Here is a 120255-nt window from a genome sequence, read left to right on the forward strand (position 1 = left end):
TGCATGAGTAATATCATAAACTTAAAATGACTATATTTTGTCCTAATTTTATATAAAATAAATAATTTATTAATATGATATCTGATTGATCATTAGATTTTTCTGCAAATTCATTTATTAGGTGATCAAAATGTATACTTTGCCAACTTCATTTCAGTGGACATACAGGCGACCTCGTTTCGTGGCACTTCCTTTGTTGAGCTTCACAGATGTTGGGTTTTTTTAATAAACTAAAGGCAAGACCCTTACCAGTGAAAAGATTATGACTCGCTTTATTGCAACAGTCACTTTATTACAGTGGCCTGGAACCAAACCCACTCAGAAGCATGCCTGTAATTGAAAGCTACAACAGGCATTCCTGACAAATGCAAGATGACAAATAATTTTTTATCATTTTTTGTCTGGGAAAGGATCTTTCTGCAGATGCAACTGTTATTGGAGTTGTTAAGAATATTTCATAGGCTGTCACATTAGGAGAAATTTCTGATAAATTATTTCAAAATATAAATTTTAGCCGGTGATTCTTGTGGTATAATTTTTCTAAAAAGATTTAACTATCCATACAAATCAATTTCATATGTCTGAATTTAATTTTGTATGTAAATGTATATGGTGACACTTTAACATTTCCTCTAACATTTTCTGTAATTTGTGGAGGTTGTACAAGAAACTGAAAGTGACTTCATGAATTGTATATAAAATTAATAACCTCTTTATACATTTGATTGCTATATCTTTTATTACAAGGAAACTTAATTTTGTTTTTGTTTTTTTAATCCTCACCTGAGGATATTTTTTTCATTGCTTTATAGAGAGAGTGGAAGGGAGAGAGAGGAAAAAAAAAATCAATGTGAGAGAGACACATTGATTGGTACGTGCCTTTGGCAGGAATCGAACCTGGGACCCTTCAGTCCACAGGCTGATGCTCTAACCACTGAGCAAAACCAAATAGGGCAGAAGACTTAATTTAAAAATTGTTTTCCTTATTAATAACGAAACTTCACATAAAAATAAAATTTTTTCTGTAGAATGTGATCTTTAATTTTTATTTCAAAGCCTGTGACTATTTATTTGCTTTGCAATGTTGCAGCAGTTTTCAAAATCAGAGATGCTAGACCCTGAAGAACTCTAACTCTGATATGCTTTATTGCCACGTCCACGTGTATGCTCTGGTTTTGTAATAACTTACTGACAGTTTATTGCGTGACAGTTCCTGCCCCAGACTTAGGCTGTAGAGCTTATTTTGTATAGATGCTACAGGACAGACTCTTCTCTCACCGCGGCCTTGGTGGACTGCAGCCATCTTCTGCTGCTGCCATTCTGGGCACAGATCCTGGCCCCATGGTGTCCCGGACTGCCCAGCCATGTGGGTGTGCGCCGGGTGGCTAGGCCAACTGCTCGGCACCCATGCTGCCCACTGCCCGCCGCTCCTGCTGGCTGGAGCCTGCTTGCTGCCACCTGGTGTATCGTCTCAGCTCACACACATGCTTCTTTGCTGAATTGGACTTCAGCTCACAAAACACAAGTTGAAAGACAAAATACTAAGAATTTCAAGACTACAAGGGCAGAGCATTAAGCCCAGAGCTGAGTCCATTCTGAGAGTGGTGTCCTATGCGACTGACCTGGTCACATGCCCATGAGTTCAGCCTTGCCCAGAACACGGACTCCAGTGCCCTGTCCATTTCCCTTTTACCCTAGGGGGTACCTTTTCCTCTGCTTTTAGTCCCCTTGCCAATTAGACAGCTGCACTGGTTGTGGGCCTATAACACTGCGCTATAATGAGAAATATATATTTGGCCTTCACCCAGTCCCAGTTCCTGGCACAGATCTCCCAAGACTTTTGGGATTTCTGAGTGATAGGATTAAGGGGAGCATCTGCTATTTAAAACAAGGCCCTTTCCACTCCACCTGAGTGTACTTGAATGAGGTGACTTTTGGAAAGCCCTTAAGGATGGGGGGTTGGTTGCCAGGGGAACCAACCTTGTGATTAGAGAGTCTGAACTTTTAGCCCTACTCCCTGACCTCTGGAGAGGGGGGAGGGCCTGGCCATTGAGTTCAAGCACCAATGGCCAATGACTTAATCAATTATGCCTATGTCATGAAGCCTCCATAAAAATCCTAACCAAGGGGGCTCACAGAGCTGCTTGGTTGGTGAACACATCAAGGTGCGGGAGGGTGGCGCGCCCAGAGAGGGCAGGGAAGCTCTGCCGCCGCCTCCACATACCTTGCCCTGTGCATTTCTTCCATCTGGCTGTTCCTGAGTCAGATCCTTTTCAAATAAACGGGTAATAGTAAGTAAAGCACTTTCCTGAGTTCTGTGACCCATTTTAGCAAATTACTGAGACTGGGGAAGGGGCCTTGGGAACCCCTGGTTTACAGTTGGTAGGTCAATAAGGACTCACAATAAGCACCTGAAGGGAGGGCACCCTAGTGGGACTGAGCCCTTAACCTGTGGGATCTGACACTAACTCCAGGTCGCAGTGTCAGAACAGAATTGAACTGTGGGACACCCGTCCTGTATCAGAGAATTGGTCGATGTAGGAAAAAGCCACACATTTGGTGTCAGATGTGTTGGTGAGAATAACAGTAAAGACAACAGTGTGTTTCCTTTTAGGGCCAGAGCTATGCTGAGCATTTGTTAGCATCATCTATGTCACTTCCTTCAACGCCTGTGACAGAGGCACTGAGCTGATCCCATTCTGCAGCTGAGGAGCGGGGCCCGAGGAACCAGAGTGCATCCACCTTCAAAGCCCACGCTCTCAGCCACTGTGCTGCCTTTTGTTAAATTGTCTTCATACACTCCTGGTAACTCACATATCCTTAAAGCCAGCTTTATGCAAAAGCTCTGCTTATTTGCCGATCAGCAAAGACTCGAGCTTTGGTGCCCACCCCTCCTTCTCTGTGCTTGCCCCGAGCCTGTCCGTCTTACAGGTACTAGAAATGCTACTCCCAGCATTTGAGAGAGCCCCGACAAAACCCAAAAGCACTTTTCCTCAAGCTTTTTCAAAAGTCTGCAGGCTTGTCAAAAGTGACGTCGATTGGGCGGTGGCATTGGTTGAGCCCTTGCTGTCAACATGGCAGACTCCCAGGCCCATCCTTGGTGACACCATCTGGTCTTGTGGTTTTTGAATATGCACCGTGCACTGACCATTCCCGACTGCGCACCCCCACCTCGGACCATTTGTATACCCAACTGCCTCACGCTGAGCTAGCTAGCTGACGTCTCTCATTTAACATGCTCAAGCTGAACTCCTCGTGTTCCCAGAGCTGCTGCTCCCAGCCTCCCCATCTCAGCAAATGGCAGCTTCAGCTTCCAAGTGCTCAGGGCAAAACCCTTGGAGCCGCCCCAGCTCCTCTTTCTCTCACATTTTACATTGGCAAATCCTGCCAGCTCTTCCTAATCTGACCAGTTCTCTCTACCTTTCCTGTGGCCAGTCATTTCCCCAGACCACTGCAGGAGCTGCCCAAATGACATCCTGCTTCCACCCTGGCCCCCTCCAGTCTGTCCTCAGCACCAGCAGCCACGATAATATTATCACGATAATAACTTCTCCCACTACACAGTGCTCAGAACGCGCCAGGTACTCTTCTAAGTGCTTTCTTTACATTAACTTTAATCCTCACAATAACCATACAAAGCGAGTACTGTTATCCACACTTTACAGCTAATGAAACTGAGGCACAGAGAAATTAAACAACTTACCCAGGGTCACACAGCTAGAAAGTGGTGCAACTGGGACCTAAAGACCAAGGAATTCTTAGCCACTAAGCTTTTATAATACAAGTCAGCTCAAGGTCCCCCTCTGCTCAGAGTGCTTCAGAAAGTTTTCCTGTCTTTCTCAGCATAAAATCCAGTCCTTTCAATGGCCTACGTGGCCCCTCGGGATCTGCCTCTGCCACTTCTCTGCCCCATGCTCTGCCAGTCTCCGCCTTGCTCCAGCCACGCTGGCCTCCCTGCTGTTCCTAGAACACACCTAGTATGTGCCTGCTTTGGGGCATTTGTATGAGCTGTTTCCTTGCACTTTGACACTGAGTAATTACCATCTCATGGAGGGGAGCTCACCCACCAAGGTCACTTTGGCTGAGGCAATAACAGGCCAACAAGCAGTTTGTGGGCGCAACGATGAGGCCTTAGTAAGCACCTTCTGTGTGCCTGGATCTGTCCCCACAACCCCAAGGCCAAATCAGATGGTAGAAGCATATGGCAGAGGAGTGGGAAACGGGCCTGGAAAAGAGAAGAACAAGGAGATGGGAGGGGAACCAACATGTCTGGAGCAGGCTCTATGTTCCCGTGTTAAAGGTTTCGAAAATACCCCTTTGCTTAATCCACAGAACATCCCTGGGAGGTAGGGATTTTAAAAACAAAGGAACCGGTGTATGAGATTTACAAAACTAATAAAGGCAGCATTTCAACGCAGTGGAAGAAAGAAGAGATTATGCAATAAAAGACTTTAATACAAAATTGGCCATGTGTATGGAAACAGTCGAGTTGGAGTCCTTACAGCACATTAGAACTCCAAATGGAGTAAACACGGTCATTTAGGTGAGTGTCTATGTGAATCTGGGGTCAGGGAGGTCTTTCTCTGCATAACACAGAAAGCAGAGACTATAGAGGACAATACTGAGAGATTTGTCTGTGTAAAAAAGTAAATGTTTAGCATGTAAAAAATAAATTAATAAAGTTAATGAAAATGGAAAACTGGAGAAAATATGTTCCACGTGTTAGCAGATAGAAATATAGGTTCACAATCTAAACAGACAATCACATGGGAAGAAAGTTCAATTTTCCCAGTAGTTGTTGAAATACAAATTAAATCAAATTGAGGTACCATTTTTAATCTGCCAAATTGTCACACATTTATTTCAATGAAATGATAGTGTCCTGGGGTGCCATGGGAGAATGTATCTTCAAACTGCTGATGCTGGAGACTGCCATTTCAAAGGTTAGAAACAGCGTTTGCAGTCTAGGGCAGAAGAGGGAATCTATTTGCAGAGAAGACCCTCCCTTTGTTCTGGATTATTCTGGAAAGACCACGTTGGGGGCTCTCTCAGTCAGGCAGCTGTGAAGTGAGGGCCTCCTGTTGCTCTTGGGGAAGCCCAAAGCCAGCTGCTTTAGACTAAGATGTTAAGTATCCCATTCAGTTATCTAAACTAGGTCTGTTGATTGAAGAACTTTTTTTCTTTTCTTTTTTCTTTTCTTTTCTTTCCTTTTTTTTTTTTTTTTGAGAGACATAGAGAGAAACATTGATTTGTTGTTCCAATTATTTATGATTCACTGGTTGATTCTTATATTTGCCCTGAGCATGGACTGAACCTGCAACCTTGGCATATTGAGATGATGCTGTAACCAACTGGGCTACCCAGCCAGGGAAGAACTTTTTTTCTACTCTGGATTTTGGACCACTCTATGCAGAAAATCGTGTGTATGTGTTGGTCCCACCACCTGCAACTGGGGATGGCCGAGGTCAGCAGGCCACTGGAGGGAACCTGCCCAGGTTTAACAGGGAACCACTGACCCAGGCTGTTGGGCTGTAGGCAATGGAGCAAGCCTGACCTTGGGATACGCAGCCATATGTTATGTTCTGGCCTGACCAGGCCCCGTGATGAAGGTGGGGGTTCTCCCAAGAGAAGGAATATTCCCATAGTCAATGCTGCAGGATCAGGAGCTGAAACAGGCTTCAGACAGGAGGCCCAGATTTCTCCTCCCCTGGGGTGGGGGGCTGTGGAGGTCTGCACTCTGGGAAATAGAAAGCCAGTCAAGGGCACTCACAGTGGGAGGTCAGCCAATCCCTGCGCTGATGGGGGCTAAGAAGAAAGCAGCCAGGGCAGCCCAGTGGGGAATCTCAGCCTGTGGACTCTGATAGCAGGGCCCTCCAGTTTAAATCTACCTTCTGTTCTCCCCAAATCTGCGTAAGGTCTTTTTAGGCTGTTGGTAGTTGTGTTTTAGGGAATTCAGGAGGCTGCTGAGCCAGGAGAAGCCATCCTGGGAGCTGAAACCTGGAGATGTCACCAGATGGCAGGAGGTGACTCATTTCTGGGGAGCAGGACAGTTGTCCAGAGGAAGGGGGGTGGCTGAAGTCACGAGCAGCCTGGTCAGAGCAAGGAACAGGAAGCCTTGCTTGGAAGTCACCTGGTGAAGCGAACCTGAGAAGGCTTGGTCTCATCGGCTGACACACAGGCTGTTTTCATTTTAGTGTCAAAGAAAGAGCAGAGTGGCCCAGGGAATGGAGAATCTGAGGACCCCTAAAGGTAGAAAGCAGGGAAACACCCCTTTTATTCACTGGCTGAGTGAAAACTACACCTTCAGACTGGATAACTTTCCAAGTGCTAACGAAACCCTTAAAAATGTGCACATTCTATGACTCAATAAAACCGTTTCTAGGAGTACATCCTAAGGTCAAAGAAAGGTTACTGTATAACAAGGATCTGAGAGCCTGGATGGGGAACAAAAACATTACGTCTTTATTTTCAGTGAAATTATGCGCTTCCTTCGCTTGTGAACGTAGGCAGCAAAGCACAGTAGGGTCAGCAGGGCCTGTGGCGTAGCAGAGCTCTGGACCACGCACCACCCCTTCAAAGTTCTGGCCTCATGAGCCCTGCTAGGAGATCTTGCCGTTAAACGCATTAATAAGAAGCACATTTATAACTATAGCCCAATTTTTTTGGTTTCAAAATAGACTTTATTTTTAGAGCAGTTTTAGGTTTACGTAAAAATTCAGCAGGAAAAACAAAGTTCCCAGATACTTCCCATCTCCCTGCCCCCCAAGTTTACCGTTTATTAACACCCTGCATGTGGTACACTTGTTCCCAATGACAAACCACTAATGATGCATTATCAACTAAAGTCCAGAGTTTACGTCAGGGTTCACTCTTTATGTCATCCAGTTCTATGGGTTTTGACAAATGCACGTCATGTATCCACTATTATAGTATCATACAGAGCATTTACACTGCCCTAAAACTCCCCTGAGCTTCACCTATGCAACCCTTCCTTTTTCTTCCTGAACCCCTGGATTCGCTGTTTTTTTCATGTCTCTAGTTTTGCCTTTTCAGGAATGTCATATAGTTGGAACCATGCAGTATTTAGCCTTTTCGGATTGTCTTCTATCACTTAGCAAGATTCATTTAAGGTTCCTCCATGTCTTTTCATGGCTCGATAGCTCATTTCTTCTTACCTCTCATTATATTCCATTGTCTGGGTGCACCACAGTTGCTTATGCATTCACCTACTGAAGGACTTCTTGGTTGCTTCCGTTGTGGCAATGCTGAATAAAGCTGCTATAAACACCTGTGTGCATGTTTTTGTGCAGATGCGATTTTAAACTCATGTGAATAAATACTAAGGAGCACAATTGCTGGGTTATATGGTAAGACTGTGTTTAGCATTTTAAGAAACCAGCAAACTATCTTCCAAACTGACTGTGCCATTTGGCATTCCCACCAGAAATGAAGGAAAATTCCTGTTGCTTCACATCTTCGCCAACATTTGGTGGTGTCAGTGCTTGGGATTTAGGCATCCTAATAGGTGTGTAGTGGTCTCTCATTTTCATTAAATTTGCAATTCCCTGATGACATAGGCTGTGGAGCATCTTTTCACATGCTTATTTACCATTTCTGCTCCAGGTTTAAGTGTAAGCTTAGGTGAGGCCTTCTGTGGGCAGATACCCTCCCTTGTTGTATCAGACAGCCTTTGCTGTGTAGCAAATTATTCCAAAACTCAGTAGCTTAAAGCAATGATCACACACCGGTGGGTGTTGTGGGGTTCAGCTGATTGTGGTTGGCTGGAGCTGCTCTGCTCCACATATCTCACACTTTCTTTGGGCCACCGGTAGCCCAATTTAAATATATATTTTGATTAATGTGTCTCAATATAATTGATTTCCTTTGTAATCCTATGCTTTTTTTTTTAATGCATTTAGGCCTATCCCAGCACTTGCCACACTGCTCTGCCAGGGCTCTGTTCCTTGTCTGCGTCCCTGCTGGACTGTGAGCTCCCTAAGGGCAGGGACTGTATTTACATTTCTATTTTTTATTTTTTATTATGAAAACTTTCAAACATATACATAAAAGGAGAGAATGGCACCATGAAACCCCATACACCCACCACCCCAGATTACAGATTTTGTCCCACTGGTTCCATCTCTCCCCTTTTTATTTTTTCTTTGAAAAAGTATGGGAAAGCAAGTGATTTCCCCCTACATATTTCATTGTGCTTCACAAAGAGATCCGGTAAGTAGTTTTTAAACCCATGAATCACTGTTCAGGAGCAGAGCTATTTATAACAGCCCCAACTGGAAACAAGCTTGCTAGCTAACATTTGAAAATGAGGATGTATCCAGTCAAAGGGGACATCCACTAAGATGACCAATGTGAAGGCCACACAGCCATGTGGCAAATGCTTGTGACCGAGAAAAATCCAGAAAGGCAAAGAACCTGGTCCAAGGTGGTCTCTGCACTCTCGTTTGGCAAACAAACCGAAAGACCTGCCTGGTTTCCTGCCCAGAATGGAGAAGGCCAAGGAGGAAGGTGAGGATGAAAATGGTGGGGTGATAGGCAAATGTGTTACTCTGCCTTCAGCATGTTCTTCAGTGGCCTTGACGTCATCTTTCCAAGCTGTTATCTGCCCACCGGAGTCGCTGCAGCGGCAGTCTGTGAGGCCAAACAAAGGACTGATGGAATGTGCTGGCTCCACAGGGGAGCTGGCTGGAGGCACAGAAAGCCTGGCTGCAGCCCTTCTCGGTTCCCAGAAGACGGCTGACATTCATAGCTGTTTTATTCTTCTGGAGTCCGGGGTTCGGAAAGGTCGAGGTACAATGGCAGGGAGTTATCTGATGTTTCGGGTCATGCATGCTTTTCACAGTGCAGAGGGGCACTGGTCCCGCCAGGCGGCCCACCCATCTGGGCAGCTGTGATAGGGCATCTGGGTGCCTGTGATAGGGCCTGGAGCTCACTCAGGCTGTTTAAACGGTTCTCAAGGTCAATACTTGTGGTAGTTCCTCTGGCACAAGCCTGTCTTGGATTGATTGTAAACCCATGTGACTCACAGGCCTGTTCTAGGAAAACAGGACCCACAGCTTGTCTCCCAGGCACCTATCCCCAGAGGAGAAGGGGGCCTGTCCACAGCAGTTCCTTGTGTCCACCCCCAACCCTTGGGAGCTCAGTGCCCTGCAAACAGGAGGTCCCAACATAATGCTTATTCTCCCAAGTGCCGGGCTAAGTCCAGTGTCTTCTTGCTACCTTGAAACTGAGATCTGAGAAATTTTGGAAGGAGGACCTGCCACAGTGCACAGTTTAGGGAGTTAGGTGTAAGAAGAGGGGTAGAGGCATCTGGAAGCCCCAAATTGAAGTCCAGCTCCCCTCTTAAGTCACTTTGGGGTCCTTGTGACTGCCTGTCCCCCAGTTGCCTCATCTACCAATATGTCCATTCACCTCCGCTTGACTCTCAACCAGTCTGACACTACACACATTTGCCTGTCAGTCTAGTCTGGGGAACCATGGATTGGCTAGGAGGGTGGAGCCACTGCAAACTCACCAAATCCTGAAGGATCCATTGGTTAAGCTCCTAGTCAAAATCCCCAGACACGGAAACTCTCTTGTTCCTCTAGCCTTGCAAAACTGGACAGAATTACGCCATAGCTGACATCAGGACCAGATGCAATGATCAACTACCCCCTACCCTAGCAACGACCAATCAATAGAGACCACAACCCTAACTCCACCCTGATTAATGATTTTTCCCCTGTGTAACCCATCCCCTAAAAGCCAGATTTTGGAGCTAATAGCTCACCTGTGGCTCCGAGTTTGTCACCATTTCCTTAAAATAAACTTTTACTTTCTTTGCTGCAAACTCCTGTTCACACTTGATTGGCTTTGATGCTCACAGGTGAAAGAATCCCTTTAGTTTGGTAACCAGAGCAAGGTGGCGAGTCACCATCCCAGCCTGACTGCTCCCCCTTCCCCCTTCTAAGTCATCAGCTCTTCTCTATTAAACCTTTCCTTCAGCATTTAAACAGGCTCAAGTTTCTCCCAGCCTTAAAGAAAAACCCTTCCTCAGTCCCATATTCCCTTCTCTTCCTCTTCCCAGTCCAGCAGTTGGGGGGAAGCGCCCATTCTCAAGGTCTCCATGCCTCCATTTCCCAGCCATTCCTCAACTCACTGCATCTGGGTTTTGGTCTACCACTCTACCTGAATTGCTTAGGCAATTAAAGACAGTTACATCTAATGGGTTTTCTTCAGTTACCTTCTAGCTAAACCTCTCAAAAGCATCTCACATGGTTGCCCACACCCTCCTTAGGCACTCCGCACCTTGGGGTCCGCACTGCCTCTGCTCCGCCTGCCTTTACAGTTGCTTGTTCTGTCACCTTTGCCAGATTGGCCTCTGCTCTGAGCTCTAATCCACTCCATACGGACTGATGACTTCCATTTTATTTATGTTATTGTTGAAAGTATTACAGATCTTCCCCATCTTGGACTGATTCGACTTCTTTTTTGCATGTCTCAAAAGCACCTCAAACTCATGTCCAAAGTGAACTCATAGTCATTCTCTTCTCCTTCCCCCCAAATCTTTGTTCTTCCCCCAAATCTGAATTTTTGACAAATCTCTTCCCATCACCACCCATAACCAATCCCTGCTCAAGCCTTGACTATTTCTTCTTTTAAATAAAGTCCATTCACTGCCATCAGCCGACTCAAACCACTATCATTTTTCATGTAGAACTAGTACAACGGTCCCCTATTTGGTCTTCCTGTCTCTACTCCAATCCCCTGAAAAAATCTTTTTTTTTTTTTTTGGACACAGTAGTGAAAGGGATCTTTCTACCAATGGGATCACATCAACTACTTGCTCAGAAGTCCACAACCTCCCCTTGCCCTCCAGATGAGTAGCCCAAGTCCTGCGTGGGTCCCACTGTCAGAGCCCGCCCACCTTGCCCTGCTCCAGCTCACTCCCCCTCCCCTCCGACCCAGCACAGGTCTTCTAGAACCCACACGGTCCCCGCTCCCTGCTCCTGCTCCCTACTCCGGCTCCCTGCTCCCACTCCCTGCTCCCACTCCCTGCTCCCGCTCCCTGCTCCCTACTCCGGCTCCCTGCTCCCTGCTCCCGCTCCCTGCTCCCGCTCCCTGCTCCCTGCTCCCGCTCCCTGCTCCCGCTCCCTGCTCCCGCTCCCTGCTCCCGCTCCCTGCTCCCTACTCCGGCTCCCTGCTCCCTGCTCCCTGCTCCCGCTCCCTGCTCCCGCTCCCTGCTCCCTACTCCGGCTCCCTGCTCCCTGCTCCCGCTCCCTGCTCCCGCTCCCTGCTCCCGCTCCCTGCTCCCTACTCCGGCTCCCTGCTCCCTGCTCCCTGCTCCCGCTCCCTGCTCCCGCTCCCTGCTCCCGCTCCCTGCTCCCTACTCCGGCTCCCTGCTCCCTGCTCCCGCTCCCTGCTCCCGCTCCCTGCTCCTGCTCCCTGCTCCCTACTCGGGCTCCCTGCTCCCTGCTCCCGCTCCCTGCTCCCGTTCCCTGCTCCCTGCTCCCGCTCCCTGCTCCCTGCTCCTGCTCCCTGCTCCTGCTCCCTGCTCCCTGCTCCCGCTCCCTGTACCTGCTCCCGCTCCCGCTCCCTGCTCCCTACTCCTGCTCCCTGCTCCCGCTCCCTGCTCCCTGCTCCCTACTTCGGCTCCCTGCTCCCTGCTCCCGCTCCCTGCTCCTGTTCCCTGCTCCCTGCTCCTGTTCCCTGCTCCCGCTCCCTGCTCCCTGCTCCCTACTTCGGCTCCCTGCTCCCTACTCCCGCTCCCTGCTCCCGCTCCCTGCTCCCTACTCCTGCTCCCTGCTCCCGCTCCCTGCTCCCTGCTCCCGCTCCCTGCTCCCTGCTCCCGCTCCCTGCTCCCTGCTCCCGCTCCCTGCTCCCTGCTCCCTACTTCGGCTCCCTGCTCCCTACTCCCGCTCCCTGCTCCTGTTCCCTGCTCCCTGCTCCTGTTCCCTGCTCCCTGCTCCCTACTCACTGTCCCTTCCACTGGCCTGGCCTTCCCTTCCCTTCCCTGTTGCCGGTTAACACCACACTCCCACGCCACATCCATGAACTTCTCTTCCTAGCATTTAGCTTCACTTGAAAGACTTACGAATGTAAAATATTGTCCTCCCCAATGACAACGTTAGCTTTAGGAGGGCTTGTCTTGCCTGCTGCTTCACCCCTATGGGGCCAGGCATGGTCGCCCAACGACCCCTTACTGAGTGAATGAATAGTTCATGAGGAACCCTAATCCGGCGCTTTGTGGGCCCCACCTGAAAAGCACCCCGGGAAACTGCAAATACCTATGGGCGAGGAGCAGCCGCGTGAGGAACCCTGGTAGCGGCCAGGTGGAAGCGCGCGCCTGCGCACACGCTCTGCTACGGCCGCGCCCCCTGCGGCGGAGCGCTGGCACTGGGCGCATGCTCCCTGGCAGCGCGGTCCTCCCGGCCGGCTTCAGGCCGCTCTAGCCGCCCTTCTCGCCTGCTCTGCGGGAGGAGGGCGCGCCCGCGGGTCCCTCCAAGATGGCGGCGCAGAGGAGAAGCCTACTGCAGAGTGTGAGGAACCAACCCGCTCTCCGGGCCGGGGGTTGGGAGTCCGGGGGGTTGTGGGGGGACTGTCTGGTGCAGGCGCGGCTCTCTCCTCGCCTTGGGCCCTACCTCTCCCTGACGGGGTGTGACCGCCGCCCTCCCCTCCCGGGGCAGGCCCGCCCCATCACCAGGACCTGCCGCCGGCCGCCGGGCACTCGGATTCCAGGCCCCGGATTGCCGAGCGCCTGGGGCACGTCGAGAGTGGAAGGGTTCTAGAGCCGGAAGGGAATGCGGCGCGCGGCGGCGGGGAGAGCCGGGGCGGTGAGCCCACCCCTGGCACTGAGCAGTCGCGGGGTGATGATAATCAGAGCAGCAGTAGCCATTGGTGTACTGCTTACTACATCCCAGGCTTTGCGCCAGTTGCTTTACATTTGTAAGTTTAATTTTCATGACAGCCCCATGAGATAGGTACTGTGATTTTTCCTGTTTTACAAATGAGGAAACTGAGGCACAGAGAGGCCCAAGGCCACACAGCTGGTGAGTGGCAGAGACAGAGTTAAAATCAGGCAGTCGTTCCTCTTAGCCTCTAACCTATACCAGGGGAATGACTGCAGTCGGGCATCCGGGGCTCTGGTCCTGGTTGTAACTCACTATGCCTCAATCGGCCTCAGTTTCCTTAGCTATAAGGTGAGAGCAGGCAGTGGGAGGATTCTCTTGAGACTCATCCCTACCTGCAGTCTGGACCCTCATGGGTTTGTTGCTGGAGTCTTCCAGCCCCTGCATCCTCCTGACACCTGTGCATATCGATGCACACACATGTTGGCACCTTGGGCCTATTTTCACCTGCCCAGCCAGGGTGCCTCTCCCTTGGGTCCTTCCCAGCCATAGCAGTCTGTTGTAATTGCCTGTGGACTTGTGTGCCTCCTGTACTGGAAAATGAACTCTTTGAAGACAGGGACTTGTGATTTGCAATGAATAGTGTCACCGCTACCTTCCACCAGTAGGTGCCAGGCATTTGATAAATATTTGTAAAAAATAATGAGTAAAGAAAGCATTTGTAGCTGGGTCCAGTGCTCACCATTGGCCCTCCTGCCCCTAAGGGTCTTGAAGCATCAGAATTGGAGTGTCTGTGTTGCAGGCTGGGTGTGAGGGTGGGGGGTGACCTTTACTGCTGCATATTAATGACAGGCTTTGTGTAGACCATGGGTGGGGAACGTCTGGATACTGCCAGGAAATCATTTGATCTGGCCCTGCCAAGGCCTCATCAAAGAGAAGCAGTTCCAGCCATTACATTCTGGGTGAGTTAATTAAATGTTTGACCAAATATAGCAGGCTAATTTTAAAATATATATATATCTTTATTATTTCAGAGATAGGAAGAGAGAGAGAGAGAAACATCAATGATGAGAGAGTCATTGATCGGCTGCCTCCTGCATGCCCCCCACTTGGGATCAAGCCTGCAACTCGGGCATGTGCCCTGACCAGGAATCGAACCTCCATCTCCTGAATCATAGGCTGATGCTCAACCGCTGAGCCACGCCGGCCAGACTAGCAGGCTAATTTTTAACTCAATAATTTTGTGTGGCCCACGAATGATGTTATGTTATAAATATTCAAATGGCCCTTGGCAGAAAAAAGGTTCCCTACCCCTGGAGTAGACTCTGAAATTCCACTTCCAGGACAGCAGCTCCCAATGTGAGTGGGTGGCTGGCTGGGGAGGAGTGTAGATATCTTCCTCTCCACACCTTTGACTGACCCCCTTTTTGTTACTACTACTTGGCAGGTCAGCCCTGACATTGAGTTAGGTAGACCTGGCCCTCTGCTTTGTAAGCTCCCAGAGGACAGTGTAAATGTCCCCATTGTAATAAACATTCCAGAAACACTGGCTGGATGGCAGCTAATGCTGAAAGTGATAACCACTGTAGGCTGACTTGGCTTGCTGAGGGCACTGGCTGCCAGCTTCCCTTCCCTCTATGGGGCCCAAGGGACTGAGGTTAGACAGAAGGTGAGCTTTATTAGCCACCAGTAGGTGTTCCTGGGTGGTGGTGGAATCTTTGAAAGATAGGACAGTTAGCTTTAAGCACATAGCATCCTGATGAAAGGCAAAGGGATGCCAGATATGTCTACACAAGCCCCCTCCCACCCTAATGATGAACAAGACATTTCTGCTCACAGGATGTCTGAGTGTGTAGGGTTTGCTGTCCTGCCCTCCACTGTCCTGAGTTGGTGAGGGCAGCTCAAACACCATCACTCAGCAGATGGCTGTGAGGGTTGCTAGTCTGGGCCTGGGGATATGAAGATAAATAAGACATTTGCCCACCCTCACTACATTTGCACACCAGCTTGAGAGAAGGGGCATGTACAACTAACACAATGTGTAAGTTATTCCAGTGTCAATGTGTTGAGGGGCTGTGGGTGGCCTCATTTGAGCGGGCCAGTGGAGGCTTGCAGGAAGGGCTAGGGAATTGCTGACATGGTGCTGGAAGGGTGCGCTAGGGCCAGATGGCAGAGTACTTAGAGGAATGACATTCCAAGGAGTTTCTCCTTTCTTCCCCAGGCAGTGTGGTACCTTCAAAGGTCTTTTGAAGAAAAGAGCTTTTTTTTTTTAAAATTAATTGATTTATTTTTTTAATTCTCACCTGAAGGTATTTTTTCCATTGCTTTTCAGAAAGTAGTAGGGGGACAGAGAGAGAGAGAGGGAGAGGGAGAGAGAGAGAGAGAAAACATCAATGTGAGAGAGACACATCAATTGGTTGCCTCCTGCACTCACCCCAACCAGGGCTAGGATGGAGCCTGCAACCAAGGTGCTTGCCCTTGGCTGGAAAAGAACCTGGGACCCTTCAGTCCATGGGCCGACGCTCAAAGCACTTAGCAAAATTGGCTAGGGCAAAAGAAGAGCTTTTGAAGATAACTTGATGTGTACAAAAGAATCTAGCTGCCTGATAAAACAGAGTATGAATCTTGTATGGCCTTGGGCAAGTCACTTAAAATTCCTGAACCTTGGTTTCCCCAGCCAAGAGGGTTTCCAGACGTGTTGTTAGTATTAAATGAGTTACCATGTTATACTTCTAGCCTGGCATGGTCACTGCATCTGTGAAGGTCCACCTTCAGTTCTGCCTTGAGTGCCTGCTGTTCATTGCCTTAAATGTCACTATGTGGCATGTACCAGGGAGGTGCAGGGGACACTGCCTCCATGAAGCTTATGTTCTAGGAAGGGAGACATTAAACAGTGAACAAATACAGATTATATATGATATAATAATATCTGTAACATAACATCAGGGGATGCTGTGAGGAGGAATAGTCTGGATTCACACAGAATAGTGGAGGGGCCGTTTCATACCAACTGGTAGGGGAGGACCTCTCAATATTTGATGAGATGAAGTGGGGCATATGGGAGGGAGTATTCCTGTCCAAGGAAACAGACACTCCTTGGGGAGCAGCAAGGAGGCCAGTGTGGCTGGAATGGAATATGTTGGGGAGGGTAGTAGCTGAGGTTCAAGGGAAACTTGTGGATCCTCAGGTGAACTTTGGATTCTGTTCTAAGTGTGATATGAAACTCTTGTCTGGTTTTATGTAGGGTCATGATGTGATCTGATTTGTGATTGGAGAAAGCCCTTCATTGAGAAGCACTTGGGCGGCAAGAGGAGAAGCCTGGGACCTGCTGAGTGGTACTCAGTTGTCCAGATGTGAGATGACAGAGGCTTGGCCAGAGTGAAGGCAGAGGAGTGGTGAGAAGTACTGGGTTCTGGCTGTATCTTGGAGGAAGGGCTGATAAGATTTGCTGACAGAGTGGATGTGGGGTACATGACAGGAACAACAGTCAAAAAGGGCTACAAGGTTTTGGTTAGAGCAACAGCAGTGCCCTTTACTGAGGTGCGGAATCCAGGAGTGCATTGGGGGCAGGGAGAATGAGGACTGTGATTTTGCCTGTACTATTATAAATTATAAAAAAATCAACTTGAAATCAAATTTTTAAAATTTAGACATGTCCTGAGCAATTATATCCATACAATCATAAGTGCTAGCTATAATTTTCTAATGTACATTAAAATAAGTGTGTACCCATTAAAATAAAACCTTCATTAGGCCTTCACCTACAGCCATCTCATACGCTGGCGGAATGTGGTCCACCTGCTGTAGCGCATAGTAAGTGCTCCACCATTTTTAGTAGTCCCTTTAAGAGTGTATTAGGACTAGATTTGTGATGAAGACATAGAGAACCTTTGATGAAAACCCTGGTGAGAGAGATGGGGGTGTTAGAGGGGAGCTGATCCCAGAGAAGTAGGAAAGGAAAAGGGGATCATTCAGAAAGAGTGATGGCAACAGACATCGGGTATTTAGGCTTTTTGGAGAGAAAGAACTGCTGCCCCCCCCAAGCCATCTTCCTGGGGCATCATCCTCCCTTTCTGAGCTTCCTTTTAGCCTCTAAGGAATTTGCGTGCTTTCACCACAAAAACACTTGGTCTTTTCATACTATAATTTGATATTCAAGCTGTGACCTGAACTTGGAACTGTGCTTTGTCCACTTCTGCTGCCCAAGAGTTTGAGATGAGTCTCTGTGGGGATTGTAATGGACTTTTTTTTTTAAATTTATTTGAGAAAGAGGAAAAAACCTTTGACTTGTTGTTCCACTTATTTTTGCATCACTGGTTGATCCCTGACTGGGATCAAACCCAAAACCTTGGCGTATCGGGATGATGCTCTAACCAACTGAGCTACCTGGCCAGGGCTGTAATGGACTATTTTTATGTGATGTGCTCACATTTGTATATGAGGAGCTAATTTATACATATATTTATCCAAGGTGTTTATAACACCCTTAAGAGGTTAAATATAGTTGGATCACTGTAGAAACTTTTCATACCAAAATATGAATCTCGGAAACTCCTTCATACAATCAAGTTAAAATTAGGCTTTTTGAAACAGCATTCTTTCCTACCATACTTTCTGTTAAATTTCTTGTGAGGAATTAATTTGTAAGTGCTAAAGTGTTAAAGTGGCCCGTGCTCCTTGTTGTATGCGTTTACTCTGCTCTGTGAGCGTGAGACACCCCCTTCTCAGCTTCCCAGCTGACTCACGTGCTGGGTGTAGCAGCGCCACTTGCTGCTGGTGCTGGCGGGCCTGGCATTTGGGGTGTGGGAGAAAGTATGCATCAGTGTGTGCTGGGGTGGAGAGGTGGGTGGTTTGTGCGAATAGAAAATCCATGACCTTTCTGAAAATTGTTCAGAAATATGGAGGAAGGAAGCAAGAGACTTGGGAGTCTGGTGTGTTGTAATAGAATCAGCCATGGCTGCTTGGTTTGGAAAATCCCTGTGGAGGTGGAAAGAAATGGGAGAACACGGTCACAGCCCACCCGGCCCCAGCAGTGTGAGAGTGACATCCGGGCCACTGCTGAAATCAGGGAGAACCACTGATTTCCCACTCCCACATGGGTAGAACCTCCTGTAATTCTCTGGCCAGTGTTATTGAATGTTTGGGGTGCTGGGGGGACTGCATTCTAGGCAGGGCCTTCCACTGAAGGAGTGCTTATAAGTGTCTGAGTTGCTCATATGTCATTGGATTTAAGATGCCATTAATTGTGAGGACACGTCATAATTTTACATACTGCTGAGAAAGAAAACACGCTGCTAAATAACTGTACCACCAACTTCAGAGATATTAAAATGTTGAAAATATATGTATTTGAATCAGTGAAATAAGGTAGCTAATCAGCAATACCAGGCTCAGGCTGTAGCATGAGAGTTGCCACAAAGCCAAATTGTTAAGGGCCAGTGAGTGGGGTAACCAATAGGCATGATAAGGCCACAGGGATGGATTTCTCAGGAAAGGGTCCTGTGGCCTTTGGCGGTATTTTCCCAGAGTCTGGGACACATACATTGAGGTAGTTTGGTGTGTGCCGGTATAAAACTCATCGTTACATATTGAGAAGGTTATTTACTTTTCAATTCTCTTTCAAACTGATGATACATCAAGAGAAAGACTTGGTTTGCTCCTAGTATGTCCTTAACATCTGCCTGATTCTTGCTAATCTCTCTTTTTTGTTAACAGAGAGAACAGGGGTCCAGGTCAGAATCTGCAGCAGGCAAGGTTCATCTATGCTAACAATTGGTTTGTTTTAAAGCGTGTGCTTATTTCTGTGACTGCACCTCTAGTGTAGCCTCTTCATTTGAGGCCCCAAAATACATCTGGCTTTTCAAATAGAGCAAACCTTTAGTTGAAATGTTACTTCCATCCTGTGTTTGGTGTGGACACCTGCCAGGGTTAGCCTTCCACACCTTTTGTTCTGGTCATAGTTTTTTAGAAATCCTTTGAAATACTGTATAGAAAAACTTATCTGTACAAGATAGACAGCTGAGTGAGATTGTTAATCTGTCAAAGGGTGAAATTCATTTTAAGAGTGTTAATTTTTGCCCAAGGTACAAAGGTAATTTAATGGAGAAAGGATAGTATTTTCAACAAGCAGTGTTGGAACAATTGGACATCCATATGCAAAAAAATAACTCATTGACATAAACCTCCTTTATACAGAAATTAACTCAAAATGGATCACAGGTCTAAATGTAAAACTATTTAGTAGAAAACATAGGAGAAGATCTCTGTGACTCGCAACTGGGCAAAGAGTTCGGAGACATGGCACCAAAAGCATGAACGATGAAAGAAGAAAAGTGATAAAATGAACTTCATCAAAACTAAAAGCTCCTGCTCTGCAAAAGACACTGTTAAGTGAATGAAATGACAAGCTACATACTGGAGATAATATTTGCCAATCACATATCCAACCAAGGACTTTTATCCAAAGTATATAAAGAACTCTCAAAACTCAACAGTTAAGAAAACAAACAGCCCAGTTTAAAAATGGACATAAGATTTAGCAAATAAGTACATGAAAGCATGCTCCACATTGTCATTAGCCATTAGGAAAGTGCAAATTAAAGCCACAATGAGATACCACATACCTCTTAACAGTGTCTGAATTAAATAAAACAAAAGAAGACGGTGTGGTGGTGAGGATGTGGAGCAGCTGGAATTCTTTTTTTTCTTTTTTTAAAATATATCTTTATTGATTTCAGAGAGAGGAAAAGAGAGAGAAAGAAACATCAATGATGAGAGAGTCATTGATCAAGCCCACAAGTGGGCATGTACCCTGACTGGGAATCCAACCCTGGTCGCCTGGATCCTAGGGCGATGCTCAACCACTGAGCCACGCCCGGCCAGGCTGGAATTCTTGCATTACTGGTGGGAATGCAATTGGTACACCACTCAAAACAGTTTGGAAGTTTCTGATAAAGTGAAGCAGCAGTCTCCTCCATATACCCTAGAGAAATGAAAAACTGCTCACACAAAAACCTGCCCATGAATCTTGATAGCAGCTCTCTTCATAATTGCTAAAAACTGGAAACAGCCCAGGTGTCCATGAGTGGATTAAGTATGCTACCCTGATCTGATGGAATACTGCTCTGCAATAAAAATGGACAAACTGTTCATGCAGGTGACACCTTGGATGAATCTCAAAGGCATAAAGCTGCGTGGAAGAAGCCAGTCTCAAAAGGTTATGTACTTAAAGACCTAGAGCAGGGGTGGGGAACGTCCAGCCTGCGAGCTGTATACAGCCTGTGAAATCATTTGGCCTGGCCCTGCCAAGGTCTCACCAAAGAGAAGCAGTTCCAGCCACCACATTAGGGGTGAGTTAATTAAATGTTTGACCAAATATAGCAGGCTAATTTTTAAGTTGGTAATTTTATATGGCCCACGAATGACGTTATGTTATAAATATTCAGATGGCCCTTGGCAGAAAAACGGTTTCCCACTTCTGACCTAGAGAATAAGTAGTTGTCGGGTTGGGGCGGGAGGAGGGGGGAGATGGGGAGTTAGTGTTTAGTGCGTATAGAGTTTCAGTTTGGGATGAGGGAAAAACTTATGGGGATGGGTGGTGGTGATGGTTGCACAGCATGTGAATGTATTTAATGCCACAGAACTGTACACTTAAAGTGGTAAATTTTATGTTATGTGTGTTTTATCCCAATAAAAAGAAAAAGGTTATGTGCTGCTTAATTCATTTATTCCATTCTTGTAAACACAGTGTAGTAACGGAGCAAAGGTCAGTGGTTGCTGAAGGTCTGGGGAGGACGTGACTACAAAGGAGCAAAACCAGGGAGAGTTTGGGATGATGCTGTTCTGTATCTTGATTACGGCGGTAGTTACACAGATCTCTACACATGCTAAAATTCATAGACCTGCACACCTAAAAATGTCCACTTTATTATATGTTAGTTTAAAAATAAAAGCAAACTCCCACAACCCTACAGAAGTCGCTCCAGGGTGCAGAGCACAGAATTGAAGTGCTGGAATAAATGCAGCATTAAAGCAATTAAAATGAGGGAAAAAGAGAAAGCCATAAAGTCATTCCCCATCAATATGTAAAACAGAAGGTGAAATTTGCCACAAAAGCCAAGCACTGGCTTTTTAAACATCTGATTGCAAAAGCCTATTGAAGTAGTTCCCACATCCTTTGAAGGTTTACTGCTAACTTGTAAATGTGCAGTGCTCGTGCTTATTTAAATTTTCAGTGAAGCTTTCAATCCAGCTTTTATTCTCCTTGCAGTTGAACTTGGATCCTCCCATTTGTTTTTGTCAGCTCCAGTTCAACACTGTGGTCCTGGGAATGCCCTTAGGAACCAGGCACGGTTGGGGGGGGGGGGGGGCAAGTGGGGGCCAGTGTGGGGAGGCTTTCACTGCTGCAGGGGATTGTGCTGGGGCCTTGCATCAGAATCGGAGTCGTTTTGGGGCTTAAAAAAACACAGGTGCTCAGAATGTACCCTAAGGAGATTTAGGAAATGCAAAATCTATATTTGGGCTGGGGCCAGGATGTACGTACGTATGTACGTGTGTGTGTGTGTGTGTGTGTGTGTGTGTGTGTGTGTGTTTAAAGCCATGTCGTGATTATACTAAGCAGCCTGGTTTGACATCCTTGGGGTAAATGGGAGTCAGGCGCAGATGGGCAGGAGTGAGGTATACAGAGGTAGTAGGAATACAAAAGAGGGCTTTCAACCAAGCCTGGGAGGGTCTTTCTGAAGGAAGACTTCCTGGAGGTGGCGATTCCTGTGCCAGTGTCCCAAAGGATATGGAGAGTTGCTAGACAAGGACAAGGAGGATGTCACATGTGGAGGGAAAGAGTGGTGTGTGGACAGGGCACTGTAAACATTTGGTACAGGTGGAGAAGTGTGGCAGGGAGCGATGGGAGAGAACACAGTGGAGCGGGGACCAGGCAGTGGAGGCCCCAGTGCCAGGGATAGGGACTGTCACTAAGGCCAACTTGTCAGTTTCTCAAGAGTCACCTGGGAGGAGCTGCCTATAATGCAGATACCGGGGGTCCCACCAGGAGCAGACATTCCGGGAGTGGGGCCTGGAAATCTGTAGTTTTAACCAGTACCCAGGGGACTGGAGTCAGAGCCATTGCAGTGAGAGGTGAGGAGCCACCAAAGAGTTTTCTACCAGGAGTTTGCTTCATTGTGTGTGTGTCTCATTCATGTTTTGTAGCATAGCTCACGCCTGGAACCCACTGCTGAGCCTTGCATTTGGGAACTCGGGTCTTTTTCAAGGAACAGTTTTGTGGACTAGCCATAAAAAAATGCCAACCCTCTGTAGATGTCTATTCATCCAAGTTCATTTCCAGAAGGAAGTAGAACCCTCTGTGTGGGGTTCTGGGCCTGCTGGGTTTTTGTTGGGAAAGAAAAGGTGAAGTGGGGTCTGCCCTGGAGGAGAAGGTAACACTTCATAATTTCCTGGCGTCCTTCCCAGGAGCAGCAGCCAAGCTGGACAGACGACCTGCCCCTCTGCCACCTCTCTGGGGTGGGCTCAGCCTCCAACCGAAGCTACTCTGCTGATGGCAAAGGCATTGAGAGCCACCCACCGGAGGACAACTGGCTCAAGTTCAGGTGCGAGTGTCAGGAGTGCTCTCCTGGGCATTGGAAGTAGGTTCGCAAGCAAGAAAAAGCAGCAGTTTTGCAACTGTCTTGCGTGAGGCTTGCCAGTGAGATGTGGCCCGTGGGAGGTGGTAACTACTGCTGTCCCTTCCTAAGCTAGACCTCAGACCAGTCTTGGGCTTGCAACAATGGGGCGGGGAGCATCCTCGAAGGTCATGGCCAGAGTAAAATGATGGTCAAAGTGGGGGACTCAGGTGGGCACTTGAAGCCACAGCTGCTGTATCTTTGGTCTCCCCCAATTTTTCTCCCTCTTCCCTTTCCACTTGGGAACTGGCATCATTCTTCTGTGAGCCCCTGGCCTCACGCCGCCCCCTGCCCCTCTCTCTCTGTCAGGAGTGAGAACAACTGCTTCCTGTATGGGGTCTTCAACGGCTATGATGGCAACCGGGTGACCAACTTTGTGGCCCAGCGCCTGTCGGCAGAGCTCCTGCTGGGCCAGCTCAACACTGAGCACACGGAGGCTGATGTGCGGCGTGTGCTGCTGCAGGTACAGTGCTCAGGCCGGCTGACTGCAACTATAAAGTGTGGGGTTAGCCAGGGCTGGTCTGAAGACCCTGCTGCTCCTTCTCTCCTGCAGAAGACCCAGCTTTGGGAGCCTATCCCAGTGGCAGAGCTCCCCAGTTCCGGGGATTCTAAGGGCAGGCAGCTGGCAGCGGTCCTTATCCACAACTGGCAGGGTTAGCTCTGGAGGAGATAGTCCTGGGAATGGGGAAGTAGGGATGGAACCTTGGACAGAGGGGTGTAGTGGGGTGCTGATTTAGAGTTATTTAGGATGGTCCCTTTCCTTTGGGTGTTGCTTAGGTGCTTAGCCTCTAGTTACTGCCAGCACCCCGGGCCTCGCCTCCTCGCTTCTGGTTGTGTAGTACTGCTTTGCCAGCTCTGCATTTCTGCTGGCTGCTGTCTTGGTGGTTTTCTTCCTGGCATCTCTTCTTGGAAGCACATCTGGAGGCACTTAGTTTGGATGAGGAAGATGGATTCGTGTTCCTGGAAAACAGCGTTCCCAGCCATTTTCCTGCCTCAGCACCAGAGGCCCAGCACCCTCCCAACCTCAGGGCCCCATGCCAGCAATTCTGAGTTGGTCCCCCCAGAGTTCAGGAGCCAGCGGGATGTAGTGATGACACCAGCTGTCATTGATCTAGACATACTCCGAGCCAGGTACTGAGTGCTCAGTCACCCAGAACAACACTTACCTCTGTTCTTAGATGAGGAGACCGAGGCTGCCAGCTGGCAAGCGGCAGAGCTGGAATTCACTCCCAGGTGGCCTGATTCCGAGCCTATGCTCCTAACCTCTACGTCTTTAACCTTAACCTCTCTGGTCACTCTGCAGTGCTGTGTGAAGCCCCCACCACATGATGACCTGCACTTAATACAGTTTGTCACTATTAGTCAGGTGCATTACAGCATCAGGTGAAGTGGTGTGTTTTTTGTTTTTTGTTTTTAAATATGTCTTTTATTGATTTCAGAGAGAGGAAGGGAGAGGAAGAGAGAGAAACATCAATGATGAGAGAGTCATTAATTGGCTTCCTCCCACATGCCCCCCACTTGGGATTGAGCCCGCAACCCGGGCATGTGCCCTGACCAGGAATAGAACCTCGATCTCCTGGATCATAGGTCGATGCTCAAACACTGAGCCATGCCGGCCGGGCCAAAGTGGTGTTTTGAACCGGCCATTGCCCTGACGCCTGTCCCTGGCCTCTCTGTGCCTCTAGGCCTTTGATGTGGTGGAGAGGAGCTTCCTGGAGTCCATCGATGATGGCTTGGCTGAGAAGGCGAGCCTGCAATCCCAGCTGCCAGAGGTAACTCCCTAACCTGCTCCCCCGCAGATGCACAGCAAGGCTGGCTTTGCTAGGAGCAAAGACTCATCTGCCATGTCACTCCCAAGCCATTGACACCATTGGGCCAGAGCAGCATGAGTTAGGGGACAGTTCTGACTGGGGGACATAGGTGATGATGGGTGTTCCTTCCAAGGGGCCTCCCTGGCTGCTGTGGGCAGCTGTACTCAGGCTGAGCAGGGAGCAGGCAATGAAGGGTGTGAGGAAAGGCCCTTTGAGGTCAGTCCTCAACTTGAGTCTCTCCACAGCCTTGTCACCTACCCACTCACATCACCACCAGCACTTTCAGAGCCGCCAGGACAAGTGAGGTCATCTCTGGCTTTCCTAAAGAAGCCTACCTGAAAGTACAGCTCCCAGCCCAGTCCAGCCTCCAGCCCCTGCTCTTTAAGGGGGGGTGGAGTGGTGGTGAGGTCTTTGAGGACCCAGCCTGCTCTTACCCCCAGTGGTGGCTTGTAGGGTGTCCCCCAGCACCAGTTACCTCCTCAGTATCAGAAGATCCTTGAAAGACTCAAGGTGTTGGAGAGGGAGATTTCGGGAGGGGCCATGGCTGTTGTGGCTGTCCTTCTCAACAACAAGCTCTACGTCGCCAATGTCGGTGAGCCATCTGTCTGCCCCGGGGGGGGAAGGGGGGGCGCTGGGAGGCTGGGAGAGAAGGTCGGCTTTGGGGGTCCGTGCGTTCTTTGGGCAGTCTGCTTTCCAGGCACATGGGACCTCCAGCCCAGGTCTGCTGAGGCCATTGGGTGGGTTTCCCTGTTACTCTACAAGAGCGTCTCAGTCCCAGTGGGCGGAGTTGGAAGTACCGGGCTGGGATGCAGGTGGCCCAGCTCTAGTCCCCATCCTGCCCCTAACTAGCTTGTAGCCTTGGGAGAGTTGTGTCCCTCTCTGGATCGTCTCAGTGGCTTCCTCTTCTGGAAGAGGTTGTCGTTTGTGGAAGACCACTTGGCATCCCATGGAGGGCGGTGAGTTGGGCTGGGTATGGGCCAGGGGCTGAGGAGTCACAGGGATGTTTTGTGGGATTTGTGGGCAAAGAAGAGGCCATCTGGGAACCTCAGAGGGGTATACCCCCAGGGTACCGATTACTATAGGGGCTCTACAGAGATCTCACTGATAATATCCCTCTCTTCTTCCCCCTTTCCTTAAGATTTCCTTATGGAAAAAAATTTTTAATGTAAAAAAAATAGAGTGACTAGTATTTAGTGAACCCTCGTGTGCCTGTCCCAGCCTCAAGAGTCCCCTCCTCAGGGCCACTCTCATTTCATATACAGCCCTTTGTCCCCACATTGTTGTGAAGCAGACACCAGACACCTGGTGGCCTGGTATCTGTAAATATTTCGGTACATCTCCCTAGACAAAAGGTCTCTTATTAAAACCATAATCATAATCATCCTAGGTTGACACTGGAAAACTTTAACCTAATTCCTTAATAAAGTCAACTCTCCCTGACTCCTGCTCACCCAGGGGTCTGAGCCTATTTTCTTTGCTTGTTTCAAGGATTTCTGTGTGTGCGATGACTGCCTTTCCTCTCTCTTTCTCTTTCTCTCTTCAACATGGCCTTTTCCTCCCAATGCTCAGTCTTTGCTCAGCTGCTCACATTCTGCTGCAGGTACAAACCGCGCACTTCTATGCAAATCCACAGTGGACGGGCTACAGGTGACACAGCTGAACGTGGACCACACCACAGAGAATGAGGATGAGCTCTTCCGCCTGTCACAGCTGGGTGAGTGGGGACATGGGCCAAGGGGCCAGTGGTGGGAGGGCACCCCTGGTGGCTCACCTTTGCCCTCTTCTGGTGGTCATGTAGAGAGAGGTGTGAAGTGGATGGGCTGTGCCCCTGGGCCTGGGACTAGCCTGCCTGGGGTTGAATCCCAGCTCTGTTGCTAACTAGTTAGTGATGTTTGGAACTTACTCAAGTTTTCTGTACCTCAGTTTCCCCATTTGTGTAATGAGGTAATAGTAACACCTGCCTCGGTGTGGTGAGGATTAAGAGAGTTAATGCATGTAAAATGTTTCCGAGAGTACCTGGCATATGCTCACTGTTACTGAGAGGCCAGAGGAGTCCTGAGATTTCAGCCACTGCCACAGCAGCCGCCCTTCCCAGGCAGCTGTACTGGGCGGTGCTGGATCTGATGGATCATGGAGGAAGGACTCCCAGTGAGGGGGTGTTATGAGGACTGAGGACACTGGGGGACATTGGGTCAGCTGCTCTCCAGGGCGCCTGGTATAACTTTATTTCCTGTTCCCTGGGCCCCTTTTTTCATGGATGTGATGTCCCCTTCTTCTTGTTCTTCATTCTGAACAAGGTCTGGCTTGTTGTGTTCTTCGCCTGGTAGGTTTGGACGCAGGAAAGATCAAGCAAGTCGGGATCATCTGCGGGCAGGAGAGCACCAGGCGCATTGGGGACTATAAGGTCAAATATGGCTACACTGACATCGACCTGCTCAGGTAGGTGGCCAGCCCAGCTATGCCCACCCACCCAGGCTCTAGGGACAGAAGGTGCAGTTGAGGTAGCTCAGAACCCAAGGAGACTCTTCCTTCCTCCCAGAGACATTGGTGTGGGGCCAGAGTCAGAGTCCTGTAGAGCTAGGCTGGCAAAAGGTCAGCGCCAAGGGCAGCAGCTGGTGCCACAGGACCTAGCAGCAGAGGCCAAGCTTAGCCTGAGCTGCCTGGTGTGGGTAGGGAGAGACCAAACACCTGTTGTCAGTGCTGTTTGTGGCTAGGGCCAGGGCAGAGGTGCGAGACAAGTTGAACATTTCCCTCTAAGGACACTTCCCTTCCAGCTGCCATCCAGTGCTCATAACAGCAAGTGAACAATGATAATAACTGTGAGCCTTTATTGTGGCAGCCCGTACACAGCTCTGTACATACATTCTCTTATTCAGCCCTCCCTCAGGCCCTAGGAGGTAGGTACTGTTACTATCTAAAGGTATTTTCATATGAGGAAACTGACATGTTGACATTAGGTAGCCTCTGTGTTCACAGAGCTAGCCGTGGGCAGAGGCAGGACTTGAACCCAGGCAGCCTGAACTCTGAGCACGTCTTTAACATTGATTGGAAAAATAGTCATCTGTGTGTGTATGCGCGCGCGCGCATACATGCACGTGTAGGGCATTTAATGTCACAGTCAAAGCCATGGAGGAATCATGCCAAAGACCCATCATCAGAGGCTAGACCTTGTCATGTCTTAGAAGCACGAGTTAGAACCCTTTACTCTCACAGGATTTGTTCAGTTGAGTTTGTAATCTCTTGTTTCTAATTTGTAGGGTTCTGTTTCTTTATTGGAAAGTACATATGTGATTTAAAGGAATTCAAACAGTGCCAAGTACGTTTTTCTCCTACCCCCAAGACAAGACTCCTTCTCTAGATGCTGCTAGTTTCTTGTGTACCCTGCCTAAAGTTCCTGTGTGTGTGCATGTGTATTTGGTGGAGTGGGGGCAGGGGCGGGCACCCTTTTCAAAACACCCACTAAATGCTAGCATACCCTTTCCAGTGTTCTGCAGCTCACTTTTTCATTAGGTGTCCATTGCTCCATTCCTGCCACTTACAGTGTAGGCTGGTGGCAATCTTGGTAACAGCTGCTAAGATTCCAGTGTGTGGCTGTGTCAGCACTCAACTACTGGCCCCTACTGATGGCCCCTCAGGATGTTTCCAGACTCTGCTCTTCCAAGTTGTCTGTGTGCACGTACACCTGCAGGAACTTTCTGACACTTGCTGGCTCTGATAGTGCATCAGAAATGACCCTGTGCAGATAGAGTGTCGGTGCGTCTGAGTCAGCTTGACACTTGCTTTGGAGGAGGCCAGGAGGTGTGGGCTATAAAAAGAGAACCCCACCCTCTTGCTGTCTACCTCCCCCGGCACTGCCCAGGCTTTGGGGACAGGAGATGCAGTGTGGAGCCAGGATTGGACATTTGACCTTTGCCGTCCTGAGCCCAGCCGCCCTCTCCTTTTCTGACCCTCAGAACTTGTTTTTAGTGGCTGTACTCAGAAGACAGGTCTGTTTTTCTGGTTTCTCTTTTCTCTTTTTCTTCTTGTCAGATGTGTGTTTTATTTTACATTCTGGGGTAGATTCTTCCCCTTAGCAGAATAAATGTCCCTTGGGGGCCATTCCAAGTACAGCTGTCCCCTCTACTCTCTCTTCCCCCAGCGCCTCCAAGTCCAAGCCGATCATTGCGGAGCCTGAAATCCACTGCGCACAGCCCCTCGACGGGGTGACTGGCTTCCTGGTGCTGATGTCCGAGGGGCTGTACAAGGCCCTGGAGGCAGCCCATGGGCCTGGACAGGCCAACCAGGTGAGTTGGGCCTAAGCAATGAGCAGCTGCCAGCCTGCAGGGTGGCATGCTCCCATGGGGACCTTGCCAGCCCTCCTGCTCAGCTCCAAAGTGCTCAGGGCCCCAGAGCTCTGATTCTCAAATGCCATTGCCAGGTATCTTTTCTGGGTTCAGAGCTGGGGAAGAAAAAGCTCAGCTCCAAAAACTTCCATCCCATTCAAAACTTTGCTTGTTAGGGCTTGAAGCATTGTCAGCCCCCAGGGCCCTGAGCCAAGCCTGAAGGGAAGAGGGTGAGGTGGGCATGAATTGTGGGCACACATTGCCCTGGAGACTGTCGGGGAAAGGTCCTGGGCCGAGGGTGAGAATGCAGAAGTGGGGAGGCCTCGCACACAGAGCACTGGCCAGGCAGTCGTGCCGGCTGCGTTCAAGTCCCGCCTCACCCTTCCTTCACCTTCCTCTCAGCTGCGGATAGTTTACCATTTGTCCTGATGTCTAAGGTGGGACGATAGCGCCTGCCTTCATGGGATCGTGGTGAGGGCGAGGTGTGATAAATTAGGTCCCGGGCTGGTGGGAAGTGCTTACTTTTCCTGCACCTGGGAGTGCATACGTGTCAGACAGTCATCACTAGAGCAGCCGCTGCAAGGATGACTGAAGAGAAGCTGCCTTTCCCTGACCTGGGTGACTGGGTTGGTCATATAAGTTCAGATTGTGTTTCTCCTTCTGTCCGTGAGTCTTGTAGGAACGTAACTCATGTGCCTGCCTATCTTCTGATGCCTGTGTTCACCCATTTTATCTTATTCCTTCTGGTAGCCCTGCACTACAGAGGGGCAGCAGCTCGCCGCCACACCCAGTTAGGGAGCCGGGGGCTCACGGAGTTCAGTGGAGGAGCCGAGCCCACCTGACTGGCCCCAGGTCATTTCCTATTACCTGCCTCTGCCCCCCTACCTCCAAGGAACTCTGGCCATCCAGCATGTAGAGGATTTTGTGTTTTTGATCTTATCATCAGTGTGATTTTTCTTTCTTTCTTTTCTTTGGGCTTCATGATAGAATTATCCAGTGGCTTCTACTGGGTTCTAAAATATACTGGACAGTGGACTTCTCTTAGGACCCTGTCTTCATTCTGTGTCCCCATTTTCTGGCAAAATTGGCATATCATAGCCTACAATGAGTTCGTTCCAGGAAAGAAAGCTTAATGACCACAATTTATACAGGGCTTTTTAGCAGTTCCCAGAGTGCCCTCACATCCATTAAAGCTACTTAGTCCTCGTAATAACCCAGTGAGGTGGATAATTTCCCTATTTTATTGGTGTGGAGGCCAACAATAAGAGAGATAACAAGGTCACACCTTCTCTAATGAGAAAGTTCCAGAAGGATTATCCCAGATACCTTAAAAAGCTCGGATTGCAGGTGTGGCTGATGGAGACTTCCTTCACCTGCTTGACCAGTGACCCTAAGTGTCCTGAGGAGGCTCAGAGTCATGGCCCACAGTCCCTGGGCCTCTTGTCCCTTACCAGATCTCCCCCGCCCGCTCCCAGGAGATCGCTGCCATGATCGACACTGAGTTCGCCAAGCAGACTTCCCTGGATGCAGTGGCCCAGGCCGTGGTGGACCGGGTGAAGCGGATCCATGGTGACACCTTTGCCAGCGGCGGGGAGCGTGCCAAGTTCTGCCCAAGGCATGAGGACATGACTCTGCTGGTGAGGAACTTTGGCTACCCGCTGGGTGAAATGAGCCAGCCTACAGCATCCCCAGCCCCAGGTGAGTGTGCAGTGCAGATAGGAAGCCACCTGAGGAGGCCGTCAGGGTAGGGGTGGGGAGCAGAGTAGCTGAGGCGATGAGCTTCGCTGCCTGAAACAGAGCAGGTAGAGTGGGGAGGCCTGGCTTTGAGCAGTTTTAATCCAGGCTCTCTGACTTTCAAGCTCTCTGAGCTGCCTTTATTTGCTTCTTCTTTTTTGTCTGTGAAATGAGGAAACACCAACTGCCCTGACTGCCTCCTAATGACCTGAATGCAAAGTAGTTGCAGAGACACCAGGCCATGTGATAGGAACAGTGGCTTCCACTGACTGAGGGCCTGGTCCTTGACCCAAATGATTCCTCATTAACAACCCTCAAGAGGATAGCACCCCCTTTTACAGAAAGGGAAGCTTGGAGGAAGAGACTTAAGCGAGCCTAGGCACGTGGACAGAAGGTCCCAGAGCCTGGCGCTGTGCCTGGGCCGTGTTGGGGGAAGAGGAACGCGCTTTACGTCATACTCTTGGTTCTGGGACCAAGTTGCTGGGGAAGCAAGGCGGCGGTTCTTTTTGCACTTCCTCCCCATGTTGCTGGCGTCTAGACGCTTGGGGCCTGCCTACACTTCTTTCTTTTTCACACAAGCCTGAGTGCTCAAACATGCCTGGATGGGTTTGTTCTCCCGCAGACACCAGGCTTACTGGAGTTTCTCTAGCTTGTTGTTATTGCAGCCATATTTTTGTTGGGCCAGCCTCAACGAGGAGCACACTGATCCCCTCAGATTAAAGTGTTGTTGAGGGAAGCCAGGCAGTAACCCTTTCATCAAGCAGCTTAGCACTTGGTTCTGCTCCTGCTTTGAGCACGGGCTGTGCTGCCAAGTGCAAGCCCCTGCCTGGCCTAGAAATCTTTGCCACTGGATCCTCCTTCTCTGTCCTAAGGGGCAGAGGGCCAACCTGCAGCTTGGGGAGCCAGGTCAGGTCACCACCCTCTCCTCTCAGCCCACAGACACCACCCCCGTCAGGCCCTGGAGCAGCCCTATTCCCATCACACCAGTCACTCCCTGTGGCCCACCCTCTCTTCCTTCCAAAGCCGCAGGAGGACGTGTGTACCCAGTGTCCGTGCCTTACTCGAGCGCCCAGAGCACCAGCAAGACCAGCGTGACCCTCTCCCTCGTCATGCCCTCGCAGGGCCAGCTGGTCAACGGGGCCCACAGTGCTTCCACCCTGGACGAAACCACTCCCACTCTCACCAAGTAAGCCCTCACCCCACCCCAGCCACTCGCAGGCCTGCACCCTGGGAACAGCCCTTGGTATTGGAACAGGGATGCTGGTGGCCAGGTCCCATAGTTGAGTGGTCTTGGATGAGATGCCCTGGGGTCTTGTACCTCTCAGATGCCCACCTCCCTTCCTGGGAGGCCTTCCTAGATGCAGAGGGAGCAGAGGCAGCACTGCAGGTTCCAGCAGCTTGCTAAAGTGGGACCTGGGAGGGGAGGGCAGGTTCCCAGGGGCAGAATGGCTGAGGCTGACGGGAGGGACAGGCACCTGATGTTGACAGCCTGCTGGTCACATTTTCTTGCGGATCCCGTGTATTCGCTTTCATTGAATGGGAAGATTCTCCTCTTGTTCCCTCTTTTCTGGTCCTGAAGTGTGTGATGTGGGGTGGCCTCCCCAGTGGTATCCGTGCCTGGGGGACATTGGCCTGTACTGGCTTGTGAGAGCTAGTGCGCTCTGACTAAAATTTCTGATCTAGCTTTGAAGCAAGCTCTCTAGTTTAAGGCAGGGAGGTGGGGAAGAGGCAGCAGGAGGTCTGGAGTCTGAGGTGGGGTGGCAGGCCCATTCCTTACTGTGGACCTGCCTGCAGGTCTGCTGTTCACCCCACCCCCTTCACTTCTGTGGAATGTATGCCCCCCACACCTCCCCACCGCACCAGGACACCAGGATCTGGTTTCCACATTCCAGCCCTGCACAGAATAACAGAGATGCCATACTCAGCCCACTCAGAGGAAGTGGCCAATTGGAAGGGCCATTAGGAAGGGAGTGGCACTGTTTCCCTCTGCCTGGGGGGGGCCTTCCCTTCTCCCTTCCCCCACGCTGCTTCTGCTGCTGCCACCACCACTGAGGGCTGAAGGGGCCTGCCAGGCAGCTGAGTGTTGGGCATCCCGAGCACAGTTGAGGTGGCCTCCCCACCCCTGCAGGGCTGCCCAGAGGAAGCCGCTGTGTCCATAAAGGCAGAACGTGATAGCAGTGGTCCCAGACCAGGCAGAAGAACCCCCTAACTCCCTGTGGGCCCCTAAAGAGCCCCTTCCCTCCATTTTGCATCGGAGCATTAGTTGGGCCCCACTGTGGGCTGTCCCAGTTCTGGGTGCTGGGCGGTGCTGGGAGTTTGCAGGCTGGTGGGCCAGCAGATACTTCCCAGCTGTGACATGCCCTGTGACAGAGGGTGGGTGCCCAGGGAGCTCTGAGAACATGGGAGACCCATCTTCTCAACTGATGAGAGGGAGGGAGTAAGGAAGGTTTTCTGAGAGAAGAGCGCTTGCCAGCCTGTGATCGGTGGGCTGGATCAGGGTGGACCAGAGATATTGGGATGGATGACCTCCAGCTCAGTGCTGCTCTGAGGGTTGTAGGTCCTGTACAGCAGCCAGTAGTCATGCCTAGTATTGAATACTAGATGCAGTGACCCATTTTAGTTTTAGTTCATTTAAGTAGCTACACATAGCTAGAGCTTGAAAAGCACATTTGACTTTTCATCTGCTCCTTAAGAACATGTGATTGGGCTGGCTCTGTGTCACCTTTGTTAGAGAGGCCTGTGGCCTGAGGCAGGGGCCTCTCTGTCCGGAGGCTGGAAGCCAAGGGCCCTGACTGACTCTGTCCCCTGTCATCCCTGTAGCCAGAGCCCAACCCTGACCCTGCAGTCCACCAACACGCATACCCAGAGCAGCAGCTCCAGCTCAGACGGGGGACTCTTCCGCTCCCGGCCTGTCCACTCACTCCCACCTGGTGAGGATGGCCGCGTTGAACCCTACGTGGACTTTGCTGAGTTTTACCGCCTCTGGAGCGTGGACCATGGCGAGCAGAGTGTGATGACAGCACCATAGCCCAGGCTGGGGAGTGCAGCCCGAGCAGGACCTTGCATGAGGACAAGGAGCCCACCGCTGGAGCAGGATGGGCTTTTCCTCGCCAATCGCCTATGCCGTGGGGGCCAGTGGGAGCCCAGTTCTCAGCCTGCACCTTCTCTCACCCCTAGCTCCCAGTGCTGTAGAGATATCCTCTTAGCGCCAGTGTAGAGTGGACCCTTTAGATATGCCTTGTCACTCACTGCACAGGGAGCTGGAGGTCACTCCCTCAGGCAGCCTCAGCCAGGACCATTGCCATTTCTCAGAACAAAGGGTTCGAGTACAGGAGCCGGGCTGACCTACAAGCCACCAAGTGGGGAAGAACGTGAAGAGGTTCTCCTGTGACCCTTCATATCACAGGCTCAGCAGCCACTGCTTTCTCAAGGCTACCCCTTCCCACCACCATCTCCCCCTGAAAGGGCTTATGGCCGGTCCTAGTGCCCCCTCACCACTGGCTGGTGGGTCCCCCCTTTCTTCTCCAACCTGCAGAGTAAATTCCAGTTGATATCTATGCCTTCAAAGCCAGCACCGGTCCCTGGGCTCCTTCCCTGGGCCAGCTTGGGCCGTTGTCAGTGGTAACTGCTCAGGAAGACCAGGGAGATGTTGGGGTCTGGGATGGCTGCAGAAGGGGCAGGTGAGGGGGAAAGGAACCGAGGTAGCTGGTCCAAGAGGAGCGCTGGCCCTGGAGCCCCCAAAGAGGGTAGGCTGGGCTGGTGGGCTTCCCCAGAGATGGGGGTGCAGGAGAGCAGATGTGTCCAGACCGAGCGGGGGCCATGGCCTCTTTTCAGGTCCCTCCAGTGCGGGGAGGCCCCAAATCGGTGTCCACAGACTACGCTGTGCTTTTCTGTCCTGAAGCTGGGAAGGCTGCAGGGTGAGGAGCCACAGAGATCAGCGACCTTTAATACTGACGATGAGCTGCTGGCTCCACGTAGGGAACAGGTCTTGAGTGAGGCCAGGCTCCTGTGAGAGGAAGCCGTGGAAAGTGGTTCTGGAAGGGAAGAGGTTCTTCGAGACCCCGCCACTGTGGGCCAGGGCTGGAGGCATGCACGGCTCTTACAGCCATGGGCAGGCCCAAGGCAGCCAGGCTCAGAGGTAGACCACCTCACAAGTGCTCTCTGACCTCTGGGGAAGAGATTGTCCTGTTTTCACAGGAGAAGCAAGCCCAGGGGACACACTGTGCCCAAGTGACACAGTCTGGTGGAGCAGGTCTTAGACCTGTCAGTCCCCGAGGCCCCTGGATTCTACCCTGCCCCCCCGCCCCCACCCCTGCTCACCAGGGACTAGCCACTGTGTGTGGCCTCTAGTGTGCTTGGACTCTGAAAAGTCAAAAGCTGGATCCAAACCTGCTCGGCCTGTGGTCCCGGGATACGGCTCCCAAGGAAAGCTTGGAGGAGCAACGGAAATGCGCTTCTCAGCAGAGAGCCCTCCCTCCCCTCCACTGAAGCCACCTCTGTTCTTCAGGTGAACAGATTTAAAATTAGTCACAAGGGCATGGGAACAAAGGGAATTCTCTTCCAGGAATGTCTTGGTGATGCTGTGTGGTCTCTGGAAATAGAATCACCTTTTTGCCGCAGTAAAGAGGTAATAAATGGTGGTATTATACAGAGTGGTGTTAATGGTGCTTTCACTCCTGTCTTGTGTAACTCGCCTGGTCAGGGGAGGCGGATGCCTCCTGTCCTCCAGCTCCCAGGCTGAGGATGGCAGAGCTGGTATTTGAACCTGGCCTCCTGCCTGGCCCCTGGGCTGCGGCTGCACAGCTGGAGAAGGTAACAGTCCCCTGCTGCAGCCTCTCTGGCAGTGGTTGCAGTGGTGCCCTGTTCCTGGCTACTGGTGGTGGTGTGGGTGGTGGTGTGGCCGCCAGAGCTTCAGGTCACGAGGACAGTGGATGTTCAGGGGTTCCTTTGCTTTATTTTGGTTCTGTTTGGGTGGAGAATATTCTATAAATACCAGTCCATAAAGTGCCTCTTCCTGTTTTGGGGGACTTAAGAACTAACTCATCTACTCACAACCACCTCTGCAACTAAAACAAATGCTGTGTGGCTTAGGGACAAAGCCAGGCTCAGCGTTTGGGTGGTGGGCTCCCAGACACCTCCCTCCCCTCTGCTGGGAAGCAACTCTAGGTGGGGCAGGGGCAGAACTGCCTTTCAGGATCTGTGCCTCTTGGCTGAGGAGGCCGTCCCCCAGAGGGTCCTGACGACCTGCAGCCACAGTGTCAGCCTAGCTCCCTGAGAGGGAAGTGGAGGGCGAACCATTTCACAGATGAGTGACTGAGGCACAGATATATGGGCAAAAGTCCCAGCACAGATGGCTCTGTCTAGCCCCTATAGGCCCCAGGGCCTCCCAGCACCTGCTTTGCCCTAGGCATGTGGGGGCAGGGCACTGCCCTGCTGGCTTTGTGTGCCCTGTCCCCTTAAGCCTGCCTCCTGAGGGCAAGAGGGGCACTGCATCAGCCTCCGGGTTCCCTTTGGTGGAGTAAAAGGGGGAGGAGAAGGGGAGCTCAGGAGTCTGTTTTAAGATTTAAGTGGCAAGGGTCAGGACAAGAAGAACCGAGGCAGCCAGGTGGAGCTGCGCAGCCATGGGCCAGCACACCCCTTGTCTCACACAAGAGGTGGGCAGATTGCCAGGAGCCAGCTGGAGCCCTTCTCTGGCCTTTGACCCCCTCCCACGGCCTCAGTGGGAAAGGCGCCCAGTTTCCCTGAGGTCAGGTCAGGTAGAACCAGGGAAGCCCACCCACCACCTGCTGCCTGTGTTCACTTGTCCCTTGAGTCCCTTGGACTCAGTCACAGGCTTGATTGAGGGCCTGGCCTGGATCAGACCAGATGGGGCCAAGCCATAGGGAACCACTGCTTGTCCTGGGGCAGAGGCAGGTGGGCAGAAGGAACACATCTGGTCGCGTCAGGAGCTTCGTGGATGCCCATGGGCCATCTTCAGTAGGGTTTGTGTTGGTGTTTCTATCCCTACCACTGATAGATACATTGGCAGCGAGACCTGTCAGGAGCCACTTGGGCCTGTGACATTGACATCTAGGGAAAGGCACCTGATCGTGCTCTTTATGCAGCTCATTCCTTCCTGTTGCTCAGGCCTCAGCACCAGTGCTGCCTCCTCCGAGAGGCCTGCCCTGGTCCCACCGCAGCCACGTCTGCCCCGTCTCCTTGTTTAATCTGTTTCACAGAAACTCACTGTCAGCATTTCTTGCTCATTTATCTGTCTCTATAACTCACTAAGATGTTCATTCACTCAGGAGAGTGGGTCTTTGTCTACCTTAATCCATTGGGTCCTGGCCCCAGGGTCAGTGTAGTGCCAGCCACGTAGTAGCCCTTCACATGTGTGTTGAATGACTGAATAAGTGAGTAGCTGTGTGACCTTGGGCGAGCCGTCTGACCATGCTGAGCCTCGGTTTCTTCATCTATAAAATGAGGATCTGACCCACTACTTCATAAGATGGCCTGATATGTCTGAGCCACCACAGAGGTAAGAATGGCCCTGTCCCACGATGTTGAAAAGGACTGGGACACACTGCAAGAGCATGAGCTGAGATTTCTGCCCCTCACCCGCCGCCACTGCCACCGCCACCACACATGGGCGCACACTATAAAGTCATGCATAGTGAAGGCTCCACCTGGGGCCTCCCATGTAGCAGGTGCCACTTGCGGCTTCTCCTGGAGCCCAGATGTTGTCTCTTCCCTGCCGAAGCCCAGAGAGAGGCTCTCAGATGGGCCCCCAAACATTTTTTCAACAAAAACATCTTTCATGATTCTTCCTTCCGAGGCCCCTGTTTTGAAACCCAGCAAGGACACAGATCACTGCCGTTCTGGGCAGGCTCAGCATGAGCAGAGGCCATGTCAGCCCAGAGCAAAGACAGGTGCGTGCCCTTTCCGTGAGCCCGATGGCCTCCTCCAGGGCAGACACAGTGTCCGGCAGTTGCTTTGAGGGATATTGACACCAGTTCACAAACTCCATTCCTGCCCTGACATCCCCAGAGGGGTCAGAGGCCCAGGGCCGTGTGGACCAGCTGCCAGTGCAGCCCCTTCTCGCCCTGGTTTATTCTCCCAGGTCACAGAGTGGGCGGGGGTGGGGGACAGGGTGAAGGCCATCATCTCGGATGCTCTTTCACCTGCTCTTGAACCCTCCTCGACCTTCTTCCAGGGTCTAGGACCGACCCCAGGACGCTTGCAAGTTCAGGAAGGCTGGGCCTGGGACCTCAGAGCCCACCTATTGCCTCAAGGCCAGAGCCCCTTTGCTGTTTCCACATCCTCCATGATTGAGCTCCCACACTTGTCACTTCTGCAAAGCTGTCCTGTGGTCCAGACAGTGCTGAGCTCAACAGCTTCCATGGCACCAGCCCCCCATGTACCAGAGTCACTTGTGTTCATTATCTCCCCCAGCCCTGAGAGCCCTGCCCCCAGCAATGTCACATGTACAAGAAGGAACAGATAGATGAGTTACCCTGAGAAGAGCTTCTGGAACTTTCCTACAGGAAATACCTTTACCCTACAGAAAACAACTCTCACCACAGGACCCCCAAAGTTTGGAGTTTGTAAGAAACCAGATGTTTCCTAATTTATTTCGAATATCTAGGTGAATTCTGCAGTCAAATCCATAATATCCCATGCTTGTTTTGGTACAAAAGCAACTTTTTTTTCAAAAATAACGTTTAAAATTACTATCAGATAGATACTTAAGGAAGTGCACTGAGTCAGGCCTATAGATTTGTAGACCTCAGCACATCACAGGGAACCCAGCAGGGCCCAGGCTGAGGGGCCCAGGTGATGATCATTGCTGAGGCCAGGTGGGAACTTGCAAGGCATTTATCTCCAACGGGAGGACTCCTGGTGGCCGCCAGGCAGGGACTATGTCCGAAGGTCCCCTGGGTTCCGTTGCTGGCCCCCACTTTAGAGATGAGGAATTAGAGCACAGATAGGTTAAGGGGTTTCGGCAGAGTAATCAGGAGGCAGATTTCGGCTGAGAATCGGAAAGAATTTTCCAGTGGCATATCAGTTGTTGAACATTGGCAGGGCTGCCCGTGGGCGGTAGGAGCCCCAGCCATCACGGTAGGGGAGCAGAGGCCGGCTGCTCCTGCCTGGCGCTCAGCAGGGGGCGAGGATTGGGCCCGGCCCAGCCTGGTTTGGGCCCAGCCTGGTTTGCAGGCCCCACGCTGCTGGGAACGGGCTCAGCCTTGTGCATCTGTCTTTGCTGACACTGTCCCTGCTGCCTGGGAGGCCTTTTTCACAGGGTGAGAATTATCCATCCTTTAGGACCCAGCTAACATCGGCGCTCTCCAGGGCTCCCTTCCCTGTTCAACCCCTCTCCCAGGCTCCTTGGCTCCTGGGCACAGGGCAGGGCTGCAGTGAACCTGGGGCTCCTGGTGAGGTCCCATGAACATTTGGCCTCTGGGTCCAGGTGCCCAGCACACAGCCGTGTCTGTGGCATTGAACTGAGCTGGACCCAGATGTTCTGAGGGAAGGAACAGGACCCCACTCAGATCCTGAACAGGGGGCAAGGAAACATGGTGACTTTCGTGGCCTCTTCTTCCACAAAAAGGCATTAAACATTGTATTTCATGGCTGCATTGGTATAAAGACAAATAAATTTATTATTAAAACTTTTTTGAACTGAGCTAAATTTTTTCTTTTTCTTTAAAAGAAAGCAAACGGTTTCCGTGGACCCATGAAAGTATGGTGGGCCCGAGGCTCCGTGCCTGCTGTGCCTGCCACGCGGGAACAGGAGGGCCTCGGTCAGTTCCCTCAGTGGGGCGCCTGCAGCTGAGGTCCCGGGCCCAGCCTTCCTGAACTTGCAAGCGTCCTGGGGTCGGTCCTAGACTCAGGGAGAAGGTCGAGGAGGGTTCAAGAGCAGGTGAAAGAGCATCCGAGATGATGGCCTTCGCCCAGGCTGTATTTCTTCCTGACGTGCCCTTCTCTTTTTCTCTCTGTCTAGCAACAAAGCAGCCTGAGCACAGGTGCTGCGCAGCCCACGCTGGGGACCGTGGTCAGAAGGGCAAAGAGGGGACAGCTCATAAAAGAGTCAGGAGCCCTCCTGCCCTGGAAGGGCTCCCAGTCTCCCCGGGAGATAAACCAGCACCTGGAATTCCAGACAGAATGGGCCCTGAGCCCCAGGCCAAGGGGAGGCCCTTCCCCCTGGTGGGTTCTGGGAAGCTTCCCAGAGGGGGGGCCTGGCGCCGGGCCCTGGAATGTTTTCTGAAGGGTAGGGACATCCGCTACCGCCAGGCTAGTCTTGACTTGATGGCTTTGCTAAAGATGGCAGATTAAACCCATGCACCAACTCTCTCCCCTTCTAAAGCCTCGTGAAGACTTTTTCTCTTTTTTTCTTTTTAGGTATGAGCCCACAAGGATGGGCAAGCAGGACGGGGGGGACATCTGCACCGTTTCTGAATCTGGCAAGTAGGTGTAGAGTGGCAGCTGGCTGGAGGGGAAGGTTAACAGTCACTGGGGGAGGTGCTCAGGCAGGCTAAATACCATCCCAGACACGGGACAAAGAAAAATTAAATTTATTAAAAGGGGGTGGGGACATCCGGAGGGATGGGCGACACAGCACTGAGTCAAAGGGTATTGGGTCCATGATGGCAGCAAAATACAAGTGGGAAGGTGAAATAAGGAAGGGACACGGAAGAGGCAACAGGAGAGCCTGGGCTGGGCTGCTTTGGCTCACGGGGAAGTCAGAGAAAAGGGGGCCTTGGAGGCAGGTTTGGGGACCTTGAAGACAGGTTCAGGGGTTAAGCCCAGGACAAGCTGCCGTTACCCATAGCTCCCCTGGTTGCAAGTCTCATGGGGTCCCCTTGGAGGAATGGAAATGACACTGGAGTGCTCCCCAGGTGGGGAGTGTGCCCTGGGTCCTGTGTCCTGAGCCTATTTATCGCTTTCTTGCAGACAGGACTCTGAGGTGAGGTCTCAGGGGAGTGTCTCAGAATACTCATCAGCTCTCCAGATGTGCTCTTTCACGGTCGTGGTTGCCACTGATTGGTCGGTGCCTGCCGGGGCATCAGTCAATGCATCTGGTCCTGAGGCAACCACAGCGCCACTTGTCTGGTTTTGCTGCTTTTCTGGGCCTGGAGCTGAAATACCACTGAGGCCTAGATGTTATCTTTAGGGAGGAAACACTCCAGGGGGCTAAACCAAATGACCAGCGATATGCTGGGGAGGAAAGGTTACCCTGGGGACAAGGTTCTTGTTTTCCCAGTTTTGCCCCTTGCTGGGCATCGGGGCTTCCTGCCCTGGTGAGTTTCTATACCTGGGTTTCCGTACCTGGCCCACCTAACTTTAAGGGATTCAGAAAAGCCACATCCCAAGTGAGTGGGGCTGAGCACCAGCATGGTTAACCCCAAAATTGCCAAGGGTTCCACCCCAGCTGGCAACCCCAGGCAGGGGTAATGGGTGGGGGCAAAGTAATGATCAGTCAGTCCCTCAGATCTCCTCCCAGAACTGCCAGCCACTCACCCTTCCTAACCATGGCAGAAAACTGGTCATTCTCGGGTGATGGTAAGCCAGGGGTCCCTGGCCTAGGGGGAGGGACATCACACCCAAAACAGGGAGCTGAGTACCTGGGGCTTCTGAGTGCTCGAGTCCCTGCCCGGTCCCCTGTCCTGCTCCCAGTGGCCGTGGGGCCTTTACCCTCCAGGCAGGACACTGAAGTGTCTTCCCTGGAGAACCTGGTCCTCCCAGGAACAAAGTCCTAAAAGCACTGACATAGGGGGTCCCCAGCCAACACCCCCCAGGCCTCCCTTCAGTGGAGTTCAAGGGTCTGTCCCAACACACCCTAAAGACCAAGTTGACTCTTCGACAGTGTGTATCTCGAACTTTGATAAATAAGTAAAATGAATGTTAAAACGACAAACAGAACCTTATGACCCAGCAGTTCTACCCAGGAAATGAAAAGATATGTCCACACAAAAAGTATATGCAAATGTTCATAGTAGCATTACTCATAGTAGCCAAAAGGCAGAGACAACCCAAATGTCCAGGAGCAGAAAACTGGATAAACTGATGGTGGTACCATCCATACAGTGGATTATTACTCAGCCATAACGAGGAATGGAGTTCTGACACTTCCTAGAAGGCAGATGAACTTTGAGGACATTCTGCTCAGCGAAAGAAGCAGATACAAAAGGTCACATGTTGTACTATTCCTCTTAAATAAAATGTCTGGGGTAAGCAAATCTACTGAGACAGGAAGCAGGCTGGTGGTTGTCGGGGCCAGGGAGGGGAAGGTGGGGAGTGCTTACTTCATGGATGAGAAAGTATGAAGCTAGAGAGAAGTAGTGGTCCTACAACATGGAGGAAGCACTAAATGCCACTTAGAATCGGTTCATTGTACTGACCAATTAGAACTGTACTAAGTGCCACTCAAAATGCTTAATTATATGTTATATGAACTTCACCTCCATTCAAAATAAGTACATAAAAGCACCAGCTACGGCTTCTGGGTTTTAAGCGGCTCCTCTAGACTTGGGAAGCACCTGGATTAAGCCACTAGGTTAAGCTTCCTGCAGAAACATAATGTGAGCCACAAACTCCATGTTAGATTTGCCAGTGTCACAGCTCATTTCATTTATTATTATTATTATTATTTATTATTATTTTTATAAAGCAGGGAAGGGAGAGAGAGGGAAACATCAATCAATTGCCTTCCCGACTGGGGATCAAATCTGCAATTGAGGCATGTGTCCTGACCAGAAATTGAACCCCAAACCTTTTGGTGCATGGGACGAAGCTCCAGCCAACTGAGCCACATCGGCCAAGGTTCTAGTGGTCACATTTTAAAAAGTAAAAAGAAACAAGTGCAATTAATTTTAATGCTATAGTTTCTTCAACTCAATATAGCCAAAATATTATCATTTCAACATAGCAACATTACTAGTTACTAATCAATATATAAAATTACTAATGAGATCTCTTTTTCATACCAAGTCTTTGAAATATGGGAGCGTTTCACCTACACAGAACACCTCCCTGTGGGCCCCGGCGTTCCTGCGCTGCAGAGCCAGCCTCGCCCTGGGTACAGCTCTGGAGGCTCTCAAACTGGAGTCTCAGGACATCGTCTGTGGTTTATGAGGGTTTTAAAATTTAGTGGGTTTTGAGTCTATGAATTAAAAATAAATTGGCTGTAATTCTATTTAGGATCCTGGGAACAGTCGCCTCAGCAGTAAGTCCTACTGTTGGTTGCCAGAGGGGAGGAAGGTTGAGGGGCTGGGTGAAAAGGGCGAGGGGATTACAAAGTACAGATTGGTGGTCACAGGACACTCCTGGGGATGTAAAGTACTGCAGAGGGAGCTAGTCAATAATATTGACCAGCGGGTCCTGGAAATATCGGGGGGAGCACTTTGTGAAGTGTATGATTGTCTGCCCACTGAGCTGGACACTTGAAACTAATACAAAATAATACTGAAAGTAAACTGTAATAAAAACAAATCAGCCCTGAATTAAACGTAGAATTGCCATCAGATCCAGCAGTTCCACTTCTGAGCATGTGCCCCTGAAGTCGGGAACCTGAACAGATCTCTGCGCGCATGCTGATCAGCACTGTTCACCAGAGTCGAAAGGGGAGGACGACCCACCGCTGGGTGAAATCCCGGGACGGGCCACTGAACACAAAATGTGGTCCACACACGATGGGAAATAACTCATTGAAAGAAAGGAAATTCTGACATGCACTACAGCATGTGAACCTTGAGGACGTTACCCTAAGCGAAATAAGCCAGTCGCGGGAGGACAGACACTGCGTGACAGGGACAGAAAGAGAATGGTGGCTGCTGCGCTGAGGGAGGGGGATGGAGCTGCTGATTAATGGGGACAGAGTTTCAGTTCGGGGAGATGGAAAAGCTCTGGAGATGGATGGTGGTGATGGTTGCACAGCAAAGTGAATGTACTGAATGCCAGTGAATTGCACACTTTAAAATGGTTAAAATGGTAAATATAATGTTATGTATGTTTTACCACTATTAAAAAAATAAGTCTAGCGTGTTTGGATTTGCGTGGACTGGGATGCTGAGACTTTATAGTCACTGGTGGCTGGTAAAAGATGGGAGAGACTTATGTGCTGCCCAGGATCTGACCCAGCCAGGGCCTCGCAGGTGTGTGGGGGTGCACAGAGGAGGAAGGAGCGAGGCCCCCACACTGTGGTCAAGGCCACCTGGCCCGAGAGAACCAGCCCCTCTTTGAGGCCCTAGGCCCTCGACTGTTTGTGGTGAGAGCGGGCAAAGTCCCTTCCTCTTGTCAATTTGAATTTTTATTGGTTCTGCTAATATTTTTACCCTGTTTTGTAAGTTTGCTCTGGTTTTAATGGAGGTGAGCACAAGTGCAGGAGGTCACAGCCAGCTCTGCACAAACTCTGCAATAAAAATGACTGCGGAAAACCCCGGGTCCATGAGATATTTTCTTTTTAAAAGAGGCTTCATGCATTGTTGGTTTTGATTAATACTGTGGTTTGGCTTTTGGGTCTGTCTCGCTTGAGGCACTGTCATCTCTGTGTCCCCATGGGGTTGGCACTAGGGCCAGTCTCAGGATTGTTTCCTGACTGAGTGAGTGAGTGAGTGAGTAGATACATGGATGCAAATGGAGAGGGAGGAGGAGTTCATTGTGGGGCTGGGTGTGGAGGGGGGAATCAGGGAAGGCTTCCAGGGGTGGGGTGTGTATCCTGCAAGAGGAAATTTGAGTAGATGGGGTGTGGGTGAGCCTATTGGTGAGCCTATTGGATGTGAGGCTTCAGTCCCTGCCCAAGGCAAAGAGACCAAGCTTGGCTCTGCCCTGCGATGTCATACTCGGCACCCAACCTGAGCCCAGCTGTCATGAGTAGGTGGCCAAGGGGCCAGACTTTCCCATCAGACACCCCACTGGGGAGTCAGCCCCACACTCCCTCTTCCTCCCCCATACCTTAGGGTGTGGGGATGGGGGTATTCCTTGGGCTGGGGCAGGGGCCCAGGGCTCTGACCCCACTTGGCTGTCACTATACTTGGCATGTCTGTGTGATCTTGAGCAGGTCACCGTCTAGGTCTGAGCTTCAGTTTCTCTAGCCTAGGATGGGCTCAGGGTTGGTGGACAGGAACACACAGGAATCAGCAGGGCCTGGAACTCTCCTGGGACTCTGGAGGGGCAGCTCAGGGAGGGAGGAGTGACTGGCATCTTGTCCTGATTTAGAAGCAGCCCTTCTCTGGGCTCCAGGGCTGGAGACCAGGGCTGGAGACTCCAGAATGTCACAGTTGTTTGCAAACCTAAATGCAGGAGGCCTGGCCAGGGAGTCCAGGTGGCAGATGCCCCTCCTGCAGCCTCAGGGTCTGCCATGTGACTGTCAATGCCCATAGGCCTGGGACTGTGGGTGAAGGAGGCAGGCAGGGCAAACTCCCTGCTCTGAGCTGGGCACTGGAGGACACAGGGTCAGAAAGCAGGAGCTCTGAAGCCTCCCTAACAGGCCTGGGTTCAGGGCTGGCACCACACTTGTGAGCCCTGGGACTTCCAAACCTCTCCCCAGCCTCAGTTTCCACATCTGTAAAGTGGAGATGGCCCCTCCCGATCCAGAGGTGCAAGTGGAGGTAAGGCAAAGCGCCGTCTGCTAGGAATGAGTGGTTTTTAAAGTTGGTGATAATTTTGGTGGCAGAGGAGAGGTGGTTAGGGTCAGCTGGGGCCACCTCACATCTTCCCTTCAGTCCCAGAGAAGCCATTTCCTGTGAGCCGGGAAGGAGGGGGGTGGGGATTTCAGGCCCAGCCTAGTGTCCTTCCCGCTGTGTGATATGAGCATGTTGCACCCTCTCTGGGCCTCTGCTTCCTCTTTGCGGCCTGGTCTTGAAGACAGTTCAGGAACCGGCACCCCAGGTGCAGCCCCAGGCCCCAGCTGTTTGGAACCACCCCCTCCCTGGGGCCAGAGTGTGGGGACAAGGCTTTCGGGAGGCAGCCAGTGTGTCCGTCGGGCCCACAGGAAAGGGGGTGGAAGATGGGAGGGCAGAGCTGGGCACTTGGTCAGTGTGGACCCATGACTGGAGCGCAGACACCTGTGGACAGCAGTCGTGGGAGCACCAAGGCGGTCTTCAGGGGGTCTTGGTAACCCCCAATCTCCACCAGCTCCCCCAATCTTCCCCAGCCCCGAGTTAATATACAATTGAGGTTTTAAAAAAAGGCAGCTCCCCGTCAAGAGCAGCCCTGGGCACCGCTCTTCCTCAAGGCCTCTTCTTGCACAAGCCCTGCTGCGCAGAAACTTGGTCCCACAGCTCCTCCGTGGGGGTGAGCGCCCCTGTTCCTGGAGACAGCTGGGGGAGAAGGGGAAGGGGTGCAGCAGAGGGGCCGGCTGGGCTGCTGGCCTGGCATTGGGACTCGGGGCCCTCCAGGGCCACCTCAGCTGAGCCCTTCCACGCCTCCCCCCAGGAGTGGCTCAGTGGGGAAGTGCTGACCGCAGAGCTGGTGCGCTGCAGAGGTATGGCCGGTGGTGGCCTCACACTGGCAGGTGGCCACTGACCCCCCTCTATCTTTCTCAGAACAGGAAAGGACCAGGTGGGCTGGAAGGACATGTGAGGAGCTGCCTGTCTGGGTTGAGTCACAAACACCTAGACCCTAGGGGAAGTGATGTCAGGGCGCCTAGTAGGTCCCACAGCAATAGCCTTGATAGGATCCTGGTGTCTCCAGGTCCCTGGAGAACTTTTTAACTCAAAAGACCCAAATTCCAGGGGCCCGATGACTCCCCTGAGGTGGGAGCAGAGGATGACCCTCTCTGCCTCCCCCTCCATCCACCTCAGCAGGTTGGGTGGAAGCAGCAGTGCCAGCCCCGGACTGTCTGTCTGTCAGGCAGAGAGAAACCATTGTCCTGTGGGGCAGGGCTGGGCCCAGGGAGCCTCCAGGGAGCCGGAGCAGCTGGGCCCCCACACCTCGCTCATGTTCTCAAACACAGCCTCTGGGCCCGCCTGGGCTCTGCCCCCACACTCACTGGCCGTGCACCCTCACCCCAGGCCTGGGGTGCTGTTATCCCTGTTGGAGGGAAAGCGTTTCCCAGAGAGGTGATGTTACTTGCCCAGGCCACCAGTGGAAGGAAGCTGACTGTCATGTTGCTGTGAGCCTGAGACTTCAGGACTTGAGGTGTATTGGTTACTTACTGCTGAGTAACAAGCAACCCCCAGCGTGGATTTTCTCACAGTTCTGCAGCTTGGACAGAGCTGGGCGGGCGCGCTGGACCGCACGTCTCTGCCGTGTGAGCGTAGGCTGGGGTGAGCGCCTGGCCTCCCGCAGGCTGGCTCCTGGTGGGAGCAGCTCTGCAGCCAGGGGCTGGGCCTCTCTGCTCCCCTCACGGTCTCTCAGCTCCCCCCCACCCCCCGTGGCTTCTCTCTAGCAGGGTGATCGGATTTCCTCACGTGCCTCTGGCTTCCAAGCTGGAGAATATGGGTGCTGCAAGGCCTCTTAAGGCCTAGGCTTGGAATCTCTCAGTCACTTCCACCCCATTTTACCGGTCAAGGCAAGCTGCACACAGGCCACCCAGGCTCCAAGGGAGGGGAGGTAGTGGGGCCTGGGGCCCGAGTTACCTTCTGGGGAGGAATTGCTGGGAGCTGTCTTGGCAGATATTCTACGCAAGGATCTCACCCTTAGAGCAGACTGCTGCCTGCTGACAACTCTTGTGTGACAAAGCGTGGAGAGTGAATGGTGACCCAGAGAATACGGTGGAGGAAGGGCCCAGGGGGCTCCGGGGCCCAGCTACAGTGGGACGAGAAGGACAGGCTGGCTCTGGCCAGGCCCAGGGGACCCAGAGGTCTCAGAGCCTCTCTCTTCAGGCTCGATCTTACCCCCCACCCCGCGCCCTGCCCGCTGCTCCCTGCCCTATGAGGGTGAGATGGCCAAGCCCCAGTGGGGAATGAGGCGGGCCTTGCCTTGGCTTTGCTGGCAGAGAGCATGCTGTGGCCTGTGCCCCCATCGGCCCTGCCCTTTGCCTCCCCAATACTAAGAGACTTCCTCCAAACAGCTCCACCCCGGCCCTACCCCAGCCTTGGAGCCCAGTTTCCTCACTGGTGTAATGGGCACAGGCTGGAGCTGAATGGCCTCCAAAGCCCCTCTCAACTAGAAGATTCCATGAGTCTAAACTTCCAGAAGGAAGGGGAGGGAGAGTCATAGAGAAGCTGAGCAGGCGGAGTTTCTGGCAATGAGAGTGCTCTCTGTGTTCTAAACTCTTAGCATGTACAAACTTACCTAATCCTTGCAACAACCCACCTCAGTGGTGGCAGTTATTATCCCCATCTCACTAAAGAGGAAACTGAAAGTCAAGTGACCAGCCCAAAGCCTCAGCGATGGCAGAATTCAAACCCTGCCTTCCTAATCCATGCTCTAATCCAGAGTCCTTTACCATTGTGGGGCGGAGGGGTTTTGAAACCAGATTTTTTTTTGAGCCCCTGAGCCTTTCCAAGTGCCAAGCCCCTGTCCTTCATGTAGTAGTTTGCAGGACGTGGACAACAGCAGCCAGAAACCTTACGGGAAAGGCAGGCCCCGTGAACTGGGGGATGGGCCGGTCAGGGAGCTGAGGGGCCCTCTGCATGGGCCCATGTGGTCAGGCTGTGACTGGGGAAAGAAGCTGCACATGGGACAGTGACTGGGGTGGAAAGGTCTGAAAACTCTGTCATGGGAGGAGCCAATAAAGAACCTGGGAGGAGAAATGGTGGAGGAGCTCTCGCCAAATTTCTGAAGAACCCTGGTGCCAACGCAGAAACGGACTTGATCTGACTGGCTCCAGGCGGTGGGGTCTAGGATTTCTAGCATCCAAAGCTGTCCCATGATAAAGGGCTGCCGTGGGAGAGCTTGAGTGTCACCTCACAAGAGGCGTGTAATCAACCCTGCATGGGGGGGGGGGGACAGGGACCAGAAGAGGTGACCTTGAGACTGCTCCCCCACTTTGCAGGTTCAACGGAGCCACATTTGAATATTCCTGGTAGCCTCAGGGTGTGCATGGGTTAAAGGTCAGGGCTGAGCCTCCTGCTGCTAGCTCTGGCCACCAGGCAGAAAGCCAGCCCTGTGGCCTTTTCCTGTGGCCTACCCTGCATTTCATGGGCAACTTTCTCTCTTCTTCCAGTTTCCCCCATCAGCCTGGCTCCAGCTGAACAGCCAGGCCCCCTGATCAGGGCTCCTAGCAGCATCTGTTAATTACATCTCTGGTCATCAAAAAGGACCAGACAGCCTGCTGACCCAAAGGACCTCGGAGACCCTTAGCAAGCCACCTCTGGGCCTGTGGCTTTCAGGCTCGGACAAGGGAAAACAGACTGGATGTTCCAAAGATCACAGGCAAGGACTTGGCAGCTGTCAGGATGGAATCTCACTGATGGCCCCAGGAGCTGGAGCTGCTATAGATGGACAGGCTGTGAGTTGGCATCACTGGGCTGTGCCCCCATCTCCGTTTTTGACCAATAAAGAACCTGGGAGGAGAAATGGTGGAGGGATGAGAGCAGGGGGTGGGAGTCAGGACAGGGGTCTCTGGATGGGTTGTGCCCAGCCCTGCCCTCCCTATGGTGGCACTGTGGAATGTTGTCATATGAGCTTGTGGGAGTGCCCAGCCTGGCTTTGTGGGTGCAAAGTGTGTCCCGTGTGTGTACACATGGAGTGTGTCTGTGAGTCAGTGTGTACACTTGGTGTGTATGTGTGGATGTGGGTGTGTGACACTAGGGTGGGGAGTCTCCCAGTGGGTGCACCTGCCAGCAGATGGGGGGCCCACTCCACAGGTGTGCCAGGCATGTGCTGGCCATAGGCTGCAGTGGGTCACTTGCTTAGCTTCCAGCTGGTGACTCAGCCTAACTCTCAGCATCTGTGGCGTCCTTGGAGCTTGTGGGGTCCTCAGGATGAGTTATTCCCTCTGTGTGGGCCAGTCTTTTTGTGCTGTGCCTCCATTTCCTCACCTGGGGATTAGGCATGTGAGGTTGTAGGGGCTGCCTGGGGAAGGCAGAGGGTGGAGACAGAGCAGGCTCCGAGTTTCCAGGGGTGGTTGCCAGGGCCCAGCTGCATGTGCAGCTCCTCGTATAAAAGGCAATTTGGATCCTGGGTCACATCCATCGGCAACCACATGGCAGCCAAGGACCGTGGGAGGACTTTTCCAGTCCAAAGGTCTTCCCTGCCTGGAAGGCTGGCACTTTTCTCTCTAGGATCCCACCAACCCTCCCACATCCCACAGAAGAACTTACAGATGCGGGGCATCCCCGCAAACACACTCACAGAGGCCAACACAGGAGCTTCTTGAGGATCCTTCCTAAGCAACAGCATTTCCTGAGCAGCTATGTGCCGGCTGTGCTAGGTGCTGGGGAGCCAACAGCAAAGTCAGGACGCAGAGCCCTGCCCTGGTAGTGCTTTTGTTCTACAGGGGGAGGCAAGCGAAAGAATAAGAAGTATGGAAATGACCTAGTGTGACAGAGGGGAAAAGTGCTAGGGAAGAAAGGAGGGCAGGCGAGGGGCGGGGAAGGGGGTGGTTGGGGAGGTCGGGCATTTGCACCAAGACTGGGAGGAAGAGCCGTCCAAACAGGGGGTGTGGAGGGAGGGGCCAGGGAGGCACCAGGCCAGGCCGGGAGGACCCCGTGGCCCTGAAGGACGCAGGCCCTACTGTGGGTAAGGTGGGAGCCACAGAAGGGTTTGAGCAAAGGAGGCAGGGGACCTGCATTCCAGGATCATCCTGGCTGCTCTGTGGGGCAGGAGCAGAAGCAGAAACACCAGTGGGGAAGATATGGCAAAAACACAGGCGGGAGCGTGCAACAGAGGGGGGAGAGTGCATTTCTGGAGCCCCCAGGATTCCCTGCTGTGGGAGGAGCAAGGAGAAATGGGGGACCGGCCTCTGAAAGGGGAGAGCCAGGAGTCCCTCACCTGGGTCCTGAGCACTTTAAGAATCCAATAATAGCCATGGACCCTTTCCCAGAAAAATGCACACGTGTGCACACATCCACACACACAGGCAGGCTCACACATGCACAGAGTATACTCGTACCCATGTTCACGCATGGGCGAGCACATTCACATGTTCACAAACACACCGTGCTACCCCCAGGTAATGAACCCCTCTAATCCACCCCCCCCCCCGCTTTCAGGCTTGCTGAAAGGGACTTGTCCAAGGTCACCCAGACAGAGAGGGTCTAGCCAGCAGGATTTGGCTCAAACAGCCAACCTGGAGCATGACGAGACCCCTGCCAGGGGACACCCCTCTAGTCCTTGTGCCCAAAGAGTTCACAGGGAGGCCAGGATACCAGGCGGGAAGAGCTCAGGGTCCTAACAGGGTCCCAGACACCTGTGGTGGGCTATGAAGGTGAAATTCAGGAAGGGAGGGGACCAAAACGTTACTGGAATACCACTACTGCCAGCCGTCAGGAAGCCTCCGCCCTCATGACCGCTCTACAGATGAAGCCAAAACTCTGGAGCCAGCTCGCTCTGCCTGCAGCACAGGGCCGGGGACTCCTCCCTGGAGACCAGGGCTAGGCTTGAGAGGACTCGGAGGGCGGAGGGTGAATGTGCTCCCGCAGGGGCCAGGCATCAGTGCCTGAAAGAGGTAACAGACCTAGCAATTGTTCCCAGAGCTAAATCGGGTCCAGGTGAAAGGGGACAGCAGAGCTGTAAGGTGATACCACCTTAGGCTGGCTAATCTTGTATCTCCTCTTGGCTCCAGGCTCCCACAGCCTCCTTGTCAGGCAGCCTGGCCCCAGAGGAGGGGGTGGGGAGGGAGGACCACCTACTGAGCCACAGCCCTGCCCCACACCCCCTCTGATGGCTTGGAGATAGGACATAAAGGGCGGGAGAGGACGGAAAGGTCCCATTCCACTGATAGCACTGTCATAGCAGGGCAGTGATTTTCCCCATTTTTCCAGATGAAGAAACTGAGGCTTAGGGCACTGAAATGACTGGAACCGAATTATAATCCAGATCTTTTAAAATTACTATTGATTTTTAGAGAGAAAGAGAGAAACATGGATTTGTTGTTACATTTATTTATGCGTTCATTGGTTGTTTCTTGTATGTGCCCTGACCAAAGATGGAAACTGAAATCAGGACGACACGCTAACCAAGTGAGCTACCTGCTACTTGAACCCAGGTCTTAATCACAATAATTTTAGCTTCCCCACCTGCCAACACCTTCTGTGTGCCAGACCTCTACAGATGCTGGAGGGGAAGAGGCTGAGAGGGAAGCCTGTGGGAGCGGTTCCCACTCCTGGCCAGCTCTTTCAGAGGTGGGCGCCTGGTGCTGCAGGGCCGGGTCAGGAGGGTGGCGCGGAGGCCCGGTGTGCTCGGCTCTGCCAGGGGCAGGCTGTGTGTGACTAAGTAAATCACTTGTCATCTCTGTTGGGCTGGAAGGGCAAGCGATTTTCACACACAGCTCCCTAGAGACTGTGAGAGTGCAATGGGAAGACAGAGGCTGACTCTGACAGGGCCCCAACCAAGGGCTGACTCTCCTGAGGCTGCCCAAGAAGCTTGGGAATCTGGAAAGGTCAGAAGAACAAAGGCCAGAGTAAGGGGGAGGATGGCGCTCCAGGAGGAGGCCCACAGGAATTTCCTGACCCGGCCAGCTCTGCCCTGGGGGAGGCTGCCTTGGGGCCCCTCCCCCTGCATGGGCCCAATAGCACCCACATGTGGGTGGGGGTGCCCTTGTGAAGGATGCAAGGTATAGCCCATTGCAGCAGAGTTTTGGGGACACAGCTTTTCCAAAGTAGCCATTTTTAGACCAAAATGGACAATCACTGTTTTGCTAATGACAAGTAATCTGCACACAAATGGCATTCATTTATTCATTTTTTCTTTTCTTTTTAAAAAATATTTTTATTGATTTCAGAGAGAGAGGAAAGGAGAGGGAGAGACAGAAATATTGATGATGAGAGAGTCATTGATTGGCTGCCTTCTGCACGCCCCCCACAGGGGATAGAGCCCACAACTTGGGCATGTGCCCTGGCCGGGAATGGAACCTCGGTCTCCTGTATCGTAGGTCGATGCTCAACCACTGAGCCACGCCAGCCGGGCCATTTGTTCACTTTTTCACCAAATATTTATTGAGTGTGTCCTGCATGCCCAGCCCTGTATTCTGGGCTCAGAAGACAGTGGCCCTGCAGTCATGGTGCCAGCTAAGACAGACTGGAGGACAGGCCCCAGGGAGGGCACCTCTTATATAGGGTCCATTTCACCCTCTGAGCAGCCTGATGAGGGAACCTCTTTATTCCCATTTCACAGACAAAGAAACTGAGAATTAAGCAACTTGTACAAAACCCTAGATTGAAACCAGTGACCACTGTGCAGTAGGACCCTCCCCACGAGTCCTTACCTCCCACTCTGCCCCATGGGCAGGGCCTGGGGGTTCCAGGACAGGTGAGGATGTCTGTTATGTACTTTATTAAAAAAAAAAAAAAAGGAGTCAAGCTATAAGTGTAGAGGATTGGTTTTTAGGTCACAATAAAATGGTTTCACATCAAACAGACTGCATCCAAAAACATCACAAAGGTGAAATTCTTACTTAGAGGGAAACTGGGTGGCTGTGGCTATGGCTGGGACGTTCACATTCTTACTTTCTGGTCTTACTCGACACTCTTCAATAATTTTCACATTTGCACTATGTGTAGCTATTAACTATTGTCCCAAATCAATGAACTATTTTCAAAGGACAAAAAGCCAGGGAGGGGCCCAGGATGCTTCTTTCTTACTTTCTGGTCTTACTGGACACCCTTCAATAATTTTCACATTTGTGCTATGTATGGCTATTAACTATTGTCCCAAATCAATTAACTATTTTCAAAGGACAAAAGGGCATATTTTCAAAGGATAAAAAGCCAGGGTGGGGGCCAGGATGCTTCTTTCTAATCTTACTGGACGCCCTTCAATAATTTTCAAATTTGTACTGCATGACTATTATCTATTCACCCAAATCAATTAACTATTTTCAAAGGGCAAAAAGGCGTGTTTGTGGCTCAGGCTTGATCCAGACCTGCAGGGCTCATAGTTTTGGGGGGAGCAGAGCTCATCATGGGCAGAAAGAGCACACACTGGGTGACAGACCAATGCTACCGACTGCCCTCACATCCTGGCAAGGAGTGAAGTAGAGAAAGCCCCACAAACCTGGGGTCGAGTCCAGTTCCAGGGCTCCCCAGTCTTGCTACCTTGGGCATGTCACTTCACCTACTCTACTTTGCTGGGAGCTGTGAAAATTAAGGGATATGATCATTTAAGCCCAGCTTAGTGCTTGGGGGTGTAAAGGAGGAAACCATTTCATTCTACTCTTCTAGATTCTCTTGCTGGTCAAATTAACATAAGACAGATTCAAGGGAGAAAAACAAAATTACATACATACTGGGGCCCCATAAGAATATGAGACCCGAGGAGGAGTTGGGCAATTGAGGTTTATATGCCATTCTGAGCTAAGGAATGGAACAGAAGCCTGGGGCTTCCAAGGGGAGAAGGCTAATTCACAGGGTGAGAAGAGATATGTTTGAGATTTAGATATTTGTCCTGTCACACAGAAAGATCATTCAAATAAAAAGTCATCTCTCTTTCTAGGCCAGGCCCCCATCTATGTATTTTTATGTAATTAAGGGAAAGGTAAATATTTTTCTTGAGCCTGCTGGATCTTGAATGCCCAAAGTCATCCACATGCCAAAGTGGCACATTTTGGGGAGGCTCATTGTGAGCCCCTTCAAGGTTTCCGAGATGCCCAGAACAAATCCACTGGGGGAGCCAGGCCTGACACAGTGCTTCTCTCATAGTCCCAGGGATGCCTAGGCTGCTACAGGAGGCTGGGGGAGGGAAAGCAGAGTCTCCTGGAGAAGTCAGGGGCAAGGAAAAGGGTTTCTGAGCTGGCCCTTTCCAGATGGCAGGAGTGCCCAGGCAAATCATGGAGAATTGGAGGAGAGAATGCATAAGCAGTAGTGAGGGTTCCGTGGGAGGTGGAAAGAGGGCAGAATCAGCTAGAGGAGTGGGGGGGGGGGGGAGAAGAGGCTGACATATTCAGGGTAGAATGGATGGGACTTCGGGAGTGTCTGAGTACCTGAAGCAGGTGAGTCGTAGGGATGGTACCAAGAGTGCAGTCATGTGCTTAGAGCAGTGCCAGTTTGGAATGGTTGGGGAAAAGCAAAAGAATAATGTTTTGTGACATGTTAAAGTTATATGAAATTCACATTTTAGTGTCCATAAATAAAGTTTTATTGGAACACAATCATGATCATTTCTTTACATATTGTCTTTTTTTTTTTTTATGTATATCTTTATTGATTTCAGAGAGAGGAAAGGAGAGGGAGAGAGATAGAAACATCAGTGATGAGAGTCATTGATTGGCTGCCTCCTGTATGCCCCCGACTGGGGATCGAGCCTGCAACCCGGGCATGTGCCCTGACTGGGAATCGAATCCTGATCGCCTGGATCCTAGGTTGACGCTCAACCACTGAACCACGCCCGGCCGGGCTACTGTCTTGATTTTATGTTACAGTGGCAGAGTTGAGTTAATTGACAGAGACCCTATGGGCAGCAAAGCCTAAAATATTTACCGTCTGGCCCTTACAGACAATGGTTTGCCCACCCTTGGCTTAGAGGGAGCCTCTAGGAAGAGGAGAGCAGTGAGTGAGGCTGGAGAAGGGGACAGGACCAGGTCACCAGGGCCTCTTTCTGCCCTGCCCAGGCACAGAGATTAATTAAGGAAGTGGGAGCCATCCAGGGTTCAGGGAGAATGACCTGTTCAGAGGAATGTGGCAGAAGGGTCACTGGCTGCTTGGTAAGGATGGGTGAAGGTAGGCAGTGGGCACTTGGAGCAGGGAGACCAGTCCCAGCTCCAAAGACCTAGCCTTGAGGTGTTTCCCTGCCCTGCCCCACGCACCATCGCTCATGGCCCGCAGTCGTGTCCGATGCATACCTAGAGTGACTTGCACACTTGATCGGGTCACCGCTGGATGGAGCGTCCAGAATGGAAGGAACCGCGGGAAGGACGGCAAGCTGGCCGAGGCCGCCTTGGAGTCCCCGGCAAGAGCATGATGGGCCAGAGTGTGAAATGGTGGGCGCTAGAAGAGCCGGAGACGAGGCTCAGTGGTGAGCAGGGCAGGCGGGCTTCCCACTCACGGCTGCGGGGAGCAGGGTGGGAAGACCTGCTCCTGGGAGCCCCGCGAGGCCTGGGAACCCCGCGAGGCCGGGGACCCCGCGAGGCCTGGGAACCCCGCGAGGCCGGGGAGCCCCGCGAGGCCGGGGAGTCCCGGAGGCCGGGGAGCGGGCAAGCACACAGCGCCGTCGGGCTTACGCTTGGACGGAGGGGGTCGGAAGGAGCCTGCCAGGCTGGGGCCGCTGGACCACAGGCGAGTGTACCGCAGCCACCCCCAAGGACACACAGACCTGTGCGGACAGGATAGCAGGCTGGCGCTATGCACGCAACAGAGTGTGAGTCCAGGCCTTTGCACAACATCACAAATGAGCGTCCGCCTCGTCACAGCCTCCCGGGGCCAGGCACGCACACCACACAGCACCGAGAGGCCTCTCTGCACACGGTCCCTGCTGTGCGCCCACGGTCGCGGTCCACGCACAGGCAGCTGTGCACAGCCACGCACACCGGAACAGTCCCGGGGACACACTGTAGGTCACACTGACCCACGCAGACTGCCAAACACAGACGCACAAATCCACGCACACACAGACCCGGGCACGCACACCGGGGCACACGCCAGATGCGCACACTCCCTGACCCGCCCCGCCTCCCGTCGCACACACAGCAGCCCACGGGACGCGCGGCGGCGGGCCGGCGCACGCACGGTCGCGGGCAGGGGCTCACACACACTCGCACCCTCGTTTGATCGCACACGCGGGAGGCGCGGAGCTGCGGCTGCGGGAGACTCCGGCCCGAGACGCCCCGGCCCCGCGCGGCTCACCGCCCGGCTGGCGGCGGAGGGGAGGGGGCGCCGTGGGGGCGGGGCGGGGGCCGCGGCCGCCGGAGCCGGGCGGGAGCGGGCACCTCCGCGCGCCGCGCTCGGGCCTCGCCTCCGCGCCCCCAGCAGCCTCCCGCTGCGCCCTCCCCCGCGCCGCCCGCTCGCCGGGGCCCCGCCGCGGTCCCGGGGTGCAGCCAGGCGGCCGCGCCGGGCCCGCGAGACGGGGTGGAGGTGGGGGCAAGGGGCGGGGACCGGGGCCGGGCCGGGGCCGCGCCGCCTGCGATGCCGGGCGCCCGCCGCAGCCGCAGCCGCCGGAGCCCGGGATGGGGCGAGAGGCTGCGGCGGATGCCAGCATCTCCCCGCCGGGGGCCCCGGGGGCCGCGGAGCCGCCGCCGCCGCTGCTGCCGCCGCTGCTGAGACCCAGCGGGCGATGGGTGAGTTGACCCTGGCGCCCGGGGCCCCGCGCCGCAGCCCCCTCATTCTGCGCCCCCGGCCCTTCGCCTCCATCTCCGCTGCCTCCTCGGCGCTCGCGCCGCGCCCCCCCGGTCGCGGCTCCCGCCGCCCCCTCCCCGAGCGTGACCTCTGGGGGCCGGGGCGGGAGCCTTAGGCTGGAGGACCGGGCGGGGGACCGAGATGGGGGCGAGATGCGGGGGCTCAGGCGCCCCCTCCCCCAACCGGCTGCTCGGTGGAGCTTCCCTGGCCCCCGAGGGCAGAGCCTCATCCCTCCGACCCCTCCTCCCCCGGCCCCGGCGGGGGGCGTCCCCGAGGCTCCGGGCTAGAGCCGTGCTTTGTGCCCTGCGACCCCCACAAACCTCCGGCGCGGGGCGGGGCAGGGAGTGGGAGGCCCGAGCGCCCGCGCTCCCCACCCCCCAGCCCTCCGACCCGGGGCTGCGGCGGAGGTGGAGGCCCAGGCGCAGTCGCGGTGCTGGGCGGGGGCGGGACTGTGGCTGCCGTTGGGGACCGAGCAGAGGGGAGTGGGGAGAAAACCCCAACCGTTGCGGGGAGGCTCCGGCTTCTCCCACTGCACTGCCCAGGGCGGGGGAAGGAACCTGGCTGGGGGAGGGCGCTATAAATATCTGCAAACAGTGAGTTCTGGAACCTGGGGTGGGGAGGGGAGCGAGTCTGGGTGTATGGGGGTTGGGGGGAGTGCCTGAGCTGGGGTGCCAGGAGAAGCTGAGATGGGTCTCAGCCAGCCTTGGTGGCCTGAGGTCGGGTGACTCTCCTGGCTCTGAAAGATGCCCCAGAAGGGGTGTGGGCAGGAACACGGCCTCAGTGAGGTCCCTCCATGGTCCCCCAGAACTGGCACTCCACATCCCCACAGCACTCTTTTTCACTCCTGGGACACAGTCAGGATCTGCCTTGATGGGGGAGTTATGGGCTCTGGTGTGTCGCCTCCCGGGGCAGTTACTAAAGATCTGGGCTTGGGGCCAAGCGCGAGGATGGAGGGAAGAGCAAGACAACACCGCCCCCCCCCCCCCCCCAGGAGCCGGCAATTCTGTGGAGTCATTAATGCTTCCCAGTGCTGGGGACAGAGGCACTGGGTCCTGGGAAAGTTTGAAAGAGGGGCTGCCACCCCAAGGGGGAGAGTGAACTTGCTGGAAGAGATGCTAGCAGGAAGCTGGAAGAGTTTGCTCACTCGTTAGAGAGCTAGAGAACGTGGGAAGGGCATTCTGGTGTGGGGAATGGCATGAGCAAAAGCTTAGAGATTTGAGTGCCTGGTATGTGTTGAGAGGTGGAGGTGGGGGATGGTCAAGCACTGCAAGTGGCCAAAATGAGCCAAGGCTGAAGGGAAGGAGGGCCAGATGGCCAGTAGGTGGTGGGTCACACCTGGGAGATGGCACTCTGTCCTGACAGGGCCAGGAGTGATGTTGGCTGCCTCAGCCACCCCCTTTCTGAGGGTCTGCCCAGTGCCCCTGATGTGGTCAGGGCTGCTTGACCTGCACTGGTGATCCCTTTTCTGTGGTAGCTGGACCGCCTCAAGCAGTCAGCTTTCTGAGTCTCATTTTCCACATCTGTCAAATGGGGAGAACCTTCCACACTGTTGTGGAGAGGCCTGCATGAGATGATGCACTGTATGAGAAGTACTTGGGAAAAGACTGGCTGCTGCGTTGGTATTTTTACCTGTAAAACGGGGACATCGATGCCAGCTGGCAGGCCAGGCTCACTTCACTGGGTGGTGGTGAGGATCATGTGAGGGCTGGATGTGACTGGGAGGGAACCAAAGGCAGGGGGAACTGAGTGTTCATGTCCTCCTTCTAGGAGGAGAGGAGAGAAGCAGTGAGGAGTGGCTGGGGGCAGGGTGGTCCTCACAGACAGCCTCTTCTTGCCCCTCTGGGCCCCCACCACCTTCTGGCCCCCAGCCATGGCATTCAAGGGATCCTACTGTGCTCTCCAAGGCCAAAGCCTCTTTGTTCCCCATACTGCACGGTGCACCCCCCTCCCATCCAGCTCTAGTCCACCACATGGGGACCAGGGCTCCTTTCCAGAAGTTTCTTCAGACATTCAGGTCAACAAACACGATGTCCTCCTGTGAGGGGCACTGTGCCAGGTAGCCAGGTGGAGAGGATGCAGGCCGTGCCCTCAGATTAGAATCCAGTTGGGCAGCAGACATCACTGCGCACCCATAGTCTTCCCAGCCCTGTGCTGTCTGCTGAGGGGCAGAGAAGAGTTGCAGTAGCTTCGCCATGGGGCAGTCAAATGCAGAAGTTAAAAAGCAAGGATTCCAGATCCAGTGGCCCAGGTTCAAATCCTAGCCCTACCACTTCTTACTATGTGACTGCTGACTAATAACCCTGCCTCTCTGTGTTCTCAGTTTCCTTGTTTGTAAAGTGGAGACAGTGCACACTATTGCTATTTGAACAGCTTGGTTTAGTTTCCAGTGGGTGTTCACTACCCTCCTTCTAGAATGAATCTCCCTATTCCCACCCCTACCTCCTCAGAGACTACACAGCCTACTCTGATGCATGTGCTATTCACATCCCTGTGGTCTTCTTCCGTCTGTGAGTCCCCATAGGCAGGTGCCTGTCTTTCTGTGTCCATTGCTTGGGCAGGGGGCAGTGGTATGCTGGCAACTGGCTCTCTGATGAGCAGTGTTGGCCCATTTCCGTGGTGTAAATCTTCCCAGCAGGGCCTCTTTTGAGCTGCCAACAGCTTAACGATCTCCTAATGGGATCAGGTACACACCAGCTTCAGCACCCAGGCATTTAGTAGGTGCTTAATAAATGATGGTTGAACAAGAAGGAAAGGCCTCAGGGACTATTGGTCAGATGGACTTGGGGAGCTGCCAGGCCATACTGTAACAGAGAGGGGCATGCAAGGGTGGGCATTAGACAGGATGAGGGTAGAGCCAGAGACCACCCTGAATAAGTACCCAAAGTAGGACTGAGCAGAGGAAATGGAGGGCTGGTGTCTTCCTTTTCTGGGGCTCCACACCTCTAACCCTGCCTCACTTTTGCTTTAGCCCCTTCTCCCAGGAGCTCCCCTTGAGTTTGGCCTGGCCTTGGGGCTTGCATAGAATGGCCTTCCTGGACCCCAAGCTTTAGCTTAATAGAACTCTGAGATGTGTTCCAAAGGGATCTGAAGCCTCAAATTCTACTCCTTTGCTTTTGCTGTTCCCTCTGCCTGAGTGTCTCTTCCACCTGAGGCAGGATAGTAAGAAGCAAGGAAATTTCCTTGGCAAGTGGAATGGGGAAACTGAGACAGATGACTGAGCAAACTAGCCGAGCAATTTACAGCCCGATACAGAAGGTCACCTCCCTACAGATAGCATCTAAGCCTCAGTTGTATTTCAGCTCCAGGCCCAGAAAAGTAGTAAAACCAGGTAGGAGATGCCAGGACCAACTTCAGTGACTAATGACCCCTTGCCCTGGCGCTGACCAATCAGTAGAGACCATGACCTATCAAGGACACTCGGAAAACTGATGAATGTTAGTTTGAAACCCTACCCTTAGACCTCCCCTAAGGTTCCCGCCTGCAAGATAAAATCCCTGGCTGGTGTGGCTCAGTTGGTTGAGCGTTTTCCACACACCAGGAGGTTGACACAGTTGGATTCAGCTCAGGGCACATGCCCAGGTTGTGGGCTTGATCCCCAGTAGGAGGTGTGCATGAGGCAACATGTTGTGCTCTCACATTGATGTTCCTCTCTATATATCCCTTTCCCTTTCTCTCGCTCTAAAAATCAATAAACTATTCTTTTTTGAAAAAAAGAGAGAGATAAAAACCTTAAAACAAAGGATCCAAAGGACCTAGGGCACGCTCTCCCTCCCTCCTGGGAACAAGCCCATGCCCCTCCCTTCCCCCTTCTTCTTCCTCCCACAGACACACCTCTCCTAAACTCTAAGGGTCCTCATGAGCTTTGCAACCAGGGGAGCAATGGGCAGCAGCAGCTTGTCCCGGGCTAACCCACTGAACCTGTCTCCAAGGCCCCCTTTTCTCTGATTTCCAAGTGAGCCCCACCTAGGTCTCTCCTGTTACTGCTTCTATGCTAGGCCTTCCTTGTTTCACTGTCCCCAGCTTTAATAAACGTACCCTCAAAATCACCTGCACCTGGGTTGTAAAAACTTTCCTGCATGAAGTCAAGAACCCACCTAGGCGGGCCTCTCAGGGCCAGGTCCCCTTTCTGGTAACACACTCACCCTCTCCTCTGTCCCCTGAAACTCTCACCCATTAAAGGCTTCCTCCATGATGCCAGCCACCCACCCCAAACCACACAGACTCTTCTTTCCCTTCTGCTGTCATCCCCGGCCTTACAGCCCCTCTCATGTGCCTATCCATAAAAGCATTAATAGCAAACATTTTTTGCATCTCTACAGCAACCTGTGACAATACCATGATAACCCTCTTTGCAGATGAGTAGGTTGAGGCACAGTGTCTTATTAGCACTGACCCATCCTTTACATCTTAACTTGAGCATCACTCGTGTAGGGAAGCCTGTCCGAGCCCTGGTCTCCTTGCTGTGGGCCCACCGAGCACCACCCCCATTTCTTTAGCTTGCTTGTTGTCACACGGTTCCCACAGACCTGCAGGAGCTCAGGGGGGTGAATGAATGAGTATGAACAATGCGCAGCCCAGGGGAGCAGCCCTGCTCTTCTGTTCACTTCTCTTCTTTCTCCATCCCTGCTGGAGGAGACTGACCTTCCAGAGGACAGCCTCAGGCTATGGTGGGATGGTCGCAGGGACCCTGCTTGTCCCCATCTCCCAGAGAGGGAAAGTGAGGCTTCAGGAGGGCTGAGAGCTCCCACCAGCTGGAAGCAGGCCTCGTGGAAGGGTAGTAATGCACCCTCCTGTGGTCTAGAATAGGGCCCACAGGGGGCCCAAGGCCTTGCCCGTAATCCAGGAGGCTCACAGAGTGCCTGAAATGGAAATTCCTCACTTATTTTGATCTTTTCCCTAAAAATAAAATTGGAACAATAGGAACCATTTACACATCTAATTACTTTGTTATTTTAGGGATATAGAGCTTATTTGGCTCAAGACTTTGGTTCCTGGAGTGGGAATCCCTGGGTGGGTGGACAGGCTGAGGTCTAGGACTGGATGCTGGAGCTGTGCTGACACTCCAGCTGCCCTTTTGGGCAGGCCTCCCGGACTGTCCCAGAGGGAGCAGCACAGACTGGAGTCTGAGCAATGGGGGTGTGGGGAGGTGGAGGTGGAGGCAGAGGCAGGCTCCCGGATTCTGGTTGAGAGACCCATGATGGATGACTTTGCAGGCTTTTCTCCCTACCTCGACATTCCAGTCATGATAATTTGTTGCTATTAATTGAGCACTTACTATGTGCTAGGTGCTGGACCAAGCACTTTGTCTTCATTATCCCATGGAGGTATCCTAATTGCCCAAGAGGTAGATACTATTGTTTATCCCTATTAAGCAATTTGAGGGGTCTGGGACCCAGGGCTCAGGCTGGGAAGTGGTAGGTCTGGGATTGTCACCAGCCTGTAGGACCCCAGACAGGTTGCTTAGCTAGGTCCCCTAGGTCACCCAGAGGGGAGCATTCTCTGAGACTTGGATACCCAGAACAGCTGCCTCACCTGTGTTCTGGCCTCTGGGTCACCCTCCTCCAAGCCCTGGTATCACTCCAATCTCCCCAAAGTCCTGGGTCCCTGCCTCTGGAAGGCTTGCTCAGCCTCACCTGGGAAGGTGGCTCGGGGAAAGTATTTTCCAGGCCCCACCCATCCTGCTGAGTTAGAATCCCAACATGGGAGGGAAGGGGGGAACCCAGCTTTTAAAATGGTGCCCTGGGGATTTAGAGGCCTGTGGACTCCAAAAACCACTGCCTGGATCCATGGAGTCCAGGCTGCCTTATGAGACCGCTTATCCCCTGGGATCCAGATCCCTGTGACTCAGCCGCGCCTGTGTTCTGGGCCTCTGCTCCCTGCTACCCCAAACCCCTAGTTCTGCACACACTAAGATGACCCCCCTCCTGCCACCCCTGTTGCCTTTTGCCAGGAACACCTGCTGCTGCTGCCTCTTCTGGGAAATAGGTCCCTGATGGCCGTGGATCCCCCCCCCCCCAACTTGCTTAATGCTCTGGATAAATCCCTAGTAGCTGCCCTCCTTTTGCTGCCTGTGTGAATCGTGGCTGGTGAATAATGGTAGCTGGAGATGGGCAACAAGGAGAGCACTTAGGCCAAAATGTTAGCCTGAGAGGTGGCAGGATAGCATGTGATATTATCTTTCTTCCACTGTGGCTTTCAGATTTTCTAGAATGTATGATAAGCTTTTATAACCAGGAGGGTAAAGTTATATTCTAAAGGAGAGAGGTAAGAAAAGGTGCCCTAAGAACAGCCAGCTCACCATTTGTCCGATTCGGGGGTCACCAGTTGTGCTGGGCCTCAGAGGCACAGGCTGTGGGGTCTCACCAGTTGGAGTTGTCTCGCCCCCGGCACATCCCCCAGGACAGGGGCACCTGTGGCAAACAGCTTGTGTGCCAATTTAATGTCTCTCATTCCCAGAAATTAGGTCAGTGAGTGTCCAGCCCTGGGGCTACTGGGATGCAGTTCTGCTCGAATTTAGTCCAAACCTGTGACCTCCTTCTTATGGCACCGATCTGGCCTTCGCTCCTCTTGCCCTATGCACCCATGTTCCAGCCTTGGTACCATTGCTGTTCTCTGCACACAGTCTTCATTTGCCCACCTCCGGCCTTTGCTGTGCTGGGCCCTCTATCTGGAAAGCCAGCCCACTCTACCTGGTGCTGCCATCCCCCAGGGAAGCCGTTTCTGCCCCTCCCAGCCAGCAGTGGCCCCAGGGCTGTTGACCTCACCTCCCTCATCCCCCATGCCCAGTGGGTGGCATCTCTGTTGACTGCCTCCCTTACTGACTGTGCCTTGAAGCGACTTTCCAGTGACCCTCCTACAACATGGTCAAGTTCTCCCTTGTGGTAAAGGTGTTCGTCATCACAGCTGAGCCCTGCTCCTGGGTGGGGACTCAATCTCTGTCTCACCCATGGCCCCTGACTCTACCTGGTACAGAGCACTCATTCATTCATTCATCCATCAATTGTTCACTGAGTACCTACTTTGTGCCAGAGGCTGAGCTAGGTGCCAGGAGCACAGGTCTGCCCTCTTCAGGGTGTACTGTGTCTGTTTTCCTGCGTGCGTTTTGTGCATATCACCTGTACACGCACACAGCCGAGCATCTCGGTCACATGTGAATGTGTGTCCCTCAGGCTGTGTCCACTTGCAATCTTGCTAGTACCTTGGGCATTCCTGCTTAATTCATTCAGCAAGTGTTAATCAAGTGCCCATCAAGGAGGTTCCAGGCCCTGACCCTGAAGTATGTACTCTCTGCCCTTGGGAAGTGCCCATCTCGTGAGGCCATTGCAGGGCAGACTGGTGAGGTGGGGGTAGTCAGAACGGCATCCTGGAGACACAGGGGAGAAGGGTGGGGAAGAGCATTTTGTGTGCTCTGCCAGCCCCTGGGAACCCTGGGCCAGCCCTCCTTGCTGCTCGAGAACGCCCCTGAAGGCTGATGGAGCGGTGGCTGTGAGCCCTGTGGCAGGGGGCTGGGAGGAGAATGCAGTGCCCTGGAGAGGAAGCCTGTTGGCTGGAGAACACAATATGGAACCCAGGGGCAGGCTGGGGACTCCAGGCTGTAGAACTTTCTATGAGAGGAGAACCTGGGGACCAGACACCAGAACACAATGCATAGAAAGTAGAACCCCTTGATTCAGACCAGAGAAGCTGGAATACGGAACTTAAGGGGGTTCGGGAGCAGCAAACCTCGACTGGGGGCCTTCTGGAACATGGAACATTGATGTCTGCTAGTGGTCTGGGGGGATTTTCTTGAGCCTTGGTGAGCAATAGGCACTCTCATGGTCTCTGCTGAGCCAGGCCGTGGTGAGAGCCCTCCCTTCAGCCTACTGGTGCCTGATCTTGCAAGTCATGTCCTCTCTCCAAGCCTCAGCTTCCTTGTCTGTGATGTGGAGCTATGAGGATGAGCTGAGATGGAGCACAGCCCTGGGAAGGGGGCAATGCTCTTGGTGCCCAGGCCCTCCCAGGAGGTTAGTGGCATTGCTGAGACTGAGACCCTGGCCACCTGACTCCTGGAATGATCTCACCTTGTGGGGATGGTTTTGTGGGTGGGACAATGAGCGCTTGGGGCCTGTTTGGGGCACTGGATGTGGCAGGTGGGAAGGAGGAAGCATGTCACGTAACCAGAGCAGATTGGTGGTTCCCATGATATTAAGGAGCAGGGGTCCAGCTCCTGCAGCCCTGCGTATGGTGTTTCCTGCCATGTGGGGAGGGCTTACTGAGTGTCCCCAGTGGAGATAGGTCCTTACCCAAGGGGGCTGCTGCTGTCCTCACAGACGGATGGACAGAGAGTAATGGGAGGAAGAGAATGGGGCTATTGTTCCAGCTCTGTGGAGGCTCGCCAGGTGCCCAGAGCAGCAGAGCCAACCAGCTGTGCACCTGCCCCATCCAGACCGCTCCCAGCAGGAGGTTAATTGTGGCACTCAGGTTCCCAGATCCAGGAGCTGCAGGCTCTGGGCCAGGTGCAGCCTCATCATCTCCCCAAATCCCTGTAGATGGGTCTTACCTCCCCTTTTATGTCTCAGCAAAGAGACTGGGAGAGGGTCAAGTTCTCACTTGGGGTCCCAGAGCTGGGACGGCAGAGCCAGAATTCAAGCTCATTCCCGCACTCAGCAGTGACTTGTTGAGCACCTACTGTGTGCCAGGCACACAGCCATGAGCTGCTGTGGGAGGATCCTAACCCACTAGGAGCTGTTGCTTCATTTTCCACCCCCTTTCTTCCTGTACATGCTCCCGGCCGGCCGCCATCAGGTTGCTCAGAGGACTCTGAAGGCCAGTCATTTCCTGTCTCTCCTTTCCACCCCCCCACCCCCCACCCCCACCCTGGAAGGGACCCTGGGAATTCATGGACATGAGCCAGTTCATTGTAGGGTGTGAGCCCTGGTTGCACTGCATGCACGACTAAGACCTGAGGCTACGTTTCCAAACCCCAGACCAGGCCTGAGAGCCCAGCAGCATTTACTGAAATCTACAGGTGTGTGGGGGTCATTTATTCATTCAACAAACTGAGGTTGACACCTATTTTGTGACAGGCTGGGGCAACCCAGGAGTCTTGGGCAGCACAGCCTCTGTGTGGGGTGAGGGACCCTGGGGGTGCAGGCCTAGGCCTTTCTAAAGCCTAGGTCATGGAGCCCTGGAGGAAGTGCAGTTCATCTGACCCCCCCTGAAACAGGTATGGGAACATGGGCATATCTTATACACCAACTTCAAGCCTCCTGGAGGATTTGAACTTTATCCTGAAGGCTGTGTTCCAAGGTGGGAGGAGCTGCGTCAGATGTGGTTTTTATCCGGCTCTAGGGGACTAGGCTGGGAGCCCTTCAAGGAGGCCGCTGCTGCTGTCCTGGTGAGTGCTGGTGGGCAGTGGCACTGGGAGAGGGGTGGGATTTGAGAAATATAGGCTATAGAATAGACAGGGCTCAGTGATAGGTGTGCGGGGTCAGCGAGAGGGGGCTCCTGGCATGGGCGGCTGGGTGGCTGGTCACATCACAGATGGGGCCCCAAATGAGGAATGCTGGAAATTCCCAGAGTTGTCCAAGTGTCCGTGGGTGTCAAGCTTATGTCACAGGTTATCAGCTGAGGTTGCTGAACAACAAACAATTTGCAGCGGAGGGTCCCAGGCAGGATGGAAACTGACTAGAGCTCAGGCCCAGATCCCATTGGATCTGCTCCTGTCTCCCTTACCCCGGCTGCCACTCAGGCCTCTCAGTACACAGGTGTATCCACCACCTGCCACCCTGTACACATGGGGAAGGTGCCCATGGGAGAGTCACTCCACTCCTACTGCCTAGATATGTAGGAACCAACCTTTGTCTCTGCTTTGCATGGGGGCATCCCCACCCCCACACCCCAGGGTGCAGGGCATGGAATGAAGCCTCTCCAGCCTTAGCTTGATGCTGGGCAAAGATAGAGGAGGGGTGGGGCATGCTTTCCCCCCTCCCCCTACCCTCAGGCCTTCTGGATTGGAGATGGAGCTGAGGCTCCGCACTGAAGTGGCCCTTTGTGTATTGTCCCCGGACAGGCAAGCCTGGAGGGAGGGGCTGGCACTGCTGGGACTGCCTGGGCAGGACAGTGCTGACCTCAGCAGGGGGTTTCTCTGGGCCCTTGGAGCAGGGGCAAGACCCCTGCTAGGTGTGGGCACACACTGGGTAGGCCTGCTGCCCCCGCACCCCCAAACCAGATGATACTTATCACTCAGAATCTGTCATCAGTTCTCCTAAGAGTTTCGCTATCATTCAGCAGCTGTTTATGGAGCGCTGTATCCAGCCAGGCCAGACTTTGTCAGGGGGTGGGGAGCAGTGGTGACCAGTATCCAAGGCTCACAGTGACCCTGTTCTGTTGTTGATGTTCCTAGTGAGCAGGGTGTGGGTTAGGGAGACAGAGAGCTTCCACAGTGAGGAGTGCTGTGGAGCAGATGACCTGGGGAGGGGATAGCCTCCTTAGCTGGCTGGTCAGGAAGGCCTCTGAGGAGGTGGTGGACATGTGGAGATCTGAGGGAAGGGCATTGTAAGTGGAGGGAACAGCCAGTGCGAGGACCCTGAGACCTGGGGTGTGGGAGGGACAGAAAGGCAGGGGATAGCCTCCTTAGCTAGCTGGTCAGGAAGGCCTCTGAGGAGGTGGCGGACATGTGGAGATCTGAGGGAAGGGCATTGTAAGTGGAGGGAACAGCCAGTGCGAGGACCCTGAGACCTGGGGTGTGGGAGGGACAGAAAGGCAGGGATTACTAGAGAGTGGACAAGGGAGGTGAGGTCCGCAAAGAGGCAAGGACCAGCTTGGCAGGGCCTGTGGACACAGAAGTTTGGATTTCATACTGAGTGTGCGGGGCAGGAGGGAAAGTGGGGACATAGGGGCGTGTTGAACAGGGGGGAACGTGGCCTGATGAGAACTTGGTGATGACAGAATTTGTGGGGCCCAGTGCCAAATGAAAGTGCTGGGCTGCTTGTTCAAAAATTAAGAACTTCAAGACAGAATTTTAAAAAGGGGGGAGACAGGAGGGAGACCAGTGAGGAGGAAGATCGGGGCTAGGTGCTGGGAGCATTTTGCAGGGAGGCGCCAACAGGCGTTGCAGCGAGCACCCCAACCAAGCCCATGGTGAGGCTTTGTGGAGAGGGGCACGTGAGCCTCAGCTCAGAAGCTCAGAGGACTGGTCTATGTCAAGGCTTTTCGGATGTTACTTCATTTGACATGAGGGGCTGAGATGGTTGGTCCCACATTTGCAGGTGGAAGCTCTGAGGCCTGGGGATACTAAGTGACCTGGTCACACAGAGGGTCGAGGAGGGGCAGGGGCAGGATTTGAATCCAGCTTCCTTTGAGTCCTGATTCCAGGGAGCTGTTGTCCCATTGCAGTGTCCCATCTCCTCTGCCTCCTGAGAAGTTGGGCCTGAGGGCGTCCACATAGCCCTGGCCCAGAAGAGTTTTCGCTCTTGTCAAGACAGGAAGCACCCAGCCCCGGCCTTGCTGTCCTTGCTTTTCCTCACCTTGAGCCTGGGAGGTGTGGGTGTCCTGACTGCAGCCCCACAGACGTGGAAACTGACGTGGGACAGAGCTGGTCCTGGCCTTGGGCCCCTGGACTTGTCTGCTTGCTGCCTTCTCTTGCCTGGATAGGGCAGGGTGGGTTATTCGGGTCTGGAGGCCCAGCCTTTGGGAGGTACAGGGGCCCCTGGGCTCTGTAAGGACGTGAGTGATCAGCCTGCATGGGGCTTGGCTTGGTCAACATTTACCCAAAGACTGGCAGCGTGTCCTTGTTTGTGAATTGGAAAAAGCTGGGTTCTTTTCCTTTCTACAATCAGAAGCTCTGTTAATGTTTTATACTTTGCTCAGTTAATTATTACAGGCTTGTCCCGCTCCTCCAGCTGCTTTGGCTCTGCTCTGGCCGGCCCGTCTCTTCCTCCTTCCTTCTCTCTCCTGACACTCCTCACCCACCTCTGCCCCCCCGCCATCGGTCCCAGCCAGGCTCTCCCTACAGAGATGACCAGGCCCCTGTGCCCTTGGGGAGTCCCCCTATGCTGGAGTTCTCTCAACTCTCCTTTTCACCTGGGCCTTCAGCAACCCTACTTGGCGGACGTTATCCCATCTAACAGATGGAGACACTGAGGCACAGAGGGCAGTGGGACCTGCCCGAGAGTGTGTCCCTTATGCATTCACTGGCTGTTCACCTCTCTAGCACTCACTGCCTCGGAGCAGGCAGAGAGGCCTATGGGGAGCATCTCTCCAGGCTGATGGGGGTCCTGAGCAGGCTGGGTTGGAAGGCAGCCCCCCCAGGGGAGGCAGGGGCCAAACTGGGGCATGGAGTAGGGAACAGGGGAGTAGGGGACAGCATGTTTAAAGGCCCTCAATGCACCCCCCTCCCCCAACAGCCTGAATGCGGGCAGCTCCACTGCCCAACCCTCTTCTGAGCCAGATTTGTGTCTTTACCCTCCGAAGAGCCTGGAGAGGGTAATTCCCAACACAGAGAAAGAATGCCTTGCCAGTGGTAGGCTTGAGAATCGAGCCAGGCAGTGCAAGAGCTGTGTTTGAGGGTCTCCTTGGCCTCCCAGTGTCTCATCTGGGAGCAGCCACACACAGCCCAGTCTGTTTCCACTCACTAAGAGCCCCTCATCCCTACTGTGCCCACCCCATGGGGCTCCTGAGCACTGGGCCCACGGGCAGGAGTGCAGCTCGATTTCCCTGAGGTCGAGTCAGGATTCAGACCCAGGTCTCCCCGCCCCACTTTGTTTGAGACACTGGGCCCCACTGGTGGAGAGAGTTTCCTTCAACCTCTCCCACGTGTACCTTGCTCCTCTGTTTCCATCTGTGTCCTACTGAAAATGCCCAGTAGCCCCTTGAGAGTGAGGGCACAGTCCAGGGTGACCTGCCTGGAGAGACAGCAGGTGAGGCTGCAAAAGGAAATGGGCACATGGTTTGCCGAACACTGGGCACTGACGAACACTGGGCACTGACGGGCTCTCACCTATAGACTGAAACCTTGAGTGCTTCCACCTCCTGAGCACCCAGCGTCAAGGAGCAGCTCCAGTGGGTTGGGCACCTCACATTGCTGTTTGGTTAGCCTTTTGTACAAACAAGAAGAGAAGCCCAGAGAAGTTGGGCGGCTCAGCTGGGAAGAGATGGAGCCAGGAAGGGCCAAGGTCAGTTCCTCAAGTAGCCAGCCACCTAATTGCTGCCTGTGTTGGGCCTGGGAGCAGGGGACAGCCTCTAGGTAAGAAATAGCTGCTCTGGAGCCAAAAAGGCCAGGCACAGGGTTGTGGAGCTTGTCAAAGCAGCTGGGATAGGACACTACCTCACCTGTGGCCCGGGACCTGGTGCCTGAGGCTGGGGAGGGGGGCGCCTGGAGGGGCCCAAGGAGGAACCAGGCAGGACCCAGGCACGGTAGAGTGGTAGGGAGCAGGAAGCCCCAGGATCTGGACCGACTTACCGCTGCCACTTACAGGGGGAGCCAGGAGCGAGCCAGGAGCGAGCCAGGCTGGCCACTGGGATTCTGTCATAGGGATGTGGCTGATGTGAGGGCACAATTAGAGAAGGAGCTAAAGCCCTTAGAGCTTGTTGCCCAGGGTGGCTTGAGGGTAGGCCTTGGTCATGCCCTCCTCCTTTGTAGGTGTGGATTGGGGTGTCCCCAGGCCATGCAGCCAGGCCCCACTGGCTGGAGGCCAGGTCAGGCAAACAGGAAACCAGCGAAACCCCTGGGGTGGTGAGTGCAGCCAGGGTGGGACCCTTCCTTGCTGCCTCTGAGTTTCCAGCCATTAGGGCTTGGGGAAAACTCATGGAGCAGGAGGGTGTGGACAAGAGGGCAGTATGGATGGGTAGGGACAGCCCAGGGCAGAGGTCTGCAAGGCAGAGCAGGAGCCTCCTGAAGTCCAGGCCTCACCGCAGAGCTTTCCCCGACTTTCCAGAGCACTCGATCCCTTCAAGCTACTGGAGACCTGACCAGGGTAGTTTGTTCTCTTTGGAGTCCATGGGGGATGGGAAGGAGCTCTGGGTGCCCTCCGCCTTTCCGGGAACCCTGGGCTTAGTGAGACGTGGTTGTAAGTCAGTGTAGCACAGCCTCACAGAGCAGAGCTCAGGCTGGGTGGAGAGGGGAGCCTTGGCAGAGGGGTTTGCCCAGTGCAGCTCTCCACTGGCTGCTGCTGGGACCAGGGCAGAGGTGAGAGGGCCTAGACCTTGTGCCCGAATACTTGAGTGAGGACCCCCAGCGGTGCTGCATGGGTGTGAGTCCTGCTGCTGCGGCTGAGTCTCAGGCAGGTCCCTCAGCACCCTGTGCCACCTCCTCACCGCCCAGTCACTGTGCGGATAAATGGAGTAAGACGAGTGCACACAGCGTCTGGCACCCAGGAGCACTTAGTAAATGCCAGCTGCCAAGAAGGTGATGGTAGAGGCACCGTCTCCTGGGAGGAATGTTCCAGACCACTGCCTTCCAGCCCTGCCCAGCTAGAGGGTTTACGTGCATTGGGATTTTGGACCCAGGAGGGTGGCTACTGAGATGGAGAGGCCAGGCTGTGTCCAAGCAGCCCCTAAGGTGTGGGGAGTATCTTTGTCACCCCGCATGCCCCTCACCAGACTCAGGACCCCCTACTTTGTTGCATGGCACTGGGGGTTCCCAACACATAGGCCTCTCTGCCCTCGGCCCACTGCTTGGGGTACTGTCCCCACTGTCTGTAGTAGCTCCTTCTGGACCTTGGGTCTTGGCTGAAATGTCTTCTCCTTGGAGGCCCTTCTTGACACCTGGTATCCTCTATTGGCCAGTTTTCTCATTTGTCCTCTGTCCCTTCACTGGACTGAGGTCCATGAGGACCTCATCCACCCATCTCTTGCTCCCTGTTGCACCCAGCTCCAAGCCCAGACTGATCTGCTCTCTCCTCCCACCCAGGGTCCTATCAGTTCCCCACTCCAGCCTGTCCTCTCTCCTCTTCCTGGCCCGTGATGTCAGGTGGCCCCCAGGGTGCTCCCCCCTCATTCAGTGTCTAATTAACACCTCAGCAACAGCTTACCACTGTCCCCACCCTTGCCTGTCCCTGGCAGGAGGCCCTGGGGGGCCTCCTGCCGCCCAGCACCACAGCTGTACTCCAGAGCGTCCTGCTCTCAGCTCCTCCCACCGTCTCCTCCACTGACCGTCCCACCGCTCCTCCCGAGGGCCTGGTGGGGCTCCCTGCCTCCTTTCTCCACAGTCCATTCTAAACCTCTTCTGTCCAATTCAGTAGCCACTAGCTGCATGTGGCTATTAAAACTAACATTTTATCTAAATTATAAGTTCCTTCAACAATAAAATAAATTAAAAGTTCCTTTATTGTTGACAATATTATAGATGTCCCTCATTTCCCCCTCCACCCAGCTCCTGCCCCACCCCACACTATTGTCTATGGCCATGGGTTATGCATATATGCATATAAATTTTTTGGTAACCTCTTCTTTTCCCCTCATGCCCCTCCCCTCTCAGATCTGTCACTCTGTTCCATGCATCCATGCCTCTGGACCTATTTTGTTCCTTAGTTTATTTTGTTCATTAGATTCCACATATAAGTGAGGTCATGTGGTACTTGTCTTTTTTGGCTGGCTTATTTTGCTTGGCATAATACTCTCCAGGCCCCTCTATGCTGTCTCAAAGGGTAAGAGACCCTTTTTCACAGCTGCGTAGTATTCCATGGTGTGAATGTCCCACAGCTTTTTTATCCACTTGTCTACTGATGGGCACTTGGGCTGTTTCCAGGTCTTAGCTATTGTAAACTGCGCTGCTATGAACATAGGGGTGCATAGATTCTTTCTGATTAGTGTTTCAGGACTCTGGGATATCTTCCTAGAAGTGGGATGGCTGGGTCTAGTGGAAGTTCCATTTTTAATTTTTTGAGGAAACTGCATGCTGTTTTTCACAGTGGCTGCACCAGTCTGCACTCCCACCAGCGGTGTACCAGGGCTCCCCTTTCTCCACACCCTCGCCAGCACATGTTGTTTGTTGATACATTGATGGTGGCCATTCTGACAGGTGTGAAGTGATACCTCATTGTGGTTTTAATTTGCATCTCTCTGATGATTAGTGACGTTGAGCATTTTTTCATATGTTTATTGGCCATCTGTATGTCTTCTTTGGAGAAGTGTTAATTCAGGTCCTGTGCCTTAGTTGCCCCAGTCAATTTCTTTATTTTTTAAATTGATTTTAGAGAGGGAAAGTGAGAGAGAAACATCGACCTGTTGTTCCACTTATTGATGCATCATTGGTTAATTCTTGTATGTGCCCTGACCAAGGATCAAATCTGCAACTTTTGCGTATCCAGACGATGCTCTAACCAACTGAGCTACCCGGCCAGGGCACCTCGGTCAATTTCAAGTGTTCAGTAGCTACGTGCAGCTAGTGGCTGGTGGGTTGGCCAGCATAGGCCTAGATGTTTCCACCATCAAAGATCATGTCATCGGATAGCTTTGAAAGCTAACAGATTAGTCATCTTCAGGCCCAGGACGATGCTGTTGCTCTGCTCAGAGCCTTCAGTGGCCCGTGGCTGAGGCCAACCTCACCTGCACCCTGCCCCAGCCCCTCTAAGTGGAAGCTGTGTGGGTCCAAGCCCTGGAGAGCAGTGGCTTCATACAGGTGATCAGAGAAATGCTCTACAAGTTGCTTTACTCTCTGAACCTCAGTTTCCTCATCTGTAAAATGTGAAAATAATTCCTACTTCCAAGGATGGTTGTGAGGGTCAAGTATATATAAAGCCCAGCCAACAACTGGCATATATTTAAGCGTGTGATAAGTGGTGACTGTTGCATTAACATGAATAAGGCAGGGTGGGGGCAGATCTAGAGAGGGCAGCTGTGAGCCTCAGTGCTGGATGGTGGGAGCCACTGCAGGCTTCTGAGCATAACTGCCCCGTTGGCTGGTACCTGAGGATGACTAATCTGTTTAGCTAACAGTACTGTCCATTGAACATTTTGGGATGGTGGAAATGTTCTGTATCTCCACTGCCCACTGTCCTCTAGGGACCAGAAGCTGATATCCTGGGTGGGCCAATGATGGGGAAAGGGGAAGAGGCCCTAAGGAGCAAGGGCAGGTCCCAGCCTTGGGAATCAACTTTCCCAGGCCACATGTTCTCCCTCTGTGGCAGCTGGCAGGAGCTGGGAATGGGTGGAGCGATTTGGAGGAAGGAGAGGGCCAGGACGCACAGGGGCTGGTTGTGGAGCAGGGGAAGAGGTGGGGTTCACCATGGAAGGGGCTTCTGGGCTTGGGCGTTGGACTGAGCATTCAGCGAGGCCAGACCCTTGTGCCCAGGCAAGTTGTGTGTTCTGGTGGCACGGGTGCCCTGTCCTCCTCCAACACTGCCTGACTAGTCCAATAACTGGTTCCCAGTGTAGCCCTGCCTCTCCCTCTGGGCCTTGGTTTCCTTATCTGTGGCTGGGACAGCTGCTGCCTCATGGTGAACAGGGTTTGCCAGGACTCTAGTCACCTGGAACAGATGGAGTCCTTGGCCAGGGCTGGCCTCATGAGCCAACTCCTTTGCTCTGGAGAGTGCCAGGGGAGTAGAATTCCTGGGGACTGGGAGTCCTGGTACAGCAGACCCTCCCTCAGCCAGGCCATTTGTGTTTGGCTTAGGATAAGACCCCCAAATCTGCAGCCCTACTGGGCCCTGGTCTGTCAGCAGGTGCAGGATGCATGGGGGAGGGGTGTCTCAGTTCCCATCTGTTTCATTTCCACTATTCCAGTGTGGCTAAGCAAATACCTTAACCACCCGAAACATCTGTTTTTTCATCTGTAAAAGGGAGACAAAAGTATGCTCCTCCAGGATTGGCCCCCTGAATTGGCTCCTAATTTCTCTCCAGCCGTCATAGCCGCAGTGCCTGGCATACAGCAAGGTCTTGGTAAATGCCCACCAGTAGCCTGGATAATGACCTGGTTGTAGAGTGACCCCTGCGTGTAGGCTTGACCTTTGGAGCCCTGCCTGATGGATGTGAACCGGGACCAGAGGTGAAAAAATAAGCAGCGTCAGTTTCGTGCACCTTGCCAGAACTCCAGAATCTGTCGTGTTCTCAGCTACCTCCGCTGCTCATCTCTCCATGTGGATCACGGAACCTCATGTCAGAAAGCCCCTTATTTAGACCCAGAGACGAAGGGAGTATAGAGGTCATGGTCGCTGCCTTCTGATCCCTGCGATGCTGACTTGTTCTTCTCAATCCTAAGAAAGAACCTGGAAGCAATAGCAGAAGCTCCAGGGAGGCTGATTCAGGCCAACAGGAGAATTCTAGCAGCCCAAGGGCTTGGACTGGGCAGCTCTAAAAATCGGACAAGCAGAAGCCAGATGGGTACTTGGCAGGGACACTGGCCTGGGGCAAAGGTTTGGACAATATTCTTATTTGAGGGCCCTGGGAGAAGAGTCTGAACCCTCCGTGGGGCTCTAGATTCCCCAGGTTCTGCTTGGAGTCCAGAAAGCCCAGAGAGTCACTGGGAAATGCCCCAGGAGGTGGTAGGTTCCAGTTGTTGGTAAGTAGCCCTGCAACTGGCCTAGTCCTTCAACAGAGTTGGCCAGGAACCAGGCCTGACGTGTTCAGTCAGGTCATCTGGCAGGAACCCCAAATGAAAGGAAAGAAACAGGCATTTTTAGACCATCTACCAAGTGCCAGGCTCCATGCAGGTGTTTTAATACCTCATCTCATCCAGATCTTTCACAGGACTGCAAGGGAGAGGATGACATATTCCATCTTCATCTGAAAATGGATGCCCAGAGAGGCTAAGTAACTTTTTTAAGGACACACAACTACTAAGTTACAGCACTGGGATTCAAACCAAATCCTTCTGAGTTCCAGTAACACTGGAAGCCAGTATTTACTGAGCACCTGCTGTATGCTTAGGCCCAGTTACTAATCCTTGACATGGATTAACTAATTTTATTCTCATAATAACGCTATGAGACAGGGAGTGTTATACTTCCATTTTACTTAGAGGGGGAACTGAGGCACAGAGAGGTGGAGTAATTTCCAAAGTCGGAGACAGTGTTCAGATCTGACATTGTCGCCACTGGCTTACTCTGTCTTAGGAGCTGCTGAGCATGGTAGAGTTGGCTGCAAAGATGCACCTGCCGCCTTCCTCACGGAGATGGGCAGAGCCCTTGGGTCATGTGGGGCAGAACTGAGATGGGGCAGGTGAGCACAGGGAGGTGAACTTCAGCTCAAAGTCAAGCTGCCCTTTCAAACAGATGAACTCTTGGTGAGGGGTGAAGGTCTATCTGAGGGTGCTCCCAGGCTGGGGGGTTCAGATGGGCAGATTCCTTCCCAGGAGTGGAGACTGAAGGTGGGTGGGCTGACATCCAAGATTTCCCCCTATTGACAGAGTGCTCTGAGTGCCTACTAGGGGTTGGGCCTGTTTGCTGCTGGACACAGACCACAGATGCCCCTTCTCCCAGTTGAAGGAGTTGAATGCCCCAAGGCTGTCCCAGAGATGAGGACACCAGGAATCAGGGTCATGAGGCAGGCGAGGAAGGAGGCCAGAAGTTGGCCAACAGGGGAAGTGGCCATTAGGACATGAGCGGCTGAACCACAGAGGAGGCCGCCTTAGGGTCCCCCCCCCCCCCCCGCTGAGCTAGGACCCTGGTCAGCGCAGGCAAACTCAGGACCATGGATAGCTCCACGGGACTCCCATCACCCCTGTGACAGCTGACAGCTGTCAGGGTTGTTTGCACTGGGAGACTGCTGCCCACCTGGCCAGCTCCACAGTCACAGCCTGCAGCCTCCAGGGAGCGCCTGTCTCCTCTCTGGCCAGGAGCCCTCACTGGACTCAGTCTGAGCCCCAACCCTGACGTCACGTCGGTGTCATGGGGTTTGGGCTCATCTGCTTCCCCACCTCGCTCCATCAGTCTTCCAAGCATGTGGGGCAGAAGTGGGAAGAAGGGGGGCCAAGAAAAAAATCTGCCCAGCTGGGACCTTCTGGCTAAGGCACAGCCACAGCCACCATGAGGCTACAAGGAGCAGGAGGCCCAGAATGGGCTGGTCCTGCTGTCATCCTGGGTCAGGGTCAGCTTCAAGAAGCACCTGGCCCATGCCCCACCACCTTCATGCACTCAAATGGGAGACCTGGCCCCTGAGGCTGAGTGCAACTCCCAGAATATCTGGGGGTCCCTCTATGGAGGCTCCCAGACAGCCTCACAGTTCTTTCCTCCTTTCCCAGGAGCCCTAGGAAGCAGGGTGCTGTTCCTCCTCCCCCCATCAGGCTCAGACTCTGGCCAGGCTCTACTTGCTAAGCCCCCCCACACACACTCTGCTCCTTGTTACTTTGAGACAGGACAGCACCCACCGGGGCCCAGACCCGAGTCTTTGCCTCAGCTGCTCCTCCCCCACCCCAGGCTCTCTTTACTCTGCCAGGCTGGGGAACAGCAATAGCAGTAGGAAGAGCCCTTGGCGTGCACTAGGTACTTTCCATGATTATTATTGAATCCTTGTATAGGTAAGGAAAGGAAGGTGCAGAAAAGTTATTAGCCTGCCCAGGGTTACAGGGAAATGGCAGAGCCAGGATCAGAACCGGGTAGTCTGGTTCCAGAATGTGCACATGGAAGTGAAAGGGAGCCTTTGAGGTGGCCCAGGGCAATGCAGGGCAACCTTATTGAGCACCTGCTGTGTACAGGTCCCACCCTGTGAGCTCATAGTCCTGCTGCCCGGGAGGGGAGATGGACTGGTCTGCCCAGTTCAGTGTCTCATTTTAAGTGGGCAGGGCAGGCGTGAACATACTCCATTTTATAGATGGGGAACTTAGACTGAGAGGGGACAAGCGACCCTGAGGCTCGTGTTCACAGTGGTCATGGGAACTCAGAAGACTGGTTCAGTGCTCCCAGCTCACAGTCAAGAAGAGGGTTGGGAGACCTCTCTGCTCTGCCCTTGAGGAGACAATCTCTTCTCAACAGAGCAGCCCAAGCGAGCCTGTTCAAACCCAAGGCAGAGCATACTCCTCAGAGTCCTCCAGTGACAACCGTGTGTCCAGCTGTGACCCCAGACCCTGTGTGATCTGAACCCATCCATCTCCCTCTGATCTGCTCTCCTTGCAGTGTCTCCTGAGTACTGGCTGTTCCTTCTGCCTGGAATCTTCTTCCCTGAACCCTCATCTTCAAGTCTCACTCCTCGGTGAGGCCTGCCCTGCCACCCTATTTGTCACTGATCACCCCCTCTTTACCCAGCTTTATTCTTCAGAGCATTACTCTTCCTAATGTACAATATTACTCGACTCGTTTATTTAGGTTATTGCACTCCCTTTCCCCGCTCACCCCAAGCATGCTCTGCGGGGTGGGCATCTGTGCTCCTGGGCCCAGCACAGTGCCTGGCACACATCATGCTCTCGAGAAGTCACTGCTGAGTGGATAAACGGATGATATAGGTTGGCTGAGCACCCTATGGGTGTTGTGTGGGCCAAATGAGATGGTGGTTGTTCCATCCAGTGGGTTGTCTTCACTAGTCACTGATAGACACTTCGTAGGACCCTATCACCTACTTGGGTTGAACTTGGCAGATGGAAGGGGCTCAGGATAGCTTTATCACTGGATTAAATCCCACTATTGACCCCACAGAATCAAGTCTGACCCTTATGAATTGCATGACACTGAGCAAGTTACATCATCTCTCTCACCTCAGTCTTCTCATCTGTGAAATGGGGATGACAATCGCACCTGCTCCATGTTGGGAGGATTCAGTGAAGTCATGCGTATAATGTGCTCAGGACAGCAGCTAGGTTGTATCAGTGACCATCAGCTTTATGCTTACATCTGATGGTTGCTCCATGAAGCTTTACAAATGCTGCTGGCTAGGTTCCAGTTTGGTTCCATGGCTTTTGCCCACAGCCAGGCCAGCTGCACTGGGGAGAAATACGGTCTCAGCTATAAGGAGGGATGTAGGTGCTGGCTTGGGAACAGAACTTATGTTCAAGTCTTGACCATCTACTTAATGTCATTGGGGAAAATCTCGTTGGCTTTCTGAGTCTCAATTTCCCCACCTATAAAAACAAAGCCGTTACAGTGACCTCCCAGGGTGGTTGAGACCTGAGACCCTAGTTCCCAATGCTTTCTTTTATCCTGTTTCCTACTTATATGCCTCTTAGTCAAAAAAATGTATTTGAAGCACTTATCAAAATATGTGAAGATAAGGTAAGGAATGAAGCCAGGAAGTTTAAAAACTACAGGCAGCTTTGAGTGAAGGTGTCCCCCCAAATGGGGGCACTGACTTGCTCTAGCTGACCACTGTGCACTTTTGAGCTTCCTGGCAGCCCAAATGATGAGAGAAACATGCTCAGTTCCATGATTCTCGGCAGCGAGCTAGGCTGGGACCTTATGAAGGGGCCTCACTCTGAAGGTCGCAGTGAGTGAGGAAGATCCCAGGCATTGGTGAGTCCGTCCTTCGAATGGCACAGCTGGCCAGGTGTACCCAGATCCTGAAAGCCAGCCTGGCCAGGGGAGTTGGGTCATTGTGACCTCGGTGGGGTCAAAGGGCACCCTTTGGGAAAAGCAGGGTGTGTTCACTTGCCTCCCTGAGTTTCTTACCTGCTGAGGCTTTTGTTCACTGCTGCCAGGGGATTTAGTCCTGGCCCTGCCCGGCCCTGCCCTGCTCTCCACAGCCCACAAGCCAGTTCAGTCCAACCAGGGCAGGGATTAAGGTGTGCCCTGGAGAGGCAGGTCCCAAGTAGGGGAAAAGAGTCTGCCAGAAGGACCAGGGCTCTCTTGCCAGGTCCTGAAATCCTTAGGTGGGTCACTCTGGAGGCTTCTGCTGTGCTGACCTCAATTTTCAGTTGCCTTAGACCTGGTTCCTGCCATGGCAACAACTCCCCGCCTGCCTTTATTGGCCTCACCCCGGTGCCCCTCCACTCACCCTGCTGGCCTGGTCTGCCTGGGCTCACTTTGCCAGAGCAGCGCTGGAATCTACGGTGGAGCCCAGAAGACCCATTTCAAAATGCTGCCAAGGAGCAACCCCTCCCGCCTTCCCAAACGCCAGTGGAGACCACCCCTACCTCTGCCCTGGGACAGCTGACCTCAGGAGAGGTTAGGCCCACCCCCAACTGCCCTGCCTGCCTGCAGTCAGCTGCGCTAGCCACTCGGCAGGCTCCGGGGAGGGCACACATTCAAACTGAATGAGGTGGGGCAGCTTGGACCTGAGAGTGCAAGTCCTGCCCTGGCCAGGGGAGTGGTGATAGTGCAGGTACTGTTCTTGACTGGCTTGCTCAGGACTCCTCACCAAGGTGAGGCCAGGAAGGATGTGTGGCATAGGAGTCCAGCCACCCAGGTTCACCCTGAAATCCCTTGGTTTCCTCCTTTGTAAAATGAAAGGGTTGGAGGAAATGGTCCTTAAAATTTGTTCTAGATCAAACCGTTTATGATTCTGTGCTTTAGGACCATGTGGCTTAGAGTAAATTATGTTGGAACCTTTCAGCCTTGAGAATTGAAAGGAACGAAAGTTTGCCCTGGCCCGTGTGGCTCGGTTGAGCGTCGCCCAGTGCACCGAAAGGTCACCACTTCAATTTCCCATCAGGGCACATTCCTGGTTGCCCGTTTGACCCCCAGTCGGGATTCGTACAGAAGGCAACTGATTGATGTTTCTCACATTGATGTTTCTCTCTCTCCCTTTCCTTTCCTCTCTCTAAAATCAATAAAAAACTTTTAAAAAAAAGAAAGGAACTCGTTTGGCACGCTCTTCCTCTTGCAACATGCCCCCGCTTTTCCCGTCCCACTCTTCCTCCCCCTCGGGCACGTTACCTCTGCCTTTCCCTCTCCTAGGCTCCAAGGGCCTTCTTTGGCTTCTGTAACTTGTTTCCTGAGCCTACACAGCCCAGGCGGCTCACTTCTACTACCTCTGTAACTTTCTAAGTAAACTTGCTCGTGTAATTTGGAGGAAAAAACCCCAGAAAGGAACGAAAGTTGACTGAGCACCCACTGCACACCAAGAACTCTATCCATTTCACTGATGTAGAAACTGAGGTTCAGAATGGTGTGGAGCCTTGTATTAGGTCACAGTCATTTAAAGCCAAGTGCCTAATTTTCCACTGTACCCTGCTGTCCTCAGAATTAGGAAGTAAAGGGGGAGTATGACAGGACGACACCCAAATGACTCAGAGAAAGAACCAGAGAAGCCACAGGAAGGAACTTTTAAATATTTTTACCTTCACCTGAGGACATGCCCATTGATTCTAGAGAGAGAAGAAGGGCGAGAGAGACATCGATGTGAGAGAAACGGGGGAACGAAGGTCCAACCAACTGAGTCACCCAGCCAGGGCAGAAAGGACCATTTTAAGGGGAAGAATGTTCTAGGTGGAAGGACAGTGCCCTACTCACGGGGATCTATGGAATGGGAAATGACACCATATGCCAAAGGCCAGGTTTCTTTCCCAACCCGTCCTGTGTCTTGGTGGGTCACCCCAAGCAAGTCACTGGTCCCACTCAGCGAAATGAGTATAACATTCCTGCCTGCCTGCCCAGCCCCATGGGCTCAAGGACAAAATGAGCTGGGTTTATAGTGGGAGTGCTCTCCTGCTGCGCAGGCTCGCTCATGAGATAAACTACGTGCACAGCAAGTGCGGAGTTGAGTTAATAGCAACGAGCCTGTTCAGTTTCCTGGTTGTCACAGATGTATCCTGGTGATGTAAGAGGTTAACCCTGGGCGGGACTGGGCAAGGGGTGTAGGGAACTCTGTACTGTCTTTACAACTTTTCTGATAAACTGCAAATCATCTAAAATAGAAAGTCTATTTAAATTGTTATATATATATATATATATATATATATATATATATATATACACACACACACACATACACGAAGTCCTCGACAGCCATAACAAACTGATAAATTAGACTGTGTAAATAGAGAATGGCTCTGCTCATGAATCACTTATGCACAGAGAATGATTTCTTCAAAATAACCATGGAATATTATGTAGGAATTAAAAGGAGGTGGTAAATTTATTTCTACTTATCTGAAAATCTCTTCAATCTATTATTGATTGAGAAAAAATTTGGACTTAGTGCCCAATATGATATTTATGAAAACTATTAAACCAAGAACAGAAGAATTGCATCTAAAACCTGCGAAACACCTCTAATAGATCAAACTGTTTATGCCTGGAGCTCAATCTAGTTTAAAGCGTGGGGTAATGAGGGGAATTTTACTTAATTTTATTCTTTAAATATGTTAGAATTAAATGTCATCCCTTGAGACGTGCGAATTTTTCAGTGAAAAGGCAGGCATTCAGAAGACTTGTCAATATTCCACAAGGAAAGGTAGAACAGGTAGAAAGGAAGAACCAACATGCCAAGAACATCACTCTGGGCAGTGCAAAGAAGGGCCCCCCATGCCTGCAGCCTGCTCCCCCGTCCTTTGGGGCCCGTAAGCCCCCGGGGGTAGGTTAGGCACTGCAAGGCCAAGCTTTTCCCAGGGTGCGTTTTGTTCCTGGAGCAGTGCAGGGGGTCCAGCCGCGGTGGGGTGAGCCCGCGGAGGCTGCCTGTGTGGTGGCTTGGTGGCCATTGAGAGGAAGCGCTGTGGGAGGAAGGGGTCCTGAACTTGACAGTGGGGCTTCCCAGGGTACTGGGTATACAGCAAGTTGGTCTCACGGGCTTGGTGCCTGAGGGGGGGGGGTGGAGGTGATTTCACGCAGGGTGGCCAGCGCCTGGCCGGGACTTGCACAAACACGGTGCAGCCGAGGCGTCCTCAGGCCGGGCCCCTAGAGGGGCCTCTGGTGGCCCGGCCCCGGAATGCAGGGCCTGACCGCGCTCTCCCCCCTTTCCCGCAGAATGAAGATGAGACGCTACAAGCTCTTCCTCGTGTTCTGTATGGCCGGCCTGTGCCTCATCTCCTTCCTGCACTTCTTTAAGACCCTGTCCTACGTCACCTTCCCCCGAGAACTGGCCTCCCTCAGCCCCAACCTCGTGTCCACCTTCTTCTGGAATAATGCCCCCGTCACGCCGCAGGCCAGCCCGGAGCCGGGGAGCCCCGACCTGCTGCGCACCCCCCTCTATTCCCACTCGCCCCTGCTCCAGCCGCTGCCGCCCAGCAGGGCCGCCGAGGAGCTGCACCGCATGGACTTTGTGCTTCCCGAGGACACCACGGAATACTTCGTCCGCACCAAAGCCGGGGGTGTCTGCTTCAAACCAGGCACCAGGACGCTGGAGAGGCCGCCGTCTGGGCGGACGGAGGAGAAGGCGGAGGGGGGCGAGGGCTCGCCGGCCCGGGGTCCGGTGCGGCGCCTGCTGAGCGCCCGGGCGCGCCCGGGGGGCCGGGGCGCGCGGCGCAAGTGGGTGGAGTGCGTGTGCCTGCCCGGCTGGCACGGGCCGAGCTGCGGCGTGCCCACCGTGGTGCAGTACTCCAACCTGCCCACCAAGGAGCGCCTGGTGCCGCGGGAGGTGCCGCGGCGCGTCATCAACGCCATCAACATCAACCACGAGTTCGACCTGCTGGACGTGCGCTTCCACGAGCTGGGCGACGTGGTGGACGCGTTCGTGGTGTGCGAGTCCAACTTCACGGCCTACGGGGAGCCGCGGCCGCTCAAGTTCCGCGAGATGCTGCGCAACGGCACGTTCGAGTACATCCGCCACAAGGTGCTGTACGTCTTCCTGGACCACTTCCCGCAGGGCGGGCGGCAGGACGGCTGGATCGCCGACGACTACCTGCGCACGTTCCTCACGCAGGACGGCGTGGCGCGCCTGCGCAACCTGCGGCCCGACGACGTCTTCATCATCGACGACGCGGACGAGATCCCCGCGCGCGACGGCGTGCTCTTCCTCAAGCTCTACGACGGCTGGACGGAGCCCTTCGCCTTCCACATGCGCAAGTCGCTCTACGGCTTCTTCTGGAAGCAGCCGGGCACCCTGGAGGTGGTGTCGGGCTGCACGGTGGACATGCTGCGCTCGGTGTACGGGCTGGACGGCATCCGCCTGCGCCGCCGCCAGTACTACACCATGCCCGGCTTCCGGCAGTACGAGAACCGCACGGGCCACATCCTGGTGCAGTGGTCGCTGGGCAGCCCCCTGCACTTCGCGGGCTGGCACTGCTCCTGGTGCTTCACGCCCGAGGGCATCTACTTCAAGCTCGTGTCGGCGCAGAACGGTGACTTCCCGCGCTGGGGCGACTACGAGGACAAGCGGGACCTCAATTACATACGGAGCCTGATCCGCACCGGGGGCTGGTTCGACGGCACGCAGCAGGAATACCCGCCGGCCGACCCCGGCGAGCACATGTACGCCCCCAAGTACCTGCTCCAGAACTACAACCAGTTCCGCTACCTGCTGGACAACCCCTACCAGGAGCCCAGGAGCACGGCGGAAGGTGGGCCGCGGAGCAGGGCCGCCGAGGGAAGGCCGCCCGCCAGGGCCGCGCTGGAGGGGGCGGAAGGCTAAGGCTGCGTGATCTTCAGGGCCCGGGGCGGGGCGGGGGTGGTGACCGCCCCTCCTGTTATCTCCCTGCCTCCTTCCAACCTTTAGGGGGATTCTTGAGAGGACCAGGAGGGGCTGAGTGGGAGCATCTTCCCTGTTCAAGCCCTCTTGAACCAGGGGTCAGGCCCGGGAGCTCAAAAACATCATTCCTCATCAGGAGAGGGGAGCCTGACCCTTCCACCCTCCGAGAGTGCTGTGCCCAGGAGGTGCCAGTGGAGAGTGCCTGATGGTAACTAGGTGGCGGGGGAGGGTGGGGAAGGGAGCCGGAGGCACGCCCACAAGCCATGTGGGAGCTGCAGCCCTGCTGAGGAGAAGCCCACCATTTGGCTTCCTGGGGTTTGGACCTGCAGTGGGAAAGGGGCATGCCAGGAGGTCCCCAGCTCTGTAAGTAGTTGTATTTGGGTCGGGAGGAAGGGGGGCACCTAGAAAGGAGCGGATAAAAACAGCATCCAGCTGAGAGGAAGCACGGTGTCCTCAGAGGTGCTGGGCCAGAGGAGCTGAGAACTCCCCCTGCCCGCCCCACAGGACGCTGCTGTGTGGGATGGCACGGTGCGCCCCGGACCCTGCTGAGCTGACGTAGGCATGGGGCCTAGGGAAGCCGGGGAGTCTTCCTTTCAGTTCTGAACCTGGCGTTGATGTTCCTTCTTACTTTTTATATTCTGTCTTGCGGGCTACCCACTTGCAAGGTCAGGAGTCCACTTCTCAGGGTGGGATGGGACATCAGCCAGCCTAGCAGGTCAGACATGGGGGTGCCCCATCACCCCTTCCTGCTGGAGTCCACAGCCCCAGCTCTCCACTGTCTCAGGTGGAGTTACCCTTGTACCCCTTCTTGGTGTTGGGTAGGGGCCAGAAAGGAGCCATGAGGCTGCCCTGGGCCCAAGAGGGACATTAAGGCCAGTTGTATGTCATCTCATTCCACTTTGTTTGCCTCATGGGGGCAGGAGATGTATTCATTAAAGTATATTCTAAGCTGCTGTAATTAAGAGACCCCGAAATACAGTGATTTAAGCAAGATGGAAGCTTGTTTCTGATTTAACTGTCTAGAGGGAGGTGGTCTGGATCGAGTAGGGCAGCTCTGCTTTCCTCATACATACCTTCCAATTCTGGTTGCTCCAGTTCCCACCGTCACATGTGCGTCCAAGCCTGGGGGAAGCAGAGAAAGGCATGGGAAATGCACACCCTTTCCTGTTAACGGCATGAGCCAGAGATGGCAGAGTCACTTCTGATCGTACCTTGCTGGTCAGGGCTTAGTCACATGGCTACAAGCAGCTGCAAGGGAAGCTGGGCTGCCATGTGCCCAGCCTTAGCTTAGCTCTCTTATTAAAGGAAGGCGGAAAGCGTGGATACAGGGGATAAGGAGCCTCTCTGGCACGGAGAGTGGGAGAGAGGGTAGAAATGACTGTTGCAGTCATAAGATCCTCCTCATATTCGGAGCTCCTGGAACAACCTGCTCCTGCTCCTGCTCCCATCACTGCCAGCCCAGGGCTGAGGTGCAGTGAGAGCCTGCAGTTATGGGAAGGATGAGACACCCCCTCTCCAATTCCCCACTGGATGCTCACCAGTGATACCAGGATGCAGAGGCTGCCTGTGGAATGGTACATGTTTGTGCGTGTGTGTGTATTTATGGGCATGGGTGCATGCTTGTGTGTACTTGTATGTGTCTGTGTCGGTGTGTCCCTGTACATAGATGCTTGTGTGTGGATGTGGGAGCAGGGTCCAGGCGCTTCCCTGGGATCTGGAGCCTGTGGCCACACCTGCAGCTCCCCAAAATGACGGAGGCACAAAGCCCTTGGGGAGCCTGGAAAACAAGGCTAAGGGGATGCAGGGTCCATCTGTCTGTCTTTTAGTCCAAGGGATGAGACTCCTCCTGACCTGAGGGCTGTACAGCTGAGCACCCACTACCTTCCAGCCCCTCTTGGCTCCAACCACATCCTTCCACCCAGTACCCTCTAGCCTCCAGCAGGGACTTTCTCTGGGTGTTTCCTGCTGGGCCAGAAGAAGAGGTTGTCCCCTTTGCCACAGGTCTGTCTGGGGAAGTTCGGTGTGGGCGTGGACTGGGGAGCCGACTTCGGAGCAGTCTCTGGTGGGCAGGAGTGAAGAAGGCTGAGGGGGCTCTGTTGTCCCCACTTTCCTCCCTTGGAGACACAGCAGCCCCTCTCTGATCCCTCTTGGGGCTCAGAAGTGGCTCAAGAAGTCAGCAACCACTGCTCACCCCTGGACAGGCAGTCTCAGGGCTCCTGAGTCAAGCTTGAGGCCCATCCTAGAAGTCTCCCTCCTTGCCAGCTTCCTTACCCCATGCTGCTGGCTCCCTCCCGCTACTGTGGAGTGCCTCCTTCCCAGGCCGGCCTCCAGTTCACCACCTCAGGCAGGGGAAGGAGAAGGGAGGCGCTCAGACCTGCCAAGCCCTGCCTTTCCTTAGACCCAGGAGGGCTGTTCATGGTCACTGTCAAGAGGAGGCCTGGTCATTGGGTGGAGATGACAGCTATCAGAGGGCTGGGGGCCAAAGCATGGGGTTGAAGAGTTTCACATATAATCACATCATACACTGGGAATTTGGGGGTCAGGGGAGCCCTGAGCCACACCCCCAGTATGAAGGGAAACCAAGCTGTGAATGTGAATGCTGGCACACCACTGGCCCTGCCAGCATACCCAGATTTCTTTCCCAGGGTATGAACACCTGCCCTATAACCTGGAGACTCAAGGAGGCCCAGCCTACCCACAGGTCATGTTGGTTCCCAGGGACAGGTGTGGGAGAGTTTTGGGGACAAAGGTTACAATTGGTGTGGGGAGACAGGACTTGCCCAAGTAAATAGCAGGGCCCTGGGAAATGTATAACCTGACGCCATTATTTTTTTTGTAAGGGAAAAATCAATATGTATATTCTGAAATCATTTTCTCTGTAAATGGTTGGATTTCATTTCACCCTTAAAGGGATGCTTAAGATAATATTAATAATAAAAACAGCTACAGTCTGCAGAGTGTGCATGTGTTGTTGGTTTGGGGGTGCTCTGGGGCAGGGAGGGTCGCAAGTGGGTGGCTCCTGCCTTGCCAAAGCCACTCTTGCTATGGAGTGCTGGATCTGTGGGGTGAGAGCCTCCCCAGGACTGCTGGCTGGCGAGGAGGGTTGCAGTTACCTCCACCAGCATCAGGGGGCATCCTTCCCTCCCCCTGGTAGAAATGGGCTGAGAAAGGGAAGGCGCTGGACAGGGATCCCCAGGAGGGAGATGTGGGCCTGGGACCTCTGGGGATCTGGATGAAGACTTTGGTGCCTCTACCGAGAGGGCAGCAGTTCCCCCACAGTTGTGCTCTTGGGGCATCGAGACCAACGTGTCCACCTCAGTTTCCTCCCTCTGCCTGTGGAGTCCTAAGATCATACAGCCACTGGGCAGAACAGGGCTGGACCTGGATTTACAGCGCTGGTCCTGTCATCAATCCTCTGGGGCAGGTGAGGGCCACAGCCTTCCCGACTAGTCATCACTCTCCTGTGGAGCTGACCGTGGACTTGCGTGGTGATGGCACCTGGAGCAGTGGGATGTGGGGGGCTTCCTCTGGGACCCGTGGATACTGGCATTGTCCTGGGGAGAAGGCCTTCTGGGTATTTTCTAAGGAGGGTCTCAGAGGTGGTGGGAGTGGACACTTTGAACTCTGCCCTTGTCCCCTGTGGGGTGGCTGTGCAGCCTCCATGTTAGATGGGGGACCGAGTCTGGAGACGGGAAGGAGTGACCGGATTGTTGGTGGCTAGAGCAGGGGCTCGCGTGTCCTGAACGCTCACAAGGTGCCGAGCGCTTTGCATGCGGTTGGTGGAGGAAGGAGACAACGTTCCTGAGGTTTGTGGGGGGGATTTCCTAATTCAGCAGGCCTGGTTCACATCACCACTTCCTGGGGCAGAGGCTCCGTAGGGGGAGTCTCAGTTCTACAAAGCTCTTAAAGGGTCCCCTTGACGGCTAGCATTTAAACAACCTGAGTAGGACGCTTAGGAAGCAACTTTGGTTTTGCAAATCGAGTTCATCCCTCAGGAAGCCCCCACGCTAATGCAGTTAGGCACATGACCCCGCTCTGTGACAGTCCTTTTGCTCTGCCACCCACTGGTCCTACCCACCATATCCGGGCCACCCTTTTGCCACTGCTTGCCTTTCAATCCAATCCTACATTCATTTACTGACTGCTGGACAGCAGGTCCTGAGGAAGGTGCAGAAATGGACAAGACACATTTTCTGCTCTCCAGGGGCTCAAAATTGATTGGGAATAGGCCAGGGTTTCTTGACCTCAGCGCTGCTGACATTGTGGGCCAGATCATTCTTTGTGCGGGGCTGTCTGTTCTAGGGTGTTTAGCTGCATCCCCGGCCTCTACCTACTAGACACCAGTAGCGTTCAATCCCCCAGTGTGGCAATCAACTGTGTCTCCAGACATTTCTAAGTAAATGTCCTCTGGGGTGCAGCATCACCAGGTTAAGAACCACAGGAGTAGCAGTGCCCAGCTGTGGAGCCTCTGCTGGGTAATGCCAGGCACTTTGCACACGTCACCTCAAGGAATCCTGTGAGGTAGATGTTGGTCATTGGAGGGTCAGTTTTTCTCTTTTGGAATTTAATGGTATTGGGGGGTTGTCTTCCCACTCTTCAGTCAGAGAGTGGAGGTGGTGAGGCTAAGATTTAGGGAGGTTAAGCGTAGAAATTGCTCAAAGGTACCCAGCTCCCAGGCAGGATTTGGGACCGGGTCTCCGCCACCCTTCTGATGGTCTGCACCGCCTCCTAGTGGAAAGGAGAGGCATGTCGGCTACAGGCCCCGGCTCCCGCTCCCCCTTCCTTCCTTCCTTCTCCCTGGATGCCACCTTGGATCTGAGGCAGCTTACACAAATGCGTGCCGCGAGGTGGACAAGCAAATGTATAAAAACTAGAATCATGGGAAAATGTAATTAGAAAAGAAAACCAAGCCTAGGGAACAACAGGAAATGGTGAAGGCAGTGCTAGGGGAACATCAAAGTGTTCAAGGCGCAGAGGAGAGGGGCATGTCCTCTTCTCTGCTTTTACAGATGAGAAAATGAAGGTTCCAGAACTTGCATGGGATGCGGCTGAGCTTTGGGATGAAGACTCACAGCGGGCACCTCTGGAGCATCTGTCTTGTCTCTTGGGCTTGTCTTCCTCGCTTTTATGTCCCCAGCACTCGGCCCAGGGCCCCAAGTGCTCACCAAACCCTGCAGGCCTCTAACTTGTGTTATGAGTGGTGGTAGTAGATGTTGATATCCACCCCACCAGCAGGTCCCCACACATCAGACCCCAAAGACCCCTGCACCCCGCCAGACCAGGGCTGCTCCCTTCCTTGGTCGGGGTTCACCCTTCTCTGTCTCACCGAGGACAGAGGCTTTCCCACTGAGGAGCTGTGTCTGGAGAGGGCCCCTCCCGCTCTCCAGCCTGCGCCTGGCCTGTGGATGCCGAGACCCCCAGGGAAGGGAAGGCTCTTTTGCCAGCAACCCAGCAGGAAGGCATCGGTGGGTCAAGTTCTAAGACTCAGAGGATGAAGGACATGTACAAACATCACGCCTGGTCATCTGAACCACACTCAGGCCCTTTCCCAGCTCTGCGCACCCTCTAGAACACATCTCGTCTTAGTGGTGTTGCCAGAGCGCCCAGACCCTGACCTGGACATGCAGAAATCACCCCTTGCCCTCCCTTCTCCCTCTTCCAGTCTCCTCCAAGCAACTCGTCCTCCGCACAGGGCTGCCCCAGTCCACACAGGCCTTTGTGCAAATTGGGCAGGTCACCCCTTCCTCAAGACACTTTATTTCCATCTATTGAAAAATTGCCATAATGTACTGGTTTCATTAGAACAAGACAATTCACTGCTTTCTGCCAAAGAAATGTCAGAAAAAACATACAACTTCCCAAGGTCTATGGTGTGTAAAGTGCCCCTTGGGTGTGGTGCCCTAGCACAGGTGGGAAGTGGAGATGCTGGGATCTAGGCTCTGAGCCTGTGCATCTGCCAGCCCCGGCCCCCACTCCTGCTGCCTGGCAAAGGGAGGGTATTCAGCAAACAAGCTTACATTCCCTTCACCTTTCAGCACCACCTGACACAACGTGGGCAGCAAAGATTTCACTTACTCACAATTTCACTCCTGTCCAGGGATATCAGATTTTAGTCTGGTGATTATAGGGTCGATGGCATCTGATTAGAGCAAATCCCATTATGAGGGAGGCGGCTCTTTCTGAGAGTGATTTCCAGGGCCCTGCTGATCCGGTTACAGCCAACTCCTCCATCAGCTGGGCAGTAACAGTGCCTGTACCTTCCTTCACTCCACCCTGGGTCCTCCCCTGGGAGGGCTGGGGAGGCGGAGGTGGGCTGCCTGAGCTTTCTGTCTTGTCATCCAGGAGCAATATCCCTCCAATTCAGGGCAACGAGCATTTCCAGAGGGTCTCGATTGTATAAGGGACCCTACTGGGGGAAGTGAAGGGAATGAGAGGTGAGATAAAGGCCTCAGGGAACTCACCCTCGCTGCCTCTGTAGGGAAGCCTGAGGGCACCCTGCCCTGCTCCCCCACAGATAAAGAGGCACTGGGCTGCTCTCTCACTCTCCCCTCTGTCTCCTCTGTGCCATCGCTCCAACCCCAAATGATGCCTACTTTGGGTGATTCACTGTTTTGTTGAATGAGTGCTTCCCTCTCGCCCTCCAGCCATGATCCCATAAGAGGCTGTTGCCATCATCCAGATGTGAGACCAGGGGTTATATCAAAACTACAGTATCAATCAGAGATATCCCAGAAGGACCCTTGTCCTGTTAAACCCAGCAGAGCCTTGAGATCTGCGTCAGTGCCCCTTGCTGGTGTCTCCAGTCTACAAAGTCACCACGGATACATGTGGGTGCCAGAGGCCTGCCTCATTGCCTTGTCTTTTCCCCTCCCATACACTGCCATGGAAGCACTGGAAACAGGAGTAGCCTCGTGAGTTTGGAAGTAAAGAGAAAACCCTGAAGAACAGGAATAGTCTGGGGGAACTGATCTGAAGGGGAGAACCCTCAAGGGACCCCCCCCTCCTTCTTTTCCAAAAATAATATTCTATAGAACAGCAGGGTCAAGAGGGATATGAAAGGTCACCTGGTCTTCCAGCTGGAAATCTCACAAATATTAAATTACTTGTGTAAAGAGCAAAGTAGGGCAGTCTGGAAGAGTGGAAAGAACACATTTGGGAGTCAGACAGACTTGGATCCCACTGCAAGCTTCTCTGCTGCCTAGCTCAGTGTCTTAGAGAAATTACCGACCTCTCTGGGTTTTGTTTTTTTCATCTATAAAATCAGATAGGGGCCTGGCCAGTGTGGCTAATTAGTTGAGGGTTGGCCCATGCATTTAGAGGTTGCCTTAGATTCCTGGGCACATGCCTGGGCTGTGGGCTCGATCTCCAGCAGGGGACATGCAGGAGGCAGCCGATTGATGTCGATGCATTGATGTTTCAATCTCCCCTTCTCACTTCCTCTCTCTCTCAAAAAAAATCAAAACATCTTAAAAAACCAGATAGGGGTTCAGACCAGGGAGGTGGCAGTGGTCAGATCCTGGAAGTTTTTGGAGGCTGAGCCACCTAAAAACCAGGATTTGATCTCTCTGTTCTCTGCAATGCCTGTGGCAGTGCTTTACACATTAGAGACCCTCAACAAGGATTTCTTGCATCAATGAATGGATGAGCAACTACTCCTTAAGTGCTAGATACCTTTTAATCCTCACAGCAGTCCACAGGCTCAGAGAGATTAGGAAACTTGCCATAGGGCAGCTGTCCTTAAATGGGAGAGCTGGAATTGGGAGCCAGTGGGCTGACTCTTGGCTTCACTCAGAGCTGGGCACCCGTGAGACACTGGGGGTGGGGGTTACAGATTCCATAAGACATGACTCCCGCTCTCAAAACTGGTGAGAGGCCAAGAAGCCAGTGGATACATTAAAAATCAGCGCCTAGAAAGGCAGGCGTGGCTCAGCGGTTAAGCATCCACCTAGGATCCAGGAGATGGAGGCTGGATCCCCAGTCAGGGCACATGCCCGGGTTGCGGGCTGGATCCCCAGCAGGGCCTGTGCAGGAGGCAGCCGATCAATGACTCTCTCTCATCATTGATGTCTCTCTCTCTTCCTCTCCCTTCCTCTCTCTCTGAAATCAATTTAAAAAAAAAATCAGTACCTGGCAAATAACAGGCGCCAATAAATATGTTTTGTCGTTGACCAGCTTAAGAATCCTACACAGTGTGCAGACATTTCTTTAGGGCCCAAAGGCGGTACCTCAGCGTGTTGGATGAGCGGCAAGGAAGGGGCTGGAAAAGACTTCCAGAGGGGACATTTGAGGCGGACCTCGCAGGGCAGGAGTTTGCCAGGGGCCGAGGGGCCTGGGCAGCTGGAACAGCACGAAGGAACGAAAAGATGTGAAGCCGATTTGAGAAGATGGGCTTGGAAGAGCTTTGAATGCTATGCTGGGGCATACGGTCAGAATTCCCGCAGGTGGCCCCAGGGCCTCAGCCCGACGGTGCCAGCGGCGGTCCTCCGCACCCCGACCCCCTCCGCACCCCGACCCCCTCCGCACCCCGACCCCCTCCGCACCCCGACCCCCTCCGCACCCCGACCCCCTCCCGGGGGCGGGGCCCCAACGCTCTCGGCCGGCCGGTCCCTGGTGACGTCACGCGGGAGGTGGGGCTCAGGCCGGTGGGCAGGGTCTAGTCAAGGGGGCGTGGCCTGCGGAGCTCCTGGCCCCGCCCCGGGAGGCTGTGGCCAGGGAGACCGGAAGTCCTCCCGCCTCCGTCCGCCTCCGGACTCCGTTCGGTCCCTCCCCTCAGCCCTGCGCACAAGGTCGTGTCCCGGAAGTGAAGAGGCCATGTTGCCGGGTGACCCGGGGAAAGGTACCGGGCGAGAGGCGCATCCCGAGGAGTGGTAGCGCGCGGCCCGCGGGTGAGTGAGGGGAGCAGTGAGGGCCAGGGCCGGGGCTGCGGGCAGGACGCCGGGGGGCTCGCCCCAGCCCGCCCCGGGCGTTCCCAGCGAAGCCACCCCAGCGCCCCGAGCCGCCCTGCCCCGGCCTCTGGGTCTCTCGCCCCGAATTGGCCCTATCGCCCCAGTGTCCGCGGAGGAACTGGGGACCCGCCGGGACTCAGCCGCCCCCTCGCCGAGAGACCCAGCGCGAACAGCCCCTACGTGACAGGCGCCTGCCGCCTCATAAAGCACTTTCCCTGCTGGTGTTCCGGAGTCATCTCCCGCTCGGGGAGGCCCTTGGGCCGCGGGGCGTTGTACAGTTGAGGGAAAAGGGACAGGGACAGTGGTTTGCCCAGGCTTGCGCAGGAAGTGAGCAAGGCCAGACGCGCATGGCCAGCGGGCTTTGGGCGCAAAGTCCGTGTCTGTTTACCAGTCAAATATCTTCCCCACTCAGTCTCTTTATTTCTGAAACAAGGGTGGCCGTTTCTTCCACATAGGGGTACTGTGAGGATTCTCTTTCATTCAGCTGAGTTTTGAGCTCCTGGTATGTGGTGGGAAAGTTTGTGCTCTACACGTGCTAAGGCCCGGCAAGAGGCAACTATCCTTACGGAGGCCAGAATCGGGGTCAGGGGTGCAGCAGTGTTCCGTGGGCAAGTTACTGCCCCCCGGGAGCTTCAGTCTCCATTTAAAATGGAGATAGTGATGACACTGGTATTGTTGATAGAGAGATGTGGGGCACGCTTAGAACACGCGTGGTATATAATAAACAGCAAGTGTTCACTATTACTGTTATGAGCCCCGACCCTTATAGGTTCCTTAATTTAAATATGACAATGGATGACAAAGCACTTTGCAAATGATCACACTCTGTACTTGTGAAACGGTTTACTGTTTCTGAAAGAGGACGGTGGCTGTTTATGTGGAATTAAATATAATATTTACTGAGCACTTACAAACCAGGCTCAGTGGCGCTAGTAATAGCAGTCCCTGTTAGAGTCTTAGTAGGTGCCAAGTGCTGTTCTAAACACGTTTACATACATTAACTCATTTTATCTTCGTACCAGCCATGTGGGCAGAATACAGATTTAATCCTCATTTTTCAGATGAGAAACTGAGGTAAGCACAGAGGGGTTAAGAAACTTGCCCAAGGTGATGAGCTCATTAGTGGTGGTGCCAGGACTCAAGTATGGCTGAGAGTCCTTCACCCCTGTGGTGAAATTCTGGTACAGGTGCTTTACATGTATCATCTCACACAGTTCTCAAAACTATGTAGCAGGTACTGTTAATATTTCCATTTTACAAGTGAGAAAGCTGAGGCTTAGAAGGGTTAAGTACTTTGCCCAAAGTCATGTGGTAAGTGGCAGAGCCAGGATTCAAGCCCAGGCAGTTCAGCTTCCAAACCCTGGCCCTTCGCATAAACTGTACTTTCCCAGAAGGGGGTATTGAGAGGCTGGGGTCTAGTCCAAACTCTGCCACTAAGTTGTTGTATGGCCTTGGGGGGGTCTCTGAGACCTAGTTTAAGAACTCTTGAATTTTAGATAGGTTCTATAGGCCCTTCTGTTATTAATTCTGATTCTAGGCTTCTGTTTTCTCCCTTCTGCTTACAGCTTGACGCCCAGCACCTGCCAGTTCCCCATGGCCCCATGGAGCCGAGAGGCGGTGTTGAGTCTCTACCGGGCTCTGCTGCGCCAGGGCCGAGAGCTTCGCTACACTGATCGGGACTTCTATCTTGCCTCCATCCGCCGTGAGTTCCGGAAAAATCAGAAGCTAGAGGATCCTGAGGCCCGGGAGAGGCAGCTGGAAAAGGGCCTAGTCTTCCTCCACAGCAAACTGGGGGGGATTATTTAGGATCCTCTCCTTTCCTCTCCCATCCAATTTCCCAGGGAAAGAAGGCAAAGGTGCCTTCTGTAGACACTCCTGCTCTCTCCCACCCCCACCTTACAGATGCAGTAAGAAGCTTCAGGTAGGTAGATCCTTTTTTCCTTAGGTTTTGTTTTTTTCTGATGCAGGAGACCAGGAGAGGAAGACCATTTTCTTTTAGTGACCAAAGTCTTTTAATCATTAGAAGTCAATGGAGAAACTACAGACATATTAACAGGAGTATGTTCCCTTATTGAGAAAACAATAGGCCCTGAGTTTCAAACTCTAACAGAATAGGATTGTTATCACCATTTTATTTCAAACAGAACAGTTTACACATGAAAATGTTAGAAAAGACATTGGTTAAAACTGTCAGAGTTCAGTTCCAGGCTGGCTCGTCCTTCAGTGCATTCAGTTCTCTCGTCGTCATGGTCACATTCCCGAAACATAACTATAGTCTGTAACACACCAGGGTTTGTGGGTATAGATGTCAGGGGATGGTGTCTGGGTTCACCTCCTGGCACTGCTGCTGATAGCTGTGGGATTTAGGGCAAATCACTGAACCATTCCAGGCTTCCATTTCCTCATTTGTAGAAAGGACATACCAGTACCTACCTCTTCAGGTTATTATGAGAATTAAATGAGACTGCACACACAGCACTTAGAATTACTTGGCAAGTGGTGTCAGTGCTGTTTATTCCTGATACCAGTGTTATTAAGAAGGCTCCCTAAATATAATCTAATGATTATATTTAATGTAGCAACTTTCCCAGAGGGCCTTCTGTGGCACTGGCATTCTGGCAGGCCCTGGGAGTGGAGATAAATGATACCATCCATCAAGGGACTTGGTCTAAAGTGGAGATGGACAGGAAGTAATTCCAGCCTGAGCAGCTCTGTAGTAAAGGGTTGGGTCCAGAGTTTGGAGACAAGGAAAAGAACATACCTGTCTTGGGGAGGTGGTAGGGGAATCACAGGCAGCAGTCGGAAAGGACATTTGAGATCTGCTTCCAGTGAGAAATAGGCCGCTGAGTAGATGGGCAAGAATAAGCAAACTGGAAGTGGAAGCTGCTCTTTGTAGTCTGGAAACTCGAGTCTGGCACGGCTAGAATTGTGCACCTGTAAGGCAGGTGGCTGGAGGTGAGGCTGGGCCAGGTCCGGAAGGACACTGAATCCCCTATTGAGGAGATTGTGACATCTGATAGTAGGGGGACATCACAGCTTTGAAAGCAGTGGAATGTCATGGGAAAGGGATTGTGGCAGTGGCAGCCTGGAGAATAAATTGGTGAGAGATAATAGAGGCAGCAAGTGTGGCCAGATGAGATTGAGGGATTGAAGTGGTGGGGTGGCCGCACATAAGTACAACATGTACAGCAGTGGGACTTGGTGACCAGTTGGCTGAGGCAGGAGGCGGAGACAGAAGAATGGATAACTGAGGTGTAGGGCTTGCCAGCTGGGTGGAGGGTACTGTTTTCAACTTCGAGAGGGAAAGCAGGGAGGAGCCTTCTGTAATGGCTTTTGGTTCTCCTCAGCCACTTAGGTTGATTGGCAGACCAGCCTTTGGCAGCATAGGGCTGGGGTGGGTTGATGCCCGTGGGGGCCTGTCTGCACAGGGAAGGGTGGCAGGTCAGGAATGAAATAGTCTTTGTGCTCCTAATCTATTTTGACTGAATTGGGTTACAGGTTGCCATCACCCCCTCCTTAAAAAAAAAAAAAAGGCCACAAGGTTAATAGCTCACTTGTGCAACAAATACTTACTGTGTGTCAAACACTGCTGGCCCTGGGTAGTAGCAGTGAATGAGCCAAAATGCCCCCAAGAAACTTGTGGTCTAGTGGCTAATAGAGAGGAAATGTGAGCAAGCTACCTGAGACCCTTGTAAACTACTTCTCCCCAGCGGCATGAGCTCTAGGTTCAAATCTTGGCACAACTTTCTAACATGGCGACCCTGGGCCAGTTACTTAACCTTTGCCTCAGTTTCTTCATCTGAAAATAGGAGATAACAATATGACTGACCTCATAGGATTGTTGTTGTGAGGATTAAGGGAATTAATATGTGTAAAATGTCCAGCACATGATATACACTCAATATATGTTAGCTAGTCTCATGTGTACTCAAGCCAGACATGTTTAAGTCATATGACCTTTTTAAGTAAAATAAGTTGGAATTAAAAAAAAAAAAGTTTTTATTGATATTTACAGAGGGAGGGAGGGAGGGAGGGAGGGAGGGAGGGAGGGAGGGACATCGATGACGAGAGAGAAACATCGATTGGCTGCCTCCTGCATGCTTCCTACAGGGGATCATGCCCACAACCCGGGCATGTGCTCTGCCTGGAAATCGAACCGGTGACCCCTTGGAATTTTCATAGTTCTGTGCTGTCAAACCAAGGAACCTGCAGGCCTCCATTACTCATCACCTCCACTATATTGGGGTGATGAGTATTTCTATTCCTGTTTTTGTATCTAGGGAGACAGATTAAATAACTTGCCTGAAATGTTGGCAGCACTCAGATTCTCCATCCCCTACCTTGCCCACCAGGTCAGTGTTCCTTCTACTTTTAAATATTTTAACCACTTTTTAGTGCATAGTTCAGTAGTATTAAGAATATTCACATTGTTTATGCCACATGAACAGAATCACAAATTTGGTTTTGGTACTTTTTGTTCCTCTTTGTGTTCAGCTGTATAGTACCTCAATAGTATAGTTGTATTCAGTTGTGTAGTACTTCTAAATTCAAAATGAGAAGAAAAGCTGTTCTGTATCAAACCATCTAAGCAACAGATGTTATATTTTTAAAATGGTAAAAAAAAAAAAAAAGAATATTCACACTGTGGTGTAACATCTCCAGAACTTTCTTATCTTGCAATACTGAAACTCTACCCATTAAAACAACAGTGCTCCTTTTTTATTACACTGAGGAGCCAGCCCCTCTCCTTGCCAAGTGCAGTGCCTGTTTCCTAGGAGGCGCCAAGCTAGTGCAGCAGAACCCGAGTGGAGGATGCACAGTGGATAAGCACTTTCAACTGTAACAAGTTAAGTTTTAAAATAAGACCTTAGCCCGGGCCAGTTTCCTCAGTGGTTAGTGCATTGGACTGCAGACTGAAGGGACCTGGGTTTGATTCTGGCCAAGGGCACGTACCTTGGTTGCAGGCTCGATCCCTGACTCCAGTCAGGGCCGAGTGCGGGAGGCAACCAATTAATGTCTCTCTCACATTGATGTTTCTCTTTCTCTCTCTCTTTCTCTCTTTCTCTTTCCTTTTCATTCTCCCTGAAAAGCAATGACAAAATATCCTTGGGTGAGGATAAAAAAAAAATAATAATAAAATAAGAGCTTATATCTACCTGTTGGAGCTCGTGGATGCTCTCTCCTCTTCCAGGTCACCAGGTCCTTGGATGGGGGAGCATATTGCACTGTAGTAGGAAGGCCTTTTCATAAGCCTGCTCCACTTAACAGGTTTTTTTTTTGTTGTTTTTTAAAATCCTCACGTGAGGATATTTTTTCCATTGCTTTTCAGAGAGCGTAGAAACATCGATGAGAGAGACACACCCATTCGTTGCCTCCCACACATGCCCCAACGGGCTGGGGATGGAACCTGTGACTGAGGTATGTGCCCTTGACTGGAACTGAACCCGAGAAATCCTTCAGTCTGAGGGCTGATGCTCTAACCACGGAGCCAAACCGGCCAGGGCTCAACAGTTTTGATCTCAAGCCCAGGATAGCATCAGTATGAGTTTTAGAGGCCATTCTTAGCTCTGTCTCAGAAGGTCAGATGCAACTCAGAGGACAGTCTGGATTGCTGCCTTCTGGAAGTCGACCTTTTGTCCTGTGGGTGGAAAACTTGAAAGACTTAATGATAAACCCAAATTTGGGGGGTACTTTGCAGTTTTAAAGTGTTCCCATACAGTATTTTAGTAGATCTTTTTTCCTCACTACAACCCTATGATTTAGACCATGCAGGCATCATTATCCACTTTTCATAGCTAGGGGTTAAGTAACTCATTTGAGGTCACCAGCTAATAAGTCAGGGCTCAAAGGCAAGGACTCCATCTCAGGATTCTGACCTGAAAACCCAGGCTTTTTTCTGTTCTGCCATGTCACCTCCTTGCTCTTACTAGTCGTCACATCAGATGGACCAAGGACTAAGTGGCCCAGGGATGCTGCTTCTGGCTTCTGCTCGGAGGGAGGATGTGTCCTTCCTGGTCTACTGCATCACATCCAGGGCTCACTTCGAGGGTGCCTGCGTCCAGTGGCTCTCCCTACTGTAAATGTATCAGTAAAGGTTCTTTTGTTTTAAAAAATAAAACAGTGGTCACTGTTATGTGCGGGAACAGGGAAATGTTCTGCGTGGTCCTGATTAGATTACTCTGCCTCAGCTGAGTTTGATATGTTGGTATGTCCCATCTCTGTCTCAGTGGTCTGTGGAAAGGGGATGACTAGCATTCTTGCCTCACCCCACCTGTAAATACAAAGGTGGACTCTTCTCCTTGGCCTTGCTTGCTGAGTGCATTTGAAGTGGGGCTATATTTCATTTGGCCAAATGGTCTCATGCCTCTACCGTGATGCTTCTATTGACGATAAAAGGTGGAGAGAAGGGCTGCCAAGGCTGTGAACTCTAGTTAGGGAAAAAATATTTTTGGAGTTGACAGTGACTGTTAGCTAACTCAATTGCTAGAATAAGTAGAGTCGGAACTGTTTTGTTTCTTTCTGGGGGGGTGTGGAGGTATAGGCAAGAGGCATGAGCTGTGAAACTGGCAACCCCAGTTGTAACACAATATTAGAAAGAGTGTTACTTTACGGTGGAAGGTGCACCAGGGCCTTGTCTCTCTCTCCTCCCATTCTTGGTCTGTTGGAATCCTGAATGGAATACAGCTGTTTTTCCCTATGTAATTCCTGGTGTAGGGGACACAGGAGATAGAAGAGTAGCAGTGTTAAGACCAGTATTCAGAGCTGAACCACTTTGTCATCCTTTATCTGGGCAGGGCCCAGGGTTCTTACTCCATGGGAAATGGGCTTTTTGGGGCCTAGGAGAACTTCAGTTAGGATGACTGCACTGTTGCCAGGGAGCAAGTGTGCTGAGCTGTGCTCGGGGGGCCGGCCTCTTCTGTGTGTGCCTAAGAACTCCTTTTTTATTTTGGTTTATCCTCACCCAAGGGTATTTTTTCTTTTCCTCTTTTTAGAGAGAGTGGAAAGGGGGGGGAGAGAAACACCGATGTGAGAGAGACACATCGATTGGTTGCCTCCTGCATGAGCCTTGACTGGGGCTGGGATCGAGCCTGCAACTGAGGTACGTGCTCCTTGACTGGAAAGAATCAAACCCATGACCCTTCAGTCCGTGGGCCAATGCTCTAACCACTGAGCCAAACCAGCCAGGGCAAGAACTCCTTTTAGGTGCTCACATTTTTAGTTCATTTTTCAAGTGCATTTGAGCAGATGGTTTTTTTTGTTCTTTAGTTAACAGCCAAGTATCCTTTGTGTTTCTTCTCAGTCTCACAGTCTCACTTGAGCCCGTTGTAGTTCCCCCTCACACTTGCCCCAAGAAACACAACATTTGTCAAGTGGGAGTGTCCACAGAGAGTTTTATTCTTCTTTGGACCTTTCTCACGTGTGGACTTGTAGTCATGTATCTGTGTGCGGGGTTTTCAGTCCCTGTTATTTTGTGGGTTTTTTGTTTTGTAAAAGGTAAATAGAATAGGAAGGGTTTGATTTGGGTAAGGGTAAGTATGATGCAGAAAAAGTATTGTAGTAGGAGTTGGGAATCCTGAGTTCTGGAGGTGGCTCTACCATTTCCTTTCTCTGGGACCTCTAGCAAGTTACCTCCCTATGTATGAAGTGATGCAATAGGATAAGATGAGCCTCCTCTGCCTGTTAGATTAGACCTTCTCAGATCTAACCTTCCACAAAGCAGAGGCTAAAGGATCAAAACACAGTCTGCATTATAATGTTGGCAGGGGTAGGGAGAGGGTTGTATTGCGTGATGAAGTACTTTACTGCAATGCAAGAAAGGACTGAAATAAGCCTAATGCTTTCTGGAGTCTCAGTAGACCAGTGGAGAGGTTCTCCCACAGTAAGCACGATCAGTTCCCTTCACATCCACATACGCCACGGGTCGTGGTATCTCCCTCTCCACCCAGGAGCATGCAGTGCTAGAGGCAGGAGGATTTGCTGGAACTCAGTACCCTGAACTGGTTGGGGATTGGCCTGATAGCGGGGAGATAGGAGGGACAGGTCCCAGGCGGTGATGGTGTGTTCTGCCTTCGTCCTCAGGTAAGCAATGGCAGGCGCTGGTGAGCGCAAAGGCAAGAAGGATGACAATGGCATCGGCACAGCCATCGATTTTGTGCTCTCCAATGCCCGGCTGGTGCTGGGGGTGGGTGGAGCAGCCATGCTGGGTATCGCTACACTGGCCGTTAAGCGGGTAAGTGCCTGCAGCCTGCGCCAGGGGTAGGAGAGGTGGGAGGCTGCCTCTACAGAGTGGAGCTGACCTGGAACAAGACTTCGGTGCTGTTCATGGCAGTATAACTTGGTCATTTGGCATTATTAGATGAGACCTTGAGAGAATTTAGTTAAGGTTACTGCTAGGTCTCTGCCCTAAAGAAATTGTTGGAGATACAAATAAGTTTATCCCAGTGGATAAAAAATTGTAAATAACCAAAATAGCCTTCTCTTGACTACTTTATTTAAAAAGCAACATTCCCACCACATATACACTTCCTATTTCCCTTTCCTACTTTATTTTTAGTATTTATCTCTTTCTGCATACTTTGTATTTAACTTATGTTTTGCCTGTGTCCTCCTACTAGACTGAAAACTCCAGGAGGACAGGGTTTGGGTCTCTTTGTTTAGTGCTCTAGTCTTCTACCTAGTACACTGCTTAGCATGTAGTAGCCACTACTACTTATTTATTAAGTATTTGTTAAGTAAATTAATCAGTATTCACCCTTACATTCATAAGATACAATGTCGTATAGTCAGAAAGTGTACCATAATGTTGAACACCGGTTCATTTTTACTGATACAGGTAAATGATAAAAATCATAAGTGAAAAACCCAAGTTTCAGAAGTATATATAGAGTAGGATCCTAATTACATAAATCTATTTTTCCAGAAAGAAACCAAAATATTAACATTTATCTCTGGATTGTGACATCATGGATAAATCTGTTTCTTATTTATATCATTTCATATTTCCTGAACCTTTCTACATGGAGAAAAGGATTCCATAATCTAGAATAAAACAAAGGTATTGAAAAATAATGGTTTAGAACTCACTAGGGCAAACTGCTGGGAAGGAGGGAAACAGGAAGGAAGGTACACGTGTGGGGTCTTCTCTGCTATTTCAGATGTACGATAGGGCAATTAGTGCCCCTACCAGCCCCACCCGCCTGAGCCATTCAGGGAAAAGGAGCTGGGAAGAACCAAACTGGATGGGCTCCCCCCGATTGCTGAACAAGGACATGAAAACAGGCCTGAGCCGTTCCCTGCAGACCCTTCCCACGGACTCCTCGGCCTTTGACATGGGTGAGAATGCCTGTTGCCCTTCCTGGGTCTTATCTGTGGGCTCTCAGTACTACTCCTGCATATAGCAAACATTTCTTGAAAACATGCCAGGTGCCATGCTAGCACTTGCCTTTGGTGCCAAGCCCTTCTTTCTGGGATTGAGGCAGCCTGGGAAGAGCTGACATGCTTCTCTCTCTTACCTTGGCAGATACATTCTGCCCTCCCCAGCCCAAGCCATTGGCCAGGAAGGGCCAGGTAGACTTGAAGAAGTCACGACTCCGCATGTCCCTGCAGGAGAAACTTCTTTCTTACTACCGGAACCGGGCCGCCATCCCTGCTGGTGAGCAGGCTCGGGCCAAGCAAGCGGCTGTGGACATATGTGCTGAGCTCCGGAGCTTTCTGCGGGCCAAGTTGCCTGACATGCCACTTCGGGACATGTACCTGAGTGGCAGCCTCTATGACGACCTGCAGGTAACAAGGCGGTTCTCATGAAGGGGGGTAGGGTTGGGTACTGACCAAGATGCTTCTCAATAGTGGTACTGGTACAAAAGGTTAGTGACCAGGCCTCCAGAAAGACTGAAATCTTACTGCTTCTGAATTCTGCACCGTGGGAGCTTTTGGAGATCAGTATGCTTTATTTTTTTGTTTGTTTTTTTAAATATAGATCTCATTTATTTATTTATTGAATTTATCTTGGTCTTTAAAAACCCTTGTTTTTTAGTCATACAACTTCTAGGAAACCATAAGAGGCCTCCTTCTTCCTGTATCCCTACCCCTGCCCCTCCTTTCCAGTTTTCTCTCTTGTTGGGTCTTTAGGCTGGGCAGATGTCCCGTGTACTTCATGTGCCAAGACAGTGTGGCATGTGGAATGAGCATGGGCTCTGGCGTCTGACGGACCTGGGTTTAAATCCTTACTATATTTATATCTGAATTGAAAGAATCCTTAGTTTCCTTTATGGTTGGGGGAATAGAAGATGGCAGGACCTCTGTTTACAATATGGAAGCAGGTTTCTTAAGCAGATTAAGTCCTTTGAAACCTTATTAATTCTTCTCCAACAGGTGGTGACAGCTGATCACATCCAGCTCATTGTGCCCCTCGTGCTGGAGCAGAACCTGTGGTCGTGTATTCCTGGTGAGGACACCATCATGAATGTCCCTGGCTTCTTCCTGGTTCGTCGTGAGAACCCAGAATACTTTCCTCGTGGTAGTAGTTACTGGGACCGCTGTGTAGTAGGGGGCTACCTCTCCCCAAAGATAGTGGCAGACACATTTGAGAAGGTAGTGGCTGGCTCCATCAATTGGCCAGCCATAGGGTCCCTCTTGGACTATGTGATCCGACCAGCACCCCCCCCAGAGGCCCTGACTCTGGAAGTGCAGTATGAGCGTGACAAACATCTTGTCATTGACTTCTTGCCATCAGTGACTCTTGGCGACACTGTCTTGGTGGCCAGACCACACCGGCTAGCCCAGTATGACAACCTGTGGCGGCTGAGCCTGCGACCTGCTGAGACGGCACGCCTGCGGGCTTTGGACCAGGCTGACTCTGGCTGCCGATCTCTGTGCCTCAAGATCCTCAAGGCCATATGCAAGTCCACTCCGGCTCTGGGCCACCTCACTGCCAGCCAGCTCACCAATGTCATCCTCCACTTGGCCCAGGAGGAGGCTGACTGGTCTCCAGATATGCTGGCCGATCGATTCCTGCAGGCCTTGAGGGGACTCATCAGGCACCTAGAGGCCGGAGTCCTGCCCAGTGCCCTAAACCCCAAGGTGAACTTATTTGCTGAGCTCACCCCTGAAGAAATAGACGAATTGGGATACACTCTCTATTGCTCATTGTCTGAGCCAGAGGTGCTGCTGCAGACGTAGGGCAGGTGAAGGCCAAAGTGGATGTTGGGCAGTCAGGTCCTAGATTCTCCATTAGAAACACTTGGCTGCATAGTTGGTGCCTCACAGGGTCCCTAGGTGCCTCCTGTCTTGCTGTTCATCGCCCTGGTCACTTCATGCTGATTAGAATGACATCTCTTAATCTTCTATTTTCTCAAACCCAACCCTTTCTATTTTTGTTACCAAACACTGTGCTCCCTCCTCCTCCTCTCCCTCTTGCACCAGGCTAATTTTTCTGGAATGAATTGAGAAGATGGAGCACTGGCCTGAGCTGTTGAAACCAGTTGGCGTTCTGCATGTGACCCAGGTTTTCTGCTCCTGTCTGTCCGCCTTGCCCTTCAGCCTGCTTCTCTTCAGTGTCTTCTCTCCTTTTCCTCCTGTTTGCGCCTTCTGTTTTGTTCCTTTCCCTGGAGCACACCTGCCTAGTCAAGATGTTGCCTTTAGTTGAACGTCACTGAAGTTACGATTGCATGTTTCCAAGTGGAACTCTGCAGAGTGGTCAGATAGGATTTAGGGTTTCTGGGGGTAAAGTGACGGAAGAGCTGGCCTTTGACTCAGGTTCCTGGAAAAGAAGCCCATTCCCCCGCCCTCCTAACCAACTCATCCACAGTGCTGAGAACATCCCTCATGGGAATCCTTACTGGCCCACACAGGAGTGAGGGCTCAAGATAAGGTAGACACAAAGTTATCTGCAGATTGTTTCTTAGTGGCCATCAGTGAGAGTGCAGGGTGGGGGAGCCGGAGGTGGTAAAGGGAGCCTGGGAGAGGGTCTCTGTGCCTGGAGTCTCCGCCTCATGTGGCTGGTCCAGACCAGCGCCACTGGTATGCAGGAGTGAGACTAACATGAGGGAGGGAAGGCGCTGCGAGGGCAGCACCTCTGCGTGGGCACTCTTGCTCACCCTTGCCTCGTTGCCGATTAGGACAAAGCCTTCAAGAAAGCCTTAGCTGTGGAGGTTGGAGGTAGCTTGCCAGGCAGCGGGACGTCAGCTGGAAGATCCAGTCACGAGTTGGGGATTGGTGACCATGTTTCTCTCCCATCAGGCCTTGCCTTTCTAGGATGTTGTCTTATAGCAAGAACAGGCCTAACAGGAATGTTAGAAGGCTGTTTGCTGAACTCTGCAGGCACCTCCAGAGGCCAAATGCCAAGCACATATGCTCAGACCTCCCCCCTTCTCTCTCTCACCCAGCACCTGGGGAGATCGGTGCTACCTAGGAAAAATGCACATGGATAAAATGCATATGAAGGAGGTGGGGACTTCCTACGCTCCTTGTTTCCTGCTGCTAAAATTGCACTATTTATTGCAATGTAAAACGTATCCTGAGAGTGGGGAAGAGTTTAATAACAAGGCCAGTGCATCTTGTTTTGTGTGTGGTTTTTTCCTGTTTGTGGCAAGAGCCTGCTAATTCTGTTTCTGATCTGCGCGCGCACCAGTATTTTGTCGTCCTTCCATCAAGTGTTGCTGTTCTTCTGTCCTGCTGCCTCTCCACTCAGTGAGATTCTTGTGAAGCGCTCAGCAGCTGTCTCATTCCTTCCCAAGGAGTGACATGAAATGACTCCATAAATAGCACTGAAACCTCAGCTATCCTCTGAATTTAGGGTAGAGATTCCTGGTCCCTTTTTGTCATGGATTAGGGGTTGAGATCTAGGGTTAACCTTAGCTATATTTGGAGAATCTTCCTGCCTCTCATATATATGCAAATGTTCCTTTAAGTGTTTCAGTTGTTTCATTTGTATGAAGGTATTGGGAGAGAATGAAAAATATAAAGCCCAGAACCCTGAGAGGGATTCTCCAACCTGGCTGTTCATCAGAATCAAATAGGAGTTTTAAAAATCTCTATGCCTGAGAGCTGCCCTTGTGAGTGGTGTAGAGGGTTAATGGGTGGAGCCTGGCATGGCATCCAGGAAAGGGGTGAGCTGGTGAAGTACTGCCAAAGCACGGGTTATTATTCATTGAGATTAAAGGACTTGGTTTTCCCAATGTATTATAAAACCTACAATTTTCCTAAGCTGGTGTGTCCCCCCAAATTCCATATAAAACACTGGAAGGAAAGCTCAAAAAAGAAAAGATTTTAAATATCAAGTCCCAAGTTATCAAAGCCGAGTGTAACTGTGATTGGAGCTTATCTTCCCTCTTTTTTAATCCTCACCCGAGGATATTCTTTCCATTGATTTCTTTAGAGAGTGCAGGGGAGTGGGGAGGAGAGGGAGTGACACATCCATTGGTTGTCTCCTGCACCGTACGGCCTGGATCGGGCCTGGGGATTGAGCCTGCAACCGAGGCACATGCTCTTGACCAGAATCAAACCCACGATCCTTCAGTCTGCAGACCAATATGCTGGCTATCTCCTCTCTAAAGAGCTTCTTTCTAAGGGCATCTCTGTCTCTTAATTATGTTTCACAAAACCAAAAACCATAACTTTGCCATTTCACAAGCAAGAGACTCTTAGAAGTCCTCAGAACTAGAAGCAGTGGGAATTCCCGGCCCTGGGCCTTGTGGTTTTGCTGACCAACTCAGCAAACCTCATCATAAAACATGGAAGACAGTCAAGTAGTCAAGTATTCTTGAGATTCTCAAGTGGAAGAGAGCAACATTCTCCCCCGGTCCCCCAGCCCCCTTTAATCTTAGGGGAAAGATGTGGTGCCTTTCCTGCCACTCTTTCTACTCCTACATCACACCTTTTCTGAAGTAATGAGTCCTACTTCTCCATCTGGAATTTTTTTACATCATCTAGGTTAGCAAACCACATAGACTAATGCTTAAAAAATAGACTCCTTACCTTGAAATTCTAATCAATTCCAAAGTATCTTGGTGTTCCGAGGTGTCCCTTTTTAAAAATGAGTTCAGGACAACAGTATTTTTTATACAGTTGAATGTGACTTTTTTTCCAAATAAATAATCAAAGCTCATGTTTGGAAAAGCTGTGTTGAGGCTTACAACTTTCTTCCTGGGCCTTGGCCCCTGGTGGTCCACTGGTTGACACTCCAGATTAGCTGAGTTTGCTCCCTTGTACACCACTGAAGCTGAGAGCACAAATGGTTTTGAGGAGGCATCAGCCTCAGGATCAAAAGGCCCAGGAGAGGCCCCAAGGGGTTTCTGTAAGTAGGGATCCCTGCATGTGTCCCCGAGTCCTCTGTGGTGGTACGTCTTCCTTGAGACTGACCCTGGCAGAGAGCGTCTGTTGTCACAGGGTCTGTTAGAACTCTGCCCTTGCTGTTGAAGCTCAAGGCCAAAGAGACACCTAGGACTAGAGCCGTGAGGCAGTAGCCCTTTTAGATACTGCTGGTTCTAAGTGGCCGAAGTACCAGAGGTGTGGGTTCTGGGGCTAACTGTATACAGCGTGTCGTTTACCTTTTCATTTTGATCACCTTGTAGTCTGAGTTCATCATCTGATGCCAAGTCCACAACTTTCCTTCCAGTCACTTGCCTTCCCTTCAGCAGCAGTGGGTGTGTTTGGCTGGTAGATTTGGGACCAGTCTTTCTGTCCTGTCTTGGTTAGCTCCATATAGAAGCAGCTTAGCGCTGAGACTGCTGTCCCTTCTCCTGGAGGGAGGAAATAGACCGGGGACACATGATGTCCTTCCACAGCACGTGAAGAAGAAAATAAGTCTTCAACAGCTTTGACTTGTGTGTGGTATGAAACATTTCCCACAGGAGTGCTACTGGTTCTTCATGTCAGCTAGAACGTTGAAGTGCTTGATCTGGGTTTCCATAATAGAATGGATGGGACAAATTGCTACTGAAGCCATTCTTCCATGACCTCTGCAGTGCCCAGACTGGGGCAGTGTTACTCTCTTTAATTCTTAACCATCTGCATGGACATCCCTCAGAAGGCACTGACAAGTCTCTCAATACAGCAAGAGGACATGCCCCATGGGTTCTTAGTTATGCCTTTGGAAGACTTGTGTAGTGGCTCAGGGTTTCTTACCACCTTTGCATTGAAAGATTAGACAACTTCTGTGTATCTCAATACTTGGGATTCCCCAAGGGGAAAGAAAAACCACACTTATCCCGCATCCAGTATGCTGTACATTTACCAGTTGTTTATAGTTGTTGGCTTAATCTCAGTAAATAACAAGAGTCCTCTGAGGAAGCAGGATGATGTGGTGGAGATGGGGAGGCAGGTTATTGGGAGGTCAGGTCAGAAGACCTGAGTGCTAATAGTAATCATTAATTGAGCACTTATCAGGTACCAGGCAGTTTGCTCAGTGCTTTACACATATATGATTTTATTTCTAAGAGTAAGGATACTACTCATCATTAGCCTTATTTTACAGATGAGGAAACTGAGGCTCAGCAAGAATAAGTCACTTAACCAAACATCTCAGCTAATAAATGAAAGAACCAGGATTCTTTTGGGTTTGCCTCCTAAAATCTGTCTTCTAACCCCTACTCCATCCTATCTTCACTGGGAGCTGTGACTTTGGGCAAGACATCTCATCTCATTAGTCCTCTGTTTACCATTGTAAAGAAACTGAGCTAGATGAATGAAGTCAATGAATGGTAGTTATCTAGGACAGTGCCTCCCAAATGTTAGCACAGCACAGCACTCATATAAATATTTGTATGGCCCACTGATACGGGGGCAGAACCCCAAGGTTTCTGTCCCTACAGGGCCTGAATGCAGGATGGCAGAGAGAGCTTTCGCAGCACTCTTAACAGCTCCCCAGTAGAGAGCAAGTTGTTGGCCCTGCCCCTGCCGGTGGACGTGGGTTCTTTTCCTCATGGGGCCATTAGGAGGACTTGCTAGGAAGTGGACGCCTGGGAGTTACAGAATTGGTAGGTAATTGAAACTACCCTAGAGTGAGAGATCCCAGTTGAATAAACTTTCCTTGTTAGAGAAATTGAACTTACATAACCAAAAAAATTCCCCTGTGATAGACTGCATATTTTAATAGACTAGCAAACAGCAGAATGGAAATGTAAAAATGTAGGATTATGCATCTTCCTGGCTCAATTTTAGAGAGCTCAGAGTAAGGAGGCAGAGCTGGCCTTTGACGGTAGGTGGCTTGGATCAGGTGATCGCGGTAGGTCCTGTCTCCCCCTTCAGCTACTGAAGGGCTTCCATGTGGTGGAATCGCACGCGAAATGACATTTCCTTTTGCCTAGTTTAATCTTCCAGGCGCAATCTGGTCCCTAGTTGGAACTACACTAAGTAAGCAACTAGCGACCGCAGGGGCTGGGGCCTGACGCCACTATTTGGGGCTCGCTGGGTTGGAACCGGTTGTGGTCAGCTACAGGCCACACAACGATGTCACTGCGGGGGTGGGGGGCACCAAGAAGAGCAGGCGAGCGACAGAGCCCGCACGCGGGAAACGCCTCGGCCGCTCCACCCGTTCCCTCGCTGACGCCCGGCTGTCTCACCGCATAGCCCACCCACCTCGGAACCTGAGCCAATAAAAGCTCGAGATATATGTGACTCACCATGCCTGACCAATCAGCTCGGTGCGCGCTCTCCGCCGGCATCTCGCGCGACAATAAGAGGGCCTCGGACTTCACCCAAAAAACCTTTCTTGGGATGAAAGACCTCCCCCCGCCCTTCAGCTGACGCCCAAGGCGAAGCGTGGCTGGTGGATCCCTCCGCGCTCCCAGCAGCAGGGAGAAGTGACTCTTTGATCTTAGAAGCCTTGTAAAGCAGTGCGTCTTTCCTTTCATGAGGCCTTTAAAATATCTCATTTTCTCTTCCGAGCTACGCCCTGAACTAAAAAGCCGTTGGTTGGCAAAGATAGGGCGTCAACAGATGAAAATAAATGGTTGGGAGGTGAAGGCCACGTGACCTCGGCGGAAGGATTTTCCCTGTGATGTGTCATAGAGGCGAAATGTATAAAGGGCCTGGGCGTGCCGGATTCGGCCATTTCTTTTCCTGCCTGCCCATGTAGTCTTTGTGATCCAGTCTCTTCCCTCCGCTCCCACAGGTCCCCTGCCGCCATGGCGCATTAGAGGCAGCAGTGCCTGCGGCAGCATTGGCCTTTGCAGCGGCAGCAGCAGCACCAGGCTCTGCAGCGGCACCCCCCAGCGGCTTAAGCCATGGCGTAAGTACGGGGACGGACTGGGACGGACTGCTCTGGCCGTGCGCCGCTGGGGCGACGAGGGTTTGCGACCTGCTTGGCTGCGGCCTGCGGCCGGGCGTCGTCAAGGAGGGGGAAGCCGTTTTACGAGCGCTGGGGACGCGTCGCTCCTGTTTGAATGTCCCCGGGACGACCGCCCTCCTGAGATGGGGAAGCGCGCCCTGGCCCGGGGGCAGAAGGGCCCGGTGGCCTCGTCCCGCTCCCCCTCCGAGTTTCCTCCTGGCGCCCGGGCAAACGTGGCAGCAGCCAAGATGGCGGCGGGCAGGGCGGCGGCCGGCGCGGCGTGAGTCACAGGGGGCGGGGGCCGGGCCAGGCCGCGGCCGCGCAGCGCTGCCTTATTTGGATGTGAGGCTGCAGCGCCTACCTCTTGTGGCCGGTGGGGGAAACGGCCGAGCTCCGAGGGCGTCCATCTTGGGCCGCCTGACCCGGGAGCAGGAAAGACGGGCACAATGGCCCTGGGGCCACGTGTTCCCGATTCTCAGCAGCCAAGTAGAGTTTGGCCATCCTGCCTCAGGAGTAAAAGGATGAAATTCTCAGACCAGCTGATTGTTAATGGTACTTGGTTTCCGATTTCTATTCAGGCTTTTCACGGCATCAAGCAGCAGCATTGCTGTAACCGACAAAGACACCTTCGAATTCAGCACATTCCTCGATTCGAGCAAAGCCCCACAAGATGACCGAGATGAGCTTCCTGAGCAGCGAGGTGTTGGTGGGGGGCTTGATGTCCCCCTTCGACCAGTCGGGTTTGGGGGCTGAAGAAAGCCTAGGTCTCTTAGACGACTACCTGGAGGTGGCCAAGCACTTCAAACCTCATGGGTTCTCCAGCGACAAGGCTAAGGCGGGCTCCTCCGAATGGCTGGCTGTGGATGGGTTGGTCAGTGCCTCAGACAACGGCAAGGGTGAGTGCCCATCCTTTATTTGCCAGTGAGGTCTCGTCATAGGAGTTTGTTGCGTTGTGCATCTGGCTGAGTTTATTTCATTCTCTAATATCTTTTGCAGAGGATGCCTTCTCCGGGACAGATTGGATGGTGGAGAAAATGGATCTCAAGGAGTTTGATTTTGATGCCCTGTTAAGTTTCGGTGACCTGGAAACCATGCCCGATGAGCTTTTGGCCACGTTGGATGACACCTGTGATCTCTTTGACCCCCTAGACCAGGAGATTAATAAGGAGCCCCCCCAGACAGTGAACCCTATTGGCCATCTTCCAGAAAGTTTAGCAAAAACTGACCAGGTTGCCCCCTTCACCTTCTTGCAGCCTCTTCCCCTTTCCCCAGGGGCCCTGTCCTCCACTCCGGATCATTCCTTTAGTTTAGAGCTGGGCAGTGAAGTTGATATCTCTGAAGGAGACAGGAAGTCAGACTCCACTGCTTATGTTGCCCTAACCCCTCAGTGCATAAAGGAGGAAGATGCCACCTCAGATGACAGTGGCGTCTGTATGAGCCCTGAGTCCTATCTGGGCTCTCCCCAGCATAGTCCCTGTACCTCCAGGGCCTCTCCACACAGGAACCTGTTGTCTCAAGGTACTCCCTGTGGCTCTACTCGCCCCAAGCCCTATGACCCTCCCATAGAGAAGGTAGTAGCAGCAAAAGTAAAGGGTGAGAAACAGGATAAAAGGCTGAAAAAAATGGAGCAGAACAAGACAGCAGCCACTAGGTACCGCCAGAAGAAGCGGGCAGAGCAGGAGGCCCTCACTGATGAGTGTAAAACGCTAGAAAGGAAAAACGAAGCTCTGAAAGAGAAGGCAGACTCTTTGGCCAAGGAGATACAGTATCTGAAAGATCTGATAGAAGAGGTCCGCAAGGCCAGGGGGAAGAAAAGGGCCCACTAGGTAGGGTAGTCAGTGTGCATGTACATAGGCTTGTGCTGGAGCTTTGTGTTGCAATAAATTATTTTGTAGTGAAAGTACTGTGCAGACTGCTGCTTTATCTGGTTGCTTGCGTCAAGTAAATAACCCAGCCAACTTGGAACTAGATCCTAAACCAGAGGTGGGGTTTCAACATGCTTCAGGTTGAGCCCAGAGTGAAATGTGTTTCAGCCCAGTTGTGTCAGGATCTAGCACTGGTGATTTCCATTGGACCCTGGGCCACAGAGGGGTTGGGCTAGAGCCCCCACAGCAGGTGCCTGGGTGGTTTTCCCAGATCTGAGAATTGGCGGGCTAGATTTTACAGTAGGCCTCGGTTGGGTAAGGCTTTAGGGAGTTGAGCCTGAGGGAATTGGGTGGCAGGGAGGAGCAGCCCAGGCTCTACCTGTTCCCTCAATCCAGCTTTTTGTCAATGTCTCGTCGTCTAGATAAGGCCCCACAGCCCATGAGTTTGGTGCATTGATGAGTAGATTTTACTACTTAGTTCTTAACTGCTATAGAGGCCTCTTCCCAGAAGGAACTTTTGTTCAGAGAAAAACTGGTTTTGATACTGCTATAATTAGTGAATAAAAGGCAAAGAGTGAAGGCCACATAGGCATGTCATCTGGGCAGCTTGCCAGGAAGCTACAACCTGGTACTCCCCAGGGGGCCACCTGTCTGCAGCAGTCTACTCCCTGCAGATGGCTGGGAGAAGGGACTGGGACCATGCCACCTTCTAACCACTTACACAGACTTGTTCAGGGTACTGTTAAAATACCCTGAATCCTTCCCTGACTTACTGGACCAGAATCTCGGGGGTGGACACTATTAACTTTAGTCATGCAAAGGGGGCATGGACCCTCCCACTCCATAAATGTAAGACTGGAAAACCCACAAAAAGTGGTGAAGCCCTGTACTCTTCCTGCTGGAAGTGGCTGTCTACATCTGGGAGGGGGGAGGGGTCAGGAGCCTGTGGTGATTGGGTAAACAGCAGGTGTCATTAGGAAGGGGTCCTGGAGTTCAGTTCTGAGAAGCAAACGCACCAACAGCTGAGCCAGCCTCTTGTTAAGCTGCTTCAAAGGTGGAGTAAGGATACCCAGGTGTGTAGTTCCCCAGTCATTAAAGCTCAGCTTTAGCGGAGGGTGGGTCTGAGGCTGAGTATCAGGTGCTCCCTTGGGAAGGACACAGGAAGGTAGGTAAAAGCCAGTTTGGAGTCCCAGCACCCTCCTCTTCTGCGGCCTTGACCTCCTGGATGGGCCTTGATCTGGATGGTCGGCTAACTACTGCTCAGAAGGAGGCCAGGTCCAGCTCTGCCTGAGGCCATTCAGTGGCCCCTCCTGTCCTGGCTCAGGATGGAAATCGGGTTAAAACCAGGAACAGCCTCCAGGGCAGTGCAGGAGGGAGAGGAGCCCTCTCTCTGACACTAGAACCCACTGCTGTCACTCCAGCCACAGAGGACCCTTCAGAAGTCCTCTCTGACCTCATGACCTATGGAGCCCTCTGGGGGAGGGGGAAGAGGTAGAAGAGCTGCCTGAAGGTGTCCAGGGCCCTCTTGTCCAGGAGGTCCCCAGTCCCAAGAGGCCCCTGGCTTCCAGGACTTCTCATCTGGACCCTGAAGGCAATGGTGGTCGGCACCATTCTCGTACATTTGATCATGTACTTGTGCCCAGCACTGTGCTGGCTGGAAGATGGTCCAGCCTCTGCCCCAAGCACTAACTGCCTCTCTGCTGGGGCACTTACCTGTGAAACTTTTTTTTTTAAGGTTTTTATTTTTTATTATGTCTTTATTGATTTCAAAGAGAGGGAGAGGGAGATAGAAACATCAATGAAGAGTTGTTTATCAGCTGCCTCCTGCATGCCCCCTAATGGGGATTAAGCCGACAACCTGGGCATGTGCCCTGAAGGGAACTGAACCCTGATCTGGACCATAGGTCGATGCTCAACCGCTGAGCCATACCGGTCAGGCAAAACCCTGTTTCTTGAAGTCACTTCCTGAGTCACCCCACCAGTCCCCCAACTCATGTGACAGAGTTAAAACAAAAAAAGCAGCCTTTGACACATACCCCTGAACCCTGCTCACAAGAGTACAGGACCTGGGTGATGGGCTAGCAACACTCCCTCTTCCCAGACCTTGAAATGGCATCTCTGGAACAAAGCCCCTGGCAGCTGTGGGTGCTTCCCCCAGGGAAGGAGGGTTCCTCTGGGCTATGCCAGCAATGTGGGGTGAACTCTGGGTAGCTGCTTGCTCTGGGGCTGGACTGGAGGACTTCTGCCCTGGAACTCAGAACCACACTGGGAGATTGGAAGGAAGGCCCCTTGGTGCCACAGGAGATGAGAGATGCATAAGTCAGATCAGCAGCCCACCCAGCTCCTGAGTGCACATTTATTAGCAAACCCAACAGCTCTCCTACTCTTAGAGGTGTGGCCCCCGAGGGCCCAGTAACTGGTCTCTCCACAGCAAACAGCCAAGAGGTCCTACTTGGGCCAAAGCAAAAAGAACAGTGGGAAATGTTCCTTTCTGGCAGGAAGGTAACTCCCAAGTCTGCGGGGTACCCCTCCAGTGTGAGTTTAAATCCTCCCTCAGGCTTCCAGCTCACCAGCTCCACTCCAGCCTGCCCCTGGCTGCAGTTCCAGGGCTTCCTTGCTTCAGCCCAGCCCCCTCTGCGCATGGCAGAGTCCTAGGGCCAGGGTGGCTGTGAGGTCAGAGGAGGAAGCTGGGAGTGCGTCTCCCACTGTGCCCTCCTGGGAGCCTAGTTGCCAAAGTACTCCTGCTGGAACTTCTGGAAGTCTTCCTCAGTGAACACGGTGCCCTGGGCCTTCTTCTTCTTCTTCTTGGCCATAGGCCGGTCACAGGCCTTGCGGCCCCGGTTCTGGCGCACAATCTGGGGGCGTGCGGGAATCAGGATATGAGGGAGCCGCACAGCTGGCAGAGTGATGCCCCCTTACCTGGTCTGCACACCTGCCTCCTGGGGGGCAGGGCCTGGCCTGGCCTTCTATCTACCCTGCTCTGCTCTCAGCCCTTCACAGGGAGACTCCCTACAGCACAGCAATATGGAAGCATAGGGGTGGCCCAACCTTCACCCTATGCTCAGGGCTGAGACCCTCAGGGATCCCCAGGAACATCCTCAGCTCTTCCCTCCCAGGTTCCTTCTCATAGCCACCCCAACACACCTGCTGGGTGACGGACTCAGGCAATGTGCTTCTTGCACTGGTCATAAACTTTAGGTTCACTCCAAGGTAGCTTCGACACTCTTGCTTCTGGAACTTGGCTGTGGATGGTAGGCAGGGCGGCATATCAGATTCACTCCCTGGAAGGCTTCTGGGTCCTATCTTGACATCTCTCCATTACCCGCCCCTGCCCTGCCCAACCCCCATAGCCTTGCAAAGGCTATGTCATCCCTTTCCTCAATTGCTGCCATAGCCTGGGCGCTTTTCTGTCAAATCCACTCTCCATACACATCCTGCTGAAAGCTGCCCTTGGCTCCTAGTTGCTCAAGTGACTTATTCAATAAATACGTCCTCAGTACTTACAAAACCTCCTGCCCTTGTGGGAAGAGGTGGTCAACAGCATTTTAGAAGGTGATGCATTTTACGGAAAAAAACAGAACAGTAAATGGAAATGAGGAATGCCAGGGGTAGAGGGTTGCAATTCTAAATCTGAGGGTCTGAGGCCTTAGTGAAATGATATTTGAGTAAAGACTCAAGGGAGAGTGTAGTACCTGGGGGAAGAACATTCTAGAGGGAACAGCCAGTGCAAAGGCCCTGAAGCAGAGGTGTGATTAATGTATTTGAAGAACAGAAAATGGCTGGAAGGGGAGGGGAGAGCAGTAGGAGAAGGGGTAGATCATGTGGGGCCTCACCTTGAAAACTTGGACTTTCACAGAAGGGTGTGGGGCAGAGAAGAAAAAGGTCTGACATTTTATATGATCACTTGGCTGTTGTGCTGAGAACAATTAGTGGGGAAGGGGGAGTGGAAGGTGAGACCAGTTAGGAGGCTTTCACAGTAATCCAGGCAAGAGATGTAGTTCGCAGAGGTGGCAGTCAAAGAGGTGTTCTTTAGGTTGGCCACTGAGACTTGAGAGTCTTGAGAGTCCCCTCACTCGTCAACTGAGTACCAATTATGGGACAAGGTCTGGGTTGGATGGGGGCACCTCCAGTGTCCTATGCTCTTCATACCAACATCACTGTTGCTCAAATGGGTCTCAACTTTTCTGCCTTCACACTTCTGCTTGGGCTGTTTCCTCCCTGGAATTCATAGTTCTTTTAACAAACAAACATCTTTCATGCACTAGGCCCAGGTTCAAAGACACCCTAGGACCTCATCCAGTCCTGCCACATATCCTCCCACCATCCTACCCACCTCCCACCCCAGCATCACATCTGCCAAGATGGGCCTTTAGAAATTGGGCTCTGTTCTCGGTGTCGTCTTCTCCAGTTCACCACTTTAGTCCATCAGTGCTACCTCCTCACCACATCTTCGGCATGCACAGTTCTCTTATCTCTGCACCCTGGCCACTGCACAGGTCACAGTGCTGTCCACTTGAACAGCATAGGTGAGAGCAGGGCTCTAGAAACACACTGCCTGGCTGTCACCTGTACCATCTGAACCGACCTCACAGGGTTGCTGTGAGGAATTAAATGAGTGAACATTTGTACAGGATTTAGAACAGCTCCTGGCACACCGACCATTAACTGTTAATGCTCCACCTCTGACCCTTGTTCACTGTAGTCACCTTTGCCAGGCTTCTTTCACATTTTCAAAGGCCACGAACTTCTTTCTGACCCTGCATATACCATTATCTTTAGAATACTCTTCCCCTTGGTTCACTCTATACCTCCTTCAGATCTGGGCTTAAATGTCGCTTCCTCGGAGAAGTCTGATTTGGCCTTTTACTCGAAGTCCCTCTCAGAGCACAAGTCTTCCTCAAAGCCCTCATCGCACTTAGCTGGTTTTGAAACTCTAATGCCTTTCTCCTCGCCCGGGTTGGGGACCATGAGAACTGGGGCGATGTGTTTTGCTCACTCTGTATTCCCAGGACTCGTCTGAGCACGGGGCACAGTACGTATTCTAGAAATGTCTGGCAAATGTTTCAAGCCCCCCTCAAGAGTTCCTACCTCCAAGGCGCAGAGCCCGACCCCAGGGGAAGCACGTCCAGCCCCTTCCGGAGCTTACCTAGCGCCGACTTGGGCACTTTTCCCTTGGCCGAGTTCCTCAGTTTCCCGGCCTGGGTCGCCTTCGCCTTCCGGGCCCGCTTCCCCAGAGCCCCGCTCTGCTTGGCCTGGCCAGGCTCGGCCTGGGGGGCTGTAGGGGAAGAGAGAGAGGGACGGACCCGGGTCGGAGGGCGCGCAGGGTTCCCATCCCACCGGGGATGAGGTCGGACTGGATCGCTCCACACCCTCCGGGTTCCTGCCCTCAGCCCCAGCCGCCCCCCGCCCGCGCTGAAGTCTCTGGCCACGCTCTCCTCACCTTCGGGCGCCCCCAGCAGCTCCAGGCCCCGCCGCAGCATGGCAGCCGACATTGTTGCCCCTGACCCCGCCCACACGCTTACGCCACTTCCGTCCGGGCCGCCCGTGTTGTCTGGGCGGAAACCCGAGCGGGAACTGAAAGTTCCGGGCTGAGCGGGCGGAAGTGCCCACCTCCCTATGCGCTAGGGTTAGCTGATTTACCACCGAGAGGGGAGAGGGGCGGAGCCGGAGGCGGGGAAATACGCAGAAAGACGCATGTGTTGTCCAATCCCAGCCCAACTTTTCCTTTGGGCGCTAGGCCACGCCTTCTCCCGGAAAACCGTTCCCAACTAGCCTAGCCAGGTTAGTTAAACCTCTGGGATCTGGCCGGTGCGTAGTGGTAGAGGCTGCGGGTGGGGCCGAGTGTTAGTATTATCAATTTTTACGAAAAAGGAGAATGTTGAGCAGGATTTTTTTTCATATACCCCAACCAAAGCAACATATCGCACAGATTGAGAGCAGCATGAGACTTCAGCTGTCTTCCACTAAGCCAGACATTAAAGACGTATGCAAAAGTGCAAAACAATAGCCGTGTTTTCACACTGTTTTGTTTTGGAAAAAACTGTTCTCATAAAAATGTGTTATTTGTGTTAATATGCAATGAGTTTGTTGTTACTTTAAGTGAGTTGATAAATATTGAAAAGTTTTCTTAGTTTTAGTTTCTAATACGGCAAAAAGCACCCGGGATTTAACATATACAAAAGCTCTTTGGGATTCTGAATTTTTTAAAAAAAATAATCTTTATTGTTGAAAGAATTACAGATGTCCCCTTTCCCCCCCCATTGACCCCTTTTACTCCACAGCCACCCCCTGCCCCAGGCCTTCATCATCCTATTGTCTGTGGCCTTGGGTTATGCATATATGCATATAAATTCTATGGTTAATCCTCCCCCCCTTCCCTCTGACATTCGTCAGTCTGTTCCATGCTTCTATGTCGCTGGATCTATTTTGTTCATCAGTTTATTGAGTTCTTTAGATTCCACATATAAGTGAGATCATGTGATGTTTGTCTTTCTCTGCCTGGCTTATTTTGCTTAGCATAATATTCTCCAGGCCCTTCCATATTGTCCCCAATGGTGTGAGATCCGTCTTTACAGCTGCATAGTATTCCACTGTGTAAATGTACCACAGCTTTTTATCCACTCATCTACTGATGGGCACTTGGGCTGTTTCCAGATCTTAGCTATTGTAAACTGTGCTACTATGAACATAGGGGTGCATATATTCTTTCTGATTGATGTTTCAGGACTCTTAGGATATAGTCCTAGAAGCGGGATCACTGGGTCAAAAAGCAGGTTCTTAGACCAAAAATATGAGAACTTCTGGCCTAGAAATTACTCTTCTTGCAATGGAAAGGAGCCCTGTCTTCACTACTCCATTGCAGCTCCTAGTCCAGTACTACCTGGCATGCAGAAGGCACTCGATAAATGAATGGTGAGAAGAGGAACCACTGAATTCACTGAGCAAACGTGTTCTGAGGGCCTTTTGTATACCTGACACTGTAGAGTGTGGGATGTGGATTTGACTCAGGTGGTCCTTCCTGCATGATCTCACTATCTAACCTCCATCAGCCAGGCCAGGAAGGAGAGAAACACCTAAATAGATGTTAATAACAACAAAACTATGTTAAGATGCTGTTTGAAATGTTTGACACTTGTTAACTCACTCCTCCTCTCCCCCATGATTCTGAAGTAGGAGCAACTGGTATCCTGCTTTGCAGATGAGGAAACAGAGAGGCCAAGGAGCCTGTCCATGTCACAGGTGGTGCCAGAGCTGGGAATCAAGACAGCCTGGCCTGAGCATTTGTGCACTGGGTGGGGCCCAGCAAGCCTGGGGTCACAGACCTCCAGCGGAGAAGAGGAGCTTTCTGAAAGGAGAGAGGCCCAGTCGGGAGGACCTTGTGGTGAGGTTACATCCCCTGGGACAGGAGTGGTCCCAGAGGAGCCAAGAGGGCAGGATGGTCTAATTGGCGTCAGACTCCTTGAATTTGCCCCAAGGGTGCGTGTGCGTGTGTGTGTGTGTGTGTGTGTAGCCCAGTGACTTGCCAGACATGCTCCTTTTTCCTGCTTGCAAAATGGCCAGATTGTTTTCTTATTTCTTATGTTTGTTTATTTTGTTTTCCCACCACGCCCCACCTCAGGCTCCCCAAGGGCAGGGACCTTTGTTTTGTTCATCGTGGTATCTCTAGCGCCTGCAACAGTGCTTGGCATATATAAGTGCTTTATAAATGCACGAATTAGAGAGAGGAAGGTTGGGGTTGGGGCGGCTGCGGGCCGCTGACAGATGTCCAGGTGGCCGTGGGACGTGTGAGTTGGCCTCCCGGGAGGGCCAGGGGCCACGCTCTCGATCTGGGACGGCCAGCACGCGGTCCCCGGGCGGAGGGGCGCTCTGCTTTCCACTGTCCCGGCGAACAGGGGCGCCTGGGGCGGGGGTTGCTCGCGGGCCAGGCGGCTCCTCGGCCACTAGGGGGCGCCGCAGGACAGCCTCGCGCCGCGCGCCGCGGAGCCCGGTGTGCTGCCCTCCGGGTCGGGGTGTCCAGGTAGGAGCGTGGGGCCGGGA

At 52.5% G+C, this 120255-nt stretch overlaps 6 protein-coding genes across 13 annotated transcripts; 5 read left to right on the forward strand and 1 right to left on the reverse strand.

Moving 5' to 3' along the window:
- Nucleotides 1-12418: 12418 nt before the first annotated feature.
- On the forward strand, nucleotides 12419-35038 carry TAB1 (TGF-beta activated kinase 1 (MAP3K7) binding protein 1). The gene is made up of 11 exons (XM_081127172.1): nucleotides 12419-12536; nucleotides 22311-22447; nucleotides 22829-22982; nucleotides 24205-24291; nucleotides 24784-24922; nucleotides 25931-26044; nucleotides 26658-26769; nucleotides 28469-28613; nucleotides 30128-30350; nucleotides 31410-31572; nucleotides 33207-35038. Exons 1-11 carry the CDS (start codon nucleotides 12504-12506, stop codon nucleotides 33412-33414), a joined length of 1515 nt encoding a protein of 504 aa, XP_080983298.1. The 5' UTR covers nucleotides 12419-12503; the 3' UTR covers nucleotides 33415-35038.
- A 21468-nt stretch (nucleotides 35039-56506) lies between these two features.
- Nucleotides 56507-87093, forward strand: MGAT3 (beta-1,4-mannosyl-glycoprotein 4-beta-N-acetylglucosaminyltransferase). The gene is made up of 2 exons (XM_081129177.1): nucleotides 56507-56679; nucleotides 82483-87093. The coding sequence occupies exon 2, from the start codon at nucleotides 82484-82486 to the stop codon at nucleotides 84083-84085; it is 1602 nt and encodes a 533-aa protein (XP_080985303.1). The 5' UTR covers nucleotides 56507-56679; nucleotide 82483; the 3' UTR covers nucleotides 84086-87093.
- A 5826-nt stretch (nucleotides 87094-92919) lies between these two features.
- MIEF1 (mitochondrial elongation factor 1) lies at nucleotides 92920-107191 on the forward strand. 8 transcript variants are annotated; one of them, XM_081130562.1, is made up of 7 exons: nucleotides 92997-93027; nucleotides 94653-95008; nucleotides 97368-97439; nucleotides 101167-101317; nucleotides 102243-102420; nucleotides 102608-102870; nucleotides 103459-107191. In XM_081130562.1, exons 4-7 carry the CDS (start codon nucleotides 101174-101176, stop codon nucleotides 104263-104265), a joined length of 1392 nt encoding a protein of 463 aa, XP_080986688.1. In that variant the 5' UTR covers nucleotides 92997-93027; nucleotides 94653-95008; nucleotides 97368-97439; nucleotides 101167-101173; the 3' UTR covers nucleotides 104266-107191. The 8 variants fall into 8 exon arrangements, with proteins under 8 accessions (XP_080986689.1, XP_080986687.1, XP_080986688.1 ...); XM_081130563.1 differs by lacking the exon at nucleotides 97368-97439 and having other exon boundaries at nucleotides 92920-93027; nucleotides 94653-94789; XM_081130561.1 differs by lacking the exon at nucleotides 97368-97439 and having other exon boundaries at nucleotides 92928-93027.
- MIURF (mitochondrial elongation factor 1 upstream open reading frame) lies at nucleotides 94681-94893 on the forward strand (the record flags this gene model as incomplete). Its single annotated transcript, XM_081130570.1, has 1 exon — nucleotides 94681-94893. The coding sequence occupies one exon, from the start codon at nucleotides 94681-94683 to the stop codon at nucleotides 94891-94893; it is 213 nt and encodes a 70-aa protein (XP_080986696.1).
- Nucleotides 107192-109749: 2558 nt separating the features above from the next.
- On the forward strand, nucleotides 109750-112253 carry ATF4 (activating transcription factor 4). Its single transcript, XM_081130569.1, has 3 exons — nucleotides 109750-110314; nucleotides 110932-111249; nucleotides 111350-112253. The coding sequence occupies exons 2-3, from the start codon at nucleotides 111024-111026 to the stop codon at nucleotides 112177-112179; spliced, it is 1056 nt and encodes a 351-aa protein (XP_080986695.1). The 5' UTR covers nucleotides 109750-110314; nucleotides 110932-111023; the 3' UTR covers nucleotides 112180-112253.
- A 2292-nt stretch (nucleotides 112254-114545) lies between these two features.
- RPS19BP1 (ribosomal protein S19 binding protein 1) lies at nucleotides 114546-117765 on the reverse strand. The gene is made up of 4 exons (XM_081130571.1): nucleotides 117659-117765; nucleotides 117365-117493; nucleotides 115363-115460; nucleotides 114546-115073 (listed from the first exon to the last, which is right to left on the reverse strand). The coding sequence occupies exons 1-4, from the start codon at nucleotides 117708-117710 to the stop codon at nucleotides 114942-114944; spliced, it is 411 nt and encodes a 136-aa protein (XP_080986697.1). The 5' UTR covers nucleotides 117711-117765; the 3' UTR covers nucleotides 114546-114941.
- Between the last annotated feature and the right edge of the window lie 2490 nt (nucleotides 117766-120255).

Source organism: Miniopterus schreibersii (assembly GCF_964146895.1).
Source record: "Miniopterus schreibersii genome assembly, chromosome: 2".
NCBI lineage: Eukaryota > Metazoa > Chordata > Mammalia > Chiroptera > Miniopteridae > Miniopterus > Miniopterus schreibersii.

What these genes read in the sequence shown, in the direction of transcription:
- MGAT3 (XM_081129177.1), top strand. Translation starts at nt 82,484, where the DNA reads ATGAAGATGAGACGCTACAAGCTCTTCCTCGTGTTCTGTATGGCCGGC.
- ATF4 (XM_081130569.1), top strand. Translation starts at nt 111,024, where the DNA reads ATGACCGAGATGAGCTTCCTGAGCAGCGAGGTGTTGGTGGGGGGCTTG. An exon ending in TGCCTCAGACAACGGCAAGG is followed by an intron (nt 111,250 to 111,349) that starts GTGAGTGCCCAT and finishes TATCTTTTGCAG; the next exon opens with AGGATGCCTTCTCCGGGACA.
- TAB1 (XM_081127172.1), top strand. Translation starts at nt 12,504, where the DNA reads ATGGCGGCGCAGAGGAGAAGCCTACTGCAGAGT. An exon ending in TGCGGCGTGTGCTGCTGCAG is followed by an intron (nt 22,983 to 24,204) that starts GTACAGTGCTCA and finishes CTGTGCCTCTAG; the next exon opens with GCCTTTGATGTGGTGGAGAG. An exon ending in GCTCTACGTCGCCAATGTCG is followed by an intron (nt 24,923 to 25,930) that starts GTGAGCCATCTG and finishes ATTCTGCTGCAG; the next exon opens with GTACAAACCGCGCACTTCTA.
- RPS19BP1 (XM_081130571.1), bottom strand. Translation starts at nt 117,710, where the DNA reads ATGTCGGCTGCCATGCTGCGGCGGGGCCTGGAGCTGCTGGGGGCGCCC. An exon ending in AGTGCCCAAGTCGGCGCTAG is followed by an intron (nt 115,461 to 117,364) that starts GTAAGCTCCGGA and finishes TACCATCCACAG; the next exon opens with CCAAGTTCCAGAAGCAAGAG. An exon ending in CTGAGTCCGTCACCCAGCAG is followed by an intron (nt 115,074 to 115,362) that starts GTGTGTTGGGGT and finishes GCACGCCCCCAG; the next exon opens with ATTGTGCGCCAGAACCGGGG.
- MIEF1 (XM_081130563.1), top strand. Translation starts at nt 101,174, where the DNA reads ATGGCAGGCGCTGGTGAGCGCAAAGGCAAGAAGGATGACAATGGCATC. An exon ending in CTACACTGGCCGTTAAGCGG is followed by an intron (nt 101,318 to 102,242) that starts GTAAGTGCCTGC and finishes CTGCTATTTCAG; the next exon opens with ATGTACGATAGGGCAATTAG. An exon ending in GCCTCTATGACGACCTGCAG is followed by an intron (nt 102,871 to 103,458) that starts GTAACAAGGCGG and finishes CTTCTCCAACAG; the next exon opens with GTGGTGACAGCTGATCACAT.